Genomic DNA, 144,179 nt, shown 5'->3' with positions numbered 1-144,179 from the left:
GTAATATGCAGGTTTGCATTTTCTTTGCATTTTCTTATTTTCCTTTGTAGACTGCTCTTGTTAGTTTTAATTACAGCAGTGGAGGACAGTATGCTAAAGAGCTCCCCAAGGTGGTGGCACTAATGGTCACATGTCCCCCCTGAGTGACAGCATCCGTTCTGGTTGCAGTACTACAAAGACATGGGGGCATTTCTTGTATGGATTGGTAAACGGAATTTATGTGAGAAGATAAATTAGCAGGCATCTGCATTTCCTATTTGAATAGGCTATGTGTGACTCAGTAAGCCTTTTGTTCAGTGGGCTAAAAAATGGCATGCAACTCCTCATCAGCATTGAAATTTTAAAGCATATTAAATTACTATAGCGTATTTTTGAGGAGTGTAAAGAAAAAAATATAGTGGAGTTAGCACTGCACTTTTCAAACCATCAACCCAAACACTGAAACAAAAACCTGAGAAAATATTAACAGAACAAAAAAACCCTGAATGGTTTGCATACAGAAATAAACTAAGACACATGTGAAATACTTTTTTCAGTAGTGGTTTTATTACGGTGTCAGCGCACACTATGAGTGCATACATACGCTACAGATTCCCGTTGCTGTTTTTGTGACTCGTGTAAGGCATACTGAGATTTACATCACAGGATGTAACTTTTGGAGGTGTTTCTACGCCAACCTCTGCCGAAATTCAGCGCGTGGTTTTTAGTTTCTACCCACTGTTGTATTTGCTAGGATTTTTGTGAAGTAAGAGCAGTAGGCTATGCGTACTGTGCTCTGCTAACATACGTTAGCTGTGCCTTGTGGCAGTCTTCAATCAGATGAATAAATGCACAGTATGACTGCAATTCAGAATCGTACAGAAAAGTTGGTATTGCAACATCTGCATAGACACTCTCTTAACATCAAGGAAAAAGGTATTAACGCCCTTCTTGTTTCCTTGGATCAAATGCTAATAAAACAACCATGTTCTAACATTGAGGGCTTTTTTAAAAAAATAATTTTAATGGTTTTTGAAAAATAATTCTAATTATCAACAAAAGAGAACTGAAATTGGAATGTGGTATTTGCATAGTGCATGCTAAGTCTTTGAGTGAGACTTAGTCTTTATTTACTTAGTCTACAAGAAATAGATTACAACATTCACCTCTCTGATGAAGCCATGAGCATGCTTATTTGATATTATCAAATACTCCTGCTTCTACTACTGTTGTTAATAGCAATTATTATTGCAGAAGGAATCATGGCATATTTATGATGTCAGGTGACATCAAAGGAAGAACTATGTTTTTTCTGAGGGTCTCTAAACAGCCAAGTTCTGAGCGTAAGGTGAAAACAAATCATTTATATCAAGATCTATTAAGAATAAAGCTCAGAATTTTCCATGTTGTCCAATGCTGCAATACTCTTATTTCCTCACAATGCCAGCTGAAAGTAGAGAGGGAGGAGGGTGGGAGATGAACAATAGATCAACAGTTCTCTCTATGTTTAAAAATTCACAGCACCTCTGCTACACCAGAATATTATGTGACAATAATGTTAGGCCTCTGATTTATACCAACAGATGCAGGGAAATTCCAAATTAAGGCTGTCATTCTCCCCTCGCTGCAGATCCTCTGTTGGTACAACTTTATGTAGCACCTCTGAGTTTGGTGGAGAGATGCCAGGTTACATCAGCTGAGGATCTGGCCCACTGCAGTGCAGAGGCCTTAGCTCTGTTTAAATCAGATCCATGGTTACTGGTAACACAGTTGCTCCATACTTAATATATATTTACAACACACAGGTGTAAAACACACACAGGAAGGTCATAAATTCGGAAACTCACTATTAAACAGCCTCCTGGTTATGAGTGGATTTTGAAAATGTTCCCTTTGTTTCATCTCCAAAATATGTAGACTGGTAGCAAAATATGCAAACACTTTGCCTTTAAAACACCAAATGCAAGTGAGTTTTAATAACCTATCAGGATCTTAGTCCATCATAACATTTAATCTGCATTACATCTCATTTCCTAATCGCTACTTTCATTCCAATTGTGAGCAGAGAGGGTGGGGGAGAGATGAGAATTTCAGATAAGTGCCAGTAAAACAAGTTTTCTCTACAGCTGGCAAGCGCTGTGCACACGTTAACGGTGCCTTATGGCAGTATTCAATCAAATGATTCTATAAACTAAAAATAATCACCCTAATACTAATACCTATTATTCTTCATTGTTACTGGTCGCTATGGTGCTGCATCTGACTATGAGGAATTCACCGCCATTATTACCCTCAGTGTCTCTCTCTCTCTGAAATGTGATCTAATTGCAGAATCCACACCTGTTCGACAGTTCAATAGAAGGCTGCTTTTGATGGAAGCAGACTTTCAAGAGCACACACACGCTCATGCACAGGCACACACACACACAGAGGCACACACCCGCACACAAACGTGTGCACGCACACACCCCCCCCCCCCCCCCCCCCCCCCAAATTCACGTAAGACTTCAGCTGGAGGAAAAATAGAGTGTGAGTTGATCAGAAAATAATATTGTGAGGAGTAAAAAGAAAAAAAAAAGCTTGTGTTTTGTGGTCATTGGAAGATTGCTGATGGGTGCATAAATAAAGCATGCTGGAACATCTGTTCTTTGTTGTGCATTCAGCTTTTTAATGTCTTCAAAGAGCAGCACTGACGCATCACTGACTACCACTCCCCATTCAAGCAACATTTTACCAGAAAATAATAAACCTTCCTGGTGGGGTGCAAGGAGCCAAGGCATTTGGGCAATGTCATTAATTTGGAAATATCTCTTTTTCTGGGATTTTTAAATATCTCTCCCTTTGAACAGTGTTCAAATTTTGGGATCCAGCCTGGAGTCCCTATCAGCCTGAGCAGTAAATCAGCCTGAATATTCCACTCAAGCCTTTTCTTTCTGTAAAAAAAAAAAAAAAAAAAGAAAAAAAAGAAAAAAAAGAAAAAAGAGGAAAAAGGAAAGGAGAAGGCTGTTATCAAGCTGAAGTTTATCTACAATTTTGCTGTCCTCTTAATTCTATTAATGTTTAAAATTCTGTCCAGAGGGATGTTTTTTTTCTTAAGTTGCAATATTTATTTATCCTGGTAAAATTCAGCAGCAGTGAGGACCCCTGACAGTTTAACAATATTGGCTGGTTATTTTGATACACTGTGCTAGGCAGCAAAAGATTAAAACCAGAGCATCCTAGGCTGAGAGAAACCAGCTTGAATTCTAAAATAAAATTTTAGCAGCATGGATTTCTCTTGCCATAGGCTATGAGGCTACTATGAATTTCAGATGCATCTCCAGAGCTGTCAATGAGGTGGAAAGATGGGATTGGCATTACAAAGATTTGTTGCAATGTGATTCAATGTAATTGCAATCAAAGGTATAGCAACATTAAATCGCAGCTGAGAAAGAGCTGTTTATGCATGTACAGTATAGGAACAGCCATTTGCCCTACCACTCTAGGGCCATGACAAGATTTCTTTTTTACTGCTCTCTTCTGCTCTGCTCTTTCTTTCTAGGTCACAGCTTAAAGATATTGGAATACCAATTAGGTGCTGGTGGGTGACATTTATAATAAGCCTGATTACGGTCTTGTGACAGAATGCTTCAGAAAACATGAACACCTTTTAGGACAGTTTGTCAATTAGACACTACAATGTCTCAGTTCTATACTAATAAATTTCTGGCCTATTGGTTCTTCATTTTATCTTCTATGACAACTGGCCACTGTTGCGTACCCCAGCACAGGGAGCAGAGGGTGGTGATTCAGGCATACCACTGTTATCAAGAGATACAATTCTGCTTGCTTTGGTAGCAACATAATCAGTCTCTAAGAAGCTTCTCCATTCCTATTGATCCTAAGGAAAAACATGGGGGGTTTTTGACTGGAAAAAACATGAGATATATACCTTCCTCCTCAACATATTATAAAGCCTGTGGCATAACTGTGTTGCTACTAATATCAAAGGGTGTGTTGCTATTGATTTTAACAAGAGCAGGAATGGTATCACCAAGATCACTAAAGTTCTCACAGTGCTTTGAGATCCTCAAATGCAATCAAATAAAAACAGAGGCACAGTATTTACACAAGCACTGAAAAGCTCAAATGAATACATACGAGGCTCACTGAGAAGAAACAATCTTTCTATGGACGGCATCCTTGCTCCTGCAGGTCCTTAGTGCTTGATGTTTAAGCAATGGATTTCACTCTCAATAGCTTCCCTGACAAAAAAGAAAATAAACATATTCTGATCTTGTGGCTGGGTAAGCAACACACATAGCAGTTGGAACAGCTTTCAGAAATCAGACTGGAATTCAAAATTCTGCATGCCACCCACCTCTGCTGGGTAGTGCCCCTCCTGCTCCTGGCACAGGCCTAGCTTGGGCTCAGAGATGACTCTACCAGCATACATGTACCTGCTCAGCAGAGTTGTGGAGATGAATGTACCCCTTCTCAGGTTTTGTAATGGTCCTGCTCTTTACCCTAAGAATTGTTTAGAAGGGGCATAGAAATGGAACAACACAAAAAAAAAAAAAAATAGGTGCAAGGAAATCTTTTTACTGACAGTGAAAGCAGGACAGGTTGACTCTAATAATGCGGTATTTAAATCTGTTTGGTCTTCTGCATAGAGATCCTTTTGCAATGTTCCATTATGCTTACTCACACACTAATTGCTCACTGACCATTTAATTACACAAGGCTGTAACCTTTACTCATATTCAGTACAGTTTCCAAATAGTTGCTGTTGTACAAGGAGGTGGGGGCCAGTTCACCTGGTAGCAGCAGTCAGCATGAATAGGGGGAGCAAAACCTGGCCTGCAGTAATTGCCATGTAGAGACATAGTGTTTACATAGTAATTACCTTGTTATTTTTATGGGAAAATAAATGATTATTTTTGTCCTCCAGACCAGAGTGCAGGCCACTCAATAATTACTTTTGGGCATAAGTATAATTGTACAAGCACACTTTTTTTCTCTCCATGTCTCTTCTGCATGCACGCAGTTTGATGTATTCACTGCACAGTTACTCTGGTTATTTATCACTGAATCTTATTCAAGTCCTGAATCAGAGTTGCTTCCTGATACATTGGCATCAAATATTATAGGATCATAATGAAGAAAATATTTGAGGAGTGAGGTATTTTTGTTTGTTGTTTTGTTTTTACTTGATTTCCCCCTTCCCAGAAAGCAATCGCAATGTCTACCTAGATTTACTTTTCTTACCTCATGTCTTCATCATTGTATGTCTTTATCCCAGGCCTGCTGGGACAGAGGCTCAAACCCTTCTGCCTCTGGGAACATCTGCTAAAATAATATTTTACACTGAGCAGGAACTCAGAAATATACACTGTGTGCTGTTGACAGATGGGCCCAGACAGTTACTATACACTGAGAAGAGTTTATTGACTTACTTTCTCATCTTCTTTTCATAGTGACAAGTACCCCATTGATGACATTTCATGACGTATAAGGTGTGAGTAGCATTGCCTGCAAAGACAAGACATGGAGAGAGGAGAGATAAAGAGGTAATACTAGCCCATCAACATGCCAGTGTAAAATAGGGGCTGGTCTCAACCCTTAACTGACACTGCGGGTGGATCTTTACAGCACTTGTGACAGTCACTAACTGGAACCAAATCTAATAATTCTGCAATATGACTCAAAAACAACTTAGACCAGACCAGTTATTCTCCTATACCTCTTGGGCATCCCTTCCTAGACGTTAACATGGTTGGTGTAGAAATAAGTGAAACAACTACATCCAAGCTCTGGATGAGAAGGGGCTGAAGCATCAGGTAGTATGAATTTATGTAAATATCAATAGATTTGTTTCAGTAGGCAGCTAGAGAGGATCAGACCCAGACCCAGAATTGACTCATAAGGCTATGATCAGCTTGGATACTATAAATATCTTTAAGGAAAAAGCATGTTATTTGAATAACAGCAAGCACTCAGGTGAGTAGCACCTCTAATAAATGGGACACATGATCTTCATATTTAAATGATGCATATTGTTTTATTGTTCAATCTACTTTTAATACCATCTGTGAGTATCTTCTAAATCTGCTTTTCTTCTTTGTATACACCGATCATTGAAGAAAAAGCCAGAAGATAATACAGCACAATATCACCTAATAATCTAACCCCCATCCCTGAAATGAAATTGTCAGATATCCTATTTGGTACTTGGCTATTTATGTTAATATGTTACCTGAACTGTAAGTAGATTTGTGTGTCTATTGCACTGAAGACATGACAAAGATTTATAAAGCTTCATCACAATGGGTAGAACTCTCTGAGAATATTGACAGTGACTAATGCTGCCTACGTCTCCACAGCAGCACTCTATACCTTACCCATTTTCTACAGAGAACAATCATATTACTACCGATTAGTTCTTTCTATCCATAAATGAAAACGCCCCTTGCTTATTGATTCACTTAGTTCAGTCATTTATGATACACTTAAGTAGATATATTCTAGTTAAAAAAGGTTGGGGTATTTTCTCCTGGCCAAAGATGGGGTTGGAGAATCAAGTTTGTAATACCAAGACATTTTACATCTCTAATAAAAACTGAATACTGTTTAGTGGCTTATAGGAAGTATTTTGGGATTTTGATATCTGAGTCACTCAGCACATGTAGACCTGTCCAGAAGAAAAAGAAAGGAGCACATCTTCTTTTAGCCTACTGGGTGCTCTCTGCCAAAAACATGTAATTTATTGTGGCAGATCCTTGTTGTGGATGAACAGAAAAGGAGAAGGAAAAGAAGGATGTAGGAATGTGAACGAAATGGGAGAAAGAATGGTAAGAAAGAAAATGCATGAGGGAACAAAGAAATCTAGTGCATGGTGATAAATAGAAAAGAATTCAGAAAATACCTTTTTTAGTGGATAGTGGTGTATGTAGGCTTCCTTTAAAGCCTGTGGTGTGCCATCTAAAAATATTAAATATCTCATAGTCTCCATGAGTCACAGGAATTACTTTCCTTACCTAGACATTGTTTACACAATTACAGTTCCTACAGTTTTCTGAGAACTACAGTGGGATTTTCTAATCTGTTATAAAATTCTGGATCTATTTTCTAAAAGGTAACTGGGAACTTCACTAACTGAATGCAAGTAGTGGGGCAGCAGAGTAGTTTAGAGGAGGAATATGGTTTCATTTTACAGACTGCAAAAAAGTACCTAGCATGATATGGCTGACAAACAATTGCCAAAAGCTATCTTCTTGCTCATTGAGGCTCAGTATGGAATTCCCTAGTCTTTAAACAGTCTGGAACCCAGGTGAGTACCTGTTAACAGGTCAAAACAACAACAAATGATAGTTTTCAATCATCAGGAGGACTCTATAAATAAGTGAATCTTGGAGGCTCTTCCACAGCTAAAAGATAGCCAGCAGCTATGTTGTGACCTTTCAAATCACTTCCCTTGGGATGTCTGATGGGCCTAACGTAGGTCCCAGGGGAATAAACCTCTCCACCAACCTTTGTCTACTTCTGCTTAAGAGAGAAGGCTGGACTTAAAACAGTGTCAGAAGTAAAGGTCAGTGCTTTATTTACATGAGCTTTATATGCTAGCATTCTACCCTCTGCTTTCTCTTTCCTTCCCCAGAGATCTCTGCTTAAGTCATTCCATCACTTGAACTACTTCTTGATGACAAATCTTCATCCACAAGCCAGGGCTAAAGCAATTCTTGTCTTTTAAGGCATATTTGGGTAGTATTATGCTAAATAATGACACTTTTTGTCCCAGAATCTGTGTGCTTTTCCTCTGCTATATGAGGTTTTCCTAGGTTTCACTAGACAGCATAGAACAAAACATGTATTTGCTGCTAGGAGCAGGAGCAAAATCAACATTTGACAGAAAGAACAGTTGAGTTTTTTATTTTTCAGGGAAGAGTTGCAAAGAGTTCTCTTTCCAAGTATTGTGAAATCCCCAAAAGAAAAGGTCTGTATTACAAGAGCATCTATTAGACTTGAAAACCAGTATTCCTTCTGGAACAGCCTCTATTTTCAACCATATCTGCTTTTTTCTTCTCTAGTTGGAAGACAGGGAGACTTATTTAACAAAGATGGGGTTTCATCCAGTGACTCCTTATATCAGTGGGGATCTGATATCACTGACTTCAATGGGAGCTATGTGTAGCTCCTGAATTGCTATCATTTTCCAACTAGTGAAGACACTTGAGCATCTGGTGCTGTTCTAGCAAGCTTCTTACACAGCTTTGGTGAGAATTTTGAAGCTGACATAGAAAAAAATTTCCAGGACTCACAAGCTCTTTGTATCTTCTTTTCTTTTTAGAAACACTCCTGACACGCTTGTGATACTGTTTGAATATGAAAAAAATAGAAGAGAAAGCTAAACTGAGCATTGTAAAACATTCTGGGTGAGCGTTTGCTTGAGTTTAAAAATGAACTTGCTTCTCTGTGCTTATACAATTTTTTAGCACTTTGGAAGAACCGAGATATGTGATTGCTCTTGGAATGTGGCATTCAATCCCCCTCCACCAGACTCTACAGGCGATACGGGTCTGGGTTGTGAAAACAGAGCTATGCTGAAGGCAATACTGGCACAGGCCTCCCAAGGCTTTTTCTTCCTGAATTTGGGCAGGCAGTTTCTCTTTCTCCTGCTGTAATGACTAATTTCTTTCTTGTGGGCTGAGGAACATGGGTGGCAATCTAACCATGTAGCTGAATGATGCCTTAGGTAAGATCAGGATGCCCAGAAAAATTATGCCCAACTGATGATACAAGTCAAATCCTATTCCTCTGTACTTTCCCTTTGGAAATAGTTCTCCATTTTTCTCTATTTTTCTATGAAATGGATATTTTTACTTTTCTATGAAACAAATATTTTTTACTTTTTACTATTATGGCACTGATGTAGAAACAAGAAAACATGTTTCCACACATGATTTGTGTGGAAACACACACAACCAGAATTTGAACATCCAGTGTCAAATAGTCACAGTAAATACCTGTGCTCTCACTATACAGTAAAAGCCTCCTCTTATTCTGTGATACGAGAGTCACATTTAGAAAAAAGCAGTCTGCTCACGTATGTGCCATTAGTGGAAAAACTGGCAAATAAATTATCTACTGTGAATTACGCACTAATACAAGTGCCTATGTGATGTGTGCCAGTGTGAATTCATTTACACATGTCGAGGCATATGTATGCATATGAACATAAGTATATCTCCTTTCTCTTTACCTCTTTTTTCATATTGGTACAGCAAGTGTAGCAACTGCCATGTTACGTCTCAGACAGCGAGTCCCATCTTCTGTGGCAGGCCTGGGTATACTTGCTTTTTTCCTCTCTTTTTAATCATTCCAGTGAAGAGGCTCTCTCCTTGATATCCACTTCCAAAACTCCCACTCACTGACTTCAGAACAAACCCAGCCTTGCTTGTACATGTGCGCGTGTTGAACGAGCCCTCATAAAGTGCCTATCACATCATTATTTTGTTTAAACATTTTTATTTCTCCAGAGAATTTAAAATACACAAACATGTGATTCCATGAGGAAATGATCCAAAAGAGATTATAAATACAGCTATAAATGTCAAAGTTCTCAAAACATTTCACTGGCTCTATCTTCAGAAGAGACTGTTTACAGAGAAAACCCACGTCAGTGTGTTTTATTATCGTTATTGTGTGTTAAATGTTACAAATGCAATCTGTTTGCCTTACACGTAAACCATAGTCTCCAAATATCTTTAAGGATCACTTCTAATAGTCGTACTCAGACGCAGGAGTATAATTTAGTAGGATATTAAGCAATCACTCCACTGGAGGAAAGGTTTTTGGGTTTCATAAAACTCTCATCAGAGACACCTATCTTTCATGTCTTTAGAAATGGGTGTTTTGCAGTAGATCATCACTCTGGGCTCCATATTTGTGAGGGATTGGAGCACAGAAAGCTCAAAATACAAACCTTTCAAAACCTAAGTTCTTGCAGACTTTGAACCAAGGCATTTTGGTTTATTAAGAAGAACCATCAAGGACTGTTTTTTTTTCCTTACATAATTTTAAATTTCTTGCGCATCTATCTTCAAAGTGATGCCTAAGAGACCCTTACTACAATAAAATTCACACTCCTTTCCTTTTTTGATGGAAGAGGCTATCTCCAAGAATGAATGAGCCGAACTTAAGAATGAAACAAACAAGCACCAAACCTCTTGCAAAATACAATATGACTAAATTTGACAATGTAAGTTTAAAATCCACAGCATGGAATGAATTCTAATAGAGAGGGCTGGAGTAACACATATCTGAAATTTGTCACAGATAGTTAACTTGTTAGGAAAAACGTTAAGACTGAAAGATCTTTTTCTTTGGTCTACTTGAATGTTGATCACAGCTGTTTGCTGCAATTATGGAAAACAAAGTAATATTTAAATTTCAAAATTTCTTTTTAAAGGCTGCATAGGACGTAATGTTGGACGTAATTTCCCCATAGTCACAGGAACCTCCGGGAGACATTTTGTCTGGCGTGTGGTCACAGAACACCCATTTTGTGTTTCACAACCTGCAAAGTCTCTCTCTGTATTCGCTACACTTATTTAAAGGCAACATCCACAAAATTGTAATGTGTCACAAAGGGAGATCAGGAGAGGACAGAGATATCACCGGTACACTAGCCAGCTGTGAGTGCATTTCTTAAAAGATATACTTCTGGAAAAAGCTATATCTTACTACCAGAAAAGCAAAATTCCTCCCAATTCTGCAACAATCTTACATAGGAAAAAAATCCTTCCTGACTGCAGACCAAATTCAAATTTCAAGTTACGTAAAGAGTAAATTATGTAAATACTGGCTTCTATGTCCTTTGTCTTTTTAGTGTTATTGTCCTTCACAGAAGAAGCAGGAAGGATTTGAAGCACATGATATTTCAAAATGCTTCATTCCAATACTATCTGGAATGAGACTGGGGCTACCTGACCCTTGAATTTCATCAATAGTAAAGAGTAAAGTTTTGCTCTTAAGCATTCACCCTCAGGATATCCTAAACTGTCAGGAGCTTGGAGGAGAATAAACAGAATATGAGAGCAATCTGACCACAGCCCCCTCTTGATCTGGGGCTCTACAGGAACAATGCATAAAAGGGAAAAAATCTGACAGCTCAGTTGGGCCAAATAATTTGCCCTTTATTTTTAGTGGTGAAATTTATTTATTGGCTATGGCTCACTGGCTCTATAGTCCAGGATTAGAGGTTTATCTTCTGAAAGTGGAATGTTTAATTCTAGTTTTGATTTTACCCCAAAACAAAGTCTCTGTAATTCTGGTTTTATGATTTATTGGCTGCAGTTTTCCTGAGATGAAAGTAGGAGTTCAGCAATCTGTTCTTGGAAATCCAGCATTTTGCAAGGATTCTCTGTCAGCAAACATGTGATAAGCAAAGACATTTTCTTGAGTTTCAGGCCAGTGGCTTATTCACAAGATATTTTCCTCTTTGAAAACAGGTCTTCGCTCTTACTGTGTTGCTCTATTGATCAATCTGTTTTGAGAGAGAGTGAGAGCTCAGAAAAGGAAGTTTCTTTTTTACCACATTAAATCCAGTGAATTTGTCTGAGCCAGACATGATTATGCTGCAAATGGAAAGGGTTTTACCCTAAGTATCTTGTAAGCTTTTCTGGATGCTCCTGCAACACACAGGGAAAGGAATCAGCTAAGCTACCAGAGACTAACAACTTTGCAGAACAACTCCCGGTGGCAGAGGGAATGAACACATTGCCTCCTGACACATCTTTACCCACATCAATGAATATTTTGTGTCTGTGCTGGAAGGCGAAGTAGGGAAAATGATTGGATCTTGCCAAGCCTGAAGTGCAGAGTGTATGTGAAATACACAACCTTCAGAGCAATCCCAGAGCTATTGCAGCCTGTGCTGCGTACATAAATAGGCATATTTATTCCCACAGCACTTAAGAGTAAGTGCTTACCCTTCAGTGGGGCAAGAAGAAGCCTGGAAAGTTTTGTCTTTCTCTGTTTTTCCAATGGAAATTACTTTGTAAAGGATTTTCAGGTCCTTGAGGCCATCTGTGGAAAATTCATCCAAATACAGATTTTTTTTCTTTAGAAATGTGGTACACAGCAATGGTGAAAGAACATGGATCTGTCCTCAGCTTCTTCTGGATTTCCACAAAGCATCTTGCTTGTCCACACACAATTAAAGCCACTGATTCATTTTTCATCCTGCCTGTGTTCATTGGCCTTTCTGGAGCTGAGAACTTTCAATAAATCTTTTCTTTGTTCTAGTTTAAAGAATTATTTGATAGCTAGTCCGTGAGTGAAATCATAGGAATTTTGGTTGGTGGCCTCTAACAGAGGTATTTAAAAAAACCCAAAACATTTTGGTTAAAAAAAACCCAAACAAACCAAACGTTCACAGTGACATTGCAAACTAAATCTAGGTTCCCACTGTACTGTTTAGTAACAGATGTTTAGTGATAGCAGATCTAGCTAGCAGTAGAGAAAAAATTAGAAGATTTTGATGGTTACAGAAGCCAGAGGCACATTAGCAAAACCTATTTCATCTTCAAAATGGTAATAGAAGTTTATCAAGAATAGGATGCTTTTATGAGAGGGACAGTTCTTTTTGCCCTCTGGTCTGGAGACATTAGACCACTTTCCACATTGGACAGCAACAGAAATTCCAGAGAATTGCTCAAAGAAAGAGGTGGAGGGATAATCTTTTCTTCCAATCACCTTTCACAAACCCTGGAATAACTAAAACTAAAAGTAATTTGCCTCTGTTCAAAATTAGGTGTTTGATTTTCCCACACCACACTTTACCAACCAAAGATTTTTAGAAAGATTTTGTTTCTCCAAATGCCCAGGTTGGAAGAAGTAGGACACAATTAAATGCACTTGACTATGTGTTCTCCAGCTTCAGTTTGCAATCCTGAACAGGTTATTCCATTTGCCATACTTCAACTTTCACTCTTGTAAAAACTGGAAAGAAGAGGTGTTTACAGCACTCATTTCCCTACCTTCCATTCATGTCTAAAAGTGACAAAAACATAATGGATCACTTTGTTCATTGAATAAACAACCCACAAATGCAACTTTATAAGGCACATTCCCAGGAAACAGATCTATAAACCTGGTAAATGCACCAAGACCCCATCAGGGATGTTTGAACTAAATCTTAATTTGTCATTCATGAACACTTTGCATGCCCCTCTAAATGAGTTATGCACTGCATCATCAAAGGGAAATGTAACAGACTGCACATTGGAGATACCAAAAAGGGCTTGTGGGAGTGTTTTATTGAGCATTGCACAGGTGTTAACAATAGAATGGGTAACACAGATCAAAGGATTGTGCAGAACCCACTTGGTAAGTTATAAACTGTTCTTCATCTGTCTTGCCTGGTAATAAATTGAATGTCCACTCTGGCTCCTCTGTCCACCCTGCGATGACACCTCAATAGAACAGAGGTGAGTAGTAGTGAAATCACTGCTAACTTGATGCTACAGCGTCAGTCCTGGACTTTAGTCTCGGTTTTTATGACAATTTAGAGCAAATTTCAGGCTGATCTAAATTGTGATACTGGCAGGTCTGGCAAAAACCTTTGGAGCCTTTTCTAAACCAAATTCAATTTCTCCCTTTATCAGGCCTTCTGCACGGTGAAGGTGGCACAGTGCCAGAAGACAGCCCAAATGGATAAAATCTCAATGGGATGATGAGACTCAAGGATCTGAAGGACTTCTCAGCAATGCAAACCACATCAGAGAGAGGAGCAAGGAGGAAGTCCCTATGTTCAGCAGGATTGCTTCCAAGCCTCCAGAGAACATCCTGCAAAAAAGCTGGACAGCAGTACACTGATTTTCAGGTATGGATTTCTTTGTAACAGGCACTGATCTATGCAAGGATGGAAATTTGAGGTTACAAGGTGATTAACATGACACCATGGTACCCCAGCCGCTGTACATCCACTTTCTCGATCTTCCCTCCCTCTTTTTCTCTCCATGCTGGAGCTGTATTATGTACCCTGGTTATCAAATGAGAATGTGAAAGGCCAAAAGACTGGGGTCATAGTTTTCTGTATGCTTGAGAGCATTGCTTCAGATCAGTAGTCATGGTGGCAAGAGCTGGGCAGTGGGCTGAAACAATTTTATCTTGATGTGTTAAATTAAAAATGTACTACAAATGGCAGTGACAAGGTTTCAGTATTGGCAGTCTTTCTGAAAAAAAGAATGTGAAAAATGTCTGCCCACTGGGCCCAGAAGTTGTCACTGTACTGACTGTGCTACAGAGGCACTTGTGTTTTTTGAGACCCAAAAAACAGATGGAGGCAGAAACACTGATTTTCATGTCTACATTCTGTTAACATCTTCTCAGCTTAAAGTTCGCTTCACGTCCTTGAGCCTTCCAAATAGCACAGTAATGAATATGGAAGAAAAGTGCATGTTTTTGACTCAGCATCAACAGAGTACAACTCAGTACTCTGTGAAAAGAAAAGGACAGTGAGAGAGCCCTCCTCCTGAAGGTTATTATTTCTGTCTGCAGAGAAGAGTCACATAGCAGGCACGTCATCTAGCATGCTAGGCCTTGTGCTGACAAATATTAGGGGCAATTATTACTCTAAAGATCTTACAAACAACTTTGAATTTTTTCTTGTTTAATAAATAAGCAACAGAGGCAAGCAATGACTGGGGGACTGCATCCCATTCCAGTGCCCAACCACAGGAATTCTCTTTCTCATAGCTCCCACTGGCAGAAAATACTGTTTGATTGTTGCCTTAAGGTATCTGAGCAGGAAACTAAGGTGCTTCAACCAGAAAAGTGCAACCTACTAACATATAGGGCAAGAAAATTAACACACAACATCCAGGCTCTTGCATTTGCAAATTTTGAAAGTGGATTTTTTTTCTCTAGTCTATTAATTTGTCGTACCAATCAGCCAGTTCCACAAAGGCACAGCTCCCCAGGCACACACCCTGCTAGCAAACCTGCATCTGCAGAAGGTCCCTCCTTATGCTATATGCAAATCCTTCTGGAAGCTGGGAATCATTTGACTTATGAGGTTCCTGTCTCCTATACCCAAGCCATTCATCTAATTTACATGTATTCAGCTGCTTGTTTGTTTGCTTAGCATGCTAAGTATCAGTTTTTAGAGAGATTCACCATCTATATATGCTCCTTACAGGATGTACTCATGTGTTACACAAAGGCTGTTTCTGTCTTTACCTCCTGCTGGCTCCCTTGAGAGGAATGTGATGAGGTCTCCCATGCACCCTGTGAAGACTTATTTCCGTGCTGTATAGCATGTATGATAGAGTGTGCTTCTTTTCCACCCTTGCTGTTGGGCTGACCCTCTTCTTGTAGGGTTTTCTCTTACCTTTTTTCTTGGCAAATGAGATGCTGACATTGTTTTGCATTCTTTATGTTCACCAAAAAATACACATTATGAGCAGTACACACACCATAAGGATGAGTGGGTCAGAAAACTGTCTTTCAAATTGTTAGGAGGCAGAAAAAGAACAGCTTCATAAGTCCTTCCAGAGAAAACTGGTCTCCAGCCACAGCTGTGTATAATCTTTGATGACATATAAATTTAAAACTCAAGTTCAGTCAAACAGAATGTTGTCCTTAAAAAAACAGTGCCCCCCAACTAGGGGGAAATTAAAGAAAATATATTTTTCTCTTTTTTCTCCCTAAAGAATACTTTTTAAATTTTCAAACATGGTGCTTGAGGAACACATATTTGTACTTGGTACCTTGAAAAAGGTGACTAGACTTTCAGAGATGGTGACTCTGCTGATGATAACAGGGTTTGGATCAGGCCCTCTGTTTGTACATGCCTTGTAGGTAAACAGAAACTTTAACATCTATTGCTTGTAATCCTCTCATACACGCAGAGAACAAAATTCGCCATGTGAAGTAAAGAAGGAATAAAATAAACATACAGGTCATGCTTGCCAACAAAAGCAAACAGCAGGCCCTCCAAAGCAGCCTAAAAACCTGCCTGTGAACAGTTCTGGAGTCTCAGTGCTGTTTTAACATAACAAACCCCTTCTGGGACTACCATGGTAATTGCTGCAAGAAAAATCATTTTCATCTGGTAGCTAACTATGCTGTATTTCAAACCAGCGCCTAGATTATCCTTAAATACCTTTGACCCCAGGGAAATTTAAATTTAACCTTTTGTAACACTGCATTTGCCAGTTCCAAATTACCATCGCCATTATTTTAAGTTATATGTTTGATAGACTATGTGACCCAGTGTAGATAAGATATAATTGAGACTAGTCAAAAGTAAACGATGGTTTCACGAGCTGTTCTGGAAACTGATCAACGTGTCAGTGTTGTATCTTGCAGAGCTAATTGACCAAATGAAAAAGAAGAAGAAGAAGGAAGGTTTTCGTCTGTCTGCTTTAGCAGGACAACATTCCAGCCTCCTCCTCAGTTCTCCCTATTTACAGCTGCAGATAACACCTGGCTGACTAGAGAGGTACAAAAGTCTCTTATAGAAAACTTACTCCACGTATTGGATCATAGCACATTGAGAAAGAAACCATCCATTCACACTCCCTTGAGACCCAGAGGACAGAAAAGAATGGTTCATATGGGATCTTTCTAGCTACAGAGTAGCATTTCTGCTGTAATGTCCACAGGATAAATACTATTTTTCATGATAATAGTGAAATATAAACACCAGACTAAGTTCAGTAGCACGCATATTGAGGGCAGTGAGAACTGGGAGAAGAAGGCCTACTTCTCTTTCAGCTTATGAAAGCCTGGCAAAAAAGGTAAGAGTTGTGTAAAAGATACTAGAATTAGTAAGAATCTCCATTTACCCTTCAGCTGTCCTCCCTTTTCTATTAAAGCTTTGGGGGAAAAATGACAATAGTTCATCTATTTTATTAACATCTTTTCTTCCCAGGAGAATTAGATGGGTGCAGACAGCAAGGATAGAGAGGATTATTTTAGGCTAGCACCTAGGGTATTAATTATATACCTAGGGTATAATTAGAGTATAGTTTAGAATCCTGGGATAATTATAGGAAATGGAAAACCAAGGCTGAATATTAGAAAATTTTTTTCTGTTTGTAGTAATCTGTAGAATTGTTGCCCAAGAGAAATGTTTATTGTTTTGCATATATAAAAAAGTGATGTAATATAAATTGGGAAATATACCTTATAAATTTCTTAGCTTTCAAAACATGCTTCTCATTTTAACTTCCAGATGAACCACATCTGTTGGTATCCTCTAGTTTTCACTTGTGTCTTGTTTAAGTCAGAAATATGAGATAATGGGATTGAGGTTTAAGAGTTGTTCATGTGCCTAAAATCCAGAATAATTTGCATCCTTTCTGCAATCACCCCTTAAGAGTATTCAGGAGCTTGCAGGCTCTGATCTGCCCCTGAGTGTGAACAGCTGAAGCACGGGCAAAACCATTATGTTTAACATCCTTTTAATGGACATGGGGCTGTGTTCTGTGCCACTAGTATTGACTAAGACTGCATAATTTGTGTACCTTTTCCTCTGGTGGTACCTGGTAGTGCACGCCACTTCCTTTAACCGGGTTTCTAGAGGACAGAGAAAAAGAAAGATTGAAAATCACTGCTAGTATTTTGAACTGCAGGAGAGTGTCCCTCTTTTTTTCTCCTTCTTTGCAGGAAGATAATTGTTGTCATCTTTCTAGGAGAAAGTGCCTTTACAATTAAATCTCGGGAGTTTTATAACGTGTCCTAAAAATGGTTTGTTTATTATTTTGGCTTTTCCTGTTGTTCCTCCCCTTTCTCCACTGATTTGTTTTAGAGAAACTAAGTGTATTATACACAAACAGCTAGAGCAAAAACTACTTGCTTTTTTTATTCCATATTTTTACATACTTTTTAATGACTTTCAATCAGACACAATCTGTGGTTATAATAAAACAGTGGATGTTTATTATTATTGCTATTACATTATTATTATTACACTCTACACTATTATTATTGAATTGTAAACTTGAACTCGGTGGTGCATTTTTACAATTTTCTGTGATTTGCAAGTGTTTGGGGGATTCATTTACATAAAACAAGGAACTGATGGAGTTTTCATGCATCCTACAGTGAATTTTACTTTGCAGATTTCCTTTACAAGAGTAATGTCACTCATTTTTGATTACCTTAGTAATTTGCTTTGCCTCTAGTTGGTCACAATTTTCATTTAAGGAAAGGATTCAGTGTCTCAGAGACACTGGCAGATCCTGCCAGTGAATCCCACTGCCTGTGGGAAGTGCTGATTGATATTTGGAGCTTTAACACTTCCCGTTTTGCTGAAGGAGGAGCTTCATCACAGACATTCTAGCTCTTTGGGCCCTATTTTCCACTTTTTTACATCCCAACCACGTGTCTCATGCCATGCCACAGCTACAGCACTGAATTCCTCATCAGAGAGCTCTCTGAAAGCAAGATAATGCTTCCGCAGTCTCAGCAGTTACTGTGTCCTCCAGGAGGTAAAAAAAATCAGTTGGGGGGATCGACAGGACCAACATCCTCCTTGTTTTACGCTGTTTAACTTGGAGCAACAAAACCCTCCAACTTTTTTTTGAAGAGAGGGATTTGCTTAGGGTTCTACATCTTGCCATGTTCTGAGACAAACAGCGGTTGGTGAATAGACAGTTTTCAAAACCCTCTGGGCACCTGTGCAGGTTAGTGCAGGAAGGACAGCAATTGTTTCTGCTGTGGTCCCAGGTCAGGGATGGCTTTGAAGGGTTTCCAGGCACACCCACACGTCTGTAGAGGACAGCAAGTCACAAGGCACGTAGGTGTGACTCGTAGTGCAGCAAAGACAAAGCTCTTCTAAGCATGGAGCTGATGGCCCTGTTCTTTCACTTCTGAGTGACAGATAACCCAGTTTAGAGGTAGGCATTTGGTCCAGGGGATGTTTGAATGCCTGAAATGGTTTGACCATTTTTCCCCCCTCTTGATGGAGGTTGTCAGTCCACTTCCCCCCTTCCTTTAATTACCAGCTCTTTCTCTCCATGTCTTTTTTATATGGGTGAAGTTTATATGCTTCAAACACATTCAGTCAACTGGCCATTGCTACACCTAAAACCTTGCAGCTGCTCTGAGAAGATAGCCCAGAAAGCAGTGCACAGACTCTGTTTTTCCTTCCAGCACCACAGAGAGATGTTGCCCGGAACGCAATAATCAACGACACGGAGGCAGAGGTCTTCAGTGAAAGCTGCTCCCCACTGAAAAAAGGGCCAGCCTGTTTATTTCTTTTCCTTTTATAATTTTGTGGGTCTGGAAGCACATTGGCTCCTGGGGTTACTACCCCTTCACCCCACTGGCCAGACCAGCTGTCAACCAACATTGTTTTCAGGCTGGAAATATGTAAGCAAAGGACAGTGAACAAAAACAAGAAAGGTTGTTTATGTTCCAAAGCGTGAGAAACTGAAAAACTGACCCTTAATATCGCAACAGTATCTAAAGAACTGACTCCATCTTGTAAGCAAGTAGAAGGCTTTAAAAAATCTCAGAAAAACCAGGGCAACAGAGAGAGACATTAGAAATGTCTCCTTCGTGCTCAGGTTTTCAGCAACTTCCTCCAGCCAACTAAAGACTTAACCTCATGTCTCCTTCTGAATATAGCTGACATGAGCCATAGTGAATTTCTTCCGATAATCTTCTGATAATCTCTTTGCTTTTTTTTTTCCCTCAAGAAAGAAATTGATGTGTGTTTTATCTGCTTTTGGCAAAACAGAAGCAACCAAACAAACAACTACAGTGGAAAGGTGGGGCCCAAGGCCTCAGCACAGCAGCAGTTTCTGGCGAAGAGCTTCAGAAAAAGCCACAAGGCCCCAGGGGTGGGAGAGCTCTTTCACTGTTTCTTGGAGACTTGAAAAGGAAAATGGGTTTAATCTCCAGACAGGTTATTTCTATTAAAGTTCACAGTAGAGGCAAAGGAGGACTCTGAAAAGTTTGGACACCTTCATTCACCCTGAGACTCCTAGAGGAGTCACTACCACAGCCTGATGCCACTGATTGGAGGACTTGTGGAGCAAGGAAGCAAAGCAAGCCCTGAAGTCCAGCTAGAGGGAGTTAAAGCAGCATTGTGAAGAATCATTTCAGCATGACAAAGGCCTGGTGGAGGACATGCTGGCAGCACAGGGCTGCCAGAGAGTTGTGTGGCAGTGAGAACAACAGTTAGCAAGGAAGGTGAGCAGCAGTAGTGGAGGGAAGCATTGGGGTTGGGAGTTGTGGTGCTAGACCTTGGCTAAGGTGGTGCAGCCTGACGCCCAGAGAGGCAATAGCTGTGGAAATGCTGCACCTCCATGAGGGTAATGGCTGGAGGAAGAAAGCAACAATTTGTCACCAGTGCTGTCACTCATCCTTGCTGAGGGAAGGCTTGGACTTTCTTTTTTTTTTTTTTTTTTTTTTTTGGTTCCTTTCTCCTTTTTTCAATAGATACTCTGCCATTTAAATCCATGCACTTAGCTCATGGCATGTAAGGGGGGAAATACAGAGTGCTCCATGTGCACCCAAAGCCATGGGTTTTCTGAGATTCCCGAGCTTGGAGTTTATGCCAGGGTTTAAACATTTCAGGAAGAATTCCCTAGAGGCCCCTCATGGCTGCCAAAAAGCATCCTGGCAGATGGGTTGCAACTCCAGGACTTGATGCAAGGAGTGGGAGGAGAAGCCTGCACGGTGTGTCAGGGCCCCCACACCTCCCAGCACTGACACTGGCCTGCAGCAGCAGCTGCTGTGCTGCTGGCTCACCCTGCCCCGCAAGGGAAGCACTCCCAGAGAAACTCTCCTGGCGAGCGGCTATTGATCTCACCAAGTGCTGCTGCAAACTATCACTTTCAGCACGGTCTGTAATCAGGATGAAGCTGAGATTTATTGAAGTTCCCCTCCTCAAGAGCCAGGGGTATTTATCTGAATTCAGTGGGTTCCCATTTGCCTGGTGACAGGACTGTGCAGATGCTCAATCACTGCCTTTCTTATTTTTGCAGCAGCAGACACTTTTCTTCTTGAAGACTAGAAGGGTAAAGCCCTCTGAAACAAAAACCTACGTCAGAGGTTAAAAAAGCCCAAAACACTAATTAAAATAAATAACTAGGGACACAATGAGACTGTCTGCCCACAAGGCAGGTTCTTGCAAGCTGTATTTTTCAACATTCCAGAAAATTTTGCCTTTTTTTTTTTTTTTTTTTTTTTTTTTTTTTTTTTTTTTTTTTTTTTGCAAGCATCCACTTGCAAAGTCCTTTCAGTGGCAAGGTAGTTTCCCTTAAACATTTAACACGTCGCTGTTTGCAAAAAGGCAGTGAATGTTTTCTTAGCATGTTCTAAATTATTTGAAGCTTCTTGCTAAAATAACAAATTAGTGCTCACCTTAGCCAAACCCACAAATATTTGTACAATTAAACAGCAGGCTTTGTAGTCAGAGTAGAAAAAGCATTCCCTTGTATTTTGTGGCGCCAAGCAGATTTATTTTTGTCCCACTAGATTAAGTTAGATTAACCAATCAGATAAAATGAGCAACACCAAAATGTATTAAACAATAAATTAAAGCCTACTTTTTAAGGAATGCCTAATTCATTAGCTTTGACACTTGGAAAGACTGAAATGCTGTGATGGAGATAAGGTCTTATCTGGAAATTATACCTATGGGGTTTAGAGGATTAGAGAGGGCAACTCTAGTATGCAGGTAGGTCAAAACCAAGTGAACAGAAAGCAAACAAGGTGGCATGCTACCTTCAACTGTGTCTGGGAGATATGTCTCTTTTTTAGGCATTATGTAAGTTATTGTTATATAAGTGACCTGCAGTCAGTCTTCCTGCCTCCTGTCCATTGTAGGCAGCTGGGAAGAAGGTAGAGGTGAGAATAAAACAGTGTGAAAAAGGAAAGGGGTGAGATGAACTATTTCCTTGACCCAGAGCAGACTCAAGAGGAGCTCCAAAGTTGAGGGCACTGTGCCAACAGAAAGATTTCAGGAGAAAATTGATGTGCCAAGAGGTAACAGGGTGGGAGACGGTTTTCTGTGTAAGGAGGTGTCCTGTGTGAGGAGCCCCTGCTGCAGGTACAGATCAGGGTGTGTGTAGATCCTGCCTACCTTGCAGGACATCTCTTTGGCAAAGACCCTCATGGCCAGAGCAGGACAGTGGTGGGATTTATGTTGTGCATCAGTGCCCTTGTAATTTACTATTTCCTGTGATGACTGAGAGGTAGTAAAGGGTGTCACTGACCATCAGAAATGAATGTGCTGTTCTGTGTAGGATATATTATCTTTTTATTGATAGGTGTAACTTGTTCAATCTCTCTGTAATTCACCAGGGACAAGTGAAGGCCAAATATTTCAAAAGTCATTTTAAAGTGATGCACGCAGCTGATAGGAAGGGCATAACCCCTGCCCTCCAACACCATTCCCCCCTTAAAAGAAACACTGCTATTTTGTAGAAAGTGTTGACATACTAGAAACTATTCCATTGCTTTAACATAGAATTTCAGCCTTTCTGTTTCCAGGGATATTTTCATAAAGACATGGTCTTTATTGCTTGAGAGATCATCTGCTCCTGCTGCTTATTCATCACTTGAAGCCATATAACACACAGTCCTCTGTGACATCATAATCATCTCCAGAGCAACTAATTATGATGCCACAATCACAGGAGTGACTTCAAGTGAGGAATAAGCAGCAGGAGCAAATGAACTTGCTAAGTAACAAATAGTCTGTTTTCAGGCAAATGTCCCTAGTAATAAAATAGGAGGAGGGGGGAAACCTACAGAAAACATGACACATGGCCAGAAATGTTCATAAATAGACCATTTAACAAAGTTTCTCACAAACGCCTCTTTGATGTCACATGCTGTAACTAGCTTCTCTAGGCCAAAATCTGAAAAACTGGAATAACTCCAAGGATTTGAGTCACTTGTTCTTGTAAAGAAACAAAATGCACCAGATTACTTCAGATTTGCCCCAGTGCAACTGAACCTACTATGGAAATAGAATTAAAATGACACGGCAAGAGGCTTTTGCATTCAGATCAGACAAAAGGAATAGAAAATTCTCAAATAACAGTGACATTAAACTGATTTAGTTGGAATTTGGTTTTGTATAGTCAATGGTTATGCATACATAAGCATGAAAGCTAAATAATCCTTTTACCTGTGCTGCAAAGCTACCATAGTCTTGAATGATGGCCTTGCAACTTTAGCAAGAAAATAGCATAGGAAACCTCAGTTTTTGTGGTGAATCTGCATGGTTTCAAACAAAGCGGAAAAAAAAGATACTTTGGAAACTGAAGAGTGGGTGAAGAAGTAGTGCAGTTGTTGCTGTTTGTTGGGTTTTTTTTTAATTTACAGAAAGTATACTCTACACTGAACAACAACAGATGTCCTAGGAGTGAATGCAGGGTCGTAATTCATTCTCAAGGCTCTGCGGCTGTTCATAAACTGCTCAGGCGCTGTCTGACATCAGCAGAGCCCTGCGAGTGAATTACGGTCCCCTACCCACACTGGGGCCATACATTACTGCATGTAACGGGCAGCCAAGACACTGCTGGCTCATGTCACCAACGGGTTTGCAGGCTGATGGGTAGTGAAGGAAAATACTTCATTGATCAGAAGTATTTTTCCTAAACACCTTTTGTTGGGACACTTTCTTAAACAAAGGTTGGTATTGCAGTGTTGGCTGTGTTAACTTGAGGATTTGCTGCTAGAGTAGAAGGAACTTTGAGGACCATGTGAAACCTCCAGGAGAACATGATGTCTGAATTTCATTCATTCCTGCCTGTGCAACACCACAAGAATAGGGAACGGCATTAGTGCCCACAAAATGGTCTGGGGAACAGGTGTTACGGCCGATGGCAGGTTAAAATAGACCTGGAGGCTCCAAGAGATAGCCATTTCCCAACTATTAGAGGATAGCCCAGATGGTAGATACTCTGATATCAGTGAATCTTTAATACTATCTCATAAAGATTTAAAATGCGTTCAATTTCAGGACAGTTATAAACCCACATCTTACAGTCATACCAAAAGCTCCCTTAATACAATATGACTGCTTGCACTAAAAGAAACTTAAGCTAAGGATCACTAGTAAATATTTTTTTTTATGCTCAGTTCCTCTGAAAAAGTCTTTCCCAGATGTAGCCACTTAATTCTCAGCAATTTTCTTTTGGGATTTAAGCAACCCACAATCCCTTCTCATCTTACTATATACCTAAAATGCTACATAGTGCAAGAAAATTTGGCCAGAGTTCTTTGCTTAAAAGGAGTATTCCAGGTATTTTAGAATCCTTAATAACTAGAGAAAACCTCCCCCACCACCCCAAAAAAAGTCTTTACTACCTATCCTGTCCCTAAGTCGTATTGCCACATCTCCCATAATTACCAGCCCCCAGAGGCTGATTTTGAAGCCATCTATCTGTAACAGACACAGCTGAAAGGAGTGGGAGGAGAGCAGTGACTCAGCACTACAGACTTTAGTTCAAATTGCTTTCCTTTTATTTTCACTTCACCATTAAGAACTTAGCCAGAAAGGTTAAAATGAGGACTATGTAATGAATGAGAGCAAAGTGAAAACTATAACGAAATGTAATGGGTTTTTTTGTTTGTTTGTTTCCTCATACTGCTGGGTTTTTTATCTTGCCAACCACTGAGGAAGGACTGGGCTAGAAAAGCCTACCTTTTAGGTGAATCTATTAATATAGGCCAGGTACTTGCTGGGAATAAATTAGGGAAATCCTGTGACAGCTTTTATCAACACGTGTGAGAGTTATATTTTAACTACTTCTTTGTTTTCAACACAAAGGAGCTGGTTGTTAGGCATCAAATTTGGAAGAGGAAAGAAATAGTTATGCTAATGTAATTCATGGTCAGATGATACAAAGTCAAAAGAAGTTGCAAATCTGAGTGAAGATAGAAAAATTACAATAGGCTATAGAAAGGCTAGAATCATTGGCAAAAACAGCATAAAGGGATTCAGTGTGGGGAAAAACAGTAGCTCAGATAGAACAATAGAGGCAAGTGATCCAGAACACTGAAATTCAATGGAAAGCCAAAATATGGAAAGCAATTGCTCTGTAAAAAAGGAAATGTTGTTACTGGGCAGTAATTAGATATGGGTTTGAATTGCAAATAAATCAGCCAAACAAATAAACAAACGAAAACAGGACAAGGGCAAGATCAGGCTGTATATGTGAAAGTGCAACATGAAGAGATACAGTGGTTCTTAAAAAACTGGGTTGGCTCTTCCTTTCTGAATGTCACACTAGCACAGTAAAAAAAAAAAAAAAAAAAAAAGCCAACCCAAACAAACCTAGCAAGTCATTAACTTCTTTCATTCTTTTGAGAGGAATTTCAGATTTGTTTTCTCCTTTGTCCTCCAATGCCTTATAATCAATGAAGGACTATTCACTCTGATTTGAAAAGTGCTCTTACCCAAATTAAGTCAAATAGAGCCAAGTTCATTGGACCAACCCAAGGCCTGGCTGTCCCCATCCTTGTGCAATAGTTGAAAGTACTTCCAGGTATCTATTAAATATGTTATTAAATAGTCTCTTTGCTGATATCCCCATATCAAACCATTACTGTGGGCTTTTTTCTGACTTGAAGAAATACAGTAGTCTCAAACCAGTCATCTGCATGTTAAGCTGTATTTAGAACAAATCATTTTAAAGCAAAACAACAACAGAAACAACAAAAGAGCTGTGCTGATTTTTTTCTAGATTTTTAACAAAATGTTTGATGTTGTAGAGATTTCCAAACAATTAATGTGAAATTGGGGATTGTTGTTCCCATGATTTATTTACCATCTATGGAGAACTCAGCTGTGGTGCTGCTGCTGTTGCTAGTTTTCCCTCTGCATTTAGAGTTGAAAACTGGTAAGCTCTTTGATGGGGCACATTTCCATGAATTAAAGTGTGCTGGAACTGCAAGGTTCAAGCTGCAGCAGTGTGAAACAGTTGTTTGAACAAACACATGCAGCAGAGATTGGCTTGGGGGCTTTTTGATTCTTTCTCTCCCTAACACATCGTGGAGCCTTGGGAAGGCCTGAAGAGTCATGTTTTTAACTGTGACTTGCTTTTTGTGGTACAGAAGGTAGCACTTTACCACATCAGGAACAGGCAGATCACCTGGATCCAAGGGCTGTTGCTTGTGGCCACTGCTCTCCCTGCCTGCTCAACACTTCCCCACTTGCAGTTAAAAAGTTCATTCTCAAAGCTTGTTTCCTGTTCTAAGGCTTGAAACTCTTCTCTGGAAAACTGAAGCAGTGAACTTGTGACAAGCTCCGTTTGTGTCTAAAAACTGCAAAACAAACAACGCAAGGCAAGTAGCCAGTTGGAGCACTATGGGCTTGCTGTCAAACAAGGTGCTTTTCCACAGAAGAAAAAATGGCCTGGTTGCAACAGATGCAAGGAATAACTTGCAGGATGCCCTGAATTCTGGGTGGCTTAATAGAAAGAGCGTTGTGCCAGGAATGATGCATTCAAAATGAGCTTTGGTAGGGGGGAATATTTTCACGTCACATCTTTGCTGAACTACTATAATTTTGCTTCAGTACACCCATCTCAGTGATGGAGGAAGGGAGGAAGGAAGTCAGGGAGGGAGGGTGGCTATAGGTCCATGGCAGACCATTGCTGACGCTTCAACCTCACCTCTAGCAGATCCTCTTGGTCCACTTAAGGCAGTAAATCTTTGTCCTGGCTAAAGAGACCTCTTTGGTTACTGGCTTACTTGCACCACGATTCGTATGGAGCTGCAAAGATTGAGCTGTTTTCACTGGGCTTTCCTTTGGAAAAGGCAAATCTCAGAGGATAGGAGTAGCCACTGGGCACCAGCTGCTTTGTGCTTGCCCCAGCCAGTCAGGCCTTCCCTGTGCTTGATAAGCACCTAAATTACCAGATTTAGTCCACCATACACTTTCCTGATGCCCCAAGGGGAACCAATTGATTGGCTGGTTTCTATCTAAATAATAGAGGGAAGCAATACAGAGATTTGTGGCAGAATATAGGGAGAAGGAGGATATTTTGTTTGTCTGTGCTTTCCTCAGCTGGAAAACCATTTTAATTTTTTTTCAACCACTGCTTCTAAGAATCCTGTTTCCCTTGTCTTTTGTTTTAATACCATAGGGCTGCTTTTAATGGTGACAGTGTAGCCAGAATTAGATCTAATAACAGTGTTCAGATAGAGACTCCTAGTTGGAGCATCACATAAATAAACTAGACTGGGTATTCTACAAAATTGTAAAAATGAAATAAGGAAGGTGTGAAGTTAGGGTCATGATTTATATGTGGAAAACTAATGCCAGGAATATTGTTATGGGCCTGGCTCCTAGAGGCAAGATTTGTTAGCAGACTCTGTCTCTAAATATTTATGTTCTGCTAAATAATTGCTAAATAATTCCAGTTCTCAGCTGGAAATTCAGGATCAGGCCTAGCTTAAATGGGTGGCTGAGTAGGATGGTATATTGGTGTTTTATACAGCAGTCCTCTTACTCTGTGACACTTGTAACTTTCAGGATATAATTAATCTTTTATAAAGTGCTCTTCATGGCCTGTCATTGGAACACTTCTTTTAGAAGTATTTCTTTAAAATAAATGAAGCACTTAAAAGCAGTGTATTTGGTATTATTTATTTGGGAATTAATGAAGAAAGTTGTGCTTTTCTGCTCTGCTTGTGTACTCTGTTTGCATGAACTCTATTTTTGTCAGTTAACAACTTTACGTGTGAGAGTGAGATTATGCTATTACTGTCATTATTTAGGCTTCCACAGCTTAGGGACAAGATTTTTTTTAATGTTCTTTTTACTATGTTGGCTAATACTTACTGTGTTCAAGATTAATGGTGGGCTCCCTGTAAGGAGTTTTTTATGGAGAGACTCTAGAAGAAATTACCTCTTATGAACATACAGGGAAGAGAGAGCCTCATCACTCAATGCAGCTGGGAGACAGACATCTACAGCACAATATTCTTCTATTTTTCTCATCTCAGAGCAGTGTTATAGTGATGTGGCAAAGGGGACTATTTTGAGTTTATGATCATGAAACAAAGAAACATTTTAAAGGGACCTTATCAAGATTGGGAATTTTGATATTGGTACAGGCCTTCCAGTGGACTTCGGCTTTTGGTTACCTCTGTCCTCTCTCCTAGACCATCCTTTCATGTCCACAAGACCCATTTGGTAAATCTGTTGAAGTAATTTAACATTGGAATTTATAAAAACCCCTGATCTTAGTAAAAGGAAGGAGAATTTCTTCTGGGCCATGAGCTCAGGACTGCCAGGACCTGGGCAGGAGCAGTGGACATTACATGCTCTACTAAACTTGTGTTGTATGATCTGAGAGCTGGGGATACCAAATGGGGTGCTCTTGATATCCATGGGTCAGTGGTTTAGTGCTTTCAAAAACTGAGCCCATACCCTTAGAGGTTAAATGGTGTTGATCTCTCTTGGAAATCAGATGCTAGGAAACAGATACCGTTTTCCAAATAGCAGCTGGAAGATTTGTCCAGGCTTTCACATGCTTTGTTCTGTAACTCACTGATACCACCAGACTTCTGGACAAACCTAGCATGGGTTGTCACAGTAGAACCAAAATCCTTCCTTCTTTCCCATCTCTAAAATCCCTTTTCTAAAGTTCTGGAACTCCCTCCCCACAAGGAGGGAGAAAGAGTTCTGTGATATGAACAAGTGACTGGAGGAGAAGTGCATCCTAAAAATGTAAAACTCCTAATCTTCTGGACTCTAAGACATTATTGGATTTATGGAAGATAGATATCTAGTATCACCTGCATGTACAAAGCATCACCTATCTTCTCAACCAGATATATTTTGAATATTTATGCAGAAACAGCTCCTTTATGCATTTTCAAATGCTCCTGATTTAGTTTAATCAATTAAAACAACATTAAATGCATTTGAATATCTCAGCTCTTTCTCTTATCAATATAATTCTCAAATGTTTTCTTTTCAGAGCCCAAGGTGATGAAAAATAGATTCATTTACTCTATTACTTCTTATAATTGTGGCTCCAATAATTTTTTCCCCTAATTTTGAAGCCACAAGAAGACTTTATGTGGCTCTAAAACTGCTGTTGGTTTTCATACCACAATACTCAAGGGCATATCTCTCCTTCAGGCTGCTATTGTTTGCAATCTGGAGATAAAGGCATACTTGATAAAACTCTTTTAATGATGTTAATATTAATACTTTGGTGGAATACTTTATCCTCTAGTAATAGCTTTAAAGAGTTTGTTGAGATTTTGTCATCTCATACATTTTAATAGAAAATTAGGTTTGTGATTAACAAGAAAAATATATCTACCTGTTACTTTATTTTACTTACAGTGTCATATAACTGCTGCCAGCGGAATAATGTATACCTTGTGCCATATGTAGCTTGGCACTCATGGTGAATACTTGACGCTTCAGACAGAAAACAAGGTGCAAACTAGCTATGAGCATTACCATAGGCCATGCTGCTCAGGCTCTGTCCCTTGGGAATCTCTGCTTGGACATAAGGGCAAGCTGTGAAGCTCCTTTTTCTGAGGGAGGGAAAGCTCCCAACCTCTCAGGGAGCACAGCTGCCCCCATTCTCCCTTTGCAGAGGGAAGGTCATTCTGTGATCTGTAAGCCCGCAGCTCTAGTAGACTCTGAAGCTAAGCCAGGGACTTGTAGTTTGTCCCTCTCTGCTCCTTTGGGAGGTTTTTATGCTTGAGGATGTAGGAACAGGGGCTTGAGAGCACTTAACTGCAGGGCCATGGTGGGGAGGAAAGAGGACTCCCCATCTGTGGAGGGCTTTGTCACCTGGAAACACTACCAGGAGCTGGGCGTGACTGCGATGGCTGAAGTTGTGCAGTGCCACCCTTGGAAGAAAACTCAGGCTAGCTTCAGGGTGGGGAGATCTTGCACTGGCTTCCATCTCCTGCAGACCTTAGACTGCAGTTCACGGAACACAGAAGGGCATCTGGATCATTGCAGTAGGGCTCTCTCTCATAAAAGCCAGGATAAAGGAACAGTTTGGGGCTGCCCAGTGCTTAGAGAGAGGCCTTTACTGCTGCATACGCTTCACTAAGAGCCCCAAGGTGCACTTTGCTGGTTCCTTTGGCTCCCATTTCAAACCCACTTTTGCTATATTTGTCATGCATCTCCTGAGTCTCAGCCAAATGAGCCGTCCTCTGGGCTTTGTGTTCAGGTGGTCACAGCCACATTTCATCACACCGCTGGCTTTAGAGGTAGGAATACTGATGCCATTAGCTATTGAATCTGCATCCATTTCTCCAGCGAGTCTACAAGCTGACTGAAGCGAAGGCTTCATTAAAGGCACCAAAGTCCCTACGGGAGAAGGCCTCTTATGGGTTATAGCATTGCTCATTAATGGGGTTCTTAAAAAAGATGGGAGCAATCCTGCTAAGGAAAGCCTTTTCTCATCAATGTTATCCAATGCTACTGCTGCCTAAAAGGAGGGAGGCAGCATTTGCTGAATAGGCCAGATTTACTTGCATGCAAGAGAGTAGGGGGTCCCACTCCGGTCCCCTTGGCAGAGGGCAGTGCTGCTCTGCCCAGCATGGGGCTGCAGCGAAGCCACGTGAGAGAGATCACTATCCTTGCACAGGTCAATTGCTTTGCATGCTATTGCATTCCCAGCTGCATAATTTATTGTGGCTGCCACGTGAGGGATAGTGCAGACAGCCAGAATGAAGGGCTGTGCCAGGAACAGCCTTGGTAAATTAAGTAGTGATGGGCCTGGGCAGTAAGATTTTGATATGGATCTGAATTTTGAACAGCTCGAGTTCAAGGGAGCTGGGATCCTGGTTTTGGGCTCTGTCCCATTTAGAATTACAGCAAATGAACCCATCACCATTTTGAACCCAATGTTTCACACTGTGATAGTGGCTGTGGGAACACTTGATCAGCTGCTGTCAGTCAGAGCAATAAATTGGCCGGCTTTGTGTCAGCTGATGAAAATGCTACAGAAAAAAGTGCAGGCTTTAAATGCCTTTTGGTCTTTTTTTTTTTTTTTTTTTTTTTTCCCCTCAGGCCAAAAAACAAAGGATATTTGCAATAATATAAATAAGAATGAATTCCCCAGATTCCCTTCTCTTTCAAGCTGGTAAAACAATCATCTTCTCTTCTTGCAATGCTCATCAGAGCTCAGTTCTTTGTGTCATGGCCAAGTATAGCAAAGCCACTGCAAAACAGGGAAAATAAACATTCTCTTCTTGCTTGTCATTTGAGGTTGTCTTAACCTGATTTCAGCTGAATGACACTTTGCAGGACCCCATTACATGGCTCAACTATTTCTTCAACTGAAGGGACTTGCTCACTCCAGAAAAAACTTCTCAGAAAGGCAGAATTTTCATCCCTCACATATGGAAGGATTTAATCTTGGTACTAGACAGCATGCAGGATTCATGCTTCATAATGAGCTTCCACTGTGAATCAGGACGAGACCTTAAACCTGTTAGGAGTGGTGTAATGTGGTGATAAAAGATAATCTTGCTTGGAATTCCCTAGAAAGACTTAATGACTGTTGGGCAAACCAACAGGATTGACTGTGCTGAAAGTTCAGCCAGCTCAGTCTGCACCAGTCTCTGTTTGGGCTGTTTTGAATGTATCTGTTTATTTTCCAGGTGCATTGTCCAGTGTGTAACTTTTGGGGAACACTTAAGTAGTGTGTTTAGCCTGGGAATAAAGCTTCAATGCAAAATTCAGTGTCTGTTAGTTACCTTGCAGGAGCTACAGAGAAAATCTATCAGGGAATGTCTCTTGACAGGAACTCTTCAACTTGCATTAAGAAAATTCTATATAGGCCATATGGTAGCCCTCTTCTATTTACTGAGAATCTGGACTATTATTTGCACTAAGCCTGACAATCTCAAATATTAACAATGTCCTTGACCTGTGTTAGAAGTCTCACAGTTATGTACACGAGTAGTACTAATATAGAGCTAGAAAAGAAGCGATTTATTGCTGAATGCCCAGCATTCATGACAGTAACTGTTTCCTTTCTCCTTCTCCTGCCACAGGACTAATTAACAGCATTTTCTAGTCATCTAGGGAAGCTATGTATCAATTCATTTATTGTTTAATTTTGCTATTTTAGATGTAATTGCTATTCCCAGGGTTTCACCCTTCTTTTCAACATTTTTCTTCCTTTTCAATTTTCTTCCATCATCATTTCTCTTCCAGATAGTTCATATTGCCCACTGTAACCTTGCTATCAAAGATAATGGACTTTCTGAAAAAGTCCTTAAGTCCCTTCTTCTATGAGTAATCCTAATTGTCTAAACAGCCCATATGGCTTCAATGAGATTACTTGTTTAACTAATAGTTTCTCTCTCTTGCTTTACTGTCTCTTTCAATCCATCTGGTAATCCAAGGTTATAACTGTTCACAAATACTAGGTTAATTTGCTTTTGCAATTCAGAAAGAAGAAACAAACATTACATAAACGGTTCTTCCTTGCTTGCCTTGTGAGGCTGTCACTCTTTGACTTCGTAAAGTCTAATGAAAATTCTAATTCTAATGAAAAGCTCTAGCAAAATGTTGAAATATTTTCATCATTTTGAGTCTTCTGACTGGTATCTTTAAACTCCAGTTTTCCTATTACAAATCTACTGGACTTATCTCATGCATATGCATGACAGTAAGTCTGACAGTATCAGGCTACAAATATGATTTAGTAAACATTGTTATTCTGAGGAGACCATTTCTGTTTTGACAATACCATCATGTATTGTGGTCCTTCACTGTCCTAGAGTGCCTTTTAAGCAGTCCTCCTTTTCTACTCTCAGGAGGACTTTTCAAGTGTGACGAGGTGATAATCTGTAATAGGATTTCTGCCTACAGAGTACTCACAGGGTTTTGAAGCTAAGAACTTTAACTAAAGGTATTAAGCATTCTTGAAGGAAGCATGCCCAAAGGAAGAGTAATCTCAATTCTGATGAACAACAATAGATCACCAACTTAGAGGCTAACTGACGAGTGCAGATGTTCAGAGATCATGGATAATTACATCACAAGCTGGCAACCACTGGATTCTAAGTACCATATGTTGTTTCTCAAAAATAAGTGATGCTTCTCCTATCCAATAGGCTGCCACCACTGTCAAGAAGCTAATAAAAGAGTTTGGGGTCTCAGTGGATCTACGTTGGAGCCAATGATGCAACTTTGAAGATGCCACTTTGCAGATGCAGTCCAGTGTTTTTGCACCTGAGACCTGGACAGTGCTCCAGGCACAAGTGTGAGAGTTGCTGTCTGTCCCTCTCGAGAACAATCTTGCTTGCTAGCATTAGATGGGAAACTTGGTGCCTACAGTGATGGTAAAATGCTGAAACTTTATTACAGGCATTCTGCAAATACTTTACCAGTCTGCTGTTTTTTCTGTGAATCATATCAAACCTTGGAAGAGTTTTATCTGTTCCTTTATACGCAAATGTTCATAAATAAGTCTTCCTCCTGCAGCAGCACGGAGTGGATCAGCTCTGCTGAGCTCTGTGCTCATAACTGTGCCTGTCTGCAGGTAGGAGCTGGTTCTCTGTGCAGTCTAAAAGAGCTGTACCTGTCCCACTGCACGACCATGGCTCGTGTGGCAGCTAAGGCCAATATTCTGACCTCTCCAAGGGTGGGATTTCCCCAGGTACAAGGGTGGATTGTCTCGGCTACGGATTTAGGCAGGCTGGGCCTCTGGAGAGTCTGAGCTGGAGCACTGAGCTGGCAGGACAGTGTAGGTATGTCCATTTACTGAGTTTGCTTTTCCTTCAGGGAATCTTGGAATGAACTCCTGGAGACCTGTGCAAACAGAGGCTTGTGGGTATTAGCTGTGAAGGAAAGGAAACATTCCACAGTAGTTTTGCATTAAATTTTTCAAGTAGCCCAGTTGTAATGATCTGTATTCTGAGAGAATATCTGTGCGAGAAAAACTGCACATTTAGTATAAGACAGTGATCATTTTTACTGTTGGTTGGATGTTCTACTTATCCATACTCACCTATTTTGCCTCTTATATCAAAACCTGTTCACAGAAATTTAACCCCTAGGAACTGTAGTGAAAAATGCATAGGGAAAAAAGAAGAGTGAATGCTGAGGGCTCTGGAGTTTGAGTTCCTAAATACAAGACCTCATTTTCTGTTTCATTACAGTAAGTGGCAATTTGACCAGCAACTTGGGGAATACAGCTATTAGGAAAGGCAATGTCGAGCATCCCTTTCTAAAAAGTCCATTCTGTGTAGGTTTTGTGATATGTTATTTTCTCTGGATTTCAAATGTGTCATCTTTCCTACAAAGGAAACATTCTCTTTTAAATAGATCTACATGGAAAATAAAAAAATGGGAGTTTGACCAAGACCAGACATTGTAGAAGTAATTATAATTAAGGCAGCAGAAGCTCTAAGAGGGCAACAGAGAAAATTGCCATAATAAATACAGTAACGAAACAACACAGAATTTAGTACTTAAAAAGGAAACCCTGTATCTATTTTAACTTAGGACAGTGGTTTCTAGCACATAGCCCATCACATAATGACTCATATCAAAGAAATCTTCATTTGGAATGAGAGATGCCTCATCAGGTGTGCTGGAGCACTTGCTACACTTGCACCTTTCTGAAATTGCCTATAACCATGACACTTACTGTCCTGCTGTTTACTCACATTTAAGATTAAGAAATTATTCATTGTTTAATACAGCATGTAATGCCTCCCCTAGAAAACACCTCCTCTGTGCAAACATACCATGTATTTATTATGAATGAAATTCATTAATAAGTAGTGCAATCAATATTTGAGCTCCCGCAAATATCAAAGGCTGGGGTTGCCTTTTGGCTGCGATTCGTCTTAATGTCAGGATTTGGAGAACAGGTTGTACTTCAGCAGAGGTATCAATTTCCATAAGTCAGAATCATAAGTCGTGTCACCTGTTTTGCCATGTATCTACTAAATCATTCATCTGTCTCTAACGCATGTGAACACCCGCTGCAGTCACTGCTTATGGCTGCTATTCTTACTCACTTTTGCAGTTTTCCCCAACATACCAAAGGGGATGTTTATGCCAGAGTCAAGAAGATCTTTTTAATCTTAGTTCCCGTTCAACCACTTATTACTCAAATTGTTTACCTCATTCTCAACCGGGTTCTCCTTGCCTTCCATCACATGGGAGGCACTTCAGTCTAGCCCAAATCTAAAAACCTTAGAAAAAGTTGAAAATGTAAGTAGAACAGATTAGAATTTTCTGCACAAACCTCTGTGTATTCTTCTGTTGGCTGCTTTCCATGCTTTACTTTTCCATTATGAACTCAGTGCATGGGGAGGGGCTTGTACACCCAGACCAATTCAGACCTGGTTAGAAGCAGGGCTGTAATGTGAGAGGTGGGTGAAATTAATATGACTAAATGACTAAATCTGTAGGAACTGAGAAATGATCCCACTGGCTCAGCTATCTGCAGGGTGTAAGATTTAGCAGAACTAGAGAAGGACTGCCTTTAGACCAGCCCAAGCCCTCTCAGTATGGCTGGAGGTCTCATAGAAAAGCTGCCTTGGGGATCCTCAGATCATACCTGGTCTTTGAATGTCACTGCAGAGATTTTGGTGCTGGACAGATGCCCTGGATTGTAGGACAAGCAGCTCCTCAGTGGGCAGCCCCCTACATTCCCCATCCTCTGTCCCTGCCTCACCCCAGCAGAGAGGCTCATTGCCCGGCTCTGCCACTGCCCCCTGCAAGAGCCCACCCTAATGGAATCATCACAAAGAGATCTAGTGCCCCCTCCAAAGGCTTTTGCTGCATTCTTTTCTCAGTGTAGCCTTTCATGGAGAAATACTTGTCTAGATAAATAAGCTGTACACTTTGCAGAATGTTTCTGAAGTATAGTTCTCTTTATTATGGTCAGGACAAAAATGACTGAATTCATTGCAAAATTTATTCAGCTGTTCTTCTTGCATTTCTCCTGACAGGCCTTAGGATTTGGAGTGATGTCCTTTTGGGACACTAGAAGATTCCTTTTTGTAACATCTTAAATTTTTTAGCTCAGTTTTTACCCTCAGTTTTTAAGCTCAATTTTTTCTTTTCTTGAGTGTGCAATTACATATAGTCATTTCTTTTTTGCTCTTTACTCTTACACAAATGTTTTTAAAATGTGTAGTGTACATATCTTATCCTTGTCTTTTTTTTTCCTGAGGCAACAAAACCCACTGCAGCAACTTTATTTTGCATAAAGCTGGGTTGAAGTCATCCTAGTCTTTGTTAGGGCTGGTCTGTTCAGTATACTTATTTTATTCAGACCAATATAATACCTGACCTATTCACATGCAGACATCGAGGCTCAGGCTTCACAGCCTCACTGCAAGTAAAAATATAATACAGTAAAAACTGAGAATGTAGCAAAATCAAGAGTGTAAGCTGAGTTCATGATGTCCAACTGAACTCACTGGTTCCATAAAGGCAGATATGCCACACCATCACAGCAATATACAAGCATGCAATTTAATTTTGTTACACAAATATCTTAAATTGCCATTGTGATACCTTCTAAATTGAAACTTTACTTTTACTATGAGGCTGTTAAGCAGTAAAATGCCTGTGTTCATGTAGCAAACATAGGTACAGATTTTCTGGCTCATTTTCTACTGTAAATTTAAAAACCTTCCCCCTCCTTATTTTTCAAATCTTTTCTTTCTTTATGTATGTAAGAAGCACATTTGCACAGCAGTCCAATACAGCCAGTGTAAATCAGTGTCATTCCCTCCAAACAAGCAGACCTACACTGATTTACAGCAGCTGAGACACCAGCTGAAGATGGTCGTAAATTTTACGGTGGATTTTGACTTCGGACTTCCTCCTTTTTCAAGGATATGTGTGATGAGTGCTACTTCTTTTCAGAAGCTGTGTGGGTTTGTGTTATGTGTTACTCCTAAAGGTGTTTTTAACTGTCCTTGATTGTTCTTCTACTAAGTCAGCAGTTAAGCACAGCTCTGAAGAGACAGTTTTCTTACTCTGACTCTAGTTTTCTATGCTTCCCTTTTTCTGAGTATTGACTTGATGCATGACAGGTTAATTGAATAAATACTACTTCAAGCGGTACATAGCTGAGCTTAATTTTTAAGGAAGAATATTCTCCTCTCTTAAACATCACTGAAAGCTTATACACAGGAAAAAAAGAGCAGTTATCTGCTGAACTGTATCAGCGTCCTCTGATATAGCCATCTTTAAAGCACTCCTTTGGGTAATAGTACTAATTAAATCCTGCAATGCTTATTCAGTCTTCTGTCCATAAAAACTCCCACTGATGGGATCTGAGAGTCCTCGGAAAACCAGGCCTACTTTATTTACGTGTATAGATATGGATTTAAATGCCTAACATTACACAGTCTGCTGGAAAATGTTGGCTCCCATGCTCAAAGACCACAGAATAAAAGACTTTAGAGACAGAATGACAATAAAATAGTTTTTCCCACCCTCCCACCAATATAAAATGCATAGTAAGATACAGTGTATTTCTTTCAAGGAAAAAGAAAGGAATCATTGAAAAGATTGAAAAGGAAATCAATGCACTGGTTGCACTGAGTTTGTGGGACATGAGTTCAAGGTAATGCACAGTTACAAGAATTTGGGCTACAACTATTTGAACTATTCAGATGTACTCATTTGTTACAAAACATTTGCAACTGTTCCAGGCAAAAGCCTCTACACAATGCCATCAATACCAGTGTGGCTTGTTGAGAAAATGTTTTGATGAAAAAAGAAAACAAAAACACATAAAAAATTAACTACACAGTAATGTGAGCTGGTCCTATATTTCCTTAAAATTTTGTTGTGGTTGAATGGTTCGTGACACAAAGATGACTCTTCTATTAGCTGAGTTTAGTGTCTGATGTTCTGTGTAGATTTCTGTGGTGTAGGCAGTAGACATATTTTCCTTACTGAATTAGATTAGGATGGGTTTTGTGATCCACCTGGATCTTACCAGGTTTTGGGGCTGAGTCCAATATTCTACATTGCTGTCCGCATTTCAGACCATAGTAAATGTAAACATCTTCAAAATGTCTTAGCAATTACTCTTGCCCTTGCCACACCTAAGCACATCTGTTTCTGAAAGTCTAATGGAAAACCAGTGATACTGTCTCCTAAGACAGATTTTCAAAGCTGCCTGTTTACATTTTGGTGATTTGGGTTTCTAAGTCCTGAATGTTAAGCATCTAAATCCCTTTGGCTTTGCAAAGCCAAGAAGGCTGAAGAGAAATGGGGATGGTGTCTGTATAGCACTTGGAAGAACATCAGGTAGTTTATTTTTGCCTGTTCATCCAGCTGCTCAGCCATTTCCCATCCTAATAAGTCTAAGTAGGCAACCTTCTGTTTCCCTAAGGAGTCTAGATTGCCTGTAGCTACGTGGATTGGTCTCTAATAGACAAAATATCTTATATGCACAGGAGGTCGTGCTGGTTCATTGACATTTGCTCAGGAAGGGGAATTTGCCATCGCTGTCCATCTCCTCAAATGTTTTGCAAATGATTTCTTTCCCTTCTGCAAAGGCTGTGGATCCCGTGTGTCAGACTCCCGCCACTCACAGTGGTAAGTTTCTCCTGTCTGTGGGTGTGTGGACACTGTCCTGCTCTGGGATGCAGGAACTCTGCACCCAGGCATGGGATTAGGGTCATGCAGCTCAGGCATTGCCCTGGAAAGCTGCTTGGCATGCAGTGTGCCTGCTCTGCTTGGCAGCCTGGTGTTTCATGGCTAATCAGCATGTGCTGGAGCACAGGCAGCACAGTTTAGAGTGGAACTGACCCCCAAATGTCCCTTTCCGGAAAAAAGCAAGGGTCAGATTTAAGTGAATCTCATGACTGAGGTAGCTCTCTTTAGCCTTCCTCCTGGCTCCAGGTGGCCCCTAGCATGGCAAAGGCCAGCTGCCCAAAAGGTAGGGCAAGATCAAGTGGGGATGCCCCTGTCATCCAGCCCTGTGGCCATGTCACCCCTGTGCCCAGCTCCTCTGGGACAGCCAGTGGGCAGGCAAGCCCACGGGATCAACCACACTCTGCCTTTGGCTTGCCACAGCTTTGTCTGTGGGGACAGACAATGATTATCTGATGTCAGCTATATCAGTTTGATGTTAATATTTCCAGCAATTGATGCTTTCACAAATTAATCATGAAGTACAATTTTAAACTGATTTTAACAATCACAGCACACTGCCACTAGGAAATGAGAGCAAGGTTTTGAACACCAATATTTAAATAACAAGAAAGAGAAAGAGACTGTACCTGCTGCTGACTATTGTGTTTTAAAGAAAATGAGAGGGTTTATATATATATATATATATATTTATTTTTTTTTCCCTTAGAGGTAGAAGATCAATTTTTCTGGCTGGACACAATGCAGGCAAGAAACTCTCAAGCCTGTGATTCCCTTGAACAGGCAGTGAGCTTGCAAAGCAATTATGGGCTTCTGTGGATTAGGATAAATAACCTTTCTGGACTACAGTGCTGTTACATACTGACTCAGAGTACATCCTACAGCAATATCTGCTGTGCTTTGGTCTAGCTTGAACCTGCCGAAATCTAACGCCATATATGACTTTCTCATCAGCTTAGAGACAAGTAGACATATTTACAAAATTTCCAAACAACTAAAGCACTTCTTGCTCTTCCCCACCCCTGAGGCACAAGGAAACTCAGGGGTGATGTTTTTTCCTGAAAGGGGGTGGTCCAAGGAGATGCTGTTTTAATATGATGTTATGCTGTGCTAAGCACACAGAAGGAGATGGACTTTTGAGTCTGGGAATGATGGTAGACGAGCCATAACAAAGCAAAAGTATATGAAAGAATTCCTTTTCCCAGTGAGATTTTGAAGGAATTTTAGGATAACAAAAATCTGTCTCAGTATTTCTGGGAAGATGCCATGACTGTATGTGATTGACTAAAGGTCTGCATAGATCTAGGTGATGGGTGGCTCCCCATCATGGGTGTGCACATGATGGGTGTGCATCTGTCATGACATTGCCTTTATTCCCTGACACAAAAATAAATAGGTTATTATCCTCTTTCAGGCTTTTGGAGGATCTCACTGGTAAAAGTAAGAGAAAAGTTTGGTTCCTGTGTTTCAGTAGTCTTCAAGGCCTCCAGAGAGTAAGAAAAAGGAAACAGAAATGTTAAAGAAAGTAGAAATAGGGAACAGCAGAGTTCTCCTTTATGAGCATCTTTTTTCCCAGGATAAGTCCCCAGCTGGGGCTGCTGGGGTGTGTGGGAATCCCGCTGCCACACCAGGGTGCTTCATCTGAGCCCTTATCCACTTACCATCATTAAAGAAACCACAATCTTTTAAATGAGACATGACTTTGCCATTACTTTCTGGTTACGTTCCAAATGAGCAATCATATTTCACACAGGTTGCACACTCTTCAGGGAGAGTTTCTGATCTATACTTAGGATACTCACTATTAATAATGGGGACCTTTGCTGAGATAGGTGACAGCTCATTAACATTCTTCCCAGGACCTTCTAGACGTTATGTTGCGTAGACGTTATGTTGATAATGCTGTTTTCTGGTACAAGTGCTCAGAAATAAAATTCTAACATAATCGGCAAATTAGCTGCAGAATAATAAGCTTTATTACAGCTAGCCAGCTACTCCAGCCTTCTGCTTTTATCAATGAATTAAAAGCTCTTCATCTGCAGTTATTACTGTAACATGACACGGCAGCAATGCTGAACACTGAGAAGGCGATTTTGCTGCGATAAGCATGGTCCCCCACAGACTGTGGTTCTGTAGCTCGCTTCCCTAGCCATGGGTTTGTTCTCCATAATCAAAGATTTCATTTAAAAATAAGAGTGCATTACATCCAGCATGCCTGTAAAGGCAGCTTTTAAAATAGTACTCCAGTGTAGGACAGCATCAGGATGTCAGTCTGAGTCTGCAGGCAAACAGGAAATTATTAAGCCTAATTCAGTCACTGAGATTCTCCACGTATTTTGCACAAGGAATGATGAGAAAGTGCTCAGGTCCCTGCACAAAGAGTAACCATAGTGGTTAATACTTAGAAAATCCCTGATTTATCTCTGAACTTCTGGGTTGTCCAGTTGCTCTTCATGGAACATGGGGTCTTCGCTGTTGGTGTCCTTTTGTGAGTTACTTGTATTTGTTCTACATAAGGATTGTAAGTTTCAATCCTTCTCCTTTCTGAGATTTAGAGATTTTCGTGTCAAAACTTTCTGGGATATGTTTTCCATGGTGTTTGCTAGAATCATACACCTTGAAAAAGTTTTTTTTTTTTAAATAATTAAAAATAGCTGTCAGCTCAAATTTTGATCAGAAATCCCTTCTGATTTCAGTATAAGCTACCCCAGACTTATATCTGTTAGGTACTTAACTGCAGCTTTGTTAATTTTGAAAGGAATCTTCTTTCTTACTACTCCACAGCTTTTGAAATAGCCAAAGCCTGTCTTTTCCAGGTGGGAAGTCCTTTGAATATGGGTCACCAGACACAAAGACACGAGGGAGTATTGGCAGAGTAGAAGCCTTGGCTGCTTGAAGTCAAGGCTGAGAAACCCTATTTGAAGCAAGAAGTCAGCAGAAACTTCTACTACATTTCTCCTATAAGTTGTCTTCCTGCATTTCTCCTCCTAATGCAATGGAAGGAATGATAAGACATTGTGCTGGCTCTTAAGGCTGGAAACTGCTGTGAAAAATGGGAACAGAAGGTCAGCCCAGTAGAAGACAGGAGAGAAGTTATGTAAAGGCTGGACTACAGTCACCCTCTTCCCACTGAAATATTTCTCAGCTGTTAAAAAAATCTGCTAAGCAGTGTAACAGCACATTAAGGAAGTGGGCATATAACATCTTTATCTGAGGAGGAATTTAATGTAAAAACCTCATTCTACCATACTATCTTCAATAAAACTAATAACATTTTTTCTGCTAGTTTTCTCCCTCTTCTCCCTTAAACTCTTCTGAAAGTATTTTGCATGGTACAGTAGCTGGGACACTGGAAGCAGCCTGTATTAGTTGAGTACAATTTGATACTCCTTGCTGGCACAAATGAAGGGTTAACACAAAGGTGCAAATGAATGCAGATGCTCTTTAGGCTGTGCTGCACTTCCAGATCCAGAGAAGTTATATATACTCATATATCAAGAATTTAAAACTGTGAAAAAGCCATCCTTTGAATATCTAGAAAGTCCTCCTTCCTATTGGGAAGTTCCTAGCCCTTAAGCTTCTTTCTGCAAGGATAATCATATGCATTGAGAACACCCAATGGAATCAAGAACTTGGAATATTTTTACAAAGACCCTAAATCTTTTTTAAAATGAAAAACCTGGAAAAACTCTGAGCCCAAGTATCAGTGGTTTTTCAGCGGTTTAGACATGACTACACAGTTCACTATCTGGAAAATAATAGCTGCTTTTTAATTTTTTAACTGAAAATTTTATTTCTAGAAGAAATGCTTTTGCTGAATTTCGTTTTGTGTGTGTGAGAAAAGCATCACCGTCCAATGAGAATGTTCAGGTGCTGTGCAAGAATGCTCAAAGAAATTTTTTTTGAGTTGTTATGACTTTTTTTCATGTATTTTGGAACAGTGGTACAAAATCAAATGCAATTTTTAATTTCTCCCAAACTTGACATGAGAAAGGAGATTTTTCCAATAAAGCAGTCATTTTTCCACTGGCTTTGTATTTGTTTTTTTAAATTTTGTTGGTTTTTTTTTTTTTCAGAAGAAAACATATGGGGGGTTTTGTTGTGGCTTGTTTCATTTTAATCAGATTTAATCATGATTAATACTTGACATCACTTTTACTGGGTCTTTATTGGCACGTGCCACACTTAGCACATGTATTGCACATTGGCTCCAGAACTAACCAGTCCAATCCAGGTAACATTAGTCTTTGCAGGTGCTGATGGAAGATCGGACAGGAAACGCTTTGCCCCTCAGACAGCTCGGCTGCTCATTGCCAAGGAGCTGTTGCAGAAGGGGCCTGGCATTGCCAAGTAGCCAAACTTCTCCTCAGCTGAATCAGGAATGCTGCAGAAATGCCAGCATTTGTGGGCTCCCAGGTTTTTGGTGGCTTTCTTGGTCACCGATACCCATGCTGGGGGAAAGCTAGCTATTTTCTTTTCTCCCTGGGCCAGGGCAATAGTTTTCCAAGGGTTGGTCCATCCAAGAGGCAGTTGATGTCTGCTCTATTAACTTCTTCAAGGAATTTCACTCAACTCCATAGGATCTGAGTGTTGGTTTGATTTCTGCTGCATGTTTGTCTCTGTGTAAAGACGAGGCAGGACTAATTCTGCGCCAAGGAGAGGCCCATCATTGCAGGAGACAAGAGAACAAACATTCTCACAGTATAATCAATCTTATAGACCAGATGGATACAGTAATTAGAGCAAAAACAATTTTGCCAAGAATATTAACATTTCAACAGTTTATCAGAAAGGGGGTGTTGACACCGGTCAATAATTTTCTGATTATTGCAAAAACGTCTTAAGTTGTTGACTATTTTGTGCAAAATAGGACAGACTAATTTTGGCCTTCTGACCTTGTTTACAGCAATGGGAGGTAGCATTGCCGCCAAAATCTTTTTTTAAAACAAACAAACAAATAAACATGTGTTTTTCCATGATTTGAAGGTATTGTAGGCCATAAAGATGTATGGGGTTTCCAGAGACCATATTTATTTATATTTTACTCAGTCTCATGATACTTGGGTGCATGTTGCAAAAAATTAAACAACTGTTGTCAACAGTTAGCACAAGTCAAGCCTACCCATTCCTCCCCCTCTTCCCATACATGGATGAGATAAACATCATGTGTATGGACCAAAAGAAAGAAAAATAATGAAAAAGAACTTAGAAGAATCCAAGTCCATGAAAGTTTAAAATGCTTCCTTCACTGGGGAAGAAATAGCTTCTATGTGTTTCTCTTTTTCTGTCTGAGTGTACAACAGGCAAGTCTGTGCAAGAAATGAGAGGAAATACTGGAATAACATTAGTATAGATGAGGGGTAAGACATTTTACTGTTATTAGTGTGTATTTCTGTTGTCTGTCTTTTATTTGTTTTTTTCCCTCCTCTTTTTATTATTTCTTCCACTTTTTTAGTATCCCCCTCACATGTTTTCTCCCCTGTGCTGGTTGTTCCTCGCTTCCTCTGATGCTGTTCTCTTGGGGCACTTTCAGTGGTGGGCAATCACTACACAGACCCAGCAGGCTCATTGCTCTGTGCTGAAGGACCCTCTCCCCTGCCTGCTGTGAGGGACACCTCCATGGGGCATCGAGGTGCCTTGATGTAATAGCTGATTACACAGCTGGATAGAACATTCGGAAAAAACTAGCACAAATCCTCCGAAACGATTTCCTGACCCTGCAGCCAGCCCTGTAACTCACTTTGAGGTGTTGTTAAGGGACTGGGCATGTGGACTTGAATTCATTTTGTGTCTTGCTTTTCCTTAATGAATCACATGAGCCAGGCTCTGGAAGAACCCGGGAAGGAGAAATGAGCAGAAGGAGGGAATTTCCTTGAAGTCAGGAATGCCCTCCTGCCTACCCTGCCAGACACCAGTGCTGAAGGATTGGATAAAAGACCACATGTCCAAGCAGAAAACTGCAGTTATAGCTGCTTGACTTGCATGTGGCACATAACTTCTTACTATCAGCAGTAACACTTTGCAGCTATAGCTTTATATCCCTCAACTCTGGCAGTACAGATGGTTTGATACTGATGACCAGTGCTTACAGCAAAACCAAGGAGGTGTGGGGCATTATGGACTTAAATTAAATATTTTTATCCCCAGTCTCAGTGCTCTGTGACTATAAGGCCAGGAAAAGCTTTCCTGTTCTGTCTTGTGCCTCTCACTCATTTGCTGGCTGGGTACAAGGTAGAAAGAACTACTCCAGATATCCTAATCTGCAGCATGACCATGGGTGGGAGCTGATCGTGGCATTTCAACTCCTTTGTTACAGCAGCAGTGAACTTAGCTTTTATACTAGGATGCCTAGAAAACAAAGTAGCTTTCCCCTCGCCCTAGCAAAGTAGCCAGAGACCATCAGGAGAGCAGCTCAGCAGCTGCAGTAGAAAAGGGGCAGCTGCTACTCAGAGCTCTTGCAGCTGCTCCATGTTAGACCCTGTGGGTTAAAAGTCTGGACTTGAAAGTCCTTGTGAGAATAATTGTCCCATCTACTGGCTGGCTGGCAGAGGTTGTGATCAACAGCTGTCATATTGATTAAAGAGGAGAGACAAAGGGTAAGCAGATAGATTTTTATTTCCAAAAATAATAGCAAGTGAAATTGAAGCTAAATCACTGGAAATATGCCCCTTTGAATCTTTAAAGGTCAGGAGTGTGGATCAAAGATCAAGTAATCGAGGAAGTGGGAGGGTAATAAATGCCCTGGAGGGCCTGAAACAGCCTGAGTTTTGGCCTTCGAAGTTTGTGCAAAGCATCTCCCAAAAGGAGGTGGAAAGGAGGAGGGCAATCTGAAGCCAAGCCCTAGGGCAGATGGTGGCAGATGCTGCACACTGGAGCAGTGCTCCATGGGACACGATGCCAGCCCAAGGGTCTGCCTGCACAGAAATGATACATTGGATTAGGCAATCCACTCTGGCTGCAGGAATGAGCTGCATCAAACGTGAAATGCAATCACATTGCTTTGATCTGCTTTCCCACGGCGCTCTTTTTGTGCAGCAGTGTTTGCAAGCGGTGTCAGGCTCATGGGCTGCGTGGTGCCCTGGGGGGTGCCCCCAGCAGTGACATCCCATAACCCAGAGCATGTTCCAGAAAGCCCAGTGAGAACTGGAGGAGACCTGGAACCAAACCAGTACATTGCTGCGGTTCTTCTCCTGGCCATCCTGTAGTGCATCCTTAAAAAGCTTGGGAGTGATGGCTTATGAGGTGTATGATGATGTAAATATATACATTTTTCTTTTTCTCTTTTAATCCTGTGTGAACCTTTCCTTAGGGCTTTTGAAGAAGAGAAAGGAACAGGTCAGCTAAACCTGAATGGAAGGCTGAAAGAATGGTGGTAACAAGTGATAAAAAATGGCCCAGTTTTGTAGGCAAATGGGGTCAAAGGAGCCCTACTTTACTCTTGCTGCCGTTGGAGCACAGTTGTGAGCAGCAACTGTACTGGTACCATGGCAATGACCAAAACGATTTGGGTATAAATTTTCATGCTGGCATGCGTGGGAGGGAATGTTTTGTAAATATGAGGTGACCTACTCCTCAATGAAATTATTTAAATCAGTTTTTTTAAAAATCTGGTTATGAAAAATATAGCAAATAAAATACACAAACTACATTTAGTATACCTGACCAAGAAGAGAGCAAATTTCAGCCCACTCAAACTTGTCACAGGTGTGACTAAGGAGGACTCAAAGCAACTGGCTGGATGCTGGGCACTGTCCATATGGATGCCATTACTGGGTTGCCAGTTGTCCAGTACAAGAGTGGAAAACAGTGCTTCAAAAGAAGGTCAGATCAACTTTTTTTTTTCACAGATTCTTTACACCATTTTAAAGCCATTTGTGCTTTTTGGTATGAAGAGGCACAAATAGCAGTGAGTTCAGCACTTGGATGTGCAGAAAAATGGTCTTTTTACTGATTTTTAATCCTGCTAGTTGATAATAATTTCAAACATTGAGTCTAGTTGTGTTACAAGAAATTTTGAATTTTCTTTCTGTATTTACCTTCCATGCATCACTTATGGTTGTGTAGCAAGCTGAACTGCATTTTTATAAGCCTTTTCATAAGCCTTTTCACTTAATCTTTCCTCTGAAACAACCCTGTGTTCCCTCTTTCCCCATTTTCACAGGATATCCAGTATGCGAACCACAAAGTCGTCCTCACTTAGTTTTTCTTTGTGGTTAACTTAGATTTCCTTTAATTTAAACTAGTCTTGTAGTTCTCCAGCCATCTCTAGGCATGACTGGCCCCAATAACATTTTATCGAGATATTTCTTCTCATTCCCTTTTCCTCCTTTGCTGTCTCCTGTACTCTTCTTCCAGCTGATATTAAATCCCTATTAAGTTGGGGATATAGCATTTTTCCTACTAAGGCAAGCCAACAGCAACACCTCTACTTACTTCACAGTGCAAGCTGCCATGCTGTTAATGATAAAGGATCACTTTTCCCTCCCTTGTGAAAAGACAGCCTAGTTTACCTTTACCCGCCCTGGTTTGCTCTGAGGTAAGTTGTTTTCTAAATTGCTTTGCCCAGGTGAAAATGTTGACTGCAAATGAAAAGCCATGGTTGATGATGGGAGAGTGAAGAAGAGTTAAGCTGGTTTGGGGCATGCCACATTTAGGGGAACCACTCTGGAGATGGGGCACATATGAGGGACAAAAAGCTGAGGCGGTGCTGCTCGTTATCAGGACAGGGTCCTTCTTTAGTGTAGATGTGGAAGAGCAACAAGGTTTGTACTGCAAAGAATGTTTATTTTCTAATATGAGTAACACAACACAGTGCCCTTTGTTTCAAATTCTGTTCTGGCAGAAGGTCCTCTGCAAATATAGTAGGATTGTACATGCACTTTTCTGGCCCAAACAATTTCCAACATTGCAACTGGTGTTTTGAGACAACTATAGCAATATGAAATCTCTCTCTGAAGCCTTTTGGGGCAGCTTACTTGCTCCAAAACTTCTGAACTGCATGTGTTTTATACATCTCTGCACCCACAAAAGTCACGTTTTTTCTGTTCTCTTGCACTATGATAAACATCTGAGCTATACAACACATTTGCTGTGGCACATCTGGTCTGAGGAGAAGGAGCACTGGAGAAGACAGCTCCAAAAAGGAGGTTTGAGCCTGCAAGCACACTGCTTGTGTTTGGATGTGATGCTGGAAGAAAATGAGAGGGCTTACAGCCTGGATACCACTTTAGCACATTGTATGGGTAAGCAAGTAACCTAGAAAGAGAGTCCCAGCTGCATCTGCCATGGTAACGTCAGCAGCTGGCAAAAAGAATCCTGCATGTCTTACACACAGGGACGGTACCAGAGGACAAACTGATAGGGGACCTCTAGCCATGGACAGCTGAGTAGATTTTTGTGCTAAACTAGATATTGCCTGACAGGGCAAATCCCACAATTGGAGACAATTGTGCATTTTCCATGTAGTCTTGGCAGTACTTTGCAGTATTTTGTGTATTGCCACGGCACACCTTACAAAAAGGCTCCATCCCCCATGCAGGGGAAGCTGTTGTGACCTTTCTGATTCCTTCATCTTTCTCTGGCACCTTCCTTCTCTCTCTCCTCTGGAATGCACGTCCCCTTACCCCCTCTACTCCATCAGCTCTGAAGCAACCTGCTTCCTGGTGGGTTTGCTCTCTTCCCAATGCAAGAGGCTTATTCAACAGCTCTGCAGGGCTCACAGCATGAAGGGTGATGACAAAGGGTGGGTGACATCAGACACACACAGCCCTCGCTGCCTCATATTAAACTGTGGCACGCAGACCTGCGTAATGGTGTATAACCAGGAGAGATGACATGTGGCCGAGATGACCTGGAGCAGGAAGAGTGCCTGGGTCAGGCCAAAATGGAACAATGCAGCGTGAGATAGTGGGAGGGCTGCCAGCAGCAGAGCGGGCGGGAAGGCTCCCGTATGAACCTGAAAGCAAACAAACCCACTGCCAAGCAGCACTACTCCTGCTCCAAGGAGGATCACTTATTGCAGTTTGAATTATTAGCTCATTTGTTGTAGTAAAAGACTGTGTGGACGCAAGGCACTGTGAGGAGACCAACCTAAATTACCTCTGTGTGCAAAAAAAGGCCTGGGAGTATATTTATATTCCTGCTTTGCTATGGGACTGTTACTCAAAGCACAATATAAATCATTATGTAAAAATCAAAATACCTTTGGTCTCTGCAATGCACCTGACTTCAAAGCACAAGTTCAATAAGTTAAGCAGAATTGGTAATACTTGATGTTCTAGTAGTGCCTCTATAATATCTAATTTATACTGCTCTTAACATATGGAGCATTTGCCTTGGCAAATGAACTTAGTAATATTTGGTGCTTTCCCAGCACATAATCAAAGCACTGACTTTGTAAATCATTGCAACAAAATCACTGGTTTGGAGGAACCTTCTCCTTTCTCCATTTGCTGCACCTTCCCAACCAAAAGAAAAAATTAGGTACAATAATTTACTTTTATACATGGACGGTTTTTGCTGGGTCTTCTTACCAATTTAAGTATGTATACAAAACTCAAACCTAAGCCCCTGCATCATAGGGTAGTGAGTCTTTATAAGAGACTTGTGGGGCTTGAGAGTGTCCCCAGGCCACAGACCTCTTGGAATCTGGGGCCTATTTGGGTTTCTTTCAGGGTGGAAAAACACACACCAGGGATTCTAGCATATACACATAAATCTTGTGAGTTAAATATAGAATAGTGGGAATCATCAGGGAGTAAAAATAGTCCACTTTTTATGGTAAATACCATAAAACATGGTAAATACTTAACTCCAGTTTTATAGTAAAAATTAAGTCCTGTCATCCTCTCCCAGCACTCAGTTCCCTCTTTTTTAGGTATTTGGCCTTCTTTGCAGCCTAAATTCTATTCCTAGTCCTATTCCTTTCCCATTCTTCCCTAAGTATATATGAAATACTCATTTCATACACTCAGAGAAGTCCTACTGAGTGAGTTTTACTAACAACTTCCCGATTAATAGTGGTTCTGTGTCTGAATTTTTGTGCTTTGTTACAGAATTCCAGTCTGATTTCTTAATCTTCGCTGAAGTGGATAAGTGTGTTTGATCATTTAGGTGGTTTTGTTTTGCTCGTTTTGTTTTGTTTTGTTTTTTAGTTTTCTACCATGGTGAGAAAAAGGAACTTAAGGAACAGAAAAGGACGTAAGGTAATTTTCTAGGTAGTCTAACTGGTCCATGAGTTGAGGTGGCATATACTTGTGGCTGAACTCCTAACAGTACAAATCTCTTGCATTCACAGAAAGCTGGAATCCTTAATATCCATATCACTTTTGAAAACACTGCCAAAGATTTAACAAAAATGCTTTTGGTCACATAGGCCAAATTAAAAGACTGTACTTGTAGCCCACCCACTGGGACACAAAAAGGCAATGATTTGAACTCCTGTGCAGGTAATGTGTGACTACAGAGGCTGAACTATTTGGAAGATAACCTCAGCTCCAGTAGGAGGAAGAACAACGAAGATAATGGAAAAGAAAGAGCTATAATAACCATCTGCAGGCAGACATGGCTTCTACTTCAGCACCCATAAAACTTAAAATGATAAAAGAAAAGGAAATTGCTTGCAAAATAGCAAAGACTACTTTATAACATTTCTTCTTATACTTTTGTAGGGTTGCACTCTTTCTGGTATTTGGAGAGCTGTGTGTATTAGTGTTTAGTGTGGAGAGAGATATGTATTCCAGGAAAGTCTTCACTTCCCCTTCTGCCTCGTACAGGCAAACATTGTTAGTTACAGAGTGTACCCAAGGGTGCCAGCAGTATTGTCCTGCCCACCAAATCAGCTTGCACTGCCTGGGCTACAGACCCTGCCCCTTGGCTGTGTGCAGGGATCAGTCCTAGCTCTGGTTGCATGGCTGTACAAACCAACAATGCCATTTGAGATAAGGGAAGAAATCCAATCATGATCACGGTGACTTCCCTGAACAAGGCTTAATCTTGCCTTTTAGTGACCAGCATAGCTTTGGGCTATCAATAGTTTTATAGCTACTACAAGTCCCTTAAATGAGAGCATAGTTTTACTGCCTTTTTATTGGAATGCTATGCCAAATTACATATAAGTGTCCCTCCTAAAGCTTATTTCCCTCCCAGAGTGGTACTAAGGCTTTTTCTTTTAACTGGACTGGATCCCAAGCCCAGACCATGGTGCAGCCCCAACACAGTCCTGGGAGAAGCCAAGAGGTGCTGCAGCCGAGAGCTGCTCAATGGACCCACAAGGACATTGAGACAAAGGACAGCCTGCAGCAGTTTAAAGTTTCCTTATGAACTTAATGGAACTAAACCAAGACATTTGCTCAGAGTCACCTGGGCCTTTGAAATTCATGTTGAGTTTTGCAAACTTTGAGTCATTTTGAGAAGAACTGAGCTGAATCCCCATCCCGAGTTACTCTGTGTGTGAGCTGTTTCTTTCCTAGGAGAACAGCAGTGTGTACTCCATAACTTTCAGCTGCAGAATGCTCTTTAGCCTAGACATGAGCCTCGCATAAATTCAGAGGTCACCAATTGTTATGGCTTTATCAAGAACCTTATTAGTGATCATTAAAAATAATCTTGCTCAGAAGGAGACTGCTATGGGCAAAGCCCATCTTTCCTATTTATTTTATGACTATTAATGCTTTTTTTAATGTTTATACATTAGTGCAAGGAACAGTGTTAGCATAATTCTAGTGTAAAATAAAACCAGCTGTATCCATTATAAGTGCATTACTGCCAGGAACTGTAAATATGTTTATGCCTGATAGCCTTCTGACTCAATAATATCCTGCTATCTCTGTTGGGCAGGCAAGTTTTTAAACCAAGAAAAGACAGGTTATGATTTTCATAACCAAACTGTGTTTCTTTTTGAAGTATGTTATCTAAATTCAAATTTTAAGAAGGTCATTAAAAAAATCTGCCTGTGATTTTAAAGGAGAACAGAGTGGTGGCAAGAAGGTATGATGTGCACTAAGAACAAGTTATTCCTCCCAGATATACACATACGCAGACAAACCCTGCCATATCATACCATACAAACAATTTTAATTGTGTAGTTACAGTCAATAACCACTCCTAGTCAGAACATTTCTGCATAAAGAAAATTGTGATACACTTATAAAAACAGCCAGCTGTAACAAAATAACTGGTGTTTTCATAGCAATAAACTCATAAAAAAGAAATACACCTTTATACAGAAAATTTATACAGCTGTAGCTTTAAAATTGATTGTAAACCAAAGGAAGACACATTGCAAACATCAATTATTTTCACATTAATTGCATAAGTTTCTAAGGTGATCTATTAGTTTTATTTACCTAAGCTTATTTGCATGATAGTAAAAATTGCATACAACAATAAGAGTGAAGCTTATAGTATGAATTGCTTGGATAACATAGAGCACTTTTTATAGGCAACTGTGTAAAGCACATTTTCTCTATTTAAAACTTTTAAGACACTTTGTTTTACTGCCCATCAAAATACATTTATAAATAGAAAAAAAATCAGTATGGTAACAAGAGAAGCAATATTACATTTAACGGAAACTTCCAAAAAAATTAATTACAACATGATGCTGCAGGATCTACAAATAAATAATGAGGACTAAATTGTGTTTCACATTTTCTTTTTCATTTTCTCTAAAACCATGTAACAATGAGAATGGAAAAAAAAATACAGTGACCTTTATTTCCAAAAGAAAACAAATCTGAATTACGGCAGTGCCATATAATACAAGGCATTTGTTGGCATATGTTATCTTTAAACTGCATTCCACAGTCTATAGTTCTTTTGTAACATACAATAGAACAAGAGTAACAAACTCTTTTTATTTCATTTTTTTAAATAAATGTGATTTTTCAAAGATCAAGTGTGGAGTGCTACAGTAATAATTAAAAAACAAGAACAAAACAGAAACGAAAAAACAGTAAATCACAAAAGTTGTAATGCTCGTCTGAAGGCTCCAGAATCAAAATCACTGGTATCATGCTTATTGGGTACACTCACAGTGTATCCAGTGAACACAAATTAATATCAAACAATCCTCAACGCTTCATCTGTTGCTGCGAAGCAGTTTGTAAAACAGAGTAAAACATCTAGTGCAGTCTGCATTATCCTTTTTTTCAACTTTTGTGCAAGTTTTGGAAGATTCATTGGCCAAACAATGAATAATAAGGGTTTTTGACAGAACGCAAGATAGAATTTTCATTTCATTAGTAAATACCAGCGGCACTGTTGAAAGAAAATAATACTTTTAGATCAGTCTTTCAATTCAGCATTAATCTCTGTGTTCCCTTCTACTGATAACTCTTCTTCTAGTTTAACTGAAAAAAGTGTGTTTGCATTTTTGTCTTGGATGCTGTCTTCTAAATCCTTGAGCAGCTCCTCTTCCTTGTATTCTGCAACATCCACCTCCAAACCAGAATTGTCCTTCAGCTTCCCATGGTGCTTGAGATAATATCGCTGGTTCTGAAAGAACTTGATAATGGTGTACTTGGGCAGGTCAAGCTGAGCGGAGAGAGTCTGGATTGCTTCTTCATCTGGATACAGGCCTACATCTTGTATGAAACTCTGTAGGATCCCTAGGGCCTCAACAGAAATCTTTGTTCGCGGTCGGGGCTTCTGACGATTTTCATCCTCAGATTCAGCTGGTGATGCTACTGTCGGTTGCCTTGGGGGTAGTCTGGGACCTGGTTGTTGTTGCTGTTGCTGCTGCTGTTGTTGCTGTTGCTGCTGCTGCTGCTGTAAGACAAAGAACAGCATTTTTTTGTACATGTATTCTTGCTCATAGCTTGTTACTGAGAAAATCCTGGGGAGGGAGAGGGGGGAAGAAATTGCAGAGCTACAAACAAAGGCTTAGTAAGTTTAGAGGACAAAAAGGAAGGAAATAAAAGAAAGAACAGAAAGAAGACCTTAGGTTTGCCGGACCAAAAGCACTGATGATACAACATCGATGCGGTTTAGCTGACAAATTTTAATGAACATGCCCCATGAGTCAAGTGCAGACAAGACAAAATGCTAAGTAGGTGACATAGTACAGGATTAACTTGACCAGCTTAGCCAGAACTGTAGCAAGGGCAAAGTGAGAAAAGTGCCAGATGAGGGCAAACGTGCCGGAGCTCTGCCAGCAACAAGGGCTGCAAATCTGTAGCAATAGCTAGATGAAGGGACTGAAGAGTCAGGGGAAGGAGAGCACTTTAGCTCTTTACCTCCAGAAATATCTCACTGCTGATCTGACCTCAGCATGCACTAAGTCTTGTCAAACTTGCAAACATTATGACAGAATGTGCTGGCTGGAAGTGCCTAAGGTGACGCTGCCAAACCCAGCCTCAGCAAGGACAAAAGGATCTGGAGGTAGGAAATCTATATTTCCCCTACAGGATCTGACCTCTCTTGCCTGTGGTTTCTGACCAGGTCTGCGCTGCCCATATATCAACAAATAAACAGGGAACAGACCTATTTACCTGCCTTTGTGTTTGTGCTGGGGATTATTTAGTTAATATTTATAAAGTACTAAGATGCAAAGCTCTAAATAAGTTGCACTATTATTATTATAAGGGAACATGCTGCATTCCAAAAACTCAGGCAATAAAAAATGAGCCAATATGCACATCAGAAGAATAAGATAAAGCAAATCATGATGTAAATAATTAACAAGAGCTTAAAATGAAGTTTTGCAAGCATGGATTCAGAAACATTCTTAAAAGGTGAGGCACGAGCCCTAGGGACAGAAATGTTTTTCTCATCTAGCACCAGAGTACAGTACACTATAAGATCATGTTTAAAATCAAAAGTAAATTTTTCAGTTACTGTTTATGTTGACAATTCTTTTGCAGCAGAGCACAGGAAGCACTGGTTAGTAAGATATTTTGGATCAGCAAATTTCTTGATTTCTTGTCATATGGTACAAACCACCAGTTCTTATTAAAAAACAACCACAGCAAAACAAGCAGTTGCTATCACTGCATTTTATTTCCCTTTGAAAGTCTCCCTTCAACAATTTTTTATGTTTTGGTAGTGGTTTCCAGGCTTCTAGTAGCAGTTCTTTGAGACCCTAAAAAGCACAAAATGCTGCACAAATGGTATAAATACTGGAGGGTTTATAATTTTGTCCACTTCATAGGGACTCTTGCAGTAATGGAGGCTTTGCACAGACCTCCACAACCTTGAAGCTACTGCTTCAAGTGATCTTCATGTTTTAAGATCTGACACAAATCTGCTGGAATTAGGGCTCCTTCCTCATCCCTGTTGAGGTCCTTTCATGTTTTATGGTCTGTGAGCAGTCCCATTCAAGGCTCCAGTCCTGAAGGGATTCAAGACTCTTCACAGTACATTGAATTCTTACAGGACTGGAGGCTTTGTACATACAGTTTGAAAACTTGTGTCTGAGCTACGTATTTATGCATCTACAACAATTGCTACATAGAAGAGCGGAGACAAAATTCAGGCCCAATCTCCCAATCTTTACTCTTACAAGTCATACTAAGAGATTACAATGCAACTGCGTATGTGAATAATATTTATGAGATCAAACACACAACTTTTATCAACAAGGCAAGAAAATCTAAGTAAGTGGCAGAGTGGTTGAATGTTTATACTGTGCATAAGCTTCTCCTTTTATCCCCTTAAGAAGCGATTTTATTAAACACAATGTACATTTTCAAACAAGTGCTGTTTTATTACTTAATATAGATCTTTCTCTCTCTTTTTGTTAAATCAAACAGCAAGTTTCCAGGCTTTCACAATTATTTTAGTACTTGATATCCTAAGGGATTGTCTTATTCAGTTTGCTTTATCTTTAATATACACTCGTGTTGTTTCTGGCTGCGAGATAACTCTATCCTTCCTAGCTTTGTAAATATTTTTCTGTATAGGTAATACAAGTGATACACAGGGTCTCAGCTGAGGTTGGGAAAGCACGGAGTAATATCTGCCCTTTAAGAAGGAGCAGTTACAAGGCTAACCTCAGGCCTTTTGTGAGAAGCGATTAAAGAGTCCCCAGCTCAGAGAGACAGCAGTCCCCACTGACAACCTGGGCTACACAGCTTAGCACAACAGCCAGCTCTGCTCCCGGCTGGCAGTGCCTGTGCCAGCAAAAAGGGTGCGTGCAGCTCCTGGAGGAGGCCCCTCTGGGGCTGTCCTGAAGCAGAGGGCAGCTTTTCCAAGCCTCATGGTGTGGGTCTTGCATCCCCTCCTCTCTGTCCCTGACAGGGTGCCCTTGTGCCGGCTCACCTGCGGAGCAGCACCCAGCCAAGGTCCAGTGGTCAGCAGGCCTGGTAGGAAAGCGCCTCTATGCTCTCCTTTCCCAAGGGTGGTGGGAGAGGGGCTCTGAAGGAAAAACAAACAAATATTGACTCACCCCAGTCTCAGCTGGGGTTAAAGCGGGATGAGGAATCCCCTTCCCTTCGCTCCTACCCAGGATGAGCCACCACTGCTGAGGGTTCTCGCTCAGTTTTCGAACAGCAGCAGCACAAGATCGTCCTGCTCTGTTGGGAAGGCCTTTGACACAGGTGTCGCACGCCCCTGCCTGTTGGCCCTGGTGCCTGTCCAGCCAGGCACAGCCAGCACGGGGCTCGCCCTGCCCCGCACACAGCTGTCCCTGTGCTGCCACCACACGCCTGCGAACGCCCGGCGAACCCAAACAAGAGCCGCGGGTGGTCGCACGGGCTCCTCTGACCTGCGGTGCTGGACGGCCGCGCACTCCTATCGCGCACCGCGAGACCTGCACTTAGCCTGGCCGGGAGGGAAGAAACACTAATTTCCTTTGCTCCGTTAAAAGCTTTATTTACTTAGCGCTCTGCGGGATTGGCCAAGGTAAACTAACCTGAATCTGTTCTGCTGGCACATGGATAATGTGGGAAGGCCTGTCACCATGGTGATGAACTGCATTGCTTTCTTGTTCATAAATGGCATCGCGTTCAGGCTGAGGAAGACTGAGGAACCTTCGGATCATGGAGAGATTCTCCCAGAGGGTCCTGTTCTCTGGTGATGGATCTTCTTTCCAACGTAACAGCTCACAGAGCCACCCCTTGAAGATAAAACCAGCAGAATATTAGGTTGGGTTTTTTTTTGGTCATACTGCAAGGGGCAAAATGAGGGTGAAATGTGTACTTTAGAGGTGCTGCATTCTGTCATGCTCTCACTTGATCGAAAGGGCTTTAACTGCACAGGCTGGGCTTAAAGCAAACACCAACACACTGAGATGCTGCCCAGCCATTTCACAGAGGCTTACCAAGCACGGGCATTTTGGAAAGCACCTTCCCCTTGGTCTCACACCACAGCGCTGCTGTTGATTTGCTTGACTGTAGGGCTGCCTAACACAAATCACAGCAGTAGAGGAACTCCCTAATACCCTTTCAAAAGACAAGAATCCTATGACTAGATGCAGTCAAGCAATAACTTCTTAATTTCTGCTAAAAGAAGAGGTTTCTCTGCAGGTGAACTTACTTCAAGTGATACATAACTGTTTCCAGATTATCTTCATAGACCCAGAAAAGAACAGTCTCTCAGTTTTACATACAGGATTATTAGGGACTGGGGGAAGGAAGATGTGCTCTAGAGTATGATATATCCCTTATACATTTCCACATCAAGGACAGCAAGGTGCCTAAGAGTCTTTGGGATATATAATATGAAGTCAGCTACAGAATCCCCTACAAGAACTGAAGCACTTGCTAATTTGCTTCCAAAAGAGATATATGAGTTCATCACGAAAATTTAATGTTTCCTTACATCTTCTTAAAATTTAATTGAGGATTTTTTTCTTAACTGTGCACTGGTAGTTCTAAAAGAGGAATGTAAACCCTCTAGCTAGGACAGTGTGCATCAGCAGAAATTTTCTAATATATTAAAATTTAGGAACAAAATATTACATGTATAAAACATGCATATTTCCTTTATTTTAGCTTCAAGGATCTGTTTTCAAAAATAGGTCCATGCAGTTTTATTTCTTAATGCTGTAGGAAAGATAATGTGACATTTTATTGAATCAACAAATAATATAAATGTGCAGAAGCTTTTAGATCCTTTTTATATGTACCGGTAGTGGATTAATGGTTTATCCAGACTGGTTTATTAACAGATACAATAGACACATAGATATGATATAGATACGTATTTTTTTGAAGATACTCATATCTTTAGCTAATAGTTAATAAATATAAATGCTTTTTTATATATGTATATTAATATAAATAGTTAATAAATGCAGTGTAAAAATATTGCCACAACAGGCAAGAGTAAAAGCAAACAAATAATGTTAATGCATTCATATTGTATATGAAAATATTTAGTGAGGTGTGTATAAAAATTTGAAGTATATTTGCTTGGATATAAGTGGAAAACTGAAGAAATGACACAGAAGAAAATGCCCCCAAGAAACTATTGAAATGACAAATGTTATAGAGATGGTGGTAGCAGAGCTGAAAAAGCAAAAACTTAAATGGGGCCAAAATCTGCCAGGTGCTCATGAGGTGTGCTAGGGAGGGAGTGGACACAGGGGAGAGCAGGAGCAGGAGAAGGGCTCCCCTAACCCTAGGGATGGAACACACCCTGTTCCTGGACCATCACTAAGTGGGGATGCTGAGTATTGCCCCGGGGTTTAGCAAGATGGCTCGGAAATGTGGCCAAATGCCTTCACACACAGCACACAACCCTCAGCCTGTCCTGGCTGGAACTGTATGGCATGTTTTCAAAACAGTAGCAAGGGTTTCTGGAATCTCACTGGAATGTATTAGCAGGATGAGCTCTCTGTACCCCTAACAAAAACAACATGTTGCTCATGGCTCTCTGCTCACCTTTCATCCACAGGGAAACTGAGTGCTAGGTTATGCTCAACAGCAGTATTGGTTTATTGCAGTAAGTTAAAAGTGGTGGATGCAGAAAGCAGAGGCAGCTTGTTGGGATTGGAGGAGAGAAGGTGATGAAGAGAAACCAATCTAAATATTTTAACTGAAAAGCAGTTACAAAATTCTTAATTAAAGAACCCCAAGGCCACACACCATCCCATGCCAAAGCGTAAAAATTGCCCTTTGGTTGTCTGGAATCTGCACTGCTTCACACTGAAACTGTTGGCTCTCTTTCTAATGGTGGTGAAACAAAGAGCAGAGCTGTCATCATGACAGTTTGGTGGAAGTAGAAAAAAACAAAACAAAAAACAAAAAACAACAAAAAAAAAACCACAAGGCAACCTGTTTCCACCCATGACACCTCTCCAAGGCATACACACAGGCTGGAAGAGGAGGTGCACCATGCATTTTGGAGCTGTACAGGTTTTTTCTTCTGATCATGGGAATCACAGGGTTTGGTGTTTTTTAAAATGCAGTAGAAACCCTTTACTATTAAAAAATATCCAGGAGAAAAATTAATTCCTAGGTAATAACATTTTTTGTTGATGAAACATATTTCACAACAGCTTTTTTTAAACTAAGAAATACCTTCTGCCCTTGCTGTCTTTTCTGTTTCTGTATTTACTAGATCAGACCTTATTTTTATTAACTACCGATAGCTAACATTGTATTTCCAATATTTTTCTCTCAATTTTTGCACTGAAACAATACTTCTAATTCCTTATCTAAAATTATTTGATGAATTGTAACCTGAAACATGTCTCTGCTAGCCTTTCAGGGATTTTGAGATAATGAAGACAGATACTTCTGACATGGTACACAGAAAAGATTACTGTTCTACCAAAATGTCTCTATTCCACTTGGCACATTTTTAAAGAAGCAGACACACTCAGATGAAACATCTGATAGAAAACGTGGAAACAACTGAATTCTTTTACAATTACAAGGATAGAAACAATTTTTTGGTCTTCATGGTTTATTTCTGTACATATTTATGAAAGCTGATCTCACCAATGTTCTCAGAAGAGATGGTGGATGGACAGCAAGAGAGGCTGTAGGGGCTTACTTTGTTAAGAGAGTGAGAACATTATATCAATATGCTTTCTTTTATTTCAAGACAAACAAATAAAACCAGAAGTATTTCATTTAGTTTCCAGTTCAGAATTCTGTACATAAAATAAATCTCATTCATAAAAGTCACCTATATGAGAAAATATGAAATGTTTTTACAAAATTTAGAAAAAGTAATCATCTGGACTTTTCTAATGGTTAATTTTAAGTTCTGTAAAATTTATAGGTTTTGTTTCCATTTGATCTAAAAAAGTATGAAGTGCTGCAGATAATGCAGTTGAATTTACAAGTGAATGTAACATGGCTGGTTTTCCTCCTTTCATGCTTTTTTTAAGTCTAGAGCAATTTCTGCCTGGTTTCCTTTTTTCCTTGTCTTTTTAGTTTTAGAGGAAGCGGAAATGACCACAAAATAATAAGGAAATATTTATAAATCAGATTAGATCACAAATGGCTTATACAGCATATAGAGTTCATTGTTAAGAAAACAGCATTAAAATAATGAAGCTGATACATTTATGCAGAAAGGCAAACCCCCCAAAAACTCTGCAATGACATTGGGAACAACCTTGATTTTAAAACAGAGTAAATTTGCCAGGCAACATTACACTGAATATAAAGAGAGTACAAAGCAAAATATAAACATTAGCCACATGTAAATATGTTTGGAGAACTTTCAGGATGTTACTACTTTTCAAACTGACAAAGTTTAATTTGACACCTTCTGTTCTAAAACCTTTGTTTCTATTCAAAATCACGCCTTTAGCTGCTATCAATCACTATGCTCTCCCTATTACTTAAAATACTGGCATGGGCCCTGGATAAGCTGAAAATGCCATGCAGATGAATTCTGAGATAATATGTTCAAACCTGTTATATACAACACAAATCCTGTAAAGTTATGTATTGTAAACCTACATTTATTGGGAACTAAAAGTCTTAAATCCATCTGCTACAAAGAAAATACTGTTATGCACTTTCAAGTAACCAAGTACCATCTGCAAAGGTCTTGCTACAGTAAGCAAGAAAATGGTGAAAAAAAAAAAGATGCTAAACCTAAGATATTTAAAATAAATAAGAGTCTTCTGTCTGGTTTTCTGATAGGGATTTAGTAAAGAAACACAAGACATTAGAGGAAAAAAACCTGTGAAAGCTGAACTGCCAAACTATTGCAGGAAAAGCGCAAAGAGGATAACTGCCAAAACTTAGGCTCTGCAATACCCATGAGCATGCTTATCTTAAAGAAAGCATCTATGCATTTTATCTATATATCCAAATTCTATTCTTTATAGTTAGACCTCTGCCGTGCTTAAATAAAATCTTCTGCTCTTTCACACAGAGTTTTTAATAAAACATTCTTCCATTCTTTTTTATTGAAAGGAAAAAAAGTCTACACTTAAGGTGTAAGTACCTACCCTAATTACATCAAAGAGGAAAACATTACAATAATGAAAAATGTTCTCTGGCCAAAGCTTTCCAAATCAGCAACATACACATCTAGTCTGAAGAAGAGCAGGCTACAAGGTGAAGCAATTGAACTTGTTTGGTCAATTTGTTACAGTGATAATAATTTGCCAAATGATTACTATTTTTTACAGAATAACAATGACTGCAGCATTTTTTAGAAAGGCTGTAGCTTAAATCTAAGAAGGGAAAACATTTTAGAGTATCAATGCTAAGACATGCTCAGGTTTTTTCGGTTACAGTATATTTAAGATTATTTTGTATCATTCTCTGGGGCATATAGTATAATAAAAATACATGGTGTTAAAAGAACTCAATCTAAATAAGGAGGTATTTGATACAAACATTTTAGCAGAAAGTGTGAATTGCATTTCAGTATCTACCGTGAACAAAGACTAAGTACATAATCCATTAAACAGTACTTCTAACTAAAAAAAATTTGAGTATTGTAGACTAAACTAAAGTAGGCATTTTGAATGAGCACATTTTCAGCAACTAACTAGAAAGCTAGCAATTTATCATTCAACAAATAATTTTCTACTTTTAAAAGAATCTGTAAGTGTTACTTATGCTAATGAAGACTGTTTTTAATCTGCCCACAAACATGCTAATAGAGGGCAATTTTTTATTATTTACAATGCTGAAGGCACTCCAGTTTATAGAACACAGATATGAAATTGCACTTGGTAAAATGGACTCTTAATTGTCTGAGCAATCTAAATCCTTCACCTTTAACAGGAAAGCTTATAGACAAAACAAAGGAAAAGAACTCACAGATTAAACTTTAAATATTGACTTTTTCCCCCTCAAAAGCCATCCAACTTGCTTTACAATCTCATTATTGTTCCAAAGGGCTGCACTCATCTATAGATACTTCTATTTCTTTACACAACAGATTCCACATATACAAGGGAAGAAAAAGGGCCAACACAACCACTGCCATATATGCATATAGTATTAGTCTTTAGTATTAAACTTGTGAGCTGCACATTGCACACAAAGGTTGCTTTTGGAAAAGTCATAATACTTTGAGTGAGATACATAATGGTAGCAAAGGAGTACTGAAAGCATTTTAAATTATTTACTAGGTTAAAAGGGTGAAATGGTACTTTAAATACATCAAATTTCATCATCTGGGCCATTTTTTGGTGGCAAAGTGGTATTGATCTTTCCAAATGCTTAAAATTAACTATTTCCAGAAGGTCATTATTTGATTAAAGGCATTAAAGTTGAGGGCAAGAAATGATGCACTTTGTCTTCTTTCCCATTCAAATAATCATGTAATTTAATCAGAACTATCCCTTCATGTCCTGTAATAAAAATGTTTGTCTTAAGATATTGTTCTTTACCTAACATATTAACCTTTAAATGTTATGAAGTTCTTAAGAATAATCTCTGCTTAGAGAAGATTCTTCCATAATGCAATGAAAGGATCTCCAGCATTTAAATTGATAAGGCCAAATTTCCCCTACACATTGATTCGAAAATGCATTAAACCCTTCAACTGAGATTTCTCACTGTGTTGAACAGGATCAAAAATTCAGGGAGTTCTGAATCAGTAAACTCATGCATGTGGCATTGAGAAGAAAAAATAAGCAAATGTCACTTCAGCACAAACAAATATGACCAATAAGTAGCAATGGGCACTGCTTTAATTTCTCTGGGAAATGTTGTTTGTGTTACACTTACACTATCTGAAAAAATGGAACAGGGAAAACTGAGAACACCCACTGCAGGGTAAGAACAGAGCCTTTAATTCAAAATTCATTTTCATGCTAAGATCCCTTAAATCTGACTTCTTTCTGTGTGAAATACCTGTGGGTTCAGATGTGGGAACAAGCCTAGATGACAAGAGCAGTCTTTTTTACTCTTAGATGTTATTCTGGAATTTCCTGCTGCAGGAAAATTTGTTCTGACTGCAGGTTTATCTTTCCTAAAATACATAAAGTATCCTGGCTAGCTCCTATGCAAAGCTGAATAGACCTAAGTGCTTCACAGAAGAACTGAAGTCTATTAAATAAAGGCCACAGGAAATATTTTTTTTTTAATCTGGGAAAACGAATAATCTACCAGATTTAGCAATTTTTGATACTGACCAAAACATTTGTAAGAGTTCATTTTAGCTTATTTTTTCAGGACATTTTAGCATTGACTTCCTTCTGTGAGGCATATAGTTTTGACTAATTTAAAAAACTGCAGTGAATATTCAATACTTTGGGATTTCCCTATTTTTTCTAAGAAAATTGTGCACCTTGAACTTAGGAAGAAAAAGCTCATTTTCAGCTGTTTCCAGAAGATGAGTAGAGATACCAGAATATGAATTGCCTTCTTAATATGTGGCCTAAAGTGATAATAAATATCCCCAGAACAATGGCTGCATTAGTATTTTATTTACACTAATCAGCCTTAAGTTTCAGGCTTTGCCTTTGAGCATTGTCCTAAATCAGAGAAAGTTTGAAACCTGAATCTATCCTTTATCTTCAGATATTCCTGGTTCATCTATTTTACTAGTTTCCATTACTAGAACGTTGAAAAGGGAAGCCAGATGTGGATTTTAAGTAAATCTGTATCTACCATCATCATAGATGAGATTTGAAACTGAAAACCTCACAACCTCATAGGGCTTTTCAGAAGAAAGGTAAACTTCACTGGTGGAAAAAAAGCTTCCTTTGAAGAAAACTGAGACAGATTATGCCATTCCTTAACTTTCTTATCCAACCTATTATTCAGCTGCACCATCTGTCTGCATGGTACCTCCACCTTTTGTCTGTGTGGTGAAAAACAAATGACCAAATACCTAGCAGTGGTACACAAATTATCAGTGATATTTTAGGGGAAAAGGATTCCTAATGTCTCTTCATCCCTGTGCCTTTTTCTCTCCCTAGCTGCAGCATTTCAAAGTTAAACACATATTTCTGTTCTTGCAAACATCCAAACAAAAAAATAGGAAAGGGACACATGTTAAAGTAACCTCTAAAATTCAATGACAGGCATCCAACAAGTGCAGAAGCAAAATGACGTGGAGAGCTGTTGTGCTGCTCCCACAGCCTGGTCTGTCCTACCACACCTCCGTTTCTACACGGAGCCATGGTGAGGGGCCAAAAGGCAGTGCTTATAAAAAACTAGCTAGATTAAGGTCTGAGGCTGTATCAAAACTGGTCTGTGTGTCCCCCCTGTGTATGAGCACTGCAGACACCACCAGCTCATGGATAGAAAAAAACTAACCTGTAACTCTAAACCTGGCTGAAAACATAAGAATCATTACTTTTTAGTTGAGTACAGAGGAAATTCAATAATCTAAATGAAGGGCTTCTCCCAAGCTTGGTTTCCCTGCTCTGAGCTTCCTTCACCTTTTCTTTCCCCTGCTCAAATGTATCTTTTTTACAGCATTGCTTTCAATTACCTAGGCACAAGATAGATAGGCACAAACCTTCATCAAAACCACAATGTATATACCTTTGAAAATTCTATATAAAATGTAACTACATTCATATGCAAAAAAGAGAAAAAAGTAATAGATCCAAAACTAACGGGTTAAGATTTACCCTGCCTTCCTCTACTCCAGATCCTTCCTCTTTCACACGATTCAATTGGCATTGTAACTGTGAGAGAACATCTGAAAAAATTGGAGTTAACAATAATAATTAAAAAAAAACAAAAAAACAAAAAAACAAAAACAAACAAAAAAAAAAAACACAAAAAAAAACAACACACAAAAAACCTAAAAAAAAAAAAAAAATAAAAACCACCTGCTAATTATTAAATAAGCCAGTCTTAGTCTGGTACATTACTTTTTATAGTACAGTCATATAAAATGGGTCAGTGGGTTTCACAGAGGGTGACTGATAATATATAACCCTTTATCTTTTATTTAAGCAGAAAGAAGTACTGATTTCACTGCAATATCAATGTGTCCCTTGAAAGTAAATACAACCCTAAATTCAACCACGACCCTTAACAGCCCACATTTATTTATTCTTAAACATGCAATCAATTTTGTATGGCAGCTATATCTGCAGTTTAGTTAGAGTCTTTAATAGAAAGAGCCTGGCAATTTTAAAAATCTTTTTTACTACTACCAATTTACAGTGAACAGCAAATGTTTATTATTACATTGCTTAAAGAGATTTAACATTTGCTTTGGGGGAAAAGACCTCCAGTAAAAGAGCCACTGGGCCAAAGTGTCACTTTTGTAATTACTTACATGTTTACCCATCATGTTGTTACATATTAAAAAAAAAAAAAATTATAATTTCCCAGATGGAACAATTTAATTTCATGGCTTCTTGTCACATGTTTTTTTTCTTTCCAGAATTCATTTTGGATCAGGGGAAGATCTACCACACATTGAGGAATCATAGGCTCATAGATATTTGGACTTCATTTTAAATGCAGTTCAGCTGACAAGATATTCCAACAAGTGACATCATTCCAAAACATACACAGCTCAAATCCATTCTCAGACATTCCTTCAAATGTTCACAGCCTAACTAAAATCTTTCATATAGTTTTGAATTAGAAATTTAAATATTCTGAGAAAATGTCTTGTCTCTTGCAGTTAAGCTGGATTCTGTGGCTCTCAGTTTCACTGTGAAGAACACTTAATGCCCTGATAAAGCCAAAGGGGACGGGAATCTTAAGGAAATTGAAAAGAAACTTTTCTCTGACTTTCCTCCAGATTTTGTTAACCACAGAAAAAGTCAGAAAATTAATAACGTTCATTATCTCAAAGCAGAAAAAAAAAAAAAACCCTTTAAAATTCACACCTGTGAGAGTTCGATGCCTTCCAGCAGATGAGAAGGGAGCAGCCAGAAGCATGTATCCCACTCATGGAAAAGGAAAGGCAGTGAAATCCTCAGAAAGCTAGAATACCCTTACTTTGGAGCACAATTGCTTGTGGCAGAAACTTAAAACAATAGGAAAGCTGGATCAAAAGGGAAGCTGGAGAGATCAGGTTTCTCTCTCCTGGGTGGGAACCAGCACAAGAGTGCTTCCAGGTAGTTTGCCGTCAGGATGAGGTCAAGAACAGCCACAAGGGAAAAGTTCCTAGAGAGAGCAGTTCTTAGTGTTACAATTTTCCTCACTGGCCAAGAAGAGTGCCAGCCCAGCTGAGTCCCAGTCCCAGCTGTATTTCCAGACAGCAGTTTCAGCAGTACTTTCTGCCCTTAAGTCAAGGGCTGTACAGAGCAACATGCATCTTCCTGCCCTGATGCCTCCCATCCTGTTCCTCAGGTGAAAAAGATCAATCCTTTTACACTCTCTCCTTATATAAAATAGGAGTAGCAAATGATTTGTCAGAGGTGAAGCAAACTGGCTCCGTTAAAGCAAAAAATATCAAGAAACTAATTTAGGCTCTTCATAGCTTTTTTTTTTTTTTTTTTTTTTTTTTTTTTTAATAACCAGTCTTACATAAAGAGTAGAAAGTTCCTATATCAGTAGAGCTTTCTCTTGCACACATGTAGATAGGTACTAAAGATGCTAAGCATCAGGCTCAGGAAAATAACCAGTCACCTGAGTAAACCCACAGACATTAACTGATATGTATGCAAAGCTTGATAAGTTTGGGTCAAAAATTTCAGGGAATTTTGCTACGGACTTCTCAGTCCAAACACCTTTGTTTTACAAAGATTCTGAAAACTTCCAGTATTCCTTCCTGAAGTAAGGGAACATAACACGGCAGAGGAATAAAAATGAGATGCCCCCGAATAACAATGTGCTTCCAGATAGAATCTGGCAGATTTGAAATTAGATAAATATTTGCAAATTGGAATTTTCCCCACTTAGCTAGCTGCATGCCTGCTCTAGCCTACTCAATCGATGCCAACAATTTGGGCTAATGCATAACCTAAAATCTGAAGTTTGACTTTGAAGAAAATAAAAAAATGGATGCAATGAGAAATTATTACAAACAGCAAAATAAAAGTTTATCTGGAACAAAATGACATCTCCTTTCTCACCTTGCACCTAGAAATCCTGCAACATTCTTTCAGGGTGTAATGTGTTTTGAAATACACAGTTTAACATCAAGGGAGAAAACACACATCTGTTATTTCTTACTCCTGCCTTTGCCCAGGCACCCTTCACCTGATTTGTAATTGGTCACTCCTTTAACAAATTGGAGTTTGTTGCTTCTCGGACTGTTGCTGTATATTTGTGTTTGCACAAGATGCCTTTATTCTTTGCAGTTACATATTTAGCAGCTCTCATTTTTTCAGCAGGAATTCTACCCTGTCATTTCCTGTTTAGTTACGGGTTGAGCTCGCTTTTGTTTTCTGTGCTGTTTACTCGGTACCCTGCTTCTCCCACAGCCGGGAACCACAGGCTGCTTGCTAACTCCTCAGCCTCCTCCCCTCTGCCACCACAGCTTTGTTTTCTTGTGTACCCCTAGCTAACGCTCACGCAGCTCACTTAAACTTTTCCCCTTTTTATTAATAATTAAAACACTGATATACTCAATCTTCAAAAGCCTCCTGAATCAGTGATCTGCTCACGGGAGGCACAAGCAACCTGAGAAATCAAGAGTGTGGGTCCTTTCCTGCCTAAATCCGTGTCACCACGCAGAGAAAGGAACGATGCCTCACCCTCAAAGCCAGCAGCAGTACTGGTGACCAGTCCAGCAAAGGCCAAGAGCATGGAGTGCCCACACACACTGTGCCCCACACACAAAGGAATATGTGTACAAAATCATGGTTTGTGTGGGGATGTGCCTGGGGCAGGATCCCAGCAGGCAGGGGTCAGGGGTCAGACAGGATAAAAAGGCAGATGGAGCAAGAGTGGGTGGTGAGGGTGTTTAAGGGACAGGAAGGGGTGGGAAAAGTCCAAGGAGAACTAAGAGAAGGGCCACACTGAGAGGAATAAGAGAAGGTGGTGAGATTGAAACAAAACAGAAGGTGAGGGTATAGAAAGCAGGAAGAGAGATTAAGAAAATCCATCCTGCCAGAAACAGCACCTCTTGTCAGGCAGACAGCAGGTGCTGCCTTGGGAAGAGCTGATTCACACATCTGGAGTGTAGGAACCAGAACACCTCTACCTAAGAAAGAAAAACTAAAAATAAAATACTCAGAGGAGGTGAGAGAAGGTGCCATACTTTCTTCTTTTGGCAATCCAGTGCTTCCCAATTGCATGACATTTTTTGAATAGCTTTCTGGAGAAATGAGTGCTGTATTTCCAGATCTTTGCAAGAATCTTGACAGTTCATTTCAGCATTGCTTCATCCAATATGAGCCCTTCCTCTCCTCATCTTCATCTTACTTCAGACTTATTTTTTATGATATCTGCAGCCACAGCACTTCCAGGGCTTTGACTGCACCTCTAGAATAAGATTTTCACTTTTTTAGGGGACTGCATGGATTCTGGGGAAGTCACTAATGGAGATGGCAGTGCCATGCAGTGAGGGACACTGATGGCACACCTGCACCGACCAACTCAGCTCTGGGGAACTAGTAATGCAGTCAGTAACGCAATCAGTAGCTGCTGGCCAACTGGTATGAGCACGGGTCTTTAACCTTGTCTGCAGCAGCCTGGGGGCCATCTGCATAGCCAAATTTCCTGCTACAAACTGCACCTTCAGTGGCTTTCAAAACCTGTTGTATTTGCCTTCTTGTGGCTGACTTCGAACACTGAGCCTGAGCTCCCTAACTCTTGCACTTTCAATATCACCGCTGCATCACAAATAACTGCCAATGGATAAAACAACCTCTTACTAAAGCTACTTTTTTTTTTTTTTTAAACCTCCCCTGGAAGCCTTATTACAGATTAGATTTGATGAATTTCTATCCAATGCACTGCACCACTCCTCCTGCCTGACAATACCTGGAACAGTTTTTGGAGAATCTGCTCAGTTCCATTCTGCACACTTAGGTTTTTTTCCTTGCTGTAAAAATTGTTTTAGAGTCTTATAATTAAAACTTTCTATCAAAATAGCATAATTTTTTTCTCTGTGTAGGAAAACTAGCCAACTGTGATCTACTAAAGAGTAGATGGTTTAAAAAAACACCTTACCAAGTACTGATAGCTGTTTAATTAGGGAAAGCTGAACAATTTACCTGAAAAAATGGATTTATGAAAAAAAAGCAAAACAATTTACAAAAATTTCTAGTTCCCCAAAAAGTGTTTCCATAGGAAAATTAATTTTTCATGATCTGTTTTCAAAAGAATTATGGGGATATTTTAATTTAAAAAAATCAATTTTCCATTTGCCAAAATTTTTAAACACTTTGAGGATTATTTTTTATAAAAAATCTTCTCCCCAAAGGAAGAGGTAGAGGGAAGGGTTAGCAAGGAGACAAAATCCATGGTGAAAAACTTTGGCAGAAAATTTTATTTCTGCTAAATTTAGGTGGCAGTGAAGACTACATTTTTTTGGTTAGAAGCGCTTCTTAAAACAAGGTGTTTGCTGGCATGTTATTTTGCAAACCAGCACAGTAGGATGACTTCTTTAATAAATGGGCATAAACCCCAGAGATTAGAAAGTCTCAGAGTGAGTGACAAACCCCTGTGCAGTATCTGATTTCTTTGCCAAAACAGGGAAGGATTTTAATAAAGGTCATGGAGAAATATCTCCAAAGACAGCAGTGTCTCTTCCCCCTGTATGTTTACTCTTTTATTTCACCCCTTTACAGCTAAATGCAGACCTTAACACACACACGCACACACAAAAGGAAACAACAACCAAAGAGGAGGGGGAAAAAAAAAAAGCCTGAAATTTTAGTTACACCACATGTGGTTTTCATTTGTGAAAAATGAACAAGCTGTTTGTGGTTAAACTGTCTAATCTGCTGTTATCAATCTAGCACTGCATTCAAGATTTACAGGATACATCAGCTTCTGTGCCACATTAGCTGTAAAAGGGAGAGGGGGTGGGAGGAAAAAGGAGGAGGAGAGAGTTTATCCTGAGGAATAATATTTCCAATGCAGCCACACTCACACTACATCTGGTTGTGCTGGTAGCGGCAGTTAAATTGAAATATTTCACAGCGTGTGTCAGAAACATGCAGAATGGTAATTATGACAGATCTGATTAAGCCTGAGTGCCACTAGCTCCCTGGCCAGCTCCGGTTGTGCAGGTGTGACCTTGTGCGTGCCTGCGTGTGTAAATAAAATTAATTACAAGCGAGAGGGCGAAGGCTTCGGTGACATCACAAAGCGGAGAAACTCCCAAGGGGGAGACCTAATGGAATATTTTCCCTCAGTCTAATAATACAGTTCATATTGACTTGAGGTAATTAGTGGGATCATTAAAGCAGTTTTCCCGGCGTATTTGGCTGCCTGATCAGATTAGTGAAAATGTTCTTCAGAACAAGCCCTGTGTGGTCTGCCAGAGAAGGAGGAAATAAAAAGCAACAAAGCATATTTTGGAATGATAAGCAGCGCTGGACTTTTTGCACGGCATTTTGCAGGGCTGGTCTCGTGAGCCTGGGTGCCTGACCCTCCTGACCAGTTCAATCTTTCATCCCAGGTGCACTTGCTCCTGCTGCACATCCCCTGAGACTTTTTTTTTCCTCTATACTTCAAAACTATGCCATCCCTACCCCTCAATGCTTAAAAAAAAATCAGATAAAGGGCTTGTGAGAGTGCAAGCCCTAGAAGACATACACTAAGATAACTGGGGAAGGAAGAAGAATAAATACGTGATCAGCTCCTCCCCACCTCTCCCCAAAAGTCTAACGGAAGACTGAAGGACTGGATTGAGAACCAGTAATGTTTTCATTTCCTAATGAGCTTACCCCAGCAGAAGAAAAAGGGGGAAAAAAAGGCAAAAAGTTTAACTATGATATAAAGTCTTCCACAGTAACAGAACACAGAGCCCTAATCAAGAAATGGACCATTTGTTTAAAAACAGTCTATTGAGCATGCTCTACCTTGCAAATGGAATATGCCAAGCTCTGTCACAGATGGCAAGCTTTGACAGTTCCCATCCGTAGCGTCGATACTCGACAGTTCAGCACAAGATCAGTGACATTCTGTCTCATTAGAGCCACGCTAATTATCACAGCTAGTTTCAGGGGAAACCATGTGTTGCAATGGTCAATTTGAAGGAGTCTGTGCATCAACAAACTGGTAATAAGGATCAGACACCTTATTATATGACAGCATGCTGCCTATGATCTGATTTACTGAATCAGAGGTACTGAGGCAACACTGAAGCCTGATGGGTTATGGAATCGCGTGTACACAATGTGTAGCTGAAATATGCTTTAAAAATAAAAGGGAGCTATACAGAAACAATCCAAATAAAAAATTTAAAATGGTGAAGTTATAATATAGAGTTTTTTCATTTGACATTAAGACATGCAGAGATGCTAGAGATTTGTCAGCCAGTTTTATCTTTAATCAAATTATATAAGATAAATAATTCAAAATGAAAACTGTAAAATTATGGATTATGCTAAATTATAATTCATTCCATACTCTGATTTTTCAGTTTCAATAACATGTACCAAACATTCCTTATGTTGTGCCGTCTTGCTGCTTTAACATAATTTTATATTTTGTAAAAAGCTTTCTCTTCTTGGCTCTCTTTTTTCATTTGTACATTTAATGACTTAAACTTGTACTTCTCCAAGCTTCTCTCACTCATTTATGCTCTTTCCACCAGACAAAAGCCATCCAACCAAAACCCCCCACTCTGCTGTTTCTGGACACCTGCGGGCCGCATCCTGCCAGGCACTCAGCGTTCCCAGCGCCTCCCAGGGACTTGCCACAGGCTGCGGCCACGAGAGCGTTAAGCATTAACTCCCAGCCAGAGCAGGGCAGGTGTGCACCGTATCCCTCCAGGGAAGCTCTCCTCAGGGCTCAAATACACTCAGTCTCCTGAAGCTGCTACCAGTCCTTTAAACGGCAGCATTTGAACAGCTCCTGCTGCCACCCGCCTGGCTGGGAACCTCCAGCCTCAGCCGATTTGACCCCGCGTGTAAAGCGTGCTCAGGAAGCACACTTTTCATCAGTCTGTTGACAAATCTAGCCTCTGCCTTACGTGCTGAAAGCGCTACCTGATTCCAAGGAGCTGTTTGAAGAGGTCAATATAATTCTCTTACCAATTAAGTATTTTCCATTCTGTACCTGTTTCTTATTTCTGTTTTCTTATTTCAGGTTTTAATGCCTCTTTCTCGCTCCTCTGTGTAGACTTACATGGGCTATTGCAGACTGATGAGAACCACCTTGAAGATTTTCAGGTGGTTTCTCTTCAGTGCATCTTTGTTGATTCCTGAAGCTGCTGTGTCTATTCTTTCTTAGGGGGAACCCAAGGCTCACTGAAGTCAAGCCACTCCACCAAAGCCATATCAATAATGTGGGATATAGTCAGGATCAGTGCCAGCCCTTTCTTTGGTCTACCATGATCAAGAGATAAGAGAATCAACTAAACTCAATTTTTCTATCCTCTTTCTGTATAGTATTTTTTTTTTTAAGCTAAGGAAATTTCCTGATTACACAAAATAACCTTTATTTCTGAGAGGAGATGTTGTAAAAGAGACTAGGATATAGGGCAGAGGAAGGACATGGAACATTCATTTTTTCCCCCACCAGAAACCTGAAAGTCTTTTTTTCCTCCGACCTGGGCAAGACAGAACCCACTGTGACTCTGTAACTTGATATTTTGTGAAAGAAACAAATCAGCTCTATCTGCCAAGTTTCACAGTTTCACTGAATAACATGCCACTTTATGGGGCAATTCTTGATCGCATGCAAAAGCCCGTCTTGCTTTCTCAGTTCACACTCTTCCTCTTGCATGCCCGCTGACACCCGATCCCACCCCGACTCCTGCTGCTCATGGCACCTCTTCAAATGCCAGAGCAATCACCCCCAGGCAATCAGGGAGGAGGAAAATAACATTAAAAAATAATAAAATATAGATGCTGTTGTGTGTTTTTGCAGCTAATATTTTCTAATGACTGTATCTAGCCTTCGCACCAGGGCAAGGGGTTTATTTCCAGGTGGACCTGGGAAACAGCAGACCTCAGAGTACATTGTGTTTCCACCTCGTGTCTCGCTGTGCAGCATCCCACCCTGCTCCACAGAGAATCCATTGTACACTGAGGTTCGGGGGGGATGAGGGGGAAGAAGGTTTGTAAGCCAAGATTTAAACCCAGGAAGTGACTCAGCTGCTCTGAGGGAGACAAAGGCAGGAGAGAACTTGACGGAGAGCAGGGAGATGGGCGAAGGACTGAGCCCCCCCCTTGCCCTGCAGGTTGCACCCCTCTGGGCAGCCTGAGGTGCGGTGCCCTGAGGAAACAGCTTTGGAAATTAATTTCAAGATCCCCTCCTAAAGCCACATTGTTACCAGAGGGTTACTCTTGGTGATGAAAAGGTTTCTTTTCCTCCAGCTGGAAAATAGTTGAATAGATTGTTCTATATCTGCAGTAATGGCATGTTACATCTCTGTGCCAGATCCACAATACCGTGCTTGTTCAGTGTGGGAAGCTGTTTAAAAATGACTTTCCTATTAGAGTATATAGCTTAGTCTCTAGATGGAAAAAGCCAGATCAAAGATATAGCATTTATAAAACTGCTGGTTAAAAAGATAAAAGTGAGATAACAGACATCAATTTTTCACTATAAATCTCTAGGTTTACTACAACATTAAAATTTCCAGTAAAAGCAGGGTTTTATATACCTGAACTCTAATGGCCTATTCTGAAAATATTTATGTCAGGAAAAGCATGGTATTTGCATGCCAAAAGCATTTTTAGTGCCAATGTTTAGCATTCCCTTCCCATTTAACTCTTTCCCATCTACTCATGAATGCTAGATGCTCTGCCTAGTGCCTACCCATCGGATCTCCCCACGCAGCCTCCTGGAAGAGAACGCTCCGGGTGCGTACAAAGGCAAAAAGTCAAACGCTTCTGATTAAATAGCACTGCATAAAATACTTTCCTGATTGCCTCCTAGGATGGAGTCTCTAGCCTGGTCTGAAACCCATGATTTTACCTCTACACTTTATACGTGAAACTACTACTAACCAAAGCAAAAGACAGGGACGGAAGGACAGGAAACTGGGCAGCACAATACAACAGTAAGTAACAGTAAGCTCAGAAGTAACAGGTCAGAACTCTACGTCATTAGATGAGGGTTCTGAAGGTATGGGTAGTACTCCTTTAGATCTATTTTACAACCAAAGCATGATTGTGTGAGAACCAAGTGTCTCACCTCTACATACAGGCATTTTCACTCGGTGAGAAGGGAGGGCATTCGGCAGCTATGGGGCCATAAAGAGCCATCGGCAGGACTGAAGGAGCATACTGATTTCACCCATTTATTTTACTACAAATTAAACTTCTTTAAGTAAATAATGCAGGCTAGAGGCCCTTAAACTGTAGTGTGCATAGGACTCTCAGAGGTACAGAGCTTGATATTACTTCAGTTTTTGCAAACTGTAGTTTCCTAAATTTAAGAAAGCTTTAGCAATTTAACCTGATTTTCAGCAAAGTATTGCTTCATACTAGCATGTGCAAGTCACAGCTTTTCAGGATAATCCATAACATAAATCCAGCTTCTCAAAACATAGCAAACATACAGAAATGCTACAAGTCCCTACCTGCCTTATCTCTCAGGGCTCTTAGGTCTGGGGGTTTTGTTTGCTTGTTTATCTGTTTTTATGGAACAAAATTAGATTTCAGCATCTGTCACCATCAAGAAAAACTCATCCCTGGCTCCCACATGAGAACATCATAACCACTGCACAGTTACTGAACCATGACACCTTAATGATCATTACACAAATCAACATTAAAAAAAATTTTTTTTTAAATAACAAAATTAGAAATGTGCTTCCATAATTACTCAAATCAGACTTTCAGGTTATAAATTTAATAAAAAACCCAATATGATGAAATTGTAAAAGTAACGTATGTCACACAATTTTATGTGTGGATTCTTTCAATTTAGAGTTATTCAGGTGTGCTGATTAAATTTTAGCAAATAATACTGTTGGCATTGCCACTCTACCATTAAGAACTAGCAACCTGCAAGAAGAGACAAGACACTTGGTAAACCTTTCTGTTTTCCTTTTGTGTGCATTTTTGCAAAGCTCTCCTTTCGACATGATCTAACAAAAAACCCATACAGGCCTATTAGACAGACAATCTATAATAAAACCACAAGATTTTAAACACGGACATTAGGTGCTTTGCCAATTAAATTTCTAAAATTCCCCAAAGATATGATGTATTCCAGGAATCTGAATTATTATAACTTCCTTAGCTCCTCAGTAATATCATATTAACTTTCAAAGCATATATTTTGAATTTAACAGATTTTTAATTTATTCTGTAGATAATGTATCAATCCTAAAAACCACAGAAACTTAAAAAGTATACAGAATGTATGCATTCCTGTATGGGAAAAGAATTCAACATTTGAAGGAATGTCCTAGCTAACCATTCTAACCCATGTACCAGATAGGTCCTTTCCTTTGGGAGAGCCAACAAGCTGCCAAGTGCACTGTGAAACTTCAAGCAGGCAAATCATCCCTCACCTGAGCCAACACCTGATCTGACTAACAGCCCTGTAACCTCTGCCTGACCCCAGGACCTCTGCCAAACCACACCCCAGCACCCGGCTGCTTCGTTGAGCATCAGGTCCACATGTGGTTGGTCCTCCATTACTCAGGAGGATTTAAAAATAAAACTGTTAATCAACACATTATTTTCTAATATGTTTCCGCCAGACTTTTCACTGCAATGAAGTGATTATCCCAGGATTTCCAGTTCCACTCTTGCCAAAGGCACTAATACAGTGCAAGGGAAGATGCTTGTTTTTTACCTTGGCGCTACCCAAATAGAAACTCCTGGAGCGCATCATTTAATAGCAATTCTGTGCAAAGTGCTCTAGTCAGCAGAACATTATCTGCAGTCTCCTGGCTCAGGCAAACCCAGCCACCTTGCAGATGCTGGCTGCTTAGACATCCAATCTAATGTTGTCCCAAATCAGTTTATTAAGGAAAAAAAAAAAAAATAAGGCAAGGCCTTCCAGTAAACAACTACCTTTGTCCCCTCGCACAGCTCGTTTAGGTCACATATGGTTTTCTGTAGTTAGTAGCAAAGTTTGTACAAGGAGCTAGATTTTATGACAATACTCAAACCCACACTGCATCCTTCAGGTTTGATTTTGATTACCTGTCCCTTTGAAAGTCAGCACTGGAAGAGCTGACCCATCTAGAAATTTTAAGGCTTTGCACTGAAATAAATATACTATTGCACAAACCAGATCAGAACAAAATTATGTGGGCTTCATACCTTAGCTTTACAGAAGACTGCAGTGGAAAGGGGAAGGTGCAGAAAAACGGACAGTTCTCTAACCCCAAGTTTTGACATGTAAATAAAGACATCTGAGGAGCACACAGGTTGGAAGCTGCTATAACATTCTATCATAATTAGAAACATTTCAAGAGCTCTGTAATTTCCAATCAAAATTACAGTAATTTCCGATATACAAGCCATGATTCATGACAGAATTTTTACATTCCATGGGAGATTATAGTGGCCTGATGTATGACACACTGAGTACAGCACTAACATAAACAATTCAGTTTAATGTTTAAACAGCACTTGGTGTTTAGAATCCCACAATAAAAGAAACATATTATTGTTGAAATTATCACTTTGACAGTGATTGAAGGGTAGGCAGGCATGTGGCCTATAAAGCTGTAATTTTTACAGTCCACAGCTTGAGTTTAATCATTTTGATACAACATTTCCAAAATATCCCTTTAAATTCTCCTTACACCATATAACTTAAGAGGCAACATCCTTTCTGTACAATGATATGAACACCACAGAAGTCAAAAGTTAGAGCCTGTTTAAAAGAAAACCAGCACTAAAATGCTGACAGCCCAAGAAACATCGGTCTAACTGAGATTCACTAGCTTTCCTTGGAAGATGTTGAATTTTTCTACGAAGTAATTTTAGAAAAGTAAAGAAGTAGTGATTAAGTGGATTTAACACTTAATCTAATATGAAAATTCAATATTGCAACCATTGGTGCCTTTGGATTTCTTTCAAGCATTTGTATAACCATAGTCTTTCCCATTTTTCTATATGTTTTTCCTTTACCTCTTGAGTACATTCTCACTTAAATCAATGCCTTCACATACTCCAGTGATCTTTCTCAGAAGACATGTCATTTATGATAATCACACCCAACAAGTGCCTGCTGATTTCCTTCTTGCCACTAAACCTGACAGAAAATCTTCAGTTAAGGAAAACAGAATAGGAAACCACAAAACAAAGGCTTAAAACGGAATAGGCAACAGATATGTATGCACACAAGCAGGAACCAAGCAGACACTGTGTTCCACAAAAGCATACTTTTTTTTCTCAGCTATAATTTGTACAACTGTAATTTTTTTGACAGTCCACCTCTCATGCACAGTCTCACCAGTGACTAAATTTTTTTTTGCAAAAAACCAGCAGCCCAGCACTCATCATTGCAGCACATGTAATTGCAAGACACCAAAGCCTCAAGATGAATTTGGCAGCAGTACCCAGATCTTGACCACAGCTTTTGCCACATCCACACTAGCTACGAACTGAAGAACCTGATCCCTTCTGAGCCATGCCAAGACCCATGGGCACACAGGGAAGGTGTCTGGTGGGTGGGGAAAACGGAGTGAGAGATCTCAGGATGCTGCTTCTCTACCCTGCCTGGTCCAGGGAAACCAGAGGTTACCTCCAGACTCAGCAAGGAGCTCTGAGTTGTTGTACTGGGCTGATACACTGACCCAGCTATCCATTTTAACTCACACAGAAACTGATCTGGGGGAATAATTGCACAGGACATGGAGCTCTTTGAGCCCTGGGAGTTTTACCTGGCTTTTGGTTGCCGCAACCTTTGCAAACAGTGCTTGGGACACCTTAGCTCTCTTCATTTCCTGCTGAATCTCATCATAAATGGAAGCATTAATGTTCATGGAATTGTTTTCTGGTTTTCCATTCCTCTCTGTAGCAATAGTAGCAGTTTTGACCTAGAAAATATGAGACATTTTTCATTATGAAAAAGTTATTTCCTTCTCTTTCCCTCCCAAAGTAGTTCCCCTTTGCATTTTATTCCTTTTATCCAATCTTTCTCTGATACACCTTATAAGTTATCTGTGGTTCAAGCAACTGGGAAACAGGAAAATTCTGTGCATTGTAACAGGTGAGTGCATCTGAAATATGAGCAATCCACAGACCACTGCAAATTTCAAGGTCATAAATTAGGTAAAAACCTGTCAAACGGTGTTGTAGAGGCTTTTGAATCCTTACATGATTCCTTTGCCCCACACAAACTAAATAAAAATTGTAAGTGCAACATAAAAGAATCTCTAATGAAATAGAAATCCAACAGATATATCTTGATTTGTGTCTTATGCCCAGTACACTCAAATGTATGATAATGTTGAAAAGTTGTGGCTTTAGACTGAATTTTTAAGACTTTATCTTATCAGTTTAATTCTTAAGCTGTTTCTAAGAGACAGTTTAGAATATTGCATACTTTAACCACTCCTTCATGAAACCAAGATAGGACTTTCTTAAAGTTACTGATTCTAGTTGTATTTCACTTACATACACCAAATATTTATTCTTGCAGTCTAGATTAAATAAACACCAAACAAGTAAACAAGACAGAATGATTACAGTACCACATTTATGCTGCATCTGCAGCATTAAGGAAAACAACAAAAAATACATCAGTAGCAACATGATGTGCAGGAGACTATCCTTCCCTTCATCCTCTGGAAATGATGGAAGTGATGTTTCAACACCAAGCATCATCCCACCAAGGTTAAACTGCAGTTTCTGCAATATCAGTTGAGAAGTACAAAAAATCAGCAGCTTATCCTACAATACTCTCGGTAGTTAAGGATAACGTCTGTCTTTAGCACTTACTCTTGCAAGGCTTGCTCAAGATTAGTGGACCTAACGGGCCACTAATCCTAAAGTGGATCAGAGGAAAGGAAAACTGGATTTCTGCCAAGAACCCACAAGATGATGATGCAAACAAAATCAAACCTTTGGATTTCAATTCAAACATACCGATTCATACTGAGGTTACTGAGAGCTGATTTAATTCAGTTATTCTGAAGTTACACATCTAGTTTAAGACAGTCATTCAGCCTAATTCTAAATCTAATGGACAGAGCCTGGGACTTCAGAAGGTGATTCAGCCTACTCTTAAGTACATGTCTAAACCCACACTTTCACTATCAGTTTGATCCAGTGCAAGTCAGCAGCCTCCTGTGCTCTGAAGTCCCTTGAGGTTCAAAAGGAAACCATGACAACATGATAATTCATCTTCTAATCTCACTCTTTATGGTCTTTCATATGTCACAGAAAATCTTGTGTCTCACGACATGGGAGTTGAAGGTTTTGGATGAGAGATGTATTTAGGCAAATCAGCAGTCCATTTTTTCCTAGAAATGCCATGCTCAGTTTGTGTTAGCTATCATCCATAGCACTTTTAATATACAATAATCTAGCCCAGCAACTGGGACTGCATGCCACTTTCACTGAGCCTATTTTTTCATTAGGCTTTTCAGGAACTGTGCTAACACATGCCCATTAACTACAAGGGCCAAAACTCCAGCAAGACCAAGATGTCCACAAGCACTTCCCCTTGCCCCCATTCCAGCAGGCATTAGCACTTCCCGGTGTCTGAAAACAGTGGTCCTGAGTAGAAACAGAAATGAAGAAAAATCCCCAAATGTGGCATACAGTTAATCATGTGTTTTTTTTTCATCTGAAAACAATTAGTACCTTGCAGCCATGCCCTTTTTCTGCAGTGTGATATTTTACCAGTAACATTGCAGCAGAGGATGGCCAAACCTGGACCAAAGGCTGCTCAGAAACATTTGAGGCAGCAGGCAGTGAGGAGTAGCACCACAAAACTCTCTCCTTCCCACTGCAGAACAGGAAAAGGCATGCCTCACACCAGACTCATCTGTACAGGGCTGCAAGAGCAGGTGCATCTCCTGAACATCATACATGGAAATCATTTAAAAATACAAAATCAGTGGCAATTTTATAACCTTTATATAAGAAGAACTTGCCAGAGATAACTGACAACTGGTGGGGATGTTAAACACACAACTGAAGACAGGCTTATCTGCGTGCATGTAAAAATCAGCCTAAGCTAAATTTGAGAATGAAAAAGTAATAGCTTTGTCAATATGCCTTCTTGAACCCTGGGTTTAAATTTTGGGAAACAAATTTCAATCCTTTCTCCCCAAAATAATTTTAACTTGTAATTAATCTTTGAAGGACCCATGGGGAAGATGAGAAGATGAAGATATTCAGCTAGCACATACAAGTCTTTTGGGAAGGAAACACTTTTCTCTTGTGACCTTGATCAAAATGTGTCTCTTCTGTAAGCACACTGCCTTTTTGATTGCTACCGAGCTTCAAAAGACAGCCTCATGTTGTAGCAGTACTTAATAGATCACTTAACTGAGCTGTGAACACCCAGATCATCAAAAACCATCACACACCATGCTGTAGACATAATTTAAACTATGCTACTCGATCCACACTTTTCAATGTCCAATTTAATACGGATATGCATTTAACCCAAGGGAATTACTGAAAATCCTCAGTCTGGTTTGCAAATCACATCTATCTTTGTACAGGTACAATAAATTCAACAGCATCTAATATGTCACCAAAGTTAAAACAAACACACAAACACCTATTGCCTTCTGTTGATATTTAATTAGGGAACACTAATTGAATTCAGAAAACACTAATATCTGCATCAAAAAGCAGTATTAGCCCAAAGACCTTCAGGGGAATAAAGTCTTAAAGTTATAAAATGATGGGTTTGGGGATTATGAAGAGCTGTGGTTTGCAGTCATACCCTCTCCCTCTCCAATTCACTTCAGTGGCCAAGTATAAAAATTCTTCTCCTGTCTCTTAATAATTTCTCTTCAAAGATCAGGTGTAGACTCTGGCTGGTCTTGATGGACTATTGGTCTGCTCTGGTCTGATGAATTCCATGCAGTAATGCCAATTAACCTCTTGGAGAATATCCATACATAAAACTTTTTCATAATTTATACATAAGCAAACATCTAGGCTATCATGTTGAATTTGGAATTGAGTTCAAGACAGAGGCTGTTTGAAGCTGGGTTGAAAAAACACCCTCCTCCTCAAAAAAACCCAACAGAAAACAAGAAAGCTCTCAACAGTGCAACTTCAGGACTTGGGAGAGGAGGTGGAAAAAGTATTCATTTTAGAGAGAAAAACAAAACAAAACATAATCTCCAATCTCATCTACACTTAAGCACAACCTCCCACCCGACCCACACCTACAGCCACATAAAGAAAGAAACCATAGATCAGCTTGCCTTTTTTTTTTTTTTTTTTTTTTTTTTTTTTTTTTTTTTTTTTTTTCAGTAAGCAGATTTTGCCAATACTAACTGAAGAGGGGAGCATTATTTTACAAATGTAACACACTGAGAATCAGGAATTCACTTGGCCATCTTCCTATCACAAATCAATCTAGTCTTCTAAGAATACTTCAAAAAAAACAAAACATCCATCTCCTCCTAGCCTACCCAGATATATCTTCTCATCAAATAAGACTGATTACAGCAGTGAGAAGTTCTGGATTAATTCAATTTTCCTAAAAAAAGGGTAGGTTGTCATACAAGGAATAACCAGTATGAAAAGGCTTTCACAAACATGGCAGCTCATTCCTTCCCCATCGAAATTGAAACAAAAAAATCTTATATAACACATTCTCATAAGTACTGTTTTAGCTTGGGAACAAAAATCTTCTTTAATCCTAGTTTAGCTTTTAATATTACATTGTACATTAAAATTCATAAAGTAGTTCATTCCAGGCAAAACAAACTACTTTTCAGTTCTGCTCTGCAAATAGCAGAGGAGGTACAATAAATGCTGTTGCTTTCAGAACAGCTTTTATCAGGACAAGGTTTACTACTCCATTATTACAGTGGCGCCTGGAAGTGCAGTTATACTTAAGTGTCAGGGTTTCCATTAACTCTCCTCCATGGTGGTTTTTGCGGGGGTGGGAGGAGAGGATTGCATTTATTATTTTGTTCAGTTTTACTTTTGTTAAAATGTAACTTGGCACAAAGATTATCAACCTAAGTCTCAAATTTTGCCAACTTAAAAATAAAAATTTTGCTGGTAGTGATATATGGCACATGCATGTATTTAAACTCTAGGACTCCACCACAAAGTTTTGTGGAAGCTGGTGCTATCCAGAACTCCTTGCAATGGAGATTCAGTGGTCCAAACACCATCAAAGCAGTGCTCTCCTAGATACCAGTCTATATCTCTGAGACTCAACCCACTATTGCTTTAACATGAACGAACTGTAATTTATCTGTAGTCAGAGGGAGGCCACGATTGTATTTATGAGATGAAGGTTTTGGTCAATGAGTACCTAGAACCATGACTCATGCAAGATTTGTGCTACTTCTTAAAACATTGCCTTGTTAAAACAATATTCTGCTCTTGACATCACACATACTCTGTTTTTACACAGGATGGTGCTGCGCCCCAAGGGTTAACAGAAATTTTCTTTGGGGAATATGGGTGGCAAGAAAGATTTCTTCCTTGGCCCTGCTGAAATGGAGATTACTTGTCCTGAGAAAGAAGTGTTTATAACTGCAGGATGGCTAAAGACCTTTAAGCAGAATATTATGGAAAAGAAAATGTGTAACATGACCACCTGTATCCATCCTCTCCCACAAATTGTACAGAGGAGGGGGGAATCATCTTCCCCACACATTCCAAACTGCCCTGATGAGACATAAAGGCCATCCCTAGCACCTCAAAATCCTCTAAAGTATCCCTAGATTCTCTCATTTTCACATAACATGCAATAGACTCATTCTCTCAGCTTGACCTAGAAATACCCCAAAAGGGCCTCTGTGGGGTGATCTGCAAGACAAAGGTGTTCAAGAGCAGGGGGAAATTATTAAAAGAAATAGAATATGAAAGGACCTTTTCCTTTCCTTCTAGACTGCAGAGGTTAAATGATGTCTCCATGCAGTACCTACCTGATGGAGATGCTAATACTTATAAACTCCAGTGCCCCAGGAAACAGCCTGACAGACAGGCTTCTGCCCCAGGGGTGGCAACTCGAACAATGTCCAAGGGAAAAATCCTTGTGTACGTCGTCTCCTTGTGCCCAATCCACCAGTGTGGAAGATAGTAGCAGACTTTTACAACTTGACCAGCTTAGAGGGCTATACACACATCCCAAAAGCTCATGCAATAGAGGCTAATGATTTCAATTAAAAAAAAAAAAAAGATTTTGCATTTTGTTTAAGTCAGAGAGAAAGGGAGAAGTAAGGGGGACAAAGAGCTTCTTAAAGGATTTCAGAAAGGAATTGGAAACAGTCCAGATACATTAGCTCAAGTAGCAACTAGTAAGAATGCTGTAAAAATGAGATAAATTCCACACTGTTCCTTCTAACTCAGGCACCAGGGTTTATGCTTGGTGAGTTCCTACTATCCAATCAGACCTCCAAGGTCATACTTTCTGTTTTTGCATACAACAGAATGCAAAATTTACACAGAACAAGCTCAGCTGCTAAATGGTTAAGTCTGCTCTACTGTCTGGCCACCAGTTGGCAACACAAAAATGCAAAATAGATCCTTTTCAGGATGTTTATTTTCACATCCTTCCGAAACTGATAACTTGCAATTGCAAAATAAACCTTCATGTGTGGCATATTAGCTCCCATTTTTCATGGTTTCATAGTTTAATTGTTTCAAACATTACACTGGTCTAAAGATTTAATATTAAATATGTTGGCTCTTGTGTAAATTCTGTTGTCACGATAAACGGTCTGTTTTCTCTTTCAATGGTTATCCAAGAAGCTCACAGCCAAGCTGGAGAAATATTATGCTGTATTCCTGCAAAGTGATCCTTAAATAATTGCTTATAATAAATGTAGTAATAAGGATAATAGTAGTTTTATTTCTTTAGTATCAAATATTCAATACACTGTGGACATTTTGGGGGAGGTATCATGGTAGCAGAGAGCATTAAAAATTTTGCAGTATCCTGACTGTAATTTATTTCTACTGTGATTTGTAAAGTTATACTTGCCAGTGTAACAACTAGGATAATTTCACTATTATTTCAAGCATCAAGTATTGTAGTTATCTTACTAACACAGATATTCCAATTTTCAAACTTAGGACTCTGAACACCTAGCAGCAGGTGAAAAGTGCTTCAGATGTTTATAGTGGGTAATTCTGGAAACATGTAAGAAGGTCACAAAGAATCACAACTCAGAAATTTCTACATTCTCAATCTATTCACTAGAGAAAATGTGTGTGTTTTGCTGAATGACAGAGAACAGCACAACAATTGGAAAAATAAGTGCTTTGCTCTGTAGACCTCAAGTATCAGTCTATAAGGTTTTCTTATAAACTTGCTTTCCTTTTGAAAAGGATTAAAACAAAAATGTATGCTGTTTCCACTTTGAACTGTGGCAATTAGGTTAACTATACTCCTGACTCACACTAAAAAATGAAATGTAATTATGAACACGAGCACAGTAGAGACAGATAGATTTAGCCCCCGCTTTCCATCCGAATTTGGACTTACAGTATGTTTTGTCTTTTGAGAAAACCCCTAAGTCTCACTTTCTTTCTGGGTGCAAGGGATTTATACAGTTTAAAGTGTGAATTAAAACCAGTACAAAGACTACCTCTGACTTGACATCCTTCAGGAAGGTCCTGTAATTAACTCTGTTCTTTAGCTGTGAAATTGCCCAAGACCACTTGAGACAGAGTGAGACATTACCTTGGCAGAAAGAGATAAGTTAAGAAGGAGGGTTAGCCTTGGCTCTGAATTACCAGGGCTGTGGGAGCAGGTACAGATATTAAAACAAACTCAAATATTGTTTTAAACACAGTTATCTCTATTTAACTATTTCCCACTAAAGCATTACTATGTAAATAGATTTGTGCCCTTTATCTTGGAGAAGATCTATAGTGGATTTTACAGACTAAACTCAATTAATGATAACAAAATTACACCATTAGTACAGTCTGTTTTTTCTGCTAAAAATTTCTTCTCTTGTAAAAAGTACTGCAGCAGGTCAAGGTGATCTTCTGTTCTCCCTCCCATAATTTTGTTATTCGTTACTTTAGTATGGTCCTTAGTATCCATTAGCTGAAGGAAAATTAGAAAAATAATCTCGAGAGGAATTTATAGCATTCTGAATGGGTATGGAACATAGTCACAGTCACAAGCCTATGACTGGTTAACAAAAACCTGCTGTTTTTGTCAAAAACTCACCCATCACAAAATTCCCACAATCCCAAAGCCTTGCTTTGTTTAGCAAAACTGGACAGTGCACACAGCACGATTCCCACGTATCTGCAGATCAGTTTGGTTTTTGCTTGCATAGGTACAACCTTGAGCCACAGCAAGGCAGAATATTTCTGAAAAGGTTTTGGAGTGAACCACATTTCTTTGTGGAAATCCTGTGCATTCCTATGGCTCACAAGCATTTCTCATCTACCTTAGAACAAGCATCCGAGTTTCCTTGATCAACACAAGGACTGCAGCATTGAATCTCCCGATCCCTCTTCATCAAACTTTGTAATTTTTAAAGAATTAAATTAAATAAATTTTAGAGAAATCAATAGGAATTTCATTTTAACAAATACTACATGAAGCTTTAATTAATATATCCAAATCATTCAGAGCAATGGATACAGCAAGCCTGTTATTTTACACAGTTGTCAGTAGCTCAAGCTGATGAAAGCCTGCCCAGCAGTTTGGGATGGGATCTCCTTCCCCCCATCACTTAAGTTTTACCTGTTTGCTTAATGGAAAAATAATTTTTAAGGCACTACAACGTACTCACACTTCTGCTTTCATTCCCTCTCAGTTTTATACTCCAAATCCTCCAAAATCCTTATCTGAAGCTATAACATTAAGAACCTAAGAATTGTAAGAAAAGATGACAGCTAAAAGCTGTCAACTTCCATGCCCAGTAAAGCTTGCACCTCAATAAAATGAGCAAAAAATTCTGCAGGAACCATAATGGATAGAATTTATCTTAAAATTAGAAAATAGGTAGCAATAAATTGCTACTATCATCCATTATAATTATTAAATTTAATTTGCGATGTGCACGGCAAGTAATGATTCTACGAGCATTTAAAAAGTGCGACAGCAAAAGGTTTCCTCTTTTTCAGAAAGGTCTCACCCGGCGGGACAGTGAGAGAACCCAACAAGCAAATCCCAAAGGCAGAGGGAGCGGTTTACTTGTGGAGGCCGGCTGGGCGGTGTGCTTATGAGAGGCGCCGGGCCCATGGCGGACGCTGCGTTCAAGCTCCTCTCCCTTTCGTCCTGGTAGATTCGATCTCGTTCTGCTTCTGGCAGCTGCAAGAAGTTCTGCATAGCCCGAAGGTTTACCAGCAAGGACTGCGAGGCCGTCTTGGGATCCTCTTCTTTTCGGAGGATTTCTGAGAGCAAGCCCTGTAGGGAAGGAAGAAAAAAATGGTCTCGAGAGTTAGCCTAGGTGAGTGTCTGTAAAACCGTGCTCTGCAAAGCCACCACTTATCAGTCCTCATTCTTCTTACCACCAGGCTGGGAATGAGAACAGCAAATGCACTATTCGCTCCACGTAGCATTATTATTAATGGCATTTTAGGCATCAGAGAAGAGAGCCTCACTTGTACCCTTAATTTTATTAAGCACCTGTTTTAAATACAGCATAAACTGAATCATCCTATTAGGTCTTCCTCCTTTTACTGGCTTAACTTGCGGTGATATCTTTCATGGTCCACAGACAATCATGAGACGTTAAGGATACGTGAATACACTGGGGGGTTCTCAGGCTTCACAGGCAAAATGCATACCTAACCTTAAAGAAAGGCTTTCTGCATTTCTAGGAACTTAGATCTTTGAAAGGAAGTGATATTTCACCACTAATCTGAGACTATAAACTTGCAATGTTCCTAAAGTACTGCTTCACTGACTCACGGACATATTTTTTATAAGTCAATATTTCTTTCTAAGAGTTGCATATTGGAGTTTAACAACAAGTGAGGAAACTCGTTGGATGCCCTCATGTTCCTCCTTCTTGCACCTTCCTCTCTCTTCAGCAGGACAACCCTAATCCTCAAACAGTCCATCACCTGGGATATTTATATTTAAAGTCAACAAGTTCTTGATATCTCCTCTCTTTGCTAGATTCACCTTCTAAATATGTTGGGTATTTAAAATGCCCTACTGTCTTGGAGCAACAAGATGGTGATAAGAGATGTAACTTTTGGAAAAGCAGGTGTGAACTACTATTTAGAATAAATGCTGTTGCTGTGCTGGGAAAGAGAGAGTATTGGCATGGGAGGCTCTTATTTATAGTATAACAAAGGAACACACACGTGAATTTCAAGAAATAACATAATTCAGTGTTTCTTTTCCTAAAGGACTATTGTAAGTTATTCAGGGTAATGGAGGGGTAAATAGAGAAAGGGAAGCAGAAAATAAAAAAGCCAAAACTAAGATAGGTAACATTGACTGAATATATGTATTTCTAAGAGGGTACAAAAGGATGATATGGCCAAGGGAATCTTTTTGGGAGGTCTGATGCTCACAGCACCTGTGGAAGTTGTCACCCCTCTCAAGGGTCTTTTCCTACCAGGCAAAAGACTCTTAGGGAGATGCTGCTGCAAAGCTACTGCTCTCAAGCAGCTGTGCTTAGGCAGGACCAGGGCCCACCCAGTGTGGGTGTGAGCTCTGCAATTCCCTGTTGGGTGATGAGGACAGAGGTACCAACACTACACCTCAGCCAGTGTGGTCCCCTTGGCCCTGTCTGTCCTTGTATGTGTAATAGGGAAATGGGATGGAAAAAACTAAACAATCACTTCAGCATTAAGCATGAAAAATATTTCAGAAAAGGAAGATAAAAAAAATAATCTTGGGGAGTACTTTCTTACCACTTTTCCTGATGCCTCTTGTTTTTTGGTATCCAGGTAGAAATCACTCAGAAGATAAATAAACAAGTTACTGACAAAAGTGGCATTTGGGTGATGTTTTAATTATTTTTTCTTAATAGTTAGTCTAATAATAAATTTACTTATTAGCAAACATGGAAAATACATTTGTGTCTATCCTTTTCTTCTACTTTTAAGTACTGAAACCCACAGTTACCAATGTTTGTTAGTGGTAGGGTTACACAATCCACCTCAAGAGGAGGTACAAAATGATTTTGTTCTACTGGAGACAAGACAAAGTTGTCATCAGAGCACAGGATGTAGAGAACAGAATAGAAAACTTTAGGTTGGAAGGGACCTTTAAGATCACTGTACCCATTCACTAACCATGCACTGGCAAGCCCACCATTAAATCACATCCTCAGGTGCCACATTTATATGTCTATTAAATATCTCCAGGTATGGTGATTCCATCTCTTCCCTGTTCCAGTGCTGGACAATACTTTTGAAGAAGAATTTTTCCTAATATCCAATCTAAACATCCCCTAACATAACCTGAGAAAATTCTCTCTCACCCTGTTGCTTGTTACTGGGCAGAAGATACCAACGCCCACATCATTCATCTCCTTATAGGTAGTTGTAAACGTGATTTCTGACTGTTTCTGTGCTGGAGACACCACTCCATGAAAAAATGAGCAAGAAAAACTAGACTCAAGTGGACTGATCATTGACAGGAGAGAAGACTCCTTATAACCAGCTACTGTCAGCCACAGGAAATGCCCATAACAGAAAATATTTGCTTGTATAAGCCTTAGTGAGTGGGCAGCTAAAAAAGGTAGAAAGGGCCATTTTTCTTGTATAACTTTCCTCTCTTCTGTAAAATAAGAAATAAGTAAATAAAGAAAATGCTGTGGTGGGGTTTTTTTAGTTTTTGTTTTTCTGTTTGTTTGTTTTTTTGGTTTTTTTCAAGTTTTGTCTGCATTTCCACTGCTGTGGGATGCCTCTTTGTGATTAGAAATGCCACTAAAGTATTCATTCTCCTCTCCTCCCTAATCACTGTCATGACTCTTTGAACTGGGAGCAGAGCATAGCAGAGGACTTGATCCAGAGAGAGGAAGGGAGATGACAGCACAGAGAAGGCAAGAAGGAGTTTGCTTCTAGGCTCTAAACAAAGGTCGAAACATGTGAGGAAAAACCATGAAAATGAAGTAGTACCAGGTGCAGGCAGTCTTAGAACACAGTTTGCCTGCTTCATATATTACTTCATTGCTACTACTGCAATTTTTGAGCACAAAACTTCAGCTAAGTGTTGTTAGACAAGACGTACAACAAGAAAAATCCTAGAAAGAAAATACCAGCTCTTGCATTCTGGCCTGTGCTGATGTGCAAAGATTACTGCTCATTTTACCAGGCTTGAACTGGTTTTCCAGGATACTAGTCTTGGTGTGATCTCCTGACATTGTACCTCAAGTTGCATAAAAACTAGCTTGTTTTGCAAAGACATTATAAACACTGTTAGGCTCAAAGCCCTCCTCACTCTTCCTCCCTTGTATTCTTTTTGAACTGGAAATTTTTTTTTTTAAATATTTCCAGGTTCCATTGGGGAAAAAAAGAGAAAGTTTTACATGTCATCACAGGTATAATTCATTACTAATGGCAAAAAAATGTTCAATAAATATTATCAAGGCTTTCAAAAGCTCATTACAAATTCTTTAAAAATGGAGATAAATTGAAGTGTCTGCCAATATGAACAAAAACATTGACTGTCTGGCCCCCAGTTTGTCTTCTCCTTGAACGTAATCACTGATTCAAATAGATTTTTATCAGTGTGATAGAACTTCAAAGCTTCCAGAAGAAGCCTGCAGTTTGCCCAAACCTTCCCAAAACATGCAGAACATCCCTGAACACTATTCCTCTTGGTTGCAGGGTGCTCCTATCCCATGTCCAGGTGGAAAATTATTTCCAAACTCTACCCCCAAGCCTGGATTGTAGCCAAGTAAGTTATAAGCAGACACATTTATCTATGTCGTTTAGTAGCTAGAGGAGAGCTGTCATGATAGTGTAATAGCACCTTTTTACCTTTTACTCAATAGTGATATGGATAGTGTACTTTTTCTTAAATTACACTATGAAGAATTATATGAATACAGTGGCAATTTCTGTTATACTTAAGCAGGCAAATTTCTCTCTACCACATAATTTACAGAACTCAAATTCAATAAAACATTACATGATGGTCCATTACTGTTATCAATTTTGAATAATCCATCTTCATTTTTCATTTTACTGGAAAATAAAGTGTGCCAAAGACAAAGTGGAAGGGGAAAAAAAAAAAAAAAAAAGTAGTGCCTGAGAAGGTGGTTTGTGTAAACTTAGATTTTGTTTTACAATTACACAGAGCCATTTAGTGCAACCAAGCATTCTCCTTCAAAATAGCAATTGCCCAGAATTAGCATGAGCACAGTCCTGAATGCACAGAATTTTTCACATATGAGAAAAGGCATTATACATGAACAAAAGGCAGTATGTCCTGGCAGCTAATATTTTAAACAAGCATGGGGCTCAAGTAGGAGTGAGAGAGAAAAGTGAGAAACACTGAGAAATATTCAAAAGCCTTCAGATCAAGCATTGTCACTTGTGGGAAAAAAAACCAGTATCAAAATTCAGACATGGAAAAGCAGCAAAAAGCACTCTTCCTTCTTTCATTAAGACAGAGTCACAAAGTCACCTCCGTGTAACAGCACTCGAGTCCCTGCAGCAAACCTTACAGCTGAAAGTGTACACAAACAGAGACAGGCAGCCCTCAGTTCCAGTTCCAACCACAACCATGACTAACACAATTCCTTGCTCACACAGTGCGGGCTCATCACCCTGCCATGCACCAGGCCAAGCTGCACCTTTGAGTCAAATGTCAGACTGGCTGTGGGAAACAAAGCCCTTCGCTTCCTGACTCACGGAATGTTTAAAAGCACACAACAGAAATGGGAGAGGAGTTTTTTTATTTGTTTAGGGTACTGAGGGTAGTTCAGCCCAACAAATGTTGGTGCTGCACTCAGCTCTAAGAACAAAACAGAGTAGAGGACATTTGAAACATTTGAAACAGCAGGCAGAGGAGCCTCTCTGCTGATGGGGGACTGTGGCACCACGCTTTGGGGGGCTACTCCAATGCATCACAACTATCACCCCATGTCTGCTTGGGCTACCCAGGGCAGCAAACTGATCACAAATACTTTTGCTAGCCTGCAAAGCACAAGAAAATACTGAACTTGCTCTTTCAAGAGAGTGGAGGTATCTGCACAGTGCACTGACATCAGCTAAAACAAAATATGTATTAATTTGATGAACTGGCAACTGAAACATAAGCATCTCCATTTAGCAATGTGGCAGACTGGTAGTCATCTTTGGACACCTTGCTAGAGGTGAAACTCAGATCTGCCAGCACAAGTATTAACAAAGTTTTCCAGTTTTCCACGGTGCACTGAAAGGAGTTGCTAACAGGATTCGACCTGTTTATTTGGATCCAGTGAGTTGGAATCACAACCGCTGAAGGACAAGCAAAACTTCAGATCCTACTGAAGACTTCCTAGAAGGACCACAGAGAAATCCCTCCCACTAAAACTGCTTCTCTCTCTGCAACAGCTATTCTATTGTGCCTGTATAGATGTGAAGTTTCATTCAAATTATAGGTATCTGGACCTTGATTAAAGTTTACAAGGCACATTCCCAAGAATTCAGCTTTGAAATTCCCATTTGGAACTTAAAGGTGGGGGAAAATGATTCAAGAACACATTAAAGTCACACTCTCTTTTTCTTAAGGACACACTTCTAAGGTATAGCTAAGGGGGGTTTCTTCTGCTTTATAGATAACTAGTAAAAAAAGACACTCTAGTTTTCAGAAGTATTTTTGCCAAATCCTTGGATTGTGGAAAGATAGAAATATTTTTAGTTGACATTTTTGCAGCTAAATTAAAAAATCTTGAAAATTAGGATCAAGTGTTGAATTACCACACTACATTGATAGAAACTTCTCACCTAAAAACCACCACCAAATTCTGTATTCATATTGTAGAGGATAAGTCTGAAAAACAAGAGCATCTTCAGCCAATTTTGAAGTCCATTTCATTGCCTAAACATTAAGCTGAATCATTCTTAGTTTATAGACCGCTTCCTTCCTTAACTTTTTACACTGAAAGCAAATCTCTCCCCTCATCTGAGACTGTATCTTGACACCAGGGTTTTCTTGCACAGAACTCCTAACCAATTTCAGCGAGTTCTTATGCCTTTAGAAACTGATGGTATGATATGGTCCCTGGACACGGCTCAAATATGCTTATGACAGTTTCAAAAATGTCAGTGGTAAGCCTGAGTTAGCTTTTTATCTCAGAAAACAGAACATGAATTTAAACAAGCATTTTCACTTTTCTAGCAAAAATAACCAAACCAAACAAACAAAAAAACAACTCGGGCTATTACAGTACTATTAGAAAATAACTCCTCAACAGCATCAGTTATAAAAGTACTATCCTATTTTTAGCTCAGTGTGATGTATCCTTGAATAATTTGTGAAGAATTCAGAAATGCAGCAAGCAGAACAAATTTTAAATGTTTTCATGTAAGAATTGCTGGTACCTGTGTCTACCCTCGCACATTAGCTGTCACTGTGGGTAAAATGAACAATTTCCAGGTTTGCAAAGGTGAAATGCAGCCGACAACAAATTCCTCTGTATTTCAGTGGGGCATTTCTTCATATGAAAAGTATGCTGAGATATTTCTTGGCAAAACTGAGGCTGATGCTCTCTAGGCTCCTAGTATTTTTCCTTTTTGCTCCTTATGTTTTACCACAAAGCAACAAATACTGCAAAATCTTACCTAGCTAACTGCAAATACAAACTTGATTAGCAAAAACAATTTGTAGGATGTAGAGATACTACTCTCTGTTTTTTTAAAAATAGATTTGATTGAAAATTGCCAAAATATATAGGTGTATTTCATATCTCTTTACGGGAAATGTTTTCAATGTCCATTTTGGGGTTTCCTCCCAGTTCTGGGTCACTCTCAATACATTTTACAAAACTGGTTAACCATAAAGTCTGGGGAAGAATTGAACTTTAAACAAATATTTAATAACATTTGTAGTAAGAAAAATACATAGCAATACATATTTTAATATTTATTTAGTGTAATAATACTAGTATTAAAGAGTGAGTATTTGCACTAGAAATCTTGTTCTACAGTTTCATTCATCACATCAAAAGAGCATTTTCTCCTACTCTGTCATATAAATTCAATGTCCAGTCAGAATCAATCAGCTTTGTATTTCAGGTAACAAATAGTACTTATGCACAAAGGACATGTCAAAAGCTATATGCAAAACTAGCTGACAGAAACTGACCACTTCAGAGGAGAGAAAGTTTAGATAAAACAATGTGCTTTCAGGCAAACCTGAGAAAGAAGTAAATAAAAAATAAACTTTATTTTCTGAATTACTTGGCTTTTCGTCCAGGTAAGATGGCAGCTGCAAATCACTGTAACATGAAGCTACTATTATTGCTTTAATACTTTAGAGTATTAATAATTAAATTTTTAAACACTGTATTAAATAAGACTCACTTATTTGTAAATATAACAACTGACACTGCCTGGACTTAATGTAAATAATCCCTACATGAGTTCATGTAACTCATGAAATCTGGTAGGAAGGGTCCAGATACTGAAAACCTCCTCTGCTGTAAAGAGGAAAGACACACACACACACAGTGCCCTACGGAGAATTCACACAATGACTCTATTTTCTTTTAGCTAAAGGAGGATGTAAAATATTGTAAGGCAATAGTAATTCAGAACAATTACAAATGACATGCTGATTCAAACCTGCTACCAGAGCATTTGAAATAGAATTTTTATTCTCTAAGCTACGCAGGGAGAAACGAAAATGTTTCAAGAGAAGCTCAAATTATGATCTTTTTTGTTATACTATAATCTACAATGGGAAAATTGTTCCCTAAGTGTGTGTTTTCATTTAAAAATGTGGAACCCAAAGCAAATCTACCTATGTCTTTTTTAAGTATTTCCCATTTTACAAAGTCCTATTAAAAATATTTTATTTTATAACATGCTTCTAAAATTTGGAGATCTTATTTGCATTCAATATACTGACATTTCTTCCATAATTTCTACTTGATTAAATTCCATGCAACATGGCATTAAGTTAAATTCATAGAGCAGAATAAATTATAACAGGGTTAGCTTCTAAAACAGGTGTAAAAAATAACACATTTTAGTGTTACTTATCAGCTTTGCTAGGGCTGGCTTTTTCTGCATTGAAGAGCTGAAGTATATGTTCTGACGTGGACACCGGCAAGCTCAGCAACCACTAGTTTTTGCAACAAACTACAAAAATACATGAAGACAGTAGATGATCTAGAGACAAAGCTTTTAATTTTTAATTTTTCAGAAGTCTGAATAGATGTTATTAGGACTTTCATCGGAAAACAATAAAAATAAATGCAAGTATGGATAAAAAACCATCTCCATCACACATGTGAAAGAAGACAGGTTGTTCAGTGTGTGTTAGTGGTCAGAGTGGGTGGTCACAACTCTACAACATAAAAGGCCATCTGTTGGGTGACTTTGTGAATGGTTCTACATAGAGCTGTTCATTTCCTGTACTGGGAAATCCAGTTCATAAACCATCACAACTGGAGAGGAACCACGCTTTCTGTAAGAACGGCAGGTATTTCCACAGACCAATCCCTGAGGATTTCAGTACTGTATCAATGTGATACAATTGATACAGTGATCCTGCAAGGAAGCATGGTTCCTTCAGAGGAGCTAAGTGACAAGATAGAAATGAGAAGACAGACTTAGAAGATGGCAATTACTAATTAGAGATAGAAAGAAGGGACTCTTAGACTAAAAAACAGTAAGAAAAAAGACGACTGACCTGAGTTCGGTTAAAAGCCACACGTGCAAATACTGCCTGTGAGATTCCTGCTCGTTTCAATTCATCACGGACCCACTGGTAGATTTCGGAAGACACCTCTGTGTTCGTTGAGACCTGCTGCTCCAACGGTTTGTTCATGGATCTACTGACAGGAGGAGGGTGGTTCAAGTACTGTTGGTTTAAGGACTGCTGGGCTAGAAGTCTGTTCACTGCATACTGCTGGTTCAGCAACTGGGCCATTACCAGCTGCTGATTTACCAGCTGAGGGCTAATGGGAGTAGATACAAGTCCAGGGTGCAGGTTTGGAAGCGGGGTCCGAACTGATGGTTGACTACCATGAGAAAGCTGAACAGGAGATGGAGGCTGTTCGGCTGTGTTCCCTGGGACTGGCTGCTGACCGAAGTTGACATGGTTGGCACCTTGCTGGGATAGTTCAGAAAGGCTATCCATCTCAACTACAGCAGGAAAGAAACATTGAAAAGGCCAACATCAGACTGAAAATCACAAACTTGACTGCCCTCATAAGACATGCTAATAAAAATAAACAAATGTAAAATGGTGCAATGCAACCCAACGATGGGTGGGTTGCTGCATCCCACAGTGACAGACACAGGGACTTCAGACAAAGCAGTAACCAACTAGAGATGAGGTAAAGACAAGAGACAAAAACCCACTCTCTGCTGCAGATGATGCAGGTGAAACAGCAAGTGCATCTGTGCAAAGGGCAAGGAGGGCTATTGTGGGAAAACATGTCCCAGCCAGAGAGAGAGAAGCCCCTGGTGACTGGTTTTGCTCCTCCCATGAGGTCCCTGCCATGACATCTGCAGCTCCCAGCCACTGGAAATCTGTAACAAGCAGGGTGAGGTGCAGACCTCCTCATGCTCTGCTAATTTCTAGATGGTACATCAATTGTATGGGACTGCTAGGAACTAGTATAATTTATGTAAATTACACAGATGGGCTGCTTTATCTTGCAACCATGTATGCATGGTTTTTTTCAGTGACTTGCAACATGGTTGATTTTTTTTTGTTATATTAAGAAAAATATTCTTATATATCTCATCTGCCTTTGACACACCCACCTTTTTAAATAAGAGCACAGTTTTTTAAACTACAAGAGTTCTTCCATTTGCCTTCTTGTGCATGATTAAACAATATAAAATAACTCTAGGTTGATATAAAGCAGTCTCCTTTTTTCAGCATTTGTAACCTTTTTTACAGAGTTTTAGCAGCTCTGGTCTGGAAATAGCTTTAAGAAAATAAATTTTATTTAAAAACCATAAGTCCGGTATTTTCACAGAAGTGTTGTAGCAATTTTTTTTCTTATACTAGTAGGGGCTTTTTTTTTTTTTTTTTTTTTTTTAAGGCAATGTCTGAGCTTGTCACAGTAATTATGATCTTCACCAACAGCCATCAGTGCAAGAGCACCCTTTTCCCCACAAGGATCAGAGTGGGATGAAGAAATCGACACTTGGATTCCCACCTGCATCCCCATCTTCCTCCCCTGTCTTATCACAGGCAGAAATCTGATAAAGAAAAAGCCATGTGTTCTGCAGAGAGTTCTGGTGTCCATAGCCTGGATCAGTACCCAAGCAGAGGCCCTGCTACTCCTCATACAGGTGGCTTTGAGGGCAATGCTGCCTCTTCTGCCAGCATTAGTTTACACAAGCATACACAAACACACATTTTCTATTCGCTGCCTTCGCTGACTCAAAGTGAATGCAATATGAACCTGTCTTGGCAGACTGTACAAGTAAAATTTTGCAGAGGTTGCCCCATTCAGGAACACTGCTGCAAAGGATGTGGGAGAGGCTGCTGTGGAAAGGTCACTCTCCCCATATGGCCACTCTGCTGCCTCACACATGAACCACCTGAAACCAAGTGATGGTTGGTGGTCTCAGAAGAATGGTTCTATGTTGCACAGAAGGTACAAAGAAGATTAAGGAAAGAAGCTGCCTTTTTTCGCTCTGGGGAAGTAGAGATCAACCCAAGTGGGCCATTCATTCGGAACAGTAATTCAAGCAATTATCACAAAAGTGATGCATTGTCTTCATTACAGCCTTAAGCTATAAAAGGCTAGGAACCCGTTTTGGTAGATGAATGATTTTGCTTCAAATAGTGAAAGCTAAGTCAAGCTCAAAATTCAATCCAAATTGAGGTCCTATTTCTCCATTCTATTGAAATCTTCGTAGAAGTTTTCTGGCATAAGATGTTCAAAATGTGAACAGGTTTAAGAAAGATAAAAGGCATCACAGAATTAATAGATTTTTTTCTCTAATAATTTACTTGTGCCTACCACAACAAACAATTGTCACAACTATCTGTTAAAATTAATAGAAATTAGGGTCCCAAGGTTAGAGAAAGATATGAATTCATAAAATTACAGCATTCTTGCTGGAAGGTAGTGATAGCTGTAGAAGCCTGTTTCTTTAAATATACATTAGCCAGAGCAAGAAAAAAATACACATATTAAAAAATCAGTTCGTCACAGTTCCAGGAACAGGTTTTCTAAACAATTATTCTGGGTGGTAGAAGATCTCTAGATTTACAGAATGACAGCTTTACATCTCTGGCAACCCAAGTCAGCTTGGCTGTTTCAATAGCAAATATTTATTTAAATGAATTCTTTCACTATATATGTACTTTCTACATCTACTCATCAAAAGCATCCTAAACTTATAGTGAAGGGAACTGGCTTCTTATATGACTGTGACAGACCTCAATGTGACACATAATGGTATGTAACCACCATCAAGGCAATTTTTTTTTTTTTGCTTACCCATCATATCTTTTGCCTTCTTGAAATGTTTATACCACCTTCCAAATTCCTGACATTTTGCTGCTGAGACATTTGCATAGTAAGTGCTGTTCACAATGGAAGAAATCATACTCTGTGTGAAAAGGGGAGAAGAAAAAAAAAATCTGTAATACAGAGCAGTACAAGTCAAAGCACAAATTATTTCAATTGTAGAACCATTATATTTTTAAAGTTTGAGACCCATATTGCATTTTAAATCCTATCATCCAAAGCCTTTTAAAAAACTCATTAATTGAGCATGAAAACAAACCAAGGTATATTGTAAATGGGAGCAAAAATAGCAGATGTACTAAGAGAAGAACAAAGTTATCGACCAAGAAACATCATGCAATGGGATGGGCTCTGGACAAAAGATGCTAATCTTGAAAGTGAATTTTGTTCATCCCATTTCTGCTTTTAGATTTGATTGACCCTTCACATACCCACACAGGCATACAACTCCTACACTGCCTTTACAAATGCAAGCAGTGACCCAAGTTACCCATATCCAGTTCCTCTGTGCCATTTATCACAGATTAGACCCCAGAAAATCATAGGAGAAAACTTTATCTGAAAGCTGAATGACCTATGAATAGGATAAAATATAGGTTTATAGCAGAATAAAATATGTATCTAATAACCCAATATGAACTCAGCCTTGTTTTTCCTCAACAGAGTATTTTAAGTGATTTGCAAAAACAGGCTTATGAAAAGCTTATTGTCATGTCTAATTCTGTAACTGAATATTAGCTGTAAAATAGACCACAGGAAGATCAAGATGATTTTTTTCTCTAAGGTTCTCGAGATATCAGATAGCTACAGTGAGAAATTTACCTTCTGCTCAGTTTTGACCAATTTTAAAATAGTAGAATTTACAATGCATAAAACTCAGTTCCAGTACATTCTTTTACAAATCAATTAAGACTAAGCCTTGCAAAATGAGATAATGTTCCAACTTGAAAATTATACTCAGTATATGATGTATGGACAACAAAATTAGCAAATATAATTTCAACAGAGTGAACTTTGCCACCCTTTAAATTTCTATGGGGAAAACAGTTACTCTTAGCTTAACTACAAGAATTGTCCAGTGTATCAAAACAGCAATGACAGTCAAGAAGACAAAGCCTTGATTATTACATTTCTTCACCATTCAGCATGTAATATTTAGATATATTTTTGCTGTCTTAAAAATAATTTAGAGCACCAACCCTTTGTTACACCAACTACGACAGACACTGGAAGGAAGAATCTCGAGTAAAAATGCAATAAATGTTACTGTAAGTTTTCTTTTAAAAGGCTAGTTCAGTTTCTGACTAAAAGAACCTTCATTATCGATCTTAGTGAAGTTCATTATAACCATTTTCTAAGGTATTACTCAGCAGCAAGCTGTTTGTGGAGGTTCAGAACTTCTAGAGTCAGGCAGCATTATTTATGCCAAATGTGGATACCCCCTACTCACCAGGCAGGTATTTTAATGTTTCTCCAAATCACCAAAATTCTTGCCATTTCTTGATACTAATCTGGCATTTCTGAAACTAGCTACAAGTCTTTTGTCAATGGAATAAAAGGAGAGTGAAATTTTAGTAGAGTACCACAAGCCTAGCCTGAATGACCAGAACCCAGCTCAGCCGAACCCAATTTCAACTTCCAGTACAACAGCAGTATGCCTAATGTCTAATATGTACAAAATTATCTTTTACACTCTTTTATAAGTTAAACCATCTTAAACATGGGCACATGATACGTAACGCAGGATTTTAAAAGCCCTGTGGATCTGAACTGGGAAATTATATGACTGTACAGACTACTTGCAGAAACTGCAGATCTGTACATGGAAAACGGGGAACTGCACCTGTCAGCGGCCATCATCCCACACCAGCTCACGTGTATTTTGCAGATGTCATTTAGACTTCAAGGTGGGTTTCTCTTATTTTAATTTGCGCCTTTCAGATGTGTTCTTCTGCCCAACTAACTTTAAGTATGAAAACACGTATATTAATTTTTGTAAATTACCTATTATTGAAGACGTTTGTCTAAGATTTCCTAGTGCTCCCTTCCATGTCATTTTACAAAAACAATACACAAATGACATGGCAGTTTGCAACATATCCCCTGCTTCTTCAGGAATAAATTTAATGCCGTTACTTTACAACCAAACAGGGGACTGGTCTGTTAGAGAAACAGTACTGGGAATTTTAGCTTCTCTGACACAACGTGAATTTCAAGCTTTGATGGCTAACACTGTGATGTAACTCCTGCTCTTCAAAGTAGATTAAAAAAAAAAAAAGAAAGAAGACAGACATTATAAACACATTTAAAAATGAAAATTATCCTGCATTTTCTTTGAGAACACTTCATGCAAACATTCAAGTGATATTACCTACACTAAGAATCCTCATCAGGAGGAATCAATGATTTATTTACTAATTCACTGAAGGCAAAATTTTACAAGCCAGATAAAATATTATTACCTTGTTAACTCAGAAAATATCTTGACAACACTGCATTTCATTGTTTCTATGCTTTATTTATTGTCATCAAATGTGCAGTCACATCAGTGCAGAGAGATGCACCTGGCTGTAGAAATTTCCTACTGCTATAGAATTCCTGTACATTTTAATGCCAATCTACATATATAAATGTCTGGTATGCTTATGGCCTAAAACTTAAGATTAACCCCATGAGTTAGTGGTCTTCAGAGATTCTATCTAGACTGAAGGCATATTGATGCTCTTCATATTACCTGAGAAGTTCTCCATATCTTGAATTATCAATAATTAAAATTATTGTATTTGAAGCATATCATATCCTGGTACTACTGCACATATCCTCCTTATCTGTGAGGCACAGAGGCAGATGCCTTCCACATACAAGGATGACGAATATAAATATATCATACAAATATTCAAATGCAGCACATGCATCACTCATAATCAGATTTCTTTTTCACATGTTGCAAAGAAAATTGAAAGAATGCAAAAACTGGTCACAGATATGCAATCTTAACTTGTAGTTTATCCATGAACGTAAGCCTTCAAGATCTCAAATTTCCCTCTTTCCCCTCTTCCATATTTCCCTCCCCCCAACCACATCACTTGCAGTCATGTTCGGAGAATCGGGAGATCTCATCTGAAATGGTGCCACCTTCACAGAAATCCCACTATTCTGGAATGATACCATCTGCTGCAGCCCAAGTGCTCTTTTTTTAGCCAAATAAGTTAATTATAATTAGGCATCCAACAACTGTGTGAAGGTAGGGGTAGAATTTGTTCTGAGGTTCAGCTGAGGTTCACCCAGCATAGATTGAACTAAATCCCATTTTCTCTGGAAGATTAAATACCAGAGATTAAATACCAGACACCATCTTTTTCTCAAAGAAGTTGGGGAACTCCCTGGGGAAATATCATAAATCTCAAGCAGGAATCGTTTCATATGCCCATCAAACAAAACCCAATAAAATGGTAGCATCAGACACCTTTTGTTTTGTGCCAGAATCTAATGCAAGGTGCATCCTGCAAGATACGGGAAGGACCCGAGCCTTTCATGCCGGCTCGTTGCTGCAGCCACTGCTGCAGGTGCTTCAAGGGAGGCATTTCTGAGTCATTGCCTCTAACACTGCTCTTCAACCAGGTGAAGTGTTGCTCGATCATCGCTAAAAGTATACTGTTGTCCTTTTTGCAAAACAACAAAAACAATGTTAATCAGGTTAATTCAATCATCTAAACCAAAACTGTTCATGCTTTTCTGCCAAATCAACCAACCACAGCAAAATCTGTTATCAGTGATTGCTCAGCTTCCAGTCAAAAAAGCTTTTAACCCCCACAGTCCCAAAACTTTCCCTAAATAACCTTAAAATTATTTTTATATGGGCAGAATAAGGTTGTTTTCATGCCTCATGAAGGGGTACTTGGGCTGCAGTATTTACACAGAGCAAATACATGCTAACAGACTTAGCAGAGAGTAACAGACACAACAGCTTCCTAGAACAACTCAGCTGAATTAGATATCAGGGATTCCTTTGCAAATTAAACATTTTTCTCAAAAGAAGCACTGTAACCAAAACTTATTTAGGCCTTCCAGGTTGTTTAACTAGAGAAAAAAAAACCCTGAGCTTTTTCACAACTCATTCATTGGTGTTTAAAGCTTCAAGCCTGCTCAGTGGAAGGGGCAAGGGCTACAACAACTTATTTACACAATTATCTAAATACGATTAAACAGCTGATGGACAAATATTAAACTGGAAAATGTATAGTCATTTCAGCTTAATGTAATCCCCTTTCTGTAAACACCCAAGATGATTTTTTTTCAACCAGAACAGTCCTGACATCTCATAAGCCTAAGGGTGAATAGCAAGAGATTGTTTTTGATAGTTATAAATATTCAAAAGACATGCAGACCATCTGCTTTCATAATACAGGTAAAGCAAGACTGAAATGGTGACTGCTGTATAAAAATGGTTCTTTTAACAAAGTCTTCCTCTCCTCGAAAACTATAAAGACAGATGTCAAAAACTGTTTACACAGGGTAATCAGGAGCGTGCAAAATGTAATATTCCTTTTACACACAGTGCTTGCTAAAGAGATTTTTTTTTCTTTTCTTCCCATCTGTGTGTTGCAACACATTTCTACAAGTTAAAAACATTTTTTCAAACAGAGATCTCATGAATACCCAAAAACATGCTATCTGGTTTCTGAATGCTAATTAATTTCAACTAAGGAATCTGAATTTTTTTCTGTAGAAAGGAATGCATGCTTTTGAAATGGAGTACTTCAACAATGACAGACACTGAAAACAGAACACCCCACAAGTTTAATTTTGCACTAGTTTGACACAGGCTATTTTCACAACTGTTTTACATTCAAACCCGCATCTGCTAAATCTGGCTATAAGACAAGCAGCAACTACCCTCTCACTTTTCAAATGAGATTTTATTTACATTTTACTATTATCAAGTTTTTCAGTATAAAGCCTTGTAACAACATAATGGTTTTGTGAAGTGATAAGTAGAAGATACCTCATCTTACAAGCAGAGTATGAACAGTGCTGCCCATAAACCCTACAGTCAATTTTCAGAGCTGAAACACTAATCTTGACAGTGCCCTTTTAATGTATTATATTAATGGTACAGAGGCGTTAAGCACCTTTTTTATAATTCTCAATAAAATGAACATTTACTGAACAATCTGTCAAACCACTGGCTCCATTTTTTAAAGCCAAACTTTCAAGGCTTTATTCTATTTTGTCTCCCATAAATCCTCTGCTTTACATCCCTAGACACCAGCAGGGAAGCATGTTCCAATGCTGCAAACTTAACATGGCTTTTAAAAAAAACTAAACGAGAAAAGCTATGAGCCTTTATCCCTAGACCTAGTTTGAATAAGTGATAAAGTTGCAGAACAGAACTTAAAGATTTGGGGGCAGATGGAGGGGGGGATCTTTTCATAAAGGACAGAGGAACTTTGTTTCCCCTACTCTAGCCACTATCAGTGGCTTTTGTTTGTGTGGAAATAGCAAGCTTCAGCTCTAGCAGAAGCCGAACTCTTATGACTGCTTATTTCTCAGGAGGCTCCATGTTAACAATTTTCAAATGAGAGGGGAACAGTCAAGCCCCAACCAGATAACACAAGATTATCCCCAAATCAAAAGATTTTAGCTTGCCTGAGCCTATGCCAGCCCACATACTGCAAAAACCCAACCAAGGCAAAATGTCGTTCCTAGTGTTCTGGTATGGCAGAGAAATATCATCTGCCAGTCTGAATAAAAGTAGACAAAATATATCCAGCCACTAGTTGTTTTTTGGGCAAGTCGTCCTGACACTGACAGTTTAACTACGTACGAAAAATTATGTTAAATTCCTTGGTCCATTAGCTTGAACGATAGCAAATAATACAATGGAATTTGTTTGTCATATGCCCTATAAACATGTAGGATCAGGGAAAAGCCCACAGATGGACAGAGAAGAAAAAAACTTTTGTTTGTGCCTTTGGCACTGCACTTGGATGGCTATCTGACCTCCATACTGTTGCCAGGGTCAGGAGAATAAGGATCTGCATGGCAAATGCTGGTCATATAAGTTAAAACTGAATAAAAGGCAGATTTACAGTGATGGCACAAGCTTTTTTTCCAATACATTAGTATGCCTTTCCTCCTTTCTCCTATCCTTGAAAAACTGAAATTATCTCCTCCTCCTTTTCTGTCTTATGTTGTCTTTAAGTATTATAAATGTATGTATTAATGTAAACATAGAGCTACATTGGTATAATGAGGGAAGATATAAAACCAAAAGAACCCAAATTATATATACATATATACACATATATTTATATATGGATAGAAATATACCCACACATGGGAAGATTTTGAAAATCAGAAATGAGGATTCAGCATCTGAAGGAACTGATCCTTGCACTATTTTTACCATTCTGTAATGTAAATTCCCAGTTGCTGCATGACAGAGCAGCATTCTCCCAATGTTTTCCAAGCATCTCCCACTGATGAGATATAAATAAAGCTCAAATAAAAAGCTGCTTCCCAAGATACTACTCTTATATCTACAAAGGTTAAAAGCTTAAAAGAGAGAAAGATAGGTAGGTGGGAAATGTTAATTCAAATTTGGAGAACTTCATAAATCCTTTACAAGCTTCATGGCACAGTGCCTTAGACTAAAAAAAAAAAAAAAAAAAAGAAAGAAAATGAAGTCACAACCTCAACCTATAAAAGATAAGGAGACATAACGCATTTTTGTCTTCGTTGTCAGATGTCCAACACAAATCTTTTTAAGAATTCCAATTTTACTGCACACGATTTGTAAATGGCAGATACTTGCTAGTAAAAGCCCTGGCTAAACCCTTCCTAAAAACAACTCGGATAAAATATGGAATGCAAAATAACCAGTATTTAATAAGTTAATTCCTGGTTTACTTCACAGAATGAAAATGAAATTGAGGGGTGAGTTATTACACCCTAAGGTTTTGATTATGCAAGTGCCTTTGCCAGTAGAGCTCTGAAATTTGAGTTCCATGGGTAAGAAATGTGCTATCCATTTCAGCCAGGAATCCATTTGAAAGAGCTGTTATGAAATGAATAGATTGCTTTAAACTTCTCTTTCAGCTTGAGCTGGAGATGTGTGTTTTCAGGAGCTCTCCCCACTGGTGCCCATCACTGTCTTGGGGCGTACAGGCAGAATTTCTGCTGTATGAAGACAAACTCAGAAGCCATGCTCCAACAGGGGCTGGATTAAGTCTACAGAACCAGAATTAAGGTACTCCAGGATATGATCACTCCCTCCTAGCCACTTCTGGGCAGTGACAGCCTCAGCCTCTCTCCAGAAGGCTACTGTTCCTACACTAGGCTATGCACTACACAAAGCCTGTGCACCTGCAGTCACCTCTTCCTGGGATGCAATGAATAGGACTAGGGGAAACTAGAAACCAAGAGGACAATCTGAATAATCCAATATACAAACCAGCATTTCTTGTATGGGAATAAAGAGGTAGGTGGAGTCTTGGAGATCTCACAGACTGGTCTGGTGAAAATATGAGACACCCTCAGCATTCCTCTCTGGTGAATTGCTTTTCTTTCCAACCACTCTGTTCCAGCCAGGTCAGAGTGCTTCTGCCTTGTTTCGTATCTGGGATGCTTGTCCTAATGAACATGCTTTCAAATACTAACCTAATGCAAGTGCTTTATGTGATACAAGACATTTTAGACCTATTGATGCATTAAAGTCAGCTTTGTGTATGGTAGAATTTTCCACAGGACTGCATATATACATTCTCCTGATAGAGATGTTGATAATCGCTCTATCTTCACCCAGCCACAATGTTTGTTTTCATTTCAGTTTTTGCTTAATATTACCCACCACGTTAAGGGAGATTTCCTTGCTGGGAAATAGGACATGATTTTCAGCAAGTCTCTTCTCGGATTCCACTGTTCTGCTAAGCAAAGCATCAGATGTCTGGCATGAAGTTGAGCCCTAAGGCACAATGTCCAGACAAGAAGTCATCAGACTCAGTAGCACTAACAGTTGTCTTGCTGAATTTCTTTTGGTGTTAAGGATAAGCCTCTCCTTTGATCTCTTTTCCATTTTCTATGTAAGTTTTTACAGATTTTTAAAGTCAAAAGCGGCCATTTTGAGCATTCATACTGGAACCTACATAAAATGAGACCCTAGAACTTCATCTAGCAAATTCTGAGTTCAGCCAAGTTACCAGTGGCTGAGCTAGAGAAATCATCAAGTATTTATCTGAAGACTTCTTGTGCTGGATCTTTCACCACATCCATTGTAATCTCTTTCTGTAACCTCTAAATGTACCTTTTATGTACTTTTTGTCTTTCTTTTTTTAAATGTATGACTAGCTTTTTGAACTTTATTGATTTCTGCTCCTAGTGAGTGCATTTCTCATGCCTCCGATTGCTTGCTTAAATACCCCTCTAGTGCCAAGTGTAACATCCCTTATCTATCCTTTGTTTAAATGGTTAAGTCTCAGTTTTACTGTTTCAGGTCACATGCCTTTTTATGAATGACATGTACATCGGATTACTCTTAATCATATAGACCCAAATTCTAAGAGGGATGTGCTGCTAAAAGCACATGAACACACTTCTTTCTGTACTGAGAAAAAACACAAAAATTTGTCAGGAGACAATTTATAGTATGAAACTCGCCATGGATTCTTAACTTTTTCTATGTAAAATCATAAAGGTGACATTGTAAGCAGCTGTGTTAGCCAAAGTACTAGTTTTGCCTGTGTTGCTATCTTGCACTTGTAAGAGTTTCTGAAAAGTATAAATGCTCTGAAGAATTCATAAAAAGATCCAACATTTGATGAAGGTATCTCAAAAGAGAAATGTTCCAGCTAGCTTTCCGTGAGGAATATGTATGTGCACTTTAGTGTTCTATTTACTAAATTTTTCTAGAGTAGTCATTGCATTAAAATATATAAATTTAAAAAAACAGCTGAATTATACTTAGCAAACAAAGATCCTCCTTACAAGAAGTACAGAGTAAGGAACACACCTTTAGGAGCTTGGGGATGTGCAAGCTGGCACATATATCTTGGTGGAATTTTATTGTGACTGATATATATATACACACATAAATATATAAATACACATCAAAATTCTAAGAAACTCCCAATATACTGATTCAAATACAAACACCCTAGGTAAACTTATGGAGCTGAGTTCTACTCTCTGGATCTAGAAAGGCCATTGATACCAATGTCCTTTTCATGTGTCTCAGTTTTCCATCATCACAAAACCTATCCTTCTCCCTGACATTTTACTGTAAATTATCAAATCCCTTGGAACAGAGGCATAGCCAGGCACACTTGCCCTTCTTCTGGTGCAAGCTTATAGAAGAACTGCAGTTCTGAGTGTAGGAAATCTTACTTAAAAAACAAATTAAAAATAAATGAGACAGGTGTATATGAGGAGAACATTTCATCCTTTCCCACCTCTGGGGAACAGAACTTTTCCCTTTTGAGCAATTTATTCCACAGCTTTGAGTGAGGCACATCTGAGGTTGCTACTGTCCTGAAAAACCTGTCCTCTGATCACTGCTGCAAGGCACCAGCAGAATCTGATATCGTTTGTGCTGCTCTTAAGGAAGTGTCCAAGGAAAGAGAGACAAAGCTCACCCTCGCCTTAGGGTTCTCCTACTATGGTTCTGGGATAAAAAAAGGAAGAACTTAATTACTAATTAAAAAAGAAAAAAGTGGTGATGGTGGGGGAGCAAGCTTTCAGAATTTTGCTCAGTCTGAGAAACTCATCTCTTCTCTTCTACTTCATGATTACAGTGGAGACATGCAATGAGTCCAGTCTGACAAGGTGAGAGTTGCATGCCTCTGAGCACTGCCTCTCAACAAGTGGGTTGTGTTTGCTTTTGCTCCTGCCAGGTAAAAATTATTACCAATTCAAGTAATTTTCCCCGGCGCATCTTTATGCCTACACCCTTGCGTCCCCTAACACAGATGTACCTCAGCTTCAAATCTGCTGACAGTGACGCTACAGCACCTACAGAATTTGCTCAGCTTTTGGGTAGGTTTTATAACCACGCTGATCCCTGTGCCTCCCACCACTGCTAGTAATAACTGAACCAGTCAGAGAAGGTCTCTGCAAACCAGTCACAGCAGTGATTAAGATGTAGACATACGTATCTCCTCACCCTTTAAATAGAAGGCTTAATTGGCGATGTGGATAGCAGCTTTCTAATGGACAGAAATTAAACTCCATTTAATTCCTGAGGAGACACTTCCAATGCACAAGGTTTACCACACATTTGGAGTGGGGAGGGAGGGGGGGAAGGAAGGAGCCGCGTGCATAACTCTACCTCTGACAATCACTGAGGAAAAGCAACATGAGGACCAGAATGGCATAAGTGTGGCAGGTGTGAATTGACCTGCACTGGCAAAGCTGCGAGCTGGGAAACTTGCAAATCACATGATTGTGCAATACTTGGCTCCAGTCAGTGCTATCGTGTTCTTTATTAAAAAAAAAAAATCTTAAAGACATGTTCATCAAGTTAAGGGATTAACTGTCAAGTGACATTACTGAAAATAGAGACAATATATTTCTTTATTGTTAATGAAATTCAGTTAAAAGTGAAGGAAGTGATAAAGAATGTACTGTTTTGTAATGTATTTTACATAAGAACGTAATATAGAAAGGGAAGTGCAATTAAATCTTAATGTGGACTTTTTTATTTTTAGTTTATCATCTGGTTTACATTTTGAGCCCCTTTGCAGCAGTAAATTATGCTGGCATTTCTTAGGGAATAACTGCCATGTTAATTTAGTTTAATAAAATAAGTGACAGAAAAGGGGGAAAAGAAGGAAGAAAAGACAGTACCCCCCCACACACACACACTCCTTATCTTTAGCTAAGTATTCAAATGCTTTCTATATGAATTGTCCGTGGTCCAACTCCAGTACCATGTAATAATACAATACATTACAACACAGTACAATACAATCTTGGGTTTCTGTAGCGCCCTTCATGCAAGCATCCCAGGGTGCTTTACAATCATTATGAGTTAAAATTAAAACTGAAGCACATACAATTCCTAATAGAATCATTTTAAAAATGCTAAACAGAACAAATAACTTTTAAGTCTAGATTTAAAAGTCCCAACAGCCAAGCTTTCCTTACTTCAATTGGCAATGAGTTCCAAAGCTAGGGAGCAAAGCGACTAAAGGCTCTCTCATGTTATGTTAAAGGATCTCTCATGTTGTTTATACTTGTGCAGTACTCCACAGCCAAAAATTTGCCAAGAAGAAGAAGAAGAAAAAAAGATTTATTTGCAATCTTGCTTTAAAGAACACTGGAGAAGTGGTTTGTTAACTCTCTAATAAAGTTATGGAAAAAAGAAACTAATCAGGGTTTGCACTTGGCTGTGACTGTGTTAAGAGGTATGCAAGAAACAAGAACGAACACAAATGAATACAAAATTCTATAGAAGTGCATTACTTGACTGCCTCTAAACCCACTAAATGTACCCAGAAGAAAACAAAACAAAACAAAAAAGCATGGCTATGTGTATATATGTATCTACACAAAGAAGAACATCACTACAAATATTTAAAATGCAAGTAATTCTATATACCATTCTCAGGAGCACTTAGTGAAAACAGAAGTCAAGTAGAACTCAGTTCTACAATATATGCATGCTTTAGGAGGAAAATGTATCAGAAGAAAACATGCTGTGTTCCTTTTTCATTCTGTAACTTCCCTAAAACTTGAAGTCAAACTTGCAGATAATCATTCACATGACAATCTTAAAATTGCTGAGATACAATCAAAAATGGTCAGTACTCAAAGTTGGACACACATACCCAGAAATGCATTAATTTTGTACTTTTCACAGGAGAGCCTGGTGGAGGACAGGTGCTTATAACTCGTGACTTTAGGAGTGTAAAAACAAAATTAAAAAAAAATCAAACATCAAGAAAAAACAAACAAAAAAGCCCCAAAGAAAAACAAAAACCTCCACAACTCCCCCCCAAAACCAACAACCGCAACAAAAAACCAAACCAAAACAAAAACCATCCCCCTCAAGCTAGCACCATTCTGCTCTTGGGCTCCTCCACTTTTCAGAAGCAGAAACAGAAGACTGGATTACAGCACAGATACCAAGGGACATGCTGACACTTTACAGACACTCCTGAAGTCAGATACTGCATTTATTTGAAGAACAAATCATGTTTGCCCTCTCCTCCCACAATAATTTCAGGCCTCATAACCATTTTGGAAAGTGATTTTACATCCTTATTATACTTAATTCTAATGAAGAGGCAGAAAAAAATAGCTACATATTTTTGCCTTCAATAGGGTACTACACAGATAAAAGAGATGCAGATAGACTGGCATAGGTTTAACACTGAGAGTGTTTAGGTGCATCTGAAGAACATAAATCAGTGATCAAACAATCAATTGAAAGGTTGAATACCTTGTGAATGTCCTCATACAGCTCTACCAAAACACCTATTACGTACATCTTGCTCATCCCATCAGCAATAGGCTCTGCGCTGCTCATTCTATCTGGATAACTAAAAATTGTAGGCACAAATTTTAATAGTTAATTGCAAATTTTAAAAAATCCAGATACCATGTCAGCTTGAAGAGACATCACAGTGAATGCTCTTGAGCAACTGAGGGGTGGGTTGAAAAACCCTGCCTGCCAAAAGCTGAGCCCAGGCCCGCAAGGATTTACTTCCCTGAAATAATTAATGACATATTTAAAATCTAAAGTACAGTAACTTCTAAAGCAGAAAAAAGAGCTGCATTCCTTACTCAGGTTATTAATTACTGGGGGAGGGGAGGAAGGGAGAAGAGACTTACAAGCAACAAAGAAATCCAAGGACTTGATCTCAGGTCTAGGCAGGTAAAATTGAAAGGGGAGGGGGCAAAAACCACCTTTTGGTTTAGCACAGCATGAATCAAAAACTGCTCATAAAAGGTATGTATTTTGACAACTCTTACTAGCTCATTTCTTGATTATCTATAGGTATAGAAATTTCAATTTTAGCAAACACAACATTTCGGTTAGGATTTTGGAAGGGTGGATCAGAACAATGGTGTGAAATGTGAGAGGATTTCTATTGAGCTGCCTATTTGCTATGACGGCCAAATGCCCTCACATCAGGTGAACTGAGAAACACTGATGTTCCAGGAAAGCTTTCTGTATGTTGTCTCTGCCACATCATATAAAGTCTGAAAAAAACAGCATGCAAATGCAGGGCAGGGTATCTGAACACAAAAGAAAGTATATGATCTATACCATGCCCATGTCAGATGAAGAGAATCATTCACTATAGCATGAAAGCCTGTTAAAAAGGCAGTCAGGATAGTTATATTTGTCACAAGTGCAAAACTATGCAGACTTGGGTATCGTACCAGCACTTGTGCTGTGTATGCATACGTTTCAGGGAATGCAAGCATACATCCATCCATCCCTCTGACTGAAATAATGCTACTCCTTCATCACCAAGTGCAAAATTATGTAAATGACATTTTAGGCAGGGGAAGGGGGGAACACACAAATATCTTCCAAAAAGTTTAAAATAGTTCGTAAGTTACTATGTCCCCAAGTATCACAGCCTCTGGATATATTTTTTTGAAATACTGCATATCCCCTACAAAATATTGAACAAAAAAACATTGAGATTTGAGATTCTACTATATATCAGGCCTGGAATTTCTTATCTATAATGCACTGACTCGTGGTTTTCCTGAGAGTCAGACTAGATACAAACAGTCTCAAAGGATGAGCAAAAGGGAGGGAAAAAACACCCCCAACCAAATGCCTTTACATTTCAGGATACTATAGGATAAGAAAAAGAATACCTTGCTTCACATGTGCTTTTGCAGTGCTTTGATAGTGCCTGTTTGCAAATACTAACAACAATCATTTAGAATATCTTTTTGTAGAAAAAGAATCAGGCAAGATAATACCAGTAGGAAAGTCAGTGTCATTTGACCACTGCCATGTTTTTAAAGCAGTGCCCAGATACCAATTAATCTCTACAATCTCTTCCCTTGGTAGGTGACTTGTTATCGTCTTTTCATGGAACAGGTTACAAGAACTCAAGATAAGGGATACATCTAAATGTTCAAAAGCACACAGTGAGTTTGTTCCAGAATTATCAAAAGGATTTCCTGTCCTTTTCTTAGGCCAATACCCCATGTTGCTCTCCTCTTTATCATAAAAGTTGATCAAACTATATATATCATACTCATATATATATATACATATACACAGAGAAACAGAGAAAAATGCAGTAATTCAATAGGAGCAAAAGAGGAAAAAAAATCCTTATTAATATCAGAATAAATACAGCCTGTAATATTTCACTTATTAACTGTGGAACTAAGAAGAAACTTCTGCACTAAAAATCAAAACAGAGCTGTGAATGTGAAGTATAAAAATGCTAAGACTAAGGCAAGACACTGAAGGACTAACATTAAATAAGCAAATGCAACAGAGCTGCCTGCCTGCCTGATCACTTTAGGGCAGCTCCCAGAAGACTGAAGTAGAGTAGAGCTTCTGTGCAAAGGTTTGGAAATAAGAATTGATGGTAGAACAATCTCTTTACAACCCTTTGGAGACTGAAGAGCCAAAACAGGAGGGAAATGAGATCTAGGCCACTTGCAAGATAGACCAATTTAATGGAATGCACAAGATGGCCCAAAACTGAGTCCTAGATTAAATTCCAAGTTACCTTCCCCATCAAAAGAGGTCTGGAGAGGAAACAGAAATGAACCAAGCTGTGCGTATCAAACGCAAAAAGTCTTTCAGTCGGCATCTGCACATGCTGCCCGTCTCTAGCAATAAAATCTGCAAACCCGATGTAAAGCATGAAAATATGCACTTTAGTGCATAACTCAGAACAGATTTGGGTTTTCCATGCAAAATTTGAAGTGTCCTTTTACCTTGACTGCTTGATACTAAAAAGTTGAGGCTAAATGTCTGTACGTCTGTTTGCAATTCCACAGTGATTCAGAGGCGTGTGTTTGCTTTGGTCTGTCCTAAGCACTCCAAGTCATGTTGACAGGGATTCCCCATGATAAGGGCTCATATACTAAGCAATGAAACTGACCTTCAGGGGTGGCCACACAGTCACAGAGTGAGAATTACAGCAGCTTCAAAAAGGACCATGTATTCGACTCTCCTAAAGAGAGCAACAGTCACAGTGGATTTTATCAAGAAAGGTGTGAAGAGTTCATACCTTTGCATGAATAATGCTGTTAAGTTTTCAAGACTCTATAATTGAAACAGACTGGTTCTCAAAGTTTCGTTCACATATTTTCAATATGCACGGAGCACAGCAGCTTAATTACCTTAAAGCAAGTCCTTCCATACGTACACAAAACAGAGTATTGCTAATGACAGTGACAGAAAACGATAACTACTCTCGTTTCCACTTTGAGTCATTTTTCTGTGGTTAATAAATTATATCCATAACAGTGTTAATAAGTTATGGTACGGTGTCACTGCATTAGTTTGCATTTATGATGAAGCACTTCATATGGCATTACCTATACCCATGGAACAACATAACAGGAGAGAGCCCTTTTCTGCTCTCAGAAGGATCTCCTATGCTGGCACTTCGATGGATCCCCTGAGGAAACTCTGTCTCCTGACTCTGCCTTGCTCTTCTCACCTCTGTTGCAGGACCACGCCATGGCAGAGCAATTCAAAAACTTTAATACCTTTAATAGAATACTGACACTCTTAAATCAGTGCCCTTTACACAGGAGTGATATGCAAGGAGTTAGAGGTAAGGCAAACACAGGAAGTATTCAGATCAATGAACTCATGTGAAAAGAACACTGTCAGATCAACTCATCTTCCCTCAAGCTCCCAGAGGGAAACAGGAAGACTTAGACTGATGGGCTCTAGATCAACTACTGTAAAAGCTTGTTTTTCCAAAAGTTAAGAATAAATAAATGTATTTTAAGCTTAATATTATTTGGTTTTTAAAGAAAAAAGAAAAGCAGAAGTTATTTGAATTCTTGCAACCCAACTAAGGCAGCACTGTTGAAGACAGAGATGGCAAAAGTAATAAGCACACTTTTAACAACAGAAGGAAGCTTGTGGCTTTAAGTATATTCTTTTACAAATAAAGAAATACAAACTAGTAAACAAACAGCCCAAAATTTGAGCTCTATAGTGTGGAGTTTTAGTCTTCTCAAGCATTAACTTGAAGCAGTTAAGCTATTAAGTAAGACGGTTTTTTGTCCATTAAAGTTATTACATAAAAAATCAGTATAGTTTGAAAGGATTTTTTTTAGAAGAATGGAATTATTGAATTGTCTCCAGTACCATGATACTTTCTATAGTACAGCATTCCTTTTAAAAGCTTTTTTCTGCTTTATATATACATATATACAGAAGCTCCTTTGTCAGAAAGAAACACAATGTCCAAATAGAAATGAGATATTCCATCTCAATAGAAATTATTTGCTTTCCATCAGTATCAAGTAAAAAGTAGCACTATTAGATTAAAATGGAGAAAAATCACAAGTTATCTGCAGCCTCCATAAGCCAGCAGCGCAAAAGCTCACATGCTTTTACAGTAGGTACATACAAGATAACTTTGTAGACATATTACTGGAATAGTTTGCAACCAGTGAAGATAATTTTGATTATTTCCACTTCAAAACTTCCTATATTGGAGCCACATCACTGAAAACAATCTAACCGTAGGGGAAACAAAAAGTGATGGGAAACAAGCCTGCTAATCTCTTCATGAAAATTAGACAGAGGAGGAGAGTAGTCTCCTGTAGATTAACTGAAGTCTTTCAGAGACAAAGACTCCAGTATTCTAAGCAAGAGAAATAAAATCCCCATAAAAATACCTTCACTTCCTTAATTTCTCCTTTTCCCTCCCTGCCACAACTAGCATCATTTATTCGTATACTGAATTCATCTCCACTGCGCCACAATGAAATACATTTTAAAATTTAAAAGGTAAGAAAAACACCATACCACATTTGTATGTTCCCACCACAGCATCATTGGACACCATATTGCACAGAAAAATGAGTTGTGCCTTTGCAGTAATTTGACAAGAGAAGAACAAAAAGAATGGCAAAAATAGAACAGTACGACTAAGGCTTGAGGAATGCATCAGTTCAATATTTAGCAATGCATAAATGAAGGTTTCATTTTTGTTTAGGTATATTTTGATTAGAACTAATAAATGACTGATTTTCCTTTGGTTCTTTGCAACAACAACATATCACCCAAAGAGCTTTATTCTTTATTCCCTTCTCATATAGCATGCCAAAGACTGTCTCAGTTTATGAATTAGCATTTAAAACTACTGTAGGTTATCTAACAAGCATTCAGATTCAATAGTACTTTTGACAGCAGTAAGTAAAGAGCCTTTTAACATCTTGAACACATGTGCTTGAAAAAAGTAGTTGCATCAAAGCAGTTCAAAGACTGCAGACAAAAACCAGTTAAAATCCAGTTTGCTGTGAGATGATTTTAGTGTGGTGTAAACAACCTTTCACGACTCCCCATGGGAAGCGCTGTAAGACTATGTTCAAAATGAATCAGGCATATTTATAAAGATCATGAAGTGGTCAAATGCATTTGCATTTTTGGCAGATCCTCTCCACGGGTACTACTTGCTACAGTCTGTAGAAATCTCAAATCTCACATCAGCGTTGGCTATAGTGCTTTATTATTTATTACATGTTATGCTAAGTACCTGCGAAAGGGGACATTCCTTGGCCAATGAACTCTGGTTCATATCCTTCAGTAAGTCCTTCAGAGCATTTCTTACTGTTGTGTGAGACCACTGTTCAGGAGGCAAGTCTTCTAGTTTAGGGCAACTATTTGAAACACAGATTAGAAAAGGGATTATTACAAGATTGCATCCTGCTGCAGAACATTCCTTTAAGACAGACAGATTTCATTTTGCGCATCAAGCAGATGCATCTGGAGATTGCTCTCGGTCTCCTGATTGTTCCGATTAGTTAATTACTTTATACAACACATCTGCTGTATTGATGCATGAATTATACATCAGCTGCATGTGGCGACTATTTTTTCATGTTACTTCTACCTTCCTGCTCTGATGCGCTTGGTAAAACAATTTAAGGTGTAATGCTTTCTCACGACTGATCATGAAAAGCATTAATATATTAACCATTTTTTCTTTTTTGTTGCCGTGAAATTTAAGAACCTAGACAGCAACAATAAGTGTGAGCAAGTCATTCTTTTACAAAATGCACACAGATGGTACTGTTCATGATATGCAAAAATATTTTTCTCTTAAGTAAACTTTATGTAAAATGCCTTCTTGTAATGCATCATTTAATTGACTAAAATGCAATATAGTTTTAATGAGATATCCAAAGAAAATCTATGTATCAGAGCTATAAAAGTTTTCTGCAATAGTATGCTGTAAGTTAAAGAAGAATTAGAGTAACTAAAAAGGAATTTAGGCAAGCCTTTGTAGTTTGAGCACAAAGCACAGTGGGAATTAAGTACAAGCAATATTAACAGTTAAGAGCAGACAAGTAACAGTTCAGGTCCCAGAACTGGTATATGACTTACCTGTGTAACTGGATTTTCAGTGTGACCACATGATACACGTCTTGCAGCATGTCTGCTACTGTAGCATCAGGGGCATCTGTCACGTAGGAGAGTGGAACTGGATTCCACTTCCCAACCTGGATAAGCCCTGCAGGATTGCAATTTTCAGAGGGGAGGGGGAGTGGGCAAGAAGGGTAGAAAAAAATTGAAAGAAAGTGATTTACCTAATTCCTAGGGGCAAAAGAAATATCTGATTTTAACAAAATCGCCACCTTTGTTTCTAACCTCTTAAATCTGGCAAAACAAAAGAACAGCCCCCTCTCCAAAAACCCCCACCCACACACCACCAAGGATAGGCCTTATCTATATTATGAAATTATACAAATACATTACAGTAGAGATTTTTAAAATATGCATAGAAGTATATTTTCCTAAGTTCTCATGAATTCAATAGGACATGATAGTTAGCATTCCTCTTAATAAATTAGAAAGGATTTTGCAATGCAAGAATTGAGTACAAAAAAAATTGCTTTGCAGTCTATAAAACCATCAGGAACAAAATAAAAGAAACAGAGCTGGATATTCAGTCATAAATGCAAGTTGACTCTCAACAGTCCATCTGCTCAAATATGCTTTACACTTCCTTGTGGATCCTCAGTGGAGCAGATTATTAAGGTCAATAAGCATACTAATGATTCAGTTGAAGTCTTTTTTCTTCTTAAAAAAAATAGAAAAAAAAAGGAATTTACCTCCACATTCCCCACGAGCAAAATGTGCACTAACTAAATAAAAATACATCAAGGAAAAAAAAATATGGACACAGAATCTGCAAGAAGTTTAAGAAGTAAAACCTGCATTACATTCCTGAAAGGAATCCTGCCCCTCCCCCAAGACCCCACAAACAAACACAATTCATTGTACAATTTTATAATCTTATTTACCTTTTGCTTGGGCAGCAGAGCTGTGAGAATATCCAAGAGACAGCAATGCCATTTCAATCAGCTGGTTGAAAAGCATATCCTTCCTCACCAACACAAATTCTGCATGCTCCTCCTTAGAATCGTACTCAATGGCATTTTCATAATGTTCCACTACACAGAAAACTGGAAGCATACTTCCTATTAAAAAATTAAATTTAACATATTAAACTTGAGTTATAGGAGAGTAGGTGGGTCTATACAGAGTTATGTAAATAAAACCTGTATGAACAGGCAGAGGAGGCATCAAGAATCATCACAAATATTTGATCAACATATTCCCCGAGTCCTTTCCCCTCACCCTCCCCAAAAAAACACAAAGTTCTACAAAACATACATCTCTCTGAAAGGCAGAAATGCAAATTTATCTCCCTTGATCAGATACAGATTTAAAGAATTACCTTCTATAGAAATAACAAGGTTGACTGAAGAGAAGTTGATTCTCTCTGTCCTGCCTGATTTGTTGTGAGTAGCAGGCAGCATGAGAACCTAAATACATACTGCAGATGTCTTCACTGTAAGCCATTTCAGTACCAGCCACATAATTTTGTTTGTTAACATTAAAACTTTCTTAGTCCTGCCAAAAATATTTAATTGCTTTCAACATCAACAACAAATCACCTTGTGTGTTATATATTCACTCTGAAAACAGTACACAAGGAAACAAGGCAAAAGTTAACACTAATTCGTACTTCATTCACTGAGTGCACTTGAGCACTACTTTCACTTGCATCTTTAAGGAACAAATCATGATTTCAATGCCACTTTAAGAAGTGTACCTGCAGTTCAGGCTTATTTTTGTTGTTCTTGTTGTTGTTGTCGTCTCCCGCACTTTACATCCCACAATGCTATTTTGGCATGGCTGAAAGTTAATTACTAATTTCCAGTTTTGTAGCATCATATGGCAAACCCTTCCATACACTGCACAGAATATAAGCAAATAACCTTTTTTCTTTCCTTTGCCTTTTTTAAAATGTTATTTTTTTTTCCTCCCTTTTGATGACACAGAGAGAAGTAACAAATGACCCAAGCTGGTTTAGGGATAAAGTCTATCCCAGCAGTCAGATTCCTGGACTTTATGAAAATTCCTCCCAGCCTCCCAGATGGACATGGATGACACAATGACCCGCTGTTTTAAGCTTCAATCCTGTTGCGCTGCCTCCAGCAGCACAGGTTAGGCTCTCTTAATGACAGAAAGCAGAAGGGTTAAAAGGAGATGTACAGAACTGTCTTATGGCAGCCTGCCAGAGGGGTATCATCTTTAGCATAAATGATGACAAGGGTTATTTTAACAGGGCACCCAGGAACTCCAATTAGTCCTACAATGTTAATGCCTCTATAACCACTGCCCTCTAGACTTACAGAAACCTCCTAACCTGCTAAGGTGCACCAGACATGCTGTAGCCTAAAAGGAAGCTTTATTCTTGACAATAGAGTAAGACCACGTCTGCTGATTTGTGCTCTAACGTATAGCAAGAAATCATGATAAAAAAGATACCTCTTAAGCACGTATATTTAAACTACATCTGTTCACTAGAGAGCCAATCTCTGGCAAACAAACCCCTTCAGGCTTGCAAGGAAAAGCTTACAAACTCACTCCGGTTTGCCCAATAGGCTCAGCATGAAAGACTGAAAGACAAGAGCAAAAGCTTGCCAATATTTATGTAGTACTGGAAGGAGCTTTTTTTCCTTTTTTTCCTGCTATCTGAGTGAGACTGGCCAGAAAGGGAGAGAAGACCAAAGCCAAAGCAGTACACGCAAAGCGGTATTTACTTCACTGGTTTTAAATAAGCTGTGGACACACACGATTCATCTGCAAAAAGGTGGTGGTTTGTCTTCTGGGTTTTTTCTCCCTTCCAGGCTCTCACAATTGATGTTTCACCTACTACCATCTGACTCAGAGTAAGGGCTCAAAATTCTTAAGTATTTTCACTAGTAATTCCTGAAGATAAAGTGCAAGCAAAGCATCATTCTAACAAACAGTGCAGATACATCCAAAACTGGCTAAAGGATATTTGTTTTTCCCCTTATCAGCTCCTACAAATTAAGCTATGATCAGACATAACACACAGGTACTTTGCTGCTTATCAACACTCCTTTTGCCAGGTACATGGTTTCCTCAATTGCAGCATTTTGGGAAATGTGGTACTTTAAACAACACAGGAGAGCCTCCTGGCCAGATTTTAAGGCACAGCATAGATTAAGAAAGGTGGATCCCGGTAGAGCAACACAGGTATCATCTGACTACAAATCAAGCCACTAAATCTTTTAGCAAACTGTCACTAGTGTCCTTCTGTTAATGTGAAAAATGTTATACAGGAGAGCACAATCTCAGCTGGCTGATCACTCCTGCTAGTACTTGGCAAGACCTCCAAGTGCAGCAACTTCATAACCTTCTAGTATTAAAGGGGAGAGCATTGGTCAGTGCTCCCTGCTAAAAATACAGCATGATTTAAACCTGAAGGCAGTGTTAGAGCTTTTGCTGAAGGTTTACGAGTCTGTGTAAACAGCACGTCTGCCATAAGGAGCAGTGAAGTCTGTAGAATCCTTGTCTAAAACTGTCCTGGCATTAAAGTTTGCTGTGCAAATATCACATAATACCAGAGACAGCTGAAATCTCCTATTTAGGAATTTATGGAACTTATATGTTTGCAGGCGTCAGAAAGTCCTTTTTATACAGCCCCACTGCTTCACTGTACAATGTTAATGCACTCTGCTGGAAAAGCCGTAATAAATTATATTTTTAATGCTCTTACCCTGGCTTTCTTAAGATGCATACATTCTTGGCAAACAATCAATAAATAGGGTAATCATGAGCAGAGGCCAAAGAATTTGCTGAAGTGCTGTTTTTCCATTTTTAATAGATAAAGATCTAACAATACGGACTGCTGTGTCTGTTCATTTCAGGATCAATATATTCTTTGTTTTCGCCAAACCAAGGAAAAAATAAATGATTGTACAATAAATGTTATGCATCAGACACAATGAAATTCCTCTGCCTTCTAACTTTGTGCGTTTAATAGTCTTGGTTACATTTTGCACTTTGCTTAGCAAATACAAGAAAAATCTGAATTATAAACATAACTGATTATACTAGGAAAAGTAGAGGCTGCATATTTTGATTTAAATTAGCAAGCCTGCAGGACATGGTCAAAGAGACTTACAAATTTTCATAAGTAAAATTTGTATATTATTGTCCATTTAAAGTATTTTCAATGCAAACAAAAGCCATCCATATACAAACATCAATGATTCTAAATGTGCCTTTTCCTTGTGTAAATGTCTAATTACAGCAAACCAGTCACTGAAAAATATGACACCCAAGTTGTTCATTGTTCAATAATGAATTGTACTTAAGAAAATAAACTGCGAAGATTGACATCATGAATGACTTTTCCAATGTGATACCTAAAGATTTACACTCTCTCCTTTAAACCAACTTGCAACTGCTATGGAAATACTGCTGCTTCCTTCCAATCTTAGGACCATCATTAGGAGGAAAGGCGAGAATTTGTTTTGGGGGTTCAATATTTACTCTTACATATTTTTGCGTTTCTTAGCCCAGCGCTTACTCAAAGAATTAATGCACCAAATTACTTACATTTCAATGTAAGAATTTGCTTTAATCAGAGCAGCTAGCCTTTACCTTAACAAAAATCAGACTCCACCCTGAAAAGCAAGATGCTCCACCCAAGAATGAACCTTACATTTCCCAAATGTGATTTATATCAGAATTGGGAATATACAGTATTTAAGAATGGAGATTTTAATCCTGAAATATAAATGAAGTAGTCTGCAAAAGTATGCTTCCCCCCAAATATTATAAATCATATTTCTCTAATGCAGAATTATCAAAAGTGTTACCTTTTCTAATATTAGTTTTCATCAGGTGTCCAGAGTGTTTTAAAGGCACTCCTTGCATTTTAGTTCCTGTACTTCCAAGTCTTCCTCTTCCTAATGGGCTCCCATTCTGTTCCAAGCGCGCAATTTTGGCTGGTGGACCCTTCGGATCGCTTACATTGTTAGACATTTCTGAATGTTCTTTCCCCTGAGTTGCCTCGTTCAAATGATCCATACTCAGTCCCGCCTCTAAAGATCACCTGCCATGATTCAAAAAAAAAATATATATGTTGTACACGTGTGCGCATATGTATACGTACACAGCCTGCACATGTGCAGAGACAGATATATATGTACCATAAGCTCATAAAGAAGAGATAACTATTTTAGCTAGAAAGAAATGCCTTTTTTAAAAGAAACAAACTTATTCTTCAAAAATTACCTCATACCCCAGTTTATAGAGAGATTGTATCATAATCTAGTGGAATGGTTTTTTAAAAGCCAACCAGAGTACCTCTTAAATATTCTAAAAACCCCCAAAATCTTTGGAGATATTCTACTAAAACCGAGGGAGTCTAAAACTCATATAAGCGATGATGATTGTCAAGGTGTGTGCTCCAATACAGCTATTTTACAAATCTCACAGAAAGGTTTGTTATTAATCGCGGATATTTTTTATTGTGGAGAGAGACAAAGATTCTAATGAAAAATTTCTTGATCTATTTGATTATAAAATGGATGAACAACAATAGAGAGATTGTTAAAACTTTAGTTGAAGGAGCAACAGATTTATTAGAGATGTAGACTACTGACCATTTACAATTCCTCTCCCCCTTAAAAATAAAAGTTAGAAAAGAATTTGACATTTAACTTCAGAAAGCAGTGGCGGGAGATGGTTGCTTTTGAGTTTCCTTCCAATATCATACAGAGTTTATCAACTTTTGCAAGGTTCAATATATGAATTTTTTCAGATATTAAGCTTCAGGTGTTAAACAGAGTAGTTTATTCAATTAAGATAAATAACTAAATAGTTTGTCAGCAAACATAAAACTGGGGAAAAATCCTCCACAATTTCTACAGTACTTTTGATGTCCTTAAATATAAAAACCCCCAAAACCCTGGTGATGCCGACACAGCTATTTGAAACCAAAAAACCAGAATTTCAACAGCAAATTAAGGAAAGGTATATATTAGCATGCTTGTACTTCCCTTTTTATAAACTTTTGAAACCTCTGTCCATGAATAACAATTACAATTAAATCACGAAAAATCTCCCAAGCCTACAACATACAGAGTAAGTTTTAAGGATTTTTCCACTCATCAAAACCTGTTTTCCCAACTATATTGAAAAACATTGCTGAGAGCAAAGGCATTTTTCTGGTTACAATTTCACTAATCAATACTGTTGTGATTGTTAGGTATTTTACCTACCTTTCCCTGACAGGGAAAGGTATAACTACACAGACAATTATGTTATAAATATATATATATATAAATAATATAATCACTAAGGACAGGTCAACAGTCATTAATCTTTGAACTAGTATTTACATGAGCAAGTACAAATTCTAATACTGGGGAAGTCATAGTTAGAAAGACTGGTATGAATCGGATAATTGCTACTTTCTTTCAGTTGCCTAGTAATTCAATACATTTTCTGCACATTTCATAGCAAAGTTATTAAAGCCTAAATATCTTGGAATCTTTATATATATACACTTCTATGTCACTAGTATACATGCCAATGATAATTTTGTAGACTATTTTTTTCTTGTTTGAACATCACCCTGTTTTTCCCAATACGGTGAAGAAAGAGGCAATTCAAACCTTAATTTGTATTAATTCAAACCTTTACAAGCAACCTCAAGAATGCAAGCAAATAGATGAAGTTCAGACAATCATTTTTTTTTCCTTATTCTGTTAGGTGACAGGCTAAGGATCACCATTCATCTTTATCCCATCTGTTTTAGGTCATGCGTCTCATTAACAGTAAACATGCCTATTTTAGCCACTTTTCAAAAAGAATTTTTTAAACTGTGCTAAGTGTAACCTAAGCAAAGAATTACAGACTCAAACTGTTAATATCTTCCGATGTTTCTAACAATTCTAACATACCATACGGCTGCTATTCTGAGAGTGGTCTATCTCAAGAAAAAGAGGATTAACAAAAAAAAAAAAAAAGGAAAAAAAAGGGGGTGTGTGGGGGGGAAGAGAAAAAGAAAACACACACAAAAAAGCTTCGAACAAGAAATTCCTCATCACTTTTGGCAACTTCAGAAGTACTCTAAGGCAAGAAGGTTCTTTGCTACAAAAAGTATCTAGTCATCATGAGTCAGAATCGCACTACATCATGTACAGTGAATAAAAGTGATAGATCGCCACTTAGTTAATACACTGACTGCAACCAAAACACCAAACGGGTCATTTTTGCTTGGCCTGAGAATACCCACCCATCGGCATCCTTTCACCGCTTAGTCATCTTGTAAAAAGCTTTATGTCACAAAGCAAAATTACATGCACATAAAACACCTAATTTACTCATTTAAACTCCATGCCCAAGGCTAAAGTTCACTGAAACCTCAGTTTGGAATAGTGATGAGCAACAACCAGCATGGCCTGCCCAGGGAGAGGGTGGCAGGAAAGACCTATCATCTCCGCCGGTTCCAGGCCAGGAGTTTCCCCGGGTTTCGCATTTAGGCATCTTTCACAACTACAAGTTTTCATCACAGATCAGTGAGAGAAGAGCACAATTTCAAGGCACAGTTTCCCGGAGCCAGCGTACACGTACAGGCACACCGCGCAATTTCTGAATGAGAGCCGGTGCCGTATCTCCTTTTGTCGCGATGTAACGCTGCCGGTATTATATTATTTCTTTCTCTCCTCCTGAATCAGCCCCCTCCCCATGCCTTTCCCCTCCTCTTCCCTCCCTCCCCCATAAAAACCCATAATCACATTTGAGAGAGGCTCCGCACTTATCCGTTCCATATGGCTCTCACAATCCAGGCCAAGCTTTCCCTGTGACCTTTTAAAGAGACAAAGAAGCAAAGTACTTATCTAGAAACAGAAACACTGCAGTTTTCTGAGTGAAATTAGCAAAACCGACCCGAAACTCACCACTTCAAAACTTGACAGCATATAAATAACAAAAACAAAGGAGGTTTCCTTTGCAGCCCGAGCTCTTGAAGAGGAAGAAGTTCAAGACTGATGTTTTTAGGTCCCCCCCTTTCTGAGGGGGGGGCGGGGGGCAGCAGACCTGAGGACTACTTCCCCTAATATTCTCTTTTTTTTTTTTTTTTTTTTTTTTCTTTTTTTTCTTGTTGCTATTTTCCTCTAGGCGGGGAGGGGCAAAAACAGATAGCGAGAAACAGAGTAGCCATGAGCAAAAATGGCAATGGACAAAAAAATACAGATTAAATATCTTTTGCGAGAGCCAGTTTTCGAGGTTTAGCAACACAAGACAGAGCTCCAGATCAAATTGATCAGACAAGTGTAACGCTGAAAGCGAGGAATTAATATAATAATAATAATTTTTTTAAAAGTAGCAGGTTTAAATTAAGGTGGAGGGTGATTTAAGTCTAGCTATCCTTTCAAAAATAAAACCAATGCATGAAGGATCAAGTGAGAAAGGGGGTTATTAAAAAAAAAAAAAAAGCAAAGCGAAAAAAAAAAGGCAGCTTTTCTATCCAGTGTGAAGAGCAGAAAGTCTACTTCTAGGTTGTCACTTACACTATTATTCTCCAATAGGCACCCAGAGGAGCAGCACACACAGAAGGAGCCCGCTCCCCTCCCCCTCCGCAAAAATATACACCGTAACAGCCCCCAAACTTTCTGCGGAAACCTCGGCCCCAGAGATCGCTACTGGAGATAAAAAGAAGAAAAAAAAAGTGGAGAGAAAATTGCAGGAAAAGGCACTAAAATGCCACTTTTAATCTCGCCTTTGCGGTCCGGGGAGAGGAAAAAAAAAAAGGAGGAAAAAAAAAAAAGGCAGAGAGGACCTGTCTCCTCTCATTTACCGGGGGCTGTTGTGCGAGTGAGGGGGGAGAGAGAGGGAGCGAGAGAGGAGGGGAAAGAGAAAAAGAACAGAGGAGAGGAAGGAAACAACAAGGCACACCACCACCACTACAAAAAAGTGACGAGGTTTCACTCGCTCCGAGTCCAACACCGGGAGAAATTATAATTTAAAAAAACCCCAATCCTATTAGAAAAAAAAAAAAAAAAAAAAAAAAAAAACCAGAAAAAAGAAAGAAAACCAACAACAAAAAACCCTGGTTCTGCTTCTGCAAAGAAAAAAAAAAAAAAGAAAATCTGGGAACTCCGAGAAGAGTTACTCGCACGAAGGGGTAAAAAATATAAAATAGAAAGGTTGCAAAAAGCCAACAACAACAAAAACCAAGCCAGCAAAAAAACACACAACCCAGTAACAATTGAAAAAGAATAATAATGGCAGGCTTTGTATTTTGTCTTTTTTTTTTTTTTTTTTTTTTTTTTTTAATTCTCGTTTCCCCTGGCTGGCTGGGTATGGTTGTTATTTAGGCCGGTTTGGTGGTTGTTGCTGGATGTTACATGGATATGTGTGTGTGTCCCCGGACGGAGCTGCCTCGCTCTGCTCTGCTCTGCTCTCCCCCCCCCTCTCCTCTCTCTCTCTCCCTCTCTCTGTTTCTGTCCCCATTAAATTATTAGTTGACTCATCACTACTCCTCCTCCTCCTGCTGCTGCCGCCGCCGTCCCCTGCTCACAGCCTCCTCTCCTCCTCTCCTCCTCTCCGCTACCGCTCGCTGCCGCTGCTGCCGCTGCTTCTTCTTCCTCCTCCTCATTTTAATACAAAATAACACCGAGGCCACCGGCTTTTTTTTTTTTTTTTTTTTTTTTTCCACAGCCAGAGACGGGAGGAGGACGCAGCCTCCCTGCTGCTGCCCGGAGCCCTTCCCCAGCGGCCCCGGATCATCCGACGCGTCCTGGGAGAGAAAGTGGCAGAGGAGGAGGAGGATGAGGAGGAGGAGGTGGTGGCGGTGGTGAAGGAGAGAGGCGTGGGGGAGGGGAGGCCGGAGAAGGCGGAGGGGGGTCGGCAGAAGTGCGGCGGCAGAGGGGGAGCGGAGCGGGGAGGGGGCGCCGGGCCGGGCCGGGCCGGGCCGGGGGGGGCGGCCGCCGGCGGCGGTAGGTGAGCGGGGGGGCCGGGGGAAGAGGGCGTGCGGCTTCCGGGCGCGCACGAATTTGCAGCTCGCTGGGTGCGGGTGAGGCGGCCCTGCCTGCGCCGCGCACAATGCCCGCTCCGCGCCGCCCCGCTCCGCGCCGCGCCCCCCCGGCAGATGGGGCCTGCGGCGGAGGGGGCGAGCCGGGGGGACGGGCACGGGGGCACAGCAGCGGCACCAGCAGCAGCAGCAGGAGGAGGAAGAGGGGCGGGGGTGAAGGCTGAACAATATCCTGCCGGCGCTGCCGGGTGCGCCGCGCAGCGCAGCCCCCGCCCCTCGGCGCGGAGCCTGCGCGGGCCGCGCCGGGCAGGTGCACGGCGGCCCCGCAGGTGGGGGCGCGCCGCGGGGGCCGCGCCGCGGAGCCACGGCCCGCGTGGGGGAAACAAGTTTCTCCTCCCCTCCCCTTTCCGTCGATACCGACAGGGGTGAAAGAAAAGCACCGGCCACGGTTCTGAAAGGCGGCCGAGGCTGGGTGAAACCGGCCCTGTTCCGCCGAGGCCACCATCCACCGCGGCTCTGGTGGCTCCGGGGGGCGCCGCGGCCAGCCGGGGCGAGCTGCAGCACACCGTGGGTGAGAGCGATACATCGCTGCGGGCTCGGGACGGCGGGACGCCACATGCCCACGCCACAAAACCGTCCCCGTGTCGAGGCCGCAGCGCGGGACCGACATCCACCCCTGAAAGGTGCAAGCTAAAAGGTGGTAAAGTATTGACAAAATCAGTAACTGCGAGACAGACGTGGCTTCTTCCCGGCACGCCCTTGGAGGAAAGTAACCCAACTAGCCAAACTTGAAAGCAACAAGTTTGTACAAGCCGCGAGATAAGAGAAAAATTAAACTTCTTTATTGATAAAATGCACAGTGTTTGAATAGACTATGTCTAAAGGGAAAGTTGCATCATCGACCAAATAAAACACGAATTACTGCATAGACCGGTATATTTTGGTTGCATACACAGGTATATAACCAAAATGTTTAGGGCAGTAACTTTAAAACAGCCGACAACAAAACAATAACATAAACGATACAAACATGAGGCAGCAGCAAAAGTAGGTGAGTGAGAAGGCTAATACCAGTCCTGTAATACACAAAATAGCATGGCCTCTGAACACAGAAAGGGCAAATCATTACATCTATAAAGAGAAAATTTTACACTATGCATGTATTACTTATTATTAAAGAAGAGGAACACATCAAGACAAGGTAAAGAATCACATTGATGTTTACTAAAATAAGCACAAACAGCATATAGGATATGCAGGAAAAAGAAAATGGTAATAGGGTGAAATGCATGAAATATTTATCATATTCTGCAGTGCATAAAATAGATTATAATCTCAGAAGCAAAGAAAGGCAAGGCTGGAAAATGAATACACTGTTATATAATACTATTATTCAAAGCAGAGCAAGTGGAGGTGGCATATGTATGAAACATGAAAAGTTCTACCTGTGTTGTGTGTCTTGAAAAGGGTTACTAAGATCATTACTGAGACTGCTGAAAAGGAAAAATAAAACCCAAAACCCAAAACCAAAGAAACATTTCACAAAGCAAAACAAGGGAAAATATGTAGATGACATCTTCCGTAACATATGATCAAGGAATAACTGGCTAGCAGGTTGTTTGTTTAGAAACCAATCTTTTTTCAACAACAACAAAAAAAATATATATACATATATTTACATTTTTTTCCCCCCAATACATTTGAGTACTTGGTGGAAAACTGTGTTGTTGACTAGTTGAATTCAAACTTTGTGGGCACAGTGGAAAATATCAATGTATTATTTTTTCAACCTTTTCAGAAAAGCCTGATAAGGTAAACTTAAACTTCAGCAGTAAGCAAGACTGGGCACTAAAGAAGAAAACCATGAAGGATATGAGATTTTCAGCTGGCAGTAGGCTTCCTGCAGCATGATGGAGGAAAAGGACATCGAAGATTATTTTCAGAGATGCAGAGCTGATTAGAACAAATATGATCTGGAACAAGATTTAGGACTAAAATACCACCTTATAGAAATGATTACCAGATATGACAGCAACAAAAACAAATAAAAAAATAAAAACAATAAAAGATTTAAATCTTCTAAAATAACTTTTTCTTTGGTGTTCACAAATCATTCTGTTCATGGTTAAAAAAAAAAAACCAACAAAAAACCCCAAAACAAACAAAAAATACCCAGCAAAATGTTTGGACTAAAAGTGATTAATCTAAAAAGCAGAGATGGTGAATTAAAGGAGCAGGGAGATAACAATCTGATAATACAGGAGCACAGAAGGCCTAATAATGATATTATTACGCACACTAACCAAACACTGACAAACAAATATTCTGTTAATTATATAATCATGCATATGCTTCCTATGCTTGAGATAAATGATTATGGAAAAGAACTCTCTTCTTGAAATTGCATATATGCACTAAACCTTATAAACTCCCTACCACATGGATTAATCTAATTCCCATACACCACTTACGCCTGGTAAAGTATTTACTACAGACTTGGAAAGCTGAGCATGGAACTCTTGCTTTGACTGGAAAGCACGAATTACTGAAGGCTGCTACGTCTTGACAGATAGACAACAATCAGATATCTCTTATCAATACCGAACTACTTGGAAATAATTCAAGATACAGATATCTGATTTTCATTTGACCTATTCCAATTTGCACTTCACTGTGTCAACTTTGATATTAAAATGTTCAGCTAGAATAAAGATATTTATAATAAAAACATATATAAAGAACAGAAGATTAATAGATATTGTCATGGATACATATGCAGGCAATCATTTAAACATGCGGCAATCGTAACATCACATTTTTCATAGCTTCTAGTCAACATACAGGAGGCAAATATATGCTTAATAAAGGTGATTAATCCTTAATAAAGTTGTTGCACTGTTTTTATTATATTTAAATGCATTTGCCCTAGCTTATGTTGAAATAAGACAAATATTTTAAAAGTTGGCTGCATATTTTCAACCCCATGGTGAATTAACTCTCGAGCAGCAGTCTCAGTAGCTGCAAAGCAAAACGAATTCTCCAGTGTGGCATGCTGCCTCAGTGCCTCCTAAGATTTCCATTCCAGTATTTTCTTGTTCAAAATAAATTAGGAAATACGGGCCCAAATCTTGAGGCTTGGCTCTTGTGCAACGCGAACAGAAATGACCTGGCAGCAGAGCAAAACCAGCATGGCTGTGTATTCTCTTTTATCAGATTTCTTTGGGGAGATGAGGCTGATTAGCTTTTACACATATGTACTTCTGACAATGCTGCAGCCCTTTGGGCACCCTGTAAGCTCATCCCATGCTGGAGGTGATGCAGAGCTGTGCAGCAGCAGTGGGACTGTTGGGAAATCCTCCTCAGTGGGGATTTGAATGCATTTCCCGCACTGCAAGCTGTGATGGGCGCACACCTATGGGTAATGGTGACTGCTGGACAGCCAGGCAGTGGCAGTCCCATTCCGTGGCTTTCTGGAGGTAAACATCTGTGGCCGGAAGGTGTGTGACGCCCCGAGGCTTGTGCCTACCTGCCACGTGGGTTAGACAGAAGTGTGGGTGAAGGGGAGGGATGCACCCCCGGTCCTTTCCCACGGCTACCTGCGCAAACCTCAGCATATCACTGCTGCTGTGCCAACGCAGTCCCACAGCCCTACAAGTTTTGCACCTCAGACTGAGTTGTTTTTCAGTCTCCTCAGGCTAACTTCCCCTTCGCTTTGCCCTGAACCACAATAGTTGCCTGACACTGCTCAATTGCTTCAACCAACCTGACTGCAGCAATCTCGATTTACATACGACCCAAGAATCCAATGCTCACCAATGTGAATCACAGCATTCTGCGACATCCCCCACGCTGAACTCAGAAGTTACATACCAACCTAGATTTTTTTTTGACTGCAACCTGCCCCAGCCTGGATAGGATGCCTGTCAAAAAGCAAAAGTGCTATGAAATGAAATTCATAGCACTGAAAGGCATCGCACACAAGCTGTCGTCCCCTCTCACATTTTGCATGAGCAATTTCTGCTCGTTTGTGTTCTCTCACACACCATGTCCTGAAACAGTTACGTAAAATGAATATTTAACTTACGATAGTCAGCTGTATTGAACTGCACTTAATTGGTTATTAAGTAAAGTAAATTATCCTTACCATATTCGTCAGAGGTGAAAAACCTACATATATGGCTACATGTAGAGCATTCATTAGTTTACAGACCCCAAGGCCCCTGGGAAGTATCAGATATCTACACAGTGTCCCATGGTGCAGCATTTTTTAGCTGGATGTCTCAGCTAGCTTGCAGATATGTAAAATCATATACAAACAGACATCTCCCTATTGATTGCCTCTGTGACGAGGCTCGTTTACTCCTGCAAATATTATCTGCAATGTACTTCAATCACGGAATCTTTTTTTAAAATGGAGTTGAATAAGAATATGCAAAATGTGATTTTGATAGAAACAAGTTACTTTTAGTCAAACCACTGCACCATTTTGTGCAAGTCATTTCATAGCTGTATGTCTATTTTGATGAAGATGCTTGTGAAGAACTGAAGTAAATACATACTTCTGCAGATGTGGCCCCAACAGTTTTTTCAGTTTACCCCTTGGTGAGTCACAGAGAGGCAAAATGCTGGAAGAAAATTGTGGAGTAAAATCCAACAAATCTTTTTGGCATGATGTAGGGAAGGGTGAAAAAGAGCCCTAATGAGAATAGTGAGTCTTTCACCCCTGGTTGCCCTGAGAAATCTTAGCTGCTTAAAATTGTAATAGAGAGGTGCCCACTTTCCCATAAAAGATCACAGCAATCAATATTAATGATTAATCACATAAATCTTACTCTGTAGTTGCACAATCTCTTGCCTGCTATGTAGACAAACTGAGTTCACTTTTTGCTATCTATAGCAGGACATCGACTCCCACAAACACTATCTATATGTTATTTAATATAAGCCAGTATGTTTTATGACCGTGGACTTCAGAACCACTTCAAATAAAAAGTTTCAACTTTAAAAAAAGCATTTTGAAGACCATATTATCTTCCATCCTTAACACTAGACTAGGACCTTGATGAGTCATGCTCGTAATTTCCATGTGGCAACTACAGCCAACTACTTCCACAAAAAAGAGCGAATAAAAAAATGCAATAGAGCTTTATATAATAATATTTTATGCAATTAGGCAGCTGGAAGAAAGGAGGAAAGCTGGCATCTTAGGATCAGCCAAGTTTCCCATGTCATAAATGTATGTTCAGCAGGTCATTAATTTCACAGCTTTCTCTCCAGAGGTATAATTTTTAGGTCTTTCATGTGAAGATGCCTAATGTGGGACACCGAGAGACGAAAAAAGAGTGGTTCCTGTTAAAGCCTTCATCATCACAGCATCTCACTCCTAGGCATGAGATGGGCATATAATCGTTACCTGAAAGAGTCAGTTGATAAGTGGTTATTTTAGGGATGTGTCTGAATAGAAGCTGTATTAATTTAACAGTATGTAAATCATTATTCTGGGACATAGAAAGCCATAGTTCCTGTTATTTTTACTTGTAAAAAGGAAAGTTGCACCAAGTTATCTCCAAAGTGTTTTTCAATGTTGTTTGCAATTTTTTGACTGTTTCTGCTTTTTTTTCCACTTTGTGACTCATGCTCCCTCACTTCCAACCGCTGTGCTTCTATCCCAGTTCGTATGCTTTTACAAATACAGAAATTTGATCCAACAACTCCGGGTACGGATGAATTTCACAGAGCCCAAGCAAAGCCGTGCATTATGGTAGTAAACATCTGAACCATTTCACTTAGCCCTACAGAGGATTATTCAAGTATTATTAAGTAGTGCTTAGATGTTTGTGTTGTTGAGCTCAAACCACAGAGAATTCTTACATAAGAATTCATCAACAGGAGAATCATCTCTGTCATAGACCTGATAGTACAAATAAAAATCTACTGACACAATCTGAAAATATGGAAGAGTTTTAAATTGAAGGAAATGGTTAGAACTGATTGATGAATTGAACTATGTCAAACTTTCATTATGAAACACAAAACCACATGAAATGTCCTGTTTCCAGTTTCATTATTAACTCAGAACTCTGCACAGGTTCTGCTACACTTTTTCTAAGGTTCAAAACCTTTTAAGTAAAACTCTGTATCTAATTCTGGCCAAACTTGACAGGAGTCAATATTCATTGCACATAAAATACATGCAAAATATGTGGTTTTGGTGTAAAAAATTTGAAAGTTGGTGGTTTTGGCCAAATTAGCATTTTCTTCTAGAGCTCTTTCCAAACTCAAACTCAGCTGATTCCACTTTAACAAAGACAAAATGAATGAGTTTTTCAGTTCTTTTCAGGAGCAATTAGCTGTTAATATTGACAGCTCTTTTAAGGAACAAGATACCTGTTAATATTACCAGGCGCTAACTAAAAAAGGTTTAGCCTATGCAGTGTCACTAAGATAAAGGTCATTTATACATATGTCAGAATATGCTTAGTTTAATACAAATAACATAAAGCAAACCCAAAAAACTTCAAAACGTTATTCCAAGCACCCCATAATGTTAAAAATACTTGTTCTGATTTCAGGGGAAAAAAAAAATAAAAGTGAGAAATTAAAAAAATGTATTCAAGTATTTGATGTTTTTATTTGCTTAAAGCAACTATGTTTCTAGATTTCCTGTTAAGTGACTACAATGGAAACAAACAGAGATGGAGAGCAGCAGCTGGAAACCTACTAGAATACAGTATTTTTAGGGCAAAATTAGGTTAATATTTATGATAGTAATTTATACTCATGAAAGCACTTGAAGGAAATGCCTTAAAAGGTATGTAAAAGTTAGTTCCTGCATTAAATAGAAAAATTTGTGGGGAAAGATCTCTTCTCTGTAATTTGCTTCTGGCAGGTTACACTATAAACTCCTTCCTGCATTAGATTTTTCCTTTACGAACCTTGGTAAAATGCTCATGAGAAGTTTTGGAATAATCTGCTCATGAAAGATGCAATGCATTCTCTCAACTCATTTTTCCTTTATAGGTATATAGACAGAAAACCTCTCTGCACCACATCTGCAAATGTGCCACTTCCAAAGTGTGTGTGTGGGGGTGGCAGGTGAAGAAATGCTCCAAACTATTGTAGTCATAGAAAAATAACGTCCAAATCAACGTAGCCCTGTATTTTTCAAACACGGGACGCTTTGAAATACAAGAATCGCTCAATACGCTGCCATGAATGAACTACACAGAAACACATCTAAGCCTGTGTTTAAAACTCTTTTAGATACTTTTGTATAGAAAGAAAAAGAAAACATATTCAGATCTTCATTTACTTGATACCAAGTGGTCATTGCTGTGGGCGTATCACAAAGAGTTATTGTCTTTTTTGCTTGATTTAGTTCTGTAAAAACCTTTCCATGACCAAAAGAAGTATTGCCCACAGTCCATACTGAACTTCTTAATAAAAAGCAGTAAAGCAATCTATTTCATTGTCAAATGATTGAAAGAAATTTAATTAATGCCTTTGGAGGGAACGCCTGCATAAGTATCACAATCACAAGAATGTGCGTATATGCATATATGAATACATATGCCCAGCCGCAGTCTACCCTGTTGCTTTAATGTCACAACACTATAGTCCATGAGCACCTGAAGGCAAAAATGAACTCCTATAATTTAGAATATCGTGCTGACACAATTTTAAGGTCAAATTACGTTGTGTAGTTTATTAGGAGATTAGATGCTTGCTTCATCACAGGACACTTCAGCCCTAGAAAAGGCCAGCAGTACAGAAATGCTCACAGACAAACAAATTAAAAATAGTAAGTTATAAACAGGGGAAAATAGGTTTATGCCACACCAACAAAACCAAAAAGAAACAAAAAACCCCAAACCCAAAAAGCAAAAAACACAAAGACGCATGAAAAGCAGTATGCTATGTTAGATGTTTATCTATACATAAGAGACAGGTGTCACAAAAACAAAACAAAAAAATCACGAAGCTAAAGAGAAACTTTAACTCACCAGTTTCCATCTGTTATATCTGAATTCATGCATAATTGATTATCCATGACTGGTAAGTTCTTTTTTTTCACTAGCCTAACACAGTTTTCTAAACATTATGTGTTAAATCACCACCAAAGTAAAGGGTGTTTGAGAAACCGTAAGGGCAGAATAAAAATTTTTTAATGAAAAATAACATGTCAGTTAATAATAGAGCTGACCTATGTTTAAGAGAGAAATTTTAATCATGTGCATATTAAATATTAATAACCTATTCTGTTATTGTTATAATAAGGTTAAGTAAGCTTCTCCATGCTTAAGGAAAGAGAAAAAGTAGGAATATATAACAGTGAAAAAAAGCGCTGAGAAGCAGAGACATAAGGAAAATGTGTCAACAATAAACAAGAGGAAATGAGAAAGAAGGAAAAGATGAAGGTGGAAACTAATCTCTATGTGTCATTATGACTGCCAGAGTACTGGCAAAGCAGCAGCATCCTTTTATTTCAATTTTAATCATTTCTGCATTTTAATACCCTGCTCCTTTTGTAATTCTCCTGGCATTCCCTATATGCATCCATCCCAGCCAAAACACCAGTGTAAATTAAATGGCACACAACCACACCACTGATGTAGTTCTCCCAGTAGAACCAATTGAGTGACCAAAAAGCAGAGAAGGTATGACTACTTTGTATCCCCGTAGACTACTGGCCAATTAAGTGACTTAATGTTCTTCAATTCCTTTAATTTTGAAAAGAAGGGCAGTGGTTAGGTAACCCAGCAATATAGAGCCATTAAAAAAAAATAAAGCAAGCCAGTAGTAATACAATAATCAGTGACCATCAGGGCCTGGAAAAATGAGTTTGCTCTCACTGGCACTAAGGAGCATCACATGATTATTTAATTACAGCTCTAATTTTTGTCTCGTGGATGGCAACATATCAACAATTAATAGGGCAAATAGAGGAGACTGCATTTTTAAAGAGACAGAACCTATATGAAGTAGTGCTTGGTAATGCAATTTATCAGACAGTATAATGCTTCTTACGGCATATCTGTCATCCTGCCAAACATATAAAGAAATTCTACTGGTTCAATTCTCTTGCATGGTATCCATAAAATTCTTCTAGAATGCTTAGAAAACAATAACTACACCTATGAGTATCCTAATTGTCATTTTTAGTGGCAATGCAGACATCAGTTACTTGTAGGGCTCGCAGCCCAAATAAAGTAGTGGAATCATGAGTTTCAAATGCAAACACGCTATAAAATTGTCTTGAAAATATTATAATGGAATTCATCAGGAATGACAAAGATTATTATGGTATTCAGTGAGTCAAGTGAAGGAAAACAGAAAAAGAAAGTCAATAAAACGCAGTCAATGGGAAAGAGATTGATTTTGACCGATTGACTTTACCGTGAGATTTTCTTACAAAGCATACTGAAACTAGGGGCTCAAAACCTGTATCATACCGTTCCTGCACAGGACTGCGAGATAAGAAATGAAAAGCAAGACCTGAAAGAAGATGTATGATACATATTATCGACTGAAAAGCTCTGCTTTACAACAGTTGGATGCGGTTTCCCTTGTGCCTCATCCTGCAATGACGGCAGTGTGGAACCTAGGAACTGTAGGAAGTTCACTATGCTGTGAAGCACTTTTCACAATTAAGGGAATCTGGAAACATACCAAAAGAAAAAACAATTTTTTGCACCTTTTTGCAAATGTACTCACTTTTCCACAGCAATGGGTGGACCAAGCTACAAACCCCATAAATTTATATTATCCAGAGTATGTTTCAGACAATGGTCACTATCTGACATAGCAAAAGCAAGTTTCAAATTTCCTCTCAAGCAATAAACTGTACCTGTGAAAAACCTACCATACTGTGCTTAGAACCTTTTTCAATCCTACTTCTCAATGTAAAAATTAAACATGCTTTTTCATTTGATATTCTAAAATCTACCCTTTGAACAAGCAAAGAAATGCTGAGTTTGGGCCTCTGCGCAGAAAAAAACCCCACTGCTAAACAGCAGTTCAAGTACTATTGCAAGAAGTGTGACTAGAGAAGCAGTACTATTACAATAAATGCTCCATTCCTCCCCAAAATTGTGTCAAATTAAGTTGTTTTCATTGAAGCCATGAACATTCTGGATTGGAGATCTTAATCTATAGTCTTAAAAAGAAAGCTGGCAAGCAAGAGCTTGTATGTAAAAGTAAATATCATTCTTTTTATGCACTGGTTACTATACAGATAACATGTCTCACAAAGACTGTAATTAAATGTCTAGTGCAGAAGTAACACTAAAAAGCATACAGTATTATTACATTACAATGAATCCTTAGAAGCTAAAACTGTCATTTTTAAGTTTTAAGATGCCTTTAATTATTCTTGAGACTTCTTACATTTATCAAGGAAGCCCACCTATGATGAAAAGCACTAATGATTTAAAATCTAATACTTCTCTCCGCAAACATATTAATTTAATCTTTGATTATAAACATTCTAAAACTCAGTCTGGAATTCCTCTCCACTTCATTATTTGCCTTTGGTCCTTCTGAGAGTCTGCATGCACACATGCTCTCTCCCAATCTCTTTCCCCTCCTCTCTTTTCTGTCTTTTATTTAATGTAATAGAAGTAGGAATATAGGGTGTGTATGATATTTAGAACTTTTCTCCTTTTCATCGAAAATGTTTTTAATTACCTGGCTGTTATGACCAGACACATATTCTAAGTGCAGTTACTGAAAAGGAAATACCTTTCTCATACCTTTGCATGTGGGTTTGAGTTCAGAGCAGCAATTCTCGGCACTTCTGCTGAAAGTGTTTTCCACTCTAGGACTGATTTAATAATATAAAGAATTACTTATCCTTCAGTGTTCTATGAAACACGTATGTTACTAATTTTATAGCAGGGTAAATAAACCAGGAGCACATTAAGGCCGCATTTATAAAAGGATAGTGTGCTGCAGCTTCCTTTTCCTTCATATGAAGTTATGTGCTGAGCATTTTCAAAATCAAGGTTACAGCATCGAGGATGGAAAACATGGCACAGATAGTTGTTAACCCAAAATTACACTTTTTTTTTCAGGGCTGAACCCAGAACCGGGAGTCCAGACACCAGAAAAGATTACAAGACAGTCCACCAAGCACAGGTGGTCTGAGTGCATCACCAATTTGTCTAGCGAGCAGCAAGTGTAACGACCCACAAATGATTGCTGCTGGCCAAATAAATCCTGTCAGAGCAGGATCCTGGGAAGATGAGATGCACTTGAGGTTTAAAGCACCTCCCTGATCTCCTCAGGTCATATCATGCCAGAATGCGCCACGGGAAGGAGATAGAGCAGATAGTGGCTGGAAGTTATGTAAGGCCAAGGCAGCTGGCAGACGCGGCCCATGCTGGTGTTGTGCACCCAGGTGCAGCTGGGGTGACCGAGGCCCATCTGCAGGCCAGCAGGCTCCGCTGCCTCTCCCACCCGCCGTTCACAACAGCCAAGCGCGGGGTAGGAGGGCTCACTCTAGGGAACCCTCAGCTGTGCAGAGGTGTCACCAGCAGCGCTTTTCAGCAGCTCAGAGACAGATAGCAGCTAGCCTGCGCTCCGGCGAAAGCAAATCCGACAGTCCCAATCCCAGTAAACAGAAACGCGCAGTGTTTCACAGGGGAATCAATCTCCAAAGAGATTGCTGTGCCTGGGTGTTCTAAATAAATAGCTAAAAGGTGGACCTTGGCTCAAATTCTAAGTGTTAGTGTGTCTCTCAGCCAATCTGGACACCTAACGCAGATCCTCTACAATAACAGTGAAAACTAAGCTCTGCAGTGACACACCAGTGTGCATGGGAGCAAAGTCAGGCTCAGCAAGTTTAAAAGGAAATATTTAGAATTCAGATGGTGCCTGAGGTATGTTACTACACTCTACTACTGTACTCTACTATTACTATGCCATTCCCAGTACACTGCACCAGATAAAACAGATTAAGAGTAGATTACAACTGGTAGAGGGCACAAGGACCAGATCAGAACATATGTACAAGATCAGTGCTGGCAACTCTCCTTAAAATTAATCTCTACCAAGACTTAAACCTACTGAGAGCAATTCTGTGCAGAAACCATTAGAAAGCTGACATTTGCAAAGCAATAGAAGGGATACCCATTATATAATGAGGTGTTGGTGATAACTGTGGTAAACTTAGATGCCACGAAATGGCAAATGTTCGAAACCACCAGCATTTTGGAAAGGAACATCATGGTATATCCTCTTGGAAGTAACAGTTACAAGTTGTGGTCAGGGCTGATGAGAGTTCATGATACCACAGCCAAGGGAACTGACCAACAAGCCAACTTAGTGTTAAGTTTCAGAGTCTGAGGAAGAAATGAACCTCTCAGGTAAATGTTATTAATGGAATCCTTCAACAGAGGATTTAGAGAAGCTCTTCGCAAACTGTGGGTTATTCTGACTGCAGTTATCTTCAGTTCAAACACCGGCTACTTGGACTCATTACTCCAAGACTAAAAGTAACATCAACAGGGCTTTCTGACACTGACTTTATATAAAGTTGCAAAATTTCCGTATAACAGGCAGTAAGAACTGTAAGTTACTCTTTAACCGTCAAACTGTTTTACTTCTTTTTTCTTTTTTTTTTTTTTTTTTTTTTTAGAATCAGTAGCAACTTTGTGACAACTAAAGTTTAAAAAATGCACTTGATTGCATAGTGACAGATTTGCAGAACATTTTTCATCACACACACATATGTGCTTTCAGTTATTAATAAAATGCTTCTGCCCTTAATCTGCCATTGCCTGAATATACAATTTCAGTGTCTTGGATAGACAAATACTGTTAAGGAATTCTGTTTTCCCTGTTTGAGATGCAATTCAATTACACCAAGTAAAACTGAATACTATGTCTTTAAAACTGGCTTCGGCTTGCCACAGAAAGGAATACCAAATCACTGTTCTATTAAGTTCCTCTTAGAGTGGAATGATAACAAAACTTTCTTCTCTTCCTCACCGCCCCCCTCCATCCCCCCCCCCCTTCCTTTTTCCCTTGTTTTAAACAAGGAAGAGCCAGCTGCCCTGGGTAGCACTACAGGTAGATATTAAAATGGAGACAGCCATTATTTAGTGGCGACAGGAATACAAATACAGGCACTAACCTATAAACTGGTGTTTACTTCAGGAAAGTAAGTCATATTTTTTCCTCTGATTGCTGTGCTGTCAGTTTAATGCAGCGTAAATAAACAGTAGGTGCATGATAGCTTTAAGTAGAAAGTGTTCATTCCACAAGAGGAGCAGATTACTGAAGCCTGATGCCTATAACGGCAAAAAGAGAACTTCCATTTTACCTGGCTAAGAGACTTGTGGCTTTTCTATTAAATTAATTTGTCAGAATTCTATGAAAAATCTTATGGGCTCAAAGAACTTTACCAAAAACATTCATTTTTGCAGCCCTCAACTTGAACCATTTGAAAAAACAAAAGCCAATCACTCCTCTGTAATTTCATCAACCCATCGCTCTAAATGAAAGCTTTATATAATCAACCTAATATAACAGAAAATAAAATGATATATAGAATTGCCTATACTTTGAGTTATTTTGTTCTTATAAATATATTCCCTGACTGAAAGTAAAAAAATTCCCCTTTGGAAAAAGCAATGATGTCTGAGAAGATTGTATATACACTCTACATCTATTAACATAAATTATAAGAAAGTAAAATGTTCCAGATGTGTTTAAACTGTTGTAGAAGGAAAGTCTGTGGCTTCACTGGATATATATTAAATATATCTAGAGAGAGCAATGGCAGTTATATACAAGAAGGCAATAAAATGCTTCACTAGAGTCTATGTTAAAATACCATAGTTCTTAGAAATATGACTAAAACGTTTCAGAAGTCGTATTTCCTCCAGTTTTAATTCAGAAATCTACTTTAATGTATTTGTCTATATATTACAAACTATTTTATTAATAAAGTAACCTCCTTAATTTTTTTTCCAAACACAGCTGGAAATCTAAGGAATTACTTCAAATTCCTCTGCCAATACTTAGATGAAAAAAAAAAATAGGTGACATTAAAAAGGTGATAATATTTTGAGAGATCAGGTAGTCAATACATTTAAAAGATCTTGGTGGGGCTTTTTGTTGATTTTTTTTTTTTTAAGGAGAACACCAGACTTCAGCTTATTATCTTCTAAATGGCAGTTGCACACATGTAAACCTCTCTCTATCCCAAACCTGTAATGTGGGAGAAGCCTCTCTGAAGAGGTTTTAGTGCTGCAGGAGTGGATGTGCCCACGTCCCCAGCGGGGCTGGCCGTGGTGTTTGGTGCCTGTGGGATGCTGCCAGGGCTGCAGGCAAGGGCGCTGCCTTGGGGAGCACAGCCACAGAGGGCAGGTGCTCATCCTGCTGGGCCTACGCTGCAAACCAAAGAGGTGCCCCGCTCGTGTACGAGCTGGGGCTGGCGTGGCAGCCTCCCTCTGCCTCTGAGGCTGCCCAAGCACTGTGTCCCACCAGCAAGCTACAGATCTGCTTCACACTGCTTTCCCGGGAGCACAGCAGCAGGTTAGGATTCACACGAGCCGCTAAAATAGCGTGAGAGGGGAAACTGCAAGAGTTACTTTGCTATTTAAAGTATCGAGAACAAAGAATATAAAAAGGAAATGGCCAGTTTTTCAAAATTCATGCACAAAAAGCATTTTATTTAAGTATTTTTTGTTCCAGTAAACTATTTTGCATACAAAGGGCTTATTTATTACATATTTGAACTTGTGGGAAAAAGGGAAGGAATGCACTGATTCCTGAAATAACTCTACAGTCTTTTTGGAGGCTTCGCTCTTGTGTGCTCTTGTTCTACTCTGAACAGTTCTATTACAGGGACAGAGGAATTCCTTGGAGTCAGTTGTTTCTCTTCCACTAGCTTTACTGAAGAGTGGGCATACACAGCATTCTAGCCAAGGATTTTATTTCTCTTCTGTTGCCTTATTATGTGTGTGCACTATCTATTCCGACGCATGCTTATATGTGAACACATTGCACTTGCTGCCTGCTCATTTTTTTTTACTTACTCTATATTATTTCACATTTCCTTGCAAAACCATTGCTTCGACTTGAAAAGCGAGAAAATACAATCTCAAATGGAAAGCGAATTAGAAAATGAGTGTGTGTATGTATAAACATATTAAAGAGCACACAGGAGTACGGGACTGGAAGAGCATTCTCAAATTCTACAAATAGTGCTGAAGAGTAATTAGAAGATAAAAATTGCAGAGAACATGCCATATTCATGTCTGTACACTGTACGCTTACAGTTTCAAGTTGTTTTTGAATAGTGCGCCTGATTTGACACATTTCTATCTGGTGATTGTGTTAAATGCTCGAAGAGATAGTGAAATATACAAGCATTCCTTGTGTTAACTACAGCTGAAATTTTACACTTATTGTAACCTTTCCTAACAATGTGAGAAAAACAGAGTAAATATATTAAATTTGTTTCACAACAGATGCTTAGGTTGTTAATATTTAAGATGCCTATTCATGCTATTCCTGTCTGCACATTTGTCAAAAATGTAAGCTTGAATGCTAATGTTTGCCAGCAGACTACAGCAGACAAATATATGAATGCCCCGTACCAAAATAATATAAAGTAGAAATTAAGGGGCCTCTGCTAACTCCCACCCAAGCAGCACGGACCAGAATGAAAGGGCACCTCCAGATCACACGCCCTGGAGTCTCTGCATCTGAATTTGTGAATTATTTTCGCAGAAGCGCTGCGCTCATTTGCACGGACTAAAACCAGCAGAGAGCTTTTCTCGGTTTAAACTCATTTCAGCTTAGGAGTGCAAAGTGTTTCAGAAAACTTAAGATTGCAGCGAAGTTTCTCCCGCAGTCAGAAAAAGCTGGAGACTGGCAGAGGGAAACTCCGGGTCGGGCAGGTGCCTGCCAGGAGCGCTCCCCTCGACAGCCGGCGGAGACGGCGACAAAGGGGCGAGGATTTAGCAAAACCTCGGGTGGCGGGTTCGGAGACGGAGCGGAGAAATCAAAAATAAAATCCTGGAGCGCACAGTCGAGCTCCTGGCACTGCTCCCCGTGACAGCGGCAGCGCCGGGTCGTGCCGCGGGCGGGCGGGGGGGACGTGCCACCCACCGCCACGGGCGCGCCCCCGGCTGGGCCGGCCGCCGCCGCTGGCCGCCCGCGCAACCCCCGCGCCCCCCCGCCGCCCGCGACCCCCGGCCCCGCCGCCTCGCCCCGCGCCGTCGGGGGCGCCGCCGCCCCGCGCCCGCAGCTGCCGGGAGGCGCGCGGGGCTGGCTAAGAACTTTGCCAAACTTCTGGGGTTTCTCCCTCTGCCCCCACCTCCCCCCGCTCCCCCCGGGCCGGCGGCCGGTGAGGCGGCAGCGGGCGAGGGAGCGGAGCGGAGCGGGGCCGGCCACCGGCAGCGGCGCGGCGGCAGGTGTGAGCCCGCGCCGGCCGGCAGGCTCCGGCAGCGGCAGCGCCGAGCGCAGCCTCCCGCCCCGCGCCTCCCTCCCGCCCGCCCTCCCGGGCCGGCACGGGCGGCCTCGGTAAATCGCCGCGGAGGGTGCCCCCGGCACGGCTCCGTCCCCCCCCGTCCCCCAGGAGAGACGCCGAAGGAGCGGGACCGACTCACTCATGGGAGCGCGGCGGGCGAGGCCGGCGACACCTCCGGCTTCCGAGGCGCCGGCGAAGTTAATTGCACTGAAGTTCAAGTTGTCTTTTCACCCATCAGGAGTGGGCGTTTAAAGGAAGGAGAGCGAGGAGGAGGAGGGGGAGGGGGGAGAGTCTCTCTCGCTCGGTCGCTCTCGCACACACACACACACACACACACAGAGGCACACGCATGCACGCACGCACACACACACACGCACACGCACCCGCCCGCTCGGCTCCGCTCCCGAGCTGCCTCAGCAAGGAGGAGCCCGGACGGAAAACACCAGGGCAGCAAGGTACCGGCGTGGGGCAGCCCTGCCTCTGCCTGCGTGTCTGTGCGGGTGTGCCTGCGTGTGTGTGTGTATATGTGTGTGAGAGTGTGTGTGTGTGCCCGCGCTCCCCCCGCCCGCTGCCTCGCACGGCCCCTCCAGGCGGGGAGGTGCGCTCTGCCCCCGGGGAGGGGGCGGCGGTGCCGTCGGGGCAGCGCGGCCGCTGGAGGCCGGTCCGACCGGGGCCGAGGGGCTCGGAGCCCTGCGCCGCCCGCTCGGCTCCGCGCCCGCTGCCTCCTGCCTGCGCGGCGGCGGTGGGAGGGGGAGAACCGAGCGGCGGCTGGAGCGCAGCGGTGGCGTGTGTCTGTGTGTGTGCGCCGCGGCTCCTTCCCTCCGGCGGCTCCCGGCCCCGCGGGGCGGTGGGGCTCACTTGGTGGAAGTGCCGGCGGCTGGTGGTGTGCCTGTGTCCATGCCTGCCGCGCCCCCCTTCCCCCCGCAACTCGGGCCGAAACCTTCCACCGTCCCCGCATTGCCTTCCCCGGGCACCGCGCCCCCGCCCTCCTCTTCCTTCTTCTCTCCATCCTTCCCCCGCTCCTTTATTTCCACGGCTGTCCCCGCGCCCTCTGGCCGCCCCCCGCCGCCGCTCTCGGAGCCCCTTTCGGGCAGGCTGCGCCCCACGGCCACCCGCGATTTGCGGTGGCTGACGGGGAGAAGCTCCGGTACGCGCAGGCGGCCTCCGCGGCCGGGGATGCCCGGGTGCGGGCAGGCAGCCCCGGAGGCCCCTGCCCGCCGGCACCTCCGCTGCCCCGTCGGGCCGGGAGCATCACTCCGGTGGTCCTGCCTGGTGTTTCACCTGGCACCACGTGCTTATCCGTAACGCTGTTCGAGAATTGCCTTTATTCGTGAAACTTCTCCTAGAGGAAGTACTTTTCTCTCCGTTTGTTTGTTTGTTTGTTTGTTTGTTTGTTTGTTTGTTTTTAAGACCTCCTTTCCCCTCTTCGCAGGATTTGGAAGTGGAGTTCCCGGAAAATGACCCTGGCAATGAGCAAGTGCAGGTTTCTCTGAAAGCTGAGGCTGTT

The 144,179-nt window shown here is 39.7% G+C and overlaps 1 protein-coding gene across 6 annotated transcripts; it reads right to left on the bottom strand.

Annotated features, from left to right (window-relative positions):
• Positions 1-51,624: 51,624 nt before the first annotated feature.
• SATB1 (SATB homeobox 1) lies at positions 51,625-142,937 on the bottom strand. Of its 6 annotated transcripts, XM_063409232.1 has the most exons (13): positions 124,115-126,000; positions 123,953-124,022; positions 121,025-121,260; positions 117,125-117,301; positions 116,205-116,331; positions 115,354-115,477; positions 97,613-97,724; positions 94,834-95,288; positions 86,218-86,430; positions 77,783-77,938; positions 56,424-56,627; positions 55,832-55,927; positions 51,625-53,341 (listed from the first exon to the last, which is right to left on the bottom strand). In XM_063409232.1, exons 3-13 carry the CDS (start codon positions 121,233-121,235, stop codon positions 52,859-52,861), a joined length of 2,358 nt encoding a protein of 785 aa, XP_063265302.1. In that variant the 5' UTR covers positions 121,236-121,260; positions 123,953-124,022; positions 124,115-126,000; the 3' UTR covers positions 51,625-52,858. The 6 variants fall into 6 exon arrangements, with proteins under 6 accessions (XP_063265302.1, XP_063265310.1, XP_063265294.1 ...); XM_063409240.1 differs by lacking the exons at positions 123,953-124,022; positions 124,115-126,000 and adding an exon at positions 142,812-142,937; XM_063409224.1 differs by lacking the exon at positions 123,953-124,022.
• Between the last annotated feature and the right edge of the window lie 1,242 nt (positions 142,938-144,179).

Source organism: Prinia subflava, chromosome 1 (genome assembly GCF_021018805.1).
Source record: "Prinia subflava isolate CZ2003 ecotype Zambia chromosome 1, Cam_Psub_1.2, whole genome shotgun sequence".
NCBI lineage: Eukaryota > Metazoa > Chordata > Aves > Passeriformes > Cisticolidae > Prinia > Prinia subflava.
This window is presented reverse-complemented; position numbering and strand designations above follow the sequence as displayed.

Coding starts and splice junctions, on each gene's coding strand:
- SATB1 (XM_063409240.1), bottom strand. CDS start 121,235: ATGGATCATTTGAACGAGGCAACTCAGGGGAAAGAACATTCAGAAATG. Junction 56,628..77,782: donor TTGCGGCAACCAAAAGCCAG/GTAAAACTCCCA, acceptor TTTATCTTCAAG/GGGTGGCTCTGTGAGCTGTT. Junction 53,342..55,831: donor GGCTGGGTGCTGCTCCGCAG/GTGAGCCGGCAC, acceptor TTTGTCTTACAG/CAGCAGCAGCAGCAACAGCA.